Genomic DNA, 134,456 nt, shown 5'->3' with positions numbered 1-134,456 from the left:
TGTGCCATGGCCGTGCCATGCTGAGCTGAGCCATGCTGTGCCAAGCTATGCCATGGCTGTGCCATGCCAAGCCGTGCCATGCCGGGCTGAGCTGAGCTATGCCATGGCCGTGCCAGGCTGAGCCGTGCCATGGCCGTGCCATGCTGAGCCGAGCCATGCCGAGCCAAGCTACGCCATGGCTGTGCCATGCCAAGCCGTGCCATGCCGGGCTGAGCTGAGCTATGCCATGGCCGTGCCAGGCTGAGCCGTGCTGAGCTGAGCTGTGCCACGGCTGTGCCATGCCGAGCTGAGCCATGCCGTGCCAAGCTATGCCATGGCTGTGCCATGTCAAGCCATGCCGTGTTGGGCCGAGCTATGCCATGGACGTGCCGGGCTGAGCCATGCTGAGCTGAGCCATGCCGTGCCATGGCCGTGCCATGCCAAGCTGAGCCATGCCGTGCCGAGCCGAGCTGTGCCATGCCGAGCTGAGCCATGCCATGGCTGTGCCATGTCAAGCCGTGCCATGACAGGCTGAGCTGTGCCATAGCTGTGCCATGCCGAGCTGAGCCATGCCATGGCTGTGCCATGTCAAGCCGTGCCATGACAGGCTGAGCTGTGCCATGGCCGTGCCATGCCGAGCTGAGCCATGCCGTGCCGAGCCGAGCTGTGCCATGCCGAGCTGAGCCATGCCATGGCTGTGCCATGTCAAGCCGTGCCATGACAGGCTGAGCTGTGCCATAGCCGTGCCATGCCGAGCTGAGCCATGCTGTGCCATGTCAAGCCATGCCGTGCCGGGCCGAGCTGAGCCATGGCTGTGCCAAGCTATGCCATGGACGTGCCGGGCTGGGCCGTGCCGAGCTGAGCCGTGCCGTGGCCGTGCCCGTGGCCGTGCCGTGCCCACCTGCCGAGAGCGCGAAGATGACGGCGGCGTTGAAGGTGTCGCCGGCCGCCAGCGTGTCCACGAGGGTCTCCGGGGGGAAGGCCGAGGGTCTCCGGGGGGAAGGCGTCCGAGTGCACCAGCTCCCCGCCGGGCCCCACGGCGTCGGCCCCCTGCTCGGCCCAGGCGCAGATCAGCGTGGCCCTGGGGGGGGGGGAAGGTGGGGGGGTGGTGGGTGCGGGGTGCGGCCGCGCCCCCCCGCCCTGACCCGCACCCCTCCCGCACCCCCCTACCCCGGCTGCACGCGGCCGCGCAGCCCCCGCAGCGCCTCGGGGGCCGACCGGTACCCGAAATGCTGGGCCACGTCCTTGCTGATGAACACCTGCGGGACAGGGGCTGGGGCGGGCGACGTCCCCCAGCACCCCCGGCCCTGCTGCACCCCCAGACCCCCCCCGCTGCGCCCCTGCACACCGTGCCCCCCCCCCGCTCCCTGACTGCGCCCCAGGGCTCCAGCTGCACCCCCCGTACCCCACCCCCAGCCCTGCGACCCCCACCAACCCCCAACCCACCCTGCTGCTTCCCATACCCCCCTGCTGCCCCCCAACACCCCCCTGCACCCCCCAATATCCCCTGCTGCCCCCATACCCCCTACTGCCCCCCAACACCCCCCCATTGCCTCCCAAACCCCCCTGCTGCCCCCCGAACCCCCCCTGCACCCCCCCCACCGCCCCCCAACACCCCCTGCACCCCCCAACCCCCCCAACTACCTCCAAAGCCCCTCCACTGCCCCCCGACCCCCCCCCTGCTGCCCCCCAACAGCCAGGACCAGCCCCTGGCCCTGCCCCATTTTGGCCCCGCCCCCTGGAGCCCCGCCCCATCGAGGCCACGCCCCTTCTGGAGCCACACCCTGCCAGGCCCCTCCCCTCCGGCCACACCCCGGTTGGCCCCGCCCCGCACCACGTGGCCCAGCGCCATCAGCGGCAGCAGCTCCTCCCGCGGCTTCTCCACCTCCACCGAGGTGCCGACGCGCTCGGCCGCCGGCCGGGCCCGGTTGTGCCGCTCCACGCGCCGCATCATGGCCGCCTGCTCCGCCGCGTTGCGGGCCTGCGGCCGCACGACACCCTGGCACCGGGCCCGGGGGTCCCCGCCCCGCGGTCCCCCCCCTCCGCCGCCCCGGGCTCACCTCCCAGTGAATCCACTTGTACCGGGAGAGGTCGACGCGCTCGAAGTCGCGGGCCGTCACGTCGGGCAGGTCCCTGCGGGGCGGGGGTCAGGCGGGGATCCCCGGCCGGGGATGAAGGGCAGCGCCGGGGGCGGCGCCGGCCGGGTGGATCATTAACGATGGCGCGGCGGGACCCCGAAACGGGCTCAAAGGGCGGCGCGGCGGCGGCCGGGCTCGAGCTGCCGGAGCCGGAGGGGCCGGCGACGCCCGGCGGTGCCCGGCGATGCTCGACAGCCAAGCGCAACCCGCGTGAGCGCGGCCGGGCCTCTGCCAGGGCGAGGACGCCGGCGGCACCGGCGCGGCAGCGCCGTCCCGAGCACCGGAGCGTGTGGCCACGCAGCGGTGCCGCCGCCAACGGGGGCGCGGGGACGATTGGCAGCGATGGCGCGTGTGGAATTGGAGGGGATGGCCCAAACTGGCGCGGGGGGCTCCCTCGGCCGGCAGAGCCTCTGCCAAGCGGCCGTAAGACCCCCGGGGTGGCCCCGGGTGCGCGGCTCGGCCGGGGCGAGGGCAGGGAGGGGGCCGCAGCGCCGAGCCGTCCCGGCCGAGCGCTGGGGACCAGGGCTGGCAGCCTTACGTGTCGTGGAGCACGATGGTCCGGGAGCCGCTGGCGGCGCTGACGACGCAGCAGGCGCAGGGCACGTCCCCGCGGGGCTGCCAGGCCACGTGCGTCAGGTCCACGCCCCGGCGCTGGAAATCCGCCGCGATGAAACTTTGGGGGGCGGAGAGCGGGGTGAGGGGCACCGCGCGCCCACCGGCGTGCGGGGCGGCGCGGGCGCCCCGGCTGGCGACGACGGCGACGACGGCGGCAGCGGGCGGGCGGGCGGGCTGCGGCACCGCCTGGGTCACGCCCACCCCGGGGCGAAGCTGCCGGCGGGGGCGTCAAGGCGGGGCGGCCCCGGGACCCCCGCCCCCTGCCCCGGGGACCCCCCGCACCCCACTTACTCGGCGGCGCGGCCGGGGGCCAGCGAGCCCATGAAGGCGCAGGGGGCTCCCAGCAGCGCCAGCACCGTGCAGGAGTTGGAGGCGTTCCCGCCGCGCTGCCACCGCTGCGACAGGCACCTGCGGCGGCGGCGGGGCCGTGGGCACCGGGCCGGGCCCCGGGGAGAGCCGCCGCCGCCGCCGCCGCCGCCCCGGGCCTACCTGGTGTCGGAGTCCTCGGCCGGGTAGGCCTGCACCACGCTGATGATGTCCAGGCACGCCAGCCCCACGCACAGGATCCGCTTCTCGCCCGCCGCCATCTTGGGCCCGCTCCGCTCCGCCACCGGCACCGGCCCCGCGGGCCCCGCCCCGCCCAGCCAATCAGGGCGCGCCCCCCGCCTCACGCCCCCTCGCGGCGCCGCCAATCGGAGCTCGACGCTCCCCCCGCCGCCTCGCGCCCCCTCGCGGCGCCGCCAATCGGAGCTCGGCGCCCGCCCCCCGCCGCCTCGCGCCCCCTCGCGGCGCCGCCAATCGGAGCTCGGCGCCCGCCCCCCCGCCGCGTCACGCCCCCTCGCGGCGCCGCCAATCGGAGCTCGCCGCCGCGGCCGCTGCGTGGAGGGGCGGGGCGGGAGAAGGGCGAGGCCGTTCTTAGGCCACGCCCCCTCCCCGGCCGCGCGCGCCCGCCGCGCATGCGCAGAATCGCCGGGGCCGGGGGTGGGGTGGGGGGGGCAGGGCGCGGGGCTGCGCGCGCTCCACGGGCGGGAGCGCACGAGACGAGACGCGGCCTGCGCGTGCTGCACGGGCACCCTGCACACTCCTGCGGGCACGGGGACACCCCTGCGCGTGCTGCACGCACGCACACGCACCCTGCACGCTCGTGCACACACAGGCACGCGGACAGGCACACAGACACGCGCCCTGCACACGTGCACACTCGTGCACACGCAGACACACGCTACGCACACATGCACACTTGTGCACACGCAGGCACGCACACACAGACACGCACACACGCACAGACGCACGCACCCTGCACACTCGTGCACACACAGACACACAGACACGCAGATGCTCGCACCCTGCACACGTGCACACTCGTGCACACACAGACACACAGACACGCAGATGCTCGCACCCTGCACACGTGCACACTCGTGCACACACAGACACACAGACACGCAGATGCTCGCACCCTGCACACGTGCACACTCGTGCACACACAGACACGCACACACACGCTACACACACCCTGCACGCTCGTGCACACACAGGCACGCGGACAGGCACACAGACACACGCCCTGCACACGTGCACACACAGACACACAGACACGCGCTACACGCACGCTTGCGCACACGCACACTTGTGCACACACAGGCACGCACACATGGACACACAGACACGCACACACACAGACGCACGCACCCTGCACACTTGTGCACACGCAGACACACGCTACACACACCCTGCACACTCGTGCACACACAGGCACGCGGACAGGCACACAGACACACGCCCTGCACACGTGCACACACAGACACATGGACACGCACTACACACACCCTGCACACACGCACACTTGTGCACACACAGGCACGCACACATGGACACACAGACACGCACACACACGCACGCACCCTGCACACTCATGCACACACAGACACGCACACGCAGATGCACGCACCCTGCACACATGCACACGCAGACACACACAGACACACGCACGCACCCTGCACGCACCCCCTGCACCCCTGCACGCACCCCCCCACCCTGCACGCCCCCGCACACGCGCGCACCCCTGCATATACCCGGCCCTGTGCACCCCCCATCCCCCTGCACACACGCCCGCACCCCCCACCCTGCACACATCTGTGCATGCTCCTGCACACATGCACACCCGTCATGCATGCACACCCCCCACCCTGCACACATCTGTGCATGCTCCTGCACACATGCACACCCATCATGCATGCACACCCCCCACCCTGCACACACACCCCCACCCTGCACAGCCCCCACCCTGCACACATCTGTGCATGCTCCTGCACACATGCACACCCATCATGCATGCACACCTCCCACCCTGCACGCACCCCTGCACACCCCCTGCACACCCCCCCACCCTGCACACACCCCCCCCACCCTGCCGCCCCCCACCCTGCACACATCCGTGCATGCTCCTGCACACATGCACACCCATCATGCATGCACACCCCCCCCCGCACACCCCCCCCCCGCACACCCCCCCACCCTGCACACCCCCTGCGCCCCCACCCTGCACACACCCCCCCACCCTCCACACCCCCCCACCCTGCACACCCCCCACCCTGCACACATCCGTGCATGCTCCTGCACACTTGCACACCCGTCATGCATGCACACCCCCCCCCTGCACGCACGCATGCACCATTGCCCCCCCCTTGCACACCCGTTGCCCCTGGAGCTCGCTCCCTGCTGGGCCCCGGCCCCATCCCCGGCCCCCCCGGCCCCGCGCAGAGCTGGGCGCTGGGGGGGTCCCTTCCCCCCGCTCCCCCCAGCTTGGGGGGGGTCCCTTCCCCCATGGCCCCCCAGCCCCGGCGCCAGCGCTCGCCCCTCCTGCTGCAGCCCCGTGCGCCCCGAGCCCCCGCGCTCGCCAGCTTTCCCGCTGCCCCCGCTGTGCCGGGGGCACGAGGAGCCGGGAGGGGGCACGGCCAGGACACCGACCCCGACTGCCCCAAGGGCCATCCCATCCCGCCCGGCGTCACGGGCAGTGTGGGAGCTGGGGGGGTTGGCCGGGGGCAGCCATCGCTGCTGGGGGACGGGCTGGGCACCGGCCGGCGGGTGCTGGGCGGCTGCGCTGGGCACCGCTTGCTGTCCTGGTTTGGGCTGGGATAGAGTTCATTTTCTTCCCAGCAGCAGGCACAGCGCTGTGGGTTGGATTTAGGATGAGAATAACGCTGATAACGCACCGATGGTTCAGTTGGTGCTGAGCAGTGCTTGCACTAAGTCAAGGGCTTTGCAGCTCCCCCTGCTCTGCCAGGGGCACAAGGAGCTGGGAGGGGGCACAGCCAGGAGAGTTGATCCCAACTGCCCCAAGGGCCATTCCATACCATACGGCGTCATGGGCAGTATGGAAACTGGGGGGGTTGGCCGGGGAGCAGCGATCGCTGCTGGGAACTGGCTGGGCATCGGCCGGCGGGTGGGGAGCAATTGCATTGGGCATCACTTGCTTCGTGTATCATTATTGTTATTATTATTATATTACTTTATTTCCATTATTAACCTGTTCTTCTCTCAGCCCAGGAGTGTTTCTCACTCCCACTCCCCCGATTCTCTCCCCCATCCCCCCGGGGCAGGGGCAGCGATGGCTGCTGGTGCTGAGCCGCTGCCTGGGGCTGAGCCCCGAGCGGCTGGGACGGTGCTGGCGGAGTTATTTTTTAATGAAAGTAAATAGAATCATTATGGTTGGAAGAGATCTCCAAGATCATCAGCCAACCATCACCCCAACACCCCCATGCCCACTAAACCATGTCCCCCAGTGCCACCTCTGCCCGTTTGTTGAACCCCTCCAGGGCTGGGGACTCCCCCACCTCTCTGGGCAGCCTGGTCCAGTGCTTGGCCACTCTTTCCGTGAAGAAATTTCTCCCGATATCCAACCTAAACCTCCTTAGCGTGTGGGGTGCAGGCGTGGGTCGGCACGTGCTGGGCGCCTTAACCTGGCAATAAAGCTCCCGAAACCCGAAATGGCCTCGAAGGAGGCGTCGCTTTGTTCCGCGCAGGGTGCAAGGTGGAAGAATTCCACAACTCAAGGACGCCAAGCTGGGATTCCATCCCCTTATTTATGCGTCCTGCATCCCCGCGCCGGCCTAACGCGTAATCATTAACCTGCCTTCGCGCTCATCTTCGTCGCTGAGCAGCTGGCTCTTCTCCCAAGTAGTTAGCAATAGGACGAGAGGAAATGGGCTCAAGCTGCGCCAGGGGAGGTTTAGGTTGGATATTGGGAGAAATTCCTTCATGGAAAGAGTGGTCAAGCATTGGAACAGGCTGCCCAGAGAGGTGGGGGAGTTCCCCAGCCCTGGAGGGGTTCAACAAACGGGCAGGAGGTGGCACTTGGGGACATGGTTTGGTGGGCATGGGGGTGTTGGGGTGATGGTTGGGCTGATGGTCTTGGAGATCTCTTCCAACCATAATGATTCTTAGTATTTACTTTCATTAAAGAATAATCCAGCCACCAAGCCAGGAAACACGAAATTAATTCTTCCCCCTTCCTTAATTAGTGTGGACTTGGTAGTGTCAGGTCAACAGACTGGATGATCTTGAAGGTCTTTGCCAACCTCAATGATTCCATGATTCCTGGTTTTACTTTCATATAAAATAATCCAGCCACCAAGCCAGGAAAGATGAAATTCTTCCTCTCCCCTCAACTGGTTTAGTGTGGGCTTGGCAGTGTTGGGTCAATGGTTGGACTGGGTGATCTTCAAGGTCAATGGTTGGACTGGGTGATCTTCGAGGTCAATGGTTGGACTGAGTGATCTTCAAGGTCAATGGCTGGACTGGGTGATCTTCGAGGTCAATGGTTTGGACTGGGTGATCTTCAAGGTCAATGGTTGGACTGAGTGATCTTCAAGGTCAATGGCTGGACTGGGTGATCTTCGAGGTCAATGGTTGGACTGGGTGATCTTCAAGGTCAATGGTTGGACTGGGTGATCTTCGAGGTCAATGGTTGGACTGGGTGATCTTCAAGGTCAATGGTTGGACTGGGTGATCTTCGAGGGCTTTGCCAACCTCAACGCTCTGACGAATCCATGATTCCGTGATTTTCCCAGTACAGCAAGACGCGCATTGCTGCGCTGCTGCATGAGGACCGTATTTCACGGGCACAACAAGATCTGAGACTTCAGGGCAGCGGGGCGGGGGTGCCGGGAGGCCCGTGGAGCGCCGCGGGGCGGGTTAGCGTGTCGCTGGGCCGCGCCGCAGCGGCAGCGTGGGCGGGAGGGGACGGCGGCGCGGCGGGAGCGCTGGCACAGGTGGGTGGCCGGGGACGGGACGGGGAGCGGGGCTGAGTCCCTGGGCATCTCCACGGCCGGGGTGCCCAGGCGGATGGGATGGGTCACGCGCCCTTGTGCCGTGTCGTGCCATGCTGTGCCGTGCCATGCCGTGCCATGCTGTGCCGTGCCATGCTGTGCCGTGCCATGCCGTGCCGTGCCACGCCATGCCATGTCGTGCCATGCCACGCCGTGCCATGCCATGCCCGTGCCACGCCGTGCCATGCTGTGCCATGTCGTGCCATGCTGTGCCGTGCCGTGCCGTGCCGTGCCATGCTGTGCCATGCCATGCCATGCCGTGCCATGCCGTGCCATGCCACGCCATGCTGTGTTGTGCCATGCCACGCCGTGCCATGCCATGCCGTGCCACGCCGTGCCATGCTGTGCCGTGCCGTGCCATGCCGTGCCACGCCATGCCGTGCCATGCCGTGCCATGCCATGCCATGCCGTGTCATGCCATGCTGTGCCGTGCCACACCATGCCGTGCTGTGCCACACCATGCCGTGCCACACCATGCCATGCCGTGCCACGCCGTGCCGTGCCGTGCTGTGCCGTGCTGTGCTGTGCCGGGGGACTGCACCAAGGCCCTCGCCAGGCTCCTTCGTGCCGGCGGCACAACCTTTTCACGGGGCAGGGAGTGCCTGGGCACGGTGCTGAGGGGAGCCCGCACCCACCGTGCCGCAGGGCCGCGGCCGGGGCAGACTCTGCCGGCGGCTGCGTGGGGCTGGGGGCTCCCACCCAGGGACCCCTCCTGCCTGCACCGGGGCCCTGCCCGTGCTGCCCTGGCGCTGCTGGCGACGAGGATTTGGGGTACGGCGGGGGCCGAGTGCCCAGCACCGCGGGGTCCTGAGCGTCCCCGACCACGCCGTGCCCGACCACGCCGTGCCGTGCCGCCACGTGCTGCGCCGGGCATCGCGGAGCCGAGGCCGGCAGCGCGGTGCTGAGCCCGGCTGTGCCGTCTGTGGCCGCGGCCCCCCGTGTCCTGGGGGACAGTGGCCGGTACCGGTGCCGGTGCGGTGGCGGGGCACCGCCGTGCCGCTCGCTGCACCCGCAGGGCGCGGGGATGGACGAGCGGCTGCGGGAGCTGCGGCTGCAGGAGGAGAGGGAGCTCCTGCGGCGCCCTGGGCGAGGGCTGCCCCGAGGCGCTGGCCCAAAGCTTCGCCCCGCTCCCGGCACGGCCCCGGCGACACCGTGCTGGCCGAGGGCACCGCCATGTGCATCGTGGCGTCACACACGTGTGTGCAGGCGTGCCTGCGCGCGGGCGTGCGTTGGGGCGAGCTCTGCCACCTGTGCCTGTGCCGCAGGGCAGTCCCGCGCGTGCGTGCATGTGCATGCATGTGCGTGGGCACACGTGTGCGTGACGCCGCGGGCCGTGTCTCTCTGCAGCCGTACCGCGCCGTCGCCACCAGCAACGCCCGATCCTGGGCTCCCTGCGGACGTGAGTGGGGCCCGGCACCCCCCGGCATCTCCCCGCGGCACCCACCGCCCCCCGCCCCCGCACCCGGACCCCCTGGGCTGGGTGCCGGCCCCTCCCAGTCCCAGCCTTGTCCTCAGCATCAACCCCATTCCCGTCACCATTCCCGTCCCCATTCCCATCTCATCCATGTCCCTGTTCCCATCCCTGTCCTCATGCACATCCCCATGCCCATCTCATCCCCACTCCCATCCCCATTCCCCATCTCATCCACGTCCCTGTTCCCACCCCTGCCCTCATCTGCATCCCCATGCCCATGCCCATCCCCATTCCCATCTCATCCCCATCCCAATCCCTGTTCCTATCTGATCCCCATTCCCATCCCCATTCCCGTCCATCTCATCCATGTCCCTGTTCCCATCCCTGCCCTCATCTGCATCCCCATTCCCATCCCCATTCCCATCCCCATTCCCATCTCATCCATGTCCCTGTTCCCATCCCTGCCCTCATCTGCATCCCCATGCCCATGCCCATCCCCATTCCCATCTCATCCCCATCCCAATCCCTGTTCCTATCTGATCCCCATTCCCATCCCCATTCCCGTCCCCATTCCCATCTCATCCATGTCCTTGTTCCCATCCCTGCCCTCATCATCCCCATTCCCATCCCCATTCCTGTCCCCACTCCCATCCCCATTCCCATCTCATCCACGTCCCTGTTCCCATCCCTGCCCTCATCCGCATCCCCATGCCCCTCCCCATTCCCATTCCCATCTCATCCCCATCCCAGTCCCTGTTCCTGTGTGATCCCCGTTCCCGTGCCCATTCCCATGCCCATCTCAGCTCCATTCCCATGCCCAGCCCCACCTCCACCACATCCCCATCCCCATCCCATCCCGGTCACCATCCCCATTCCCAATCCCTGACCCCATCGCCACCCCTGTCCCATCCCTGTCCCCATTCCCAGTCCCTGTCCCCATCCCCATCCCTGTCCCATCCCTGTCCCATCCCCATCCTGGTCCCCATCCCTGTCTCCTCCCCAGCCCCTTCCCCTGCAGCAGCCCAGGCCCGGGCAGGGCAGGGTGCAGGCAGGGTGCCGGGCGCAGGCAGGGTGCAGGCAGGACGCAGGGTGCAGGGTGCAGGGCGCAGGGTGCAGGGTGCAGGGTGCAGGGTGCAGGGTGCAGGCAGGGTGCAGGGTGCAGGGCGCAGGGTGCAGGGCGCAGGGTGCAGGGCGCAGGGTGCAGGACGCAGGGCGCAGGGTGTAGGCAGGGTGCAGGGTGCAGGGTGCAGGGCGCAGGGTGCAGGGCGCAGGGTGCAGGGTGTAGGCAGGGTGCAGGGTGCAGGGTGCAGGGCGCAGGGTGCAGGGTGCAGGACGCAGGGCGCAGGGTGCAGGGCGCAGGGTGTAGGCAGGGTGCAGGGTGCAGGGTGCAGGGCGCAGGGTGCAGGGCGCAGGGTGCAGGGTGTAGGCAGGGTGCAGGGTGCAGGGTGCAGGGCGCAGGGTGCAGGGTGCAGGACGCAGGGTGCAGGGTGCAGGGCGCAGGGTGTAGGGTGCAGGGTGCAGGGTGCAGGGTGCAGGACGCAGGGCGCAGGGTGCAGGGCGCAGGGTGTAGGCAGGGTGCAGGGCGCAGGGTGCAGGGTGCAGGGTGCAGGCAGGACGCAGGGTGCAGGGTGCAGGGTGCAGGGTGCAGGGCGCAGGCAGGGTGCAGGGTGCAGGACGCAGGGTGCAGGGTGCAGGGTGTAGGCAGGGTGCAGGGTGCAGGGTGCAGGGTGCAGGGTGCAGGGTGTAGGCAGGGTGCAGGGTGCAGGGCGCAGGGTGCAGGGTGCAGGGTGCAGGGTGCAGGGTGCAGGGTGCAGGGCGCAGGGTGCAGGCAGGGTGCAGGGTGCAGGACGCAGGGTGCAGGGTGCAGGGTGCAGGACGCAGGGCGCAGGGTGCAGGGCGCAGGGTGCAGGGTGCAGGGTGCAGGGTGCAGGGCGCAGGGTGCAGGGTGCAGGGCGCAGGGTGCAGGCAGGGCGCAGGGTGCAGGGTGCAGGGTGTAGGCAGGGTGCAGGGTGCAGGGTGCAGGGTGCAGGGTGTAGGCAGGGCGCAGGGTGCAGGGTGCAGGGGTGCAGGGCGCAGGCAGGGTGCAGGGTGCAGGGCGCAGGGTGCAGGGTGCAGGCAGGGTGCAGGGTGCAGGGTGCAGGGTGCAGGCAGGGTGCAGGCAGGGTGGGGGTCCCAGTGCAGGCAGGCGGGGGGTCCCAGCCGCCCCCCCCTACCCGCAGGGTGCCCTGGCTGCGGACCCTCTCCCACGCCCCCCCGCCAGCTGCCGGACGCCATGGAGGGGGCGGGTGGGCGCCCGCGAAGGGGCCCCGTGCGGGGGGCTGGGATGTCCCCGTGGGGCTGCAGCCCCTGACCCCTGACCCCTGACCCCCTGCCCCTGCCCCTGCCCCTGCCCGCTGCCCCTGCCCCTGCCCCCTGCCCCTGCCCGCTGCCCCTGCCCGCTGCCCCTGCCCCTGACCCCTGCCCCTGACCCCTGCCTGCCTGACCCCTGCCCCTGACCCCTGCCCCCTGCCCCTGCCCCCTGCCCCCTGCCCCCTGCCCCCTGCCCCTGACCCCTGCCCCTGCCCCTGCCCCTGACCCCTGCCCCCTGCCCCTGCCCCCTGCCCCCTGCCCCTGACCCCTGCCCCCTGCCCCCTGCCCCTGCCCCCTGCCCCCTGCCCCTGCCCCCTGCCCCCTGCCCCCTGCCCCCTGCCCCTGACCCCTGCCCCTGCCCCTGCCCCTGACCCCTGACCCCTGCCCCTGACCCCTGCCCCCTGCCCCCTGCCCCCTGCCCCTGCCCCTGACCCCTGCCCCTGCCCCCTGCCCCTGACCCCTGCCCCCTGCCCCCTGCCCCCTGACCCCTGCCCCTGACCCCTGCCCCTGCCCCCTGCCCCTGCCCCTGACCCCTGCCCCTGCCCCCTGCCCCTGACCCCTGCCCCCTGCCCCCTGACCCCTGACCCCTGCCCCTGACCCCTGCCCCTGCCCCCTGCCCCTACCCCTGCCCCCTGCCCCCTGACCCTGACCCCTGACCCCTGACCCTGACCCCTGCCCCCTGCCCCTGCCCCCTGCCCCCTGCCCCCTGACCCTGACCCTGACCCCTGCCCCTGCCCCCTGACCCTGACCCCTGCCCCTGCCCGCAGCGCAGCTTCGCGCCCGGCCACGCCGTCGTCCACGAAGGCGACGAAGGGGGGAACTTCTGCGCCACCCTGACGGGAGAGGTGGGCACGAGGCCCGCGCCCCCCGCCCGGGCAGCCCCCCATGCCATGTCCCCGTGCCGCAGGTGCGAGGTCGGGCGGGAGACCGTGACACCCTGCCCGCTGCCTGCCGCATCCCTGCCGACCCCGCTGCTTCCCGGTGCGTCCTGCCGCATCCCTGCCGATCCCGCTGCTTCCCAGTGCGTCCTGCAGCATCCCTGCCGATCCCGCTGCTTCCCGGTGCGTCCTGCAGCATCCCTGCCGATCCCGCTGCTTCCCAGTGCATCCTGCAGCATCCCTGCTGATCCCGCTGCTTCCCAGTGCGTCCTGCAGCATCCCTGCCGATCCCGCTGCTTCCCGCTGCTTCCCGGTGCGTCCTGCAGCATCCCTGCCGATCCCGCTGCTTCCCGCTGCTTCCCGGTGTGTCCTGCAGCATCCCTGCTGATCCCGCTGCTTCCCGGTGCGTCTTGCCGCATCCCTGCCGATCCCGCTGCTTCCCGCTGCTTCCTGGTGCATCCTGCAGCATCCCTGACGATCCCGCTGCTTCCCGCTGCTTCCCAGTGCGTCCTGCAGCATCCCTGCCAATCCTGCTGCTTCCCGCTGCTTCCCAGTGCATCCTGCAGCATCCCTGACGATCCTGCTGCTTCCCGCTGTTTCCTGGTGTGTCCTGCCGCATCCCTGCCAATCCCGCTGCTTCCCGGTGCGTCCTGCAGCATCCCTGCTGATCCCGCTGCTTCCCAGTGCATCCTGCAGCATCCCTGCCGATCCCGCTGCTTCCCGGTGCGTCCTGCAGCATCCCTGCCGATCCCGCTGCTTCCCGCTACTTCCCAGTGCATCCTGCCGCATCCCTGCCGATCCCGCTGCTTCCCGCTGCTTCCCGGTGCGTCCTGCAGCATCCCTGCTGATCCCGCTGCTTCCCGCTGCTTCCTGGTGCGTCCTGCTGCTTCCCGCTGCTTCCCGCTGCTTCCCAGTGCATCCTGCTGCTTCCCACTGCTTCCCAGTGCTTCCTGGTGTGTCCTGCTGCTTCCCGGTGTGTCCTGCTGCTTCCCACTGCTTCCCGCTGCTTAATGCTGCTTCCCACTGCTTCCCACTTCTTCCTGGTGTGTCCCGCTGCTTCCCAGTGCTTCCTGCTGCTTCCTGCTGCTTCCTGTTGCTTCCCGGTGCTTAATGCTGCTTCCCGCTGCTTCCTGCTGCTTCCTGCTGCTTCCCGGTGCTTCCCAGTGCGTCCCACTGCTTCCCGGTGCTTTCTGCTGCTTCCCACTGCTTCCCGCTGCTTCCTGGTGCGTTCTGCTGCTTCCCACTGCTTCCCGCTGCTTCCTGGTGCTTCCTGCTGCTTCCCACTGCTTCCCGCTGCTTCCTGGTGCGTTCTGCTGCTTCCCACTGCTTCCCACTGCTTCCCGGTGCTTCCTGCTGCTTCCTGGTGCATCCTGCTGCTTCCTGGTGCGTCCTGCTGCTTCCCAGTGCTTTCCGGTGCTTCCTGCTGCTTCCTGCTGCTTCCTGCTGCTTCCCGCTGCTTCCCGGTGCGTCCCACTGCTTCCCGGTGCTTCCTGCTGCTTCCCACTGCTTCCCGGTGCTTCCTGCTGCTTCCCACTGCTTCCCGCTGCTTCCTGGTGCGTTCTGCTGCTTCCCACTGCTTCCCGGTGCGTCCTGTTGCTTCCCAGTGCTTTCCGCTGCTTCCCGCTGCTTCCTGCTGCTTCCCACTGCTTCCTGGTGCGTCCTGCTGCTTCCCAGTGCTTTCCGGTGCTTCCTGCTGCTTCCCGCTTCTTCCCAGTGCTTCCTGCCGCTTCCCAGTGCTTCCTGGTGTGTCCTGCTGCTTCCCACTGCGTCCCACTGCTTCCCGGTGCTTTCTGCTGCTTCCTGCTGCTTCCCGCTGCTTCCTGGTGTGTCCTGCTGCTTCCCTGCTTCCCGCTGCTTCCCGGTGCTTCCCGCTGCTTCCCGGTGCATCCCTGGCTGGGGCACCATGGTGGGACACGTGCCAGGTCTCCCGCCCCAGCTCGCTGTGCTCACGCGGCTCTTGCCCCCCCCGTGCCCCCCACCCCCGTGCCCCCCGGCGCGGTGCAGGAGCGGTTCCTGGCACCGAAGCGCATCCGCAGGGACCGGCTGGCGCGGCTGCGGCAGCGGGAGCGGGGTGCGCACCGAGCGGCGGGGGCCGGTGCAGCCGCAGCCCCTTCGCCGTGGGGCGAGAAGCGTTTTGGGGGGCGGCAGCAGCGCGGGGGTTGGGGCCCTGCCCAGCCCCCGCCAACCCCTCTTCTGCCGGCAGGTTTTTCGGCGCCTGCCGGGGCGCGCCGTACGTCTGCCGGCTGCGGGAGCTCTGCTGCCCCGTCGCTCGCTGCCCCGCTGGGGTGGGGGAGAGAATCGGGGGGTGAGAGTGGGAAACTCCTGGGCTGGGAGAAGAACAGCTTAGTAATGGAAATAAAGTAAAATAGTAATGCTAATAGTAACAATATAATAATGATAATAATAATAATGATAGACAGAGCAAGTGGTGCACGATGCAATCGCTCCCCACCCCGCCGACCGATGCCCAGCCAGTTCCCAGCAGCGATCGCTGCTCCCCGGCCAACCCCCCCAGTTTCCATACTGCCCATGACGCCGTATGGTATGGAATGGCCCTTGGGGCAGTTGGGATCAACTCTCCTGGCTGTGCCCCCTCCCAGCTTCTTGTGCCCCCGGCAGAGCAGGGGAAGCTGCAAAGCCCTTGACTTAGTGCAAGCACTGCTCAGCACCAACCGAACCATCAGCGTGCGATCAGCGTTCTTCTCATCCTAAATCCAACCCACAGCGCTGTGCCTGCTGCTGGGAAGAAAATGAACTCTATCCCAGCCCAAACCAGGGCGCTGCGCGAGGCGTGCGGAGCCCGGGCGAGCGCAGGGGCAGCAAACGCCGTGCCGTGCCGTGCCGTGCCACGCGACCGCCGGTCCCCGCCGTGCAGGCGCCGCTTCGAGGAGCCGCCGGCCGCCTTCCGCCACGCCTGCGTGGCGCAAGGCCTCCAGCACCCCCATGGCCGCGGCGGCGTCTACCGCGACCTGAAGCCCGAGACCCCCACGCTGCACCGGCGCGGCTACGTCAAGCTGGTCCCCGGGGCGGGGACCCCCTCCTTCTGCGGGCCCCCCCAGCACCTGGCGCCCGAGATGCTGCGCCGGGAAGGCCGCGACTTCGCCGTCGACTCCTGGACGCCGGGCGTCCCGGCCCTCCAGCTGCGGCTGGGCAGGTGGGCGCGCGGCCCCCGGGGCCGGCCGAGCCCCCCCAACCTGCCCGCGCCCCGCAGGCCCCCCTTCCCCGGCGCGGACCCCCGGCAGGTCTGCAGCCGCACCCTGACGGCGGCGTCTCCTTCTCCTCGGCGCCGCCGCCTGCCAGCTCTGCAGCTGCGGGGGGTCCGGCGCGGCGGCGGGGGCACGGGGGGGTGCAGCGGGGTGCCCCGGGCAGGGCCCAGGGGGCTCGGGAGGTGCTGGACCCTCGCGCTGGGCAAGGGGGTGCCCCCCAAATCCCTGCCCCGCACCGTTCCCCTTGCAGGCGCCGTCCGGGGCAGCGGCTGCGGAACACGGCCAGCGGCATCCGCGGCATCAAGGAGCAGCGGTAAATGGGGGGGGGGTCCTGCACCCCCCTCCCCAGCCCCTCCTGCAACCCCCCTCCCCTCCCCAAGGTGGCTCGGGGCCCTGAAGTGGGGGAAGCTCTCGCTGCGGCAGCTGGAGGCACCCACCCCGCAGCTCAGCAAGGAGGTGAGGTTGGGGGGCTCGGGGGGGCAGGAGGGGCCGGCTCCGACCCCGTCCCCCCCCCCCAGGGACCCCCCTACGTCAACTTCAAGCGCTTCTCGGTCGACCGGGACGCCAGCGGAGGACGAGTTCTCGGGCTGGGACGAGGATTTCCGACGGCAGCGGGGACCCCCGGGCCCACGGCGGGACCCCCGCGCCGGGCCCAGCCACCGCGCCCCTGGGCGACGCCGGGGGCTGCCCCATGGCCCCGTGCTCTGGGGGGGGGGGGTTGGGGGGCAGGGGGCTGCCCCGGGGGCGATAAATCCTGGGCGCAAGAAGGAGCCGGAGCCGCGGGTACAAAAACCGGTGCCGCGTCTTTATTCGGTGGGGGGCAGTGGGGGGGGCCGGGGGCGGCGTGGGGGGGGGCCGGGGCGTGGGGCGCGTGGCGGCAGGGGAGCGAGGGGCGGGGGGGTGCTGATAAATAATGGGGGCGGTGGAGGCGGGGGGGTCCCGCCGGGGCGTGGGGACCCCCCGGCCCGGCTGCGCCGCCGGCCGGCCGTCGGGGGGTGCGGGGGTCCGGCATCCCTAGGGCTCCTCGGCGTCGTAGAGCAGGGCGCCGCTGAAGACGGTGAGGGGCTCGTCGGGCGCGTGGGCCAGGCGCCCCGACACCAGGTCCACGCAGAGCGTCTCGCCGGCCGCCAGCGGCAGCAGCAGGCTGAAGACGCCGAGCGCGCCGGGGCTGGGCTGCAGGGCCGCCACCGGCTCCTTCTCCAGCCCCTCGGGCTGGAAGCCGGCCGAGTCCAGGCGGGCGATGCCCTGGTTGGAGCGCGACAGCACAGCCTCCAGCTTCTCGCCCTTGTGCCCCGTCAGCACCGCGCTCACCAGGTACCGCCCGCTCACCGGCGCCGTGAAGGTGCCTGCGGCCACCGGCAGCGCCCGTCAGCGCCGCCAGCCCTGACCCCAGGGACCCCCGGCACGGGCTCCGCGCACCCCGGCTTCCCCCGCTGCGCCCATGGCACCACAGCCCCACGGCCTCCGGCGCGCCCCAGCACCACGCTTGGCCCGCGGCCGTGCAGCCCCTCAGCCCCATGGCCCCATGGCCCCACAGCCCCACGGCCCCACGGCCCCACGGCCCCATGGCCCCACAGCTCCACAGCCCCACAGCCCCACGGCCCCACGGCCCCACAGCCCCACAGCCCCACGGCCCCACAGCCCCACAGCCCCACGGCTCTACAGCCCCATGGCCCCACAGCCCCACAGCTCCACAGCCCCACAGCCCCATGGCCCCACGGCTCCACAGCCCCACAGCCCCACAGCCCCACGGCTCCACAGCCCCACAGCCCCATGGCCCCACGGCCCCACAGCCCCACAGCCCCACGGCTCTACAGCCCCATGGCCCCACAGCCCCACGGCTCCACAGCCCCACAGCCCAACAGCCCAACAGCCCCATGGCCCCACGGCCCCACAGCTCCACAGCCCCACAGCCCAACAGCCCCATGGCCCCACAGCCCCATGGCCCCACAACCCCACCGGCCCCATGGCCCCATGGCTCCACAGCCCCACGGGGCCACAACCCCACGGCCCCACAGCCCCACGGCCCCACAGCCCCACGGCCCATGGCCCCACAGCCCCATGGCCCCACAGCCCCACAGCCCCACGGCTCCACGGCCCACAGCCCCACAGCCCCACAGCTCCACAGCCCCACAGCCCCATGGCCCCACGGCTCCACAGCCCCACAGCCCCACAGCCCCACGGCTCCACAGCCCCACAGCCCCATGGCCCCACGGCTCCACAGCCCCACAGCCCAACAGCCCCATGGCCCCACAACCCCACCAGCCCCATGGCCCCATGGCTCCACAGCCCCACGGCGCCACAACCCCACGGCCCCACAGCCCCATGGCCCCATGGCCCCACAGCCCCACGGCCCCACAGCCCCACAACCCCATGGCCCCATGGCCCCATGGCCCCACAGCCCCACAGCCCCACGGCCCCACAGCCCCACGGCCCCATGGCCCCATGGCTCCACAGCCCCACAGCTCCACAGCCCCACGGCCCCACAGCCCCACGGCTCCACGGCCCCATGGCCCCACAGCCCCACAGCCCCATGGCCAAATGGCCCCCACGGCCCCCGCCAGCCCCACAGCCCCCACCAGCCCCACAGCCCCACAGCCCCCGCCAGCCCCACAGCCCCAAGGCCCCCGCCAGCCCCATGGCCCCTGCCAGCCCCACAGCCCCCGCCAGCCCCACAGCCCCTGCCAGCCCCACAGCCCCACGGCCCCCGCCAGCCCCACAGCCCCCGCCAGCCCCACAGCCCCATGGCCCCCGCCAGCCCCATGGCCCCTGCCAGCCCCACAGCCCCCCGCCAGCCCCACAGCCCCCGCCAGCCCCACAGCCCCACGGCCCCCGCCAGCCCCATGCCGTGCCGTGCCGCGCGGGCGCTCACCCGTCTCGGGGTCGTAGGCGCCGCCGTCGTTGAGCAGGACCTGGTCGAAGGGGACGGTGCCCGGCTCCGCGCGCTGGGTGCTCAGGGCGGCCGAAAAGGCGATGCGGGGCACGGAGCCCGGCTCCCCCACCTCGCCTGGGCACCGCGTCAGGGCGGGGCTGCCCGCCACCCCCGGCCCCCCACGGCACCCCCAGCCCCACAGCCGCAACCCCCGGCACCCCCCCCCGCCCCACACCCGCCCCTTCGCCGCATCCGTGCCCCCCGCCTTGCCCGCGTCCCCCCACCGTGCCCCCCGGCCGTGCCCGTCGCCGCAGGCTGCCCTGTGCCCCCCCCGTGCCCCAGCCCTGCTCCCCTCGCCCCAGCCCACCCCCCCAGCTGCCATCGCAGCCCCCCAGCCCCCCCCGACCCCCCCAGCCCCCCAAGCCGAGCCCTACCTCTCTCTCCTGGCAGCCCTAGGAGGGAAGGGGAGGCGGGGGCTGCAGGGCCGGCGTGGGGCAGGACCCCCGGGCCGCAGGCTCCGGCCACGCCAGCGCTGCCCCACTGCAGGGGACGGGGGACGGGGGGGCCGCTCCTTACCGGGGGGGCCCACAGGGCCTTGTTCTCCGTCCTTGCCGGGGGGCCCAGCGGGGCCGGGGGGCCCCATCTCACCCACGGGGCCGGCAGGTCCGGGGGGGCCTGGGGGGCCTGCAGGGAGGATGGGGTTAGAGCCGCCCTGGCCCCACGGCCCCACAGTTTGTGGCCCCACGGCCCCATGCTTTGAGCCCCCCCCATCCCCATGGCTTGAGCCCCCATGACCCCAAACCCCCACATCCCCATAGCTCGCGTCCCCCTGTCCCCGCAGCCCCACATCCCCATGGCTTGAGCCCCCATGTCCCCAAAACCCCCACGTCCCCACGCTTTGACCCCCACGTCCCCACGCTTTGACCCCCACGTCCCCACGCACCGCCTCCCCATGGCCGGCAGCCTCCTGTGTGCTGCCCCCCACGTCCCCACAGCGCCGCTCCCCCCCTGCTCCGCTCTCCGCTGACCCCGCGTCCCCCTTCCTCCCAGCCCCCCGTGTCCCCACGCACCCCCTTGTCCCCGCGCCCCGTCCCCGCAGCCCCGCGCCCCCATTGCCCTGCCCCATTGCCCACACCCCATTGCCCTGCCCCATTGCTGCGCCCCATTGCCCCACACCCCATTGCCCCACACCCCATTGCCCTGCCCCATTGCTGTGCCCCATTGCCCACACCCCATTGCCCCACACCCCATTGCCCTGCCCCATTGCTGCGCCCCATTGCCCCACACCCCATTGCCCCACACCCCATTGCCCTGCCCCATTGCTGCGCCCCATTGCCCACACCCCATTGCCCTGCCCCATTGCTGCGCCCCATTGCCCACACCCCATTGCCGTGCCCCATTGCTGCGCCCCATTGCCCACACCCCATTGCCGTGCCCCATTGCCCATACCCCATTGCCCCACACCCCATTGCTGCGCCCCATTGCCCCATTGCCCACACCCCACTGCCCTGCCCCATTGCCGCGCCCCATTGCCCCATTGCCCACGCCCCATTTGCCCTGCCCCATTGCCTGTGCCCCATTGCCCACACCCCATTGCCCACGCCCCATTGCCCCATTGCCCTGCCCCATTGCCGCGCCCCATTGCCCACGCCCCATTGCCCCACACCCCATTGCCCCGCCCCACGGCCGCGCCCCATTGCCCACGCCCCATTGCCCATACCCCATTGCCCTGCCCCATTGCCACGCCCCATTGCCCTGCCCCATTGCCCTGCCCCATTGCCGCGCCCCATTGCCCTGCCCCATTGCCCACGCCCCATTGCCCCATTGCCCTGCCCCATTGCCCATACCCCATTGCCCTGCCCCATTGCCACGCCCCATTGCCCTGCCCCATTGCCCCATTGCCCTGCCCCATTGCCCTGCCCCATTGCCCATGCCCCATTGCCCCATTGCCCTGCCCCATTGCCTGTGCCCCATTGCCCCACACCCCATTGCCCACGCCCCATTGCCCCATTGCCCTGCCCCATTGCCCACGCCCCATTGCCCACGCCCCATTGCCGCGCCCCATTGCCCCATTGCCCTGCCCCATTGCCCATACCCCATTGCCCTGCCCCATTGCCGCGCCCCATTGCCCCATTGCCCTGCCCCATTGCCCACGCCCCATTGCCCACGCCCCATTGCCCCGCCCCACGGCCGCGCCCCATTGCCGCGCACCGGTGAGGTCGCGCTGGCCCAGGCGGAGCACCTCGCCGCGCAGCTGCTGCAGGCTGGTGTTGAGGGCGCCGAGCCGGCGCGGGAGCTGGGCCTGCAGCGCCTTCTCCAGCAGCGCGTCCTGGGCGCGGGCCGTGCCGTTCAGCTCCCGCACCGCGCCCCACAGCCCCGCCACGTGCCGCCCCAGCCCCTCGCGCACGCCCCGCAGCCCCCCCGCCACGGCCTCCAGCTGCTCGCAGACCCCCTCCAGCTTGGCCAGCCGCGGCTCCAGGCCGGCCGGGCAGCCCCCAGCCCGCGCCAGCTCCCGCGCCAGCCCCTCCAGCCGCTCCTCGCTCTCGGTGTGCCGCGCCGCCGACGCCTCCGCCGCCTGGTCCAGCTCGGCCACGACGCGGTCGACGACGGCGCGCAGCTCGTGCTGCCGGGCGTCCTGCTGGTCCAGGGCGTCCTGCAGCCCCTGCGCCGTGGCGTTCAGCCCGCCCAGGGAGAGCAGTGCCGCCGCCAGCTCGCCCCCGCCGCCAGCTCGCCCCGCAGCGCCCGCAGCTCCGAGGGCGAGGGGCCCCCGAAAACCCCGAACCCCTCCAGCGGCGGCTCGGCCTCCGGCTCCGGCGTGGCGGCGGGGCGGCAGGCGGCGGCGCAGGCGGCGGCCTCGGCCCGCGGCCGCTCCGGCTCTTGGGGCGGCGGCGGGGCGCAGGGCGGGGGGCAGGGGCTCGCCCCCCGCAGCTCGGCCTCCAGCCGCCCCGTCCGGTTGCGGAGCCGCGCCAGCTCCTCTGCCACAGCCCCGTCGGCCTCCAGCCGCCCCAGCCGCCCCGCCAGCCGCCCCAGCGCCTCCCCCTGCGCCCCCAGCAGCTCCCGCAGCTCCCCCCGCTCCGCCCGCAGCCCCCGCAGCGTCCCGGCCAGGCCCTCGCCGCCGCCGCCGCCGCCGTCCAGGGCCTGCAGCCGCCCCTCGGCCTCCTGCAGCCGCCGCTCCAGCTGCCGGAGGAGGGGGCCGAGCTGCCCGTCCCGGCTGCCCGGCGTGGGCTGCGGGGTGGCGGGGCAGGGCTGGCCGCAGCGGGCCAGCAGCCCCTCCAGCTCGGCGATGCGGGCGCCGCGCCGCGCCCCGCTGGCCGCCAGCCCCTCCACCGCCCGGCTCAGGTTGGCCAGGCGTGCCGGCAGCCCGCTCTGCCGGCCCTCGGGCTCGGGGGGCCACGGGCCGGCCCGCGAGGCGTTCAGCCGCCCCTCCAGCTCCGCCAGCCGCCGGGCCAGCACCGGCCCCTGCCCTCCGGGCCCCGCCGCCGCCGCCGCGGGCAGCCCCTCCAGGCGCCGCTCCAGCTCGGCCAGGCGCCGGTGCAGCTCGTCCGACGGCGGCGGCAGTGGCGGCGGGGCGGCCAGGCGGCTGCTCAGGCTGCTGACGTGCCGCTGCACCGTCTCCACCGCCTCCCGGTTGCGCTGGTCCACCGAGCCCACCAGCTTCTCCAGCGCCCGCATGCGCTCCCGGTCCTCCGCCGCCTGCCGCCGCAGCCCCTCGGTGCCGGCCGCGCAGGCGGCGCAGGTCTCCTGCAGCCGTCGCTCCAGCTCACGCAGCGCGGACGACGCTCCCGCGTCCCCGGCCGCCGCCGAGCCCTCCCGGCCGCTCTCCTGGCGACGCAGCCGGCTCTCCAGCTCCTCCAGCCGCCGCTGGACGTGGCTCAGCACCTCCCGCAGCTCCGCCGGGGCGGCCGCGTCGGCCGCCTGCTCGGCCTCGGGGCTGCCGTCCGTCGCTCGGCGCGGGTGCTCCGGCGGCTCCTGCCCGGCGCGCAGCTCCTCCACCTGCTCGCTCAGCCGCCGCACCTGCTCCTCCAGCCGTCGCACCTTCTCCGCATCCCCGCCGCCTGCCGCCGCACCGCGACGTCAGCCGCACGGCCGCGACCCGCCGCCGCCCGGCCCACCCGCCCCGCCGCCGCCGCCCGCTACCTTCGCCCCCCAGGCCGCTGAGGGGGTTGCCGAAGCCGGAGAGCGTGGGGCGGCCGGGCCGGGGCCGGGGGCGGCCGGTGGGCAGCGGGGACGCCGGGGCCGGCCCCTCGGTGCAGTCGTCGCCCGAGTAGCCCTGGCAGCAGCGCCAGGCCAGCTCCGACACCGTGCGCTGCGACACCTTGTAGCGGGGCCGCAGGAAGCTGCGGTACCTGCGGGCAGAGGAGGGCCTGGCGCAGCGGCGGGGGGCACGGAGCCCCGGCTGGGCGGCGCGGGCGGGCACAGGGCTCGGGGTGGGGGGCCCTGCCTGCACACGGCTGCCTGCACCGAGCCCCCTGCCTGCACCATGCTCCCTGCCTGCACCGTGCTCCCTGCCTGCACCGTGCTCCCTGCCTGCACCGTGTTCCCTGCCTGCACCCAGCCCCTGCCTGCACCGTGCTCCCTGCCTGCACCGTGCCCCCTGCCTGCACCGTGCTCCCTGCCTGCACCGTGCTCCCTGCCTGCACCCAGCTCCCTGCCTGCACCGTGCTCCCTGCCTGCACCGTGCTCCCTGCCTGCACCGTGTTCCCTGCCTGCACCGTGCCCCCTGCCTGCACCCAGCCCCTGCCTGCACCGTGCTCCCTGCCTGCACCGTGCTCCCTGCCTGCACCATGCTCCCTGCCTGCACCCAGCCCCCTGCCTGCACCGTGCTCCCTGCCTGCACCGTGCTCCCTGCCTGCACACGGCTGCCTGCACCGAGCCCCCTGCCTGCACCATGCTCCCTGCCTGCACCAGCTCCCTGCCTGCACCGTGCTCCCTGCCTGCACCGTGCTCCCTGCCTGCACCGTGTTCCCTGCCTGCACCGTGCCCCCTGCCTGCACCCAGCCCCTGCCTGCACCGTGCTCCCTGCCTGCACCGTGCTCCCTGCCTGCACCCAGCCCCTGCCTGCACCGTGCTCCCTGCCTGCACCGTGCTCCCTGCCTGCACCGTGCTCCCTGCCTGCACCCAGCCCCTGCCTGCACCCAGCCCCTGCCTGCACCGTGCTCCCTGCCTGCACCGTGCTCCCTGCCTGCACCCAGCTCCCTGCCTGCACCGTGCTCCCTGCCTGCACCGTGCTCCCTGCCTGCACCGTGCTCCCTGCCTGCACCCAGCCCCTGCCTGCACCCAGCCCCCTGCCTGCACCCAGCCCCTGCCTGCACCGTGCTCCCTGCCTGCACCCAGCCCCTGCCTGCACCGTGCCCCCTGCCTGCACCGTGCTCCCTGCCTGCACCGTGCTCCCTGCCTGCACCCAGCCCCTGCCTGCACCGTGCTCCCTGCCTGCACCGTGCTCCCTGCCTGCACCCAGCCCCTGCCTGCACCGTGCTCCCTGCCTGCACCGTGCTCCCTGCCTGCACCCAGCCCCTGCCTGCACCGTGCTCCCTGCCTGCACCCAGCCCCTGCCTGCACCGTGCTCCCTGCCTGCACCCAGCCCCTGCCTACACCGTGCCCCCTGCCTGCACCCAGCCCCTGCCTGCACCGTGCCCCCTGCCTGCACCGTGCTCCCTGCCTGCACCCAGCCCCTGCCTGCACCGTGCCCCCTGCCTGCACCGTGCTCCCTGCCTGCACCGTGCCCCCTGCCTGCACCGTGCTCCCCGCCTGCACCGTGCTCCCTGCCTGCACCGTGCTCCCTGCCTGCACCCAGCCCCCCGCCTGCACCGTGCCCCCTGCCTGCACCGTGCCCCCCGCCTGCGCCTGGGCTCTTCCTCAAGCCCCGGTGGTCCGGGGGGGCCGACCGTGCCCTGCGCTGCCGGCCTGGAGAGCTGCGTGGGCGCGGGTGCGCCGGGGACGCCGGCACGCGCCGGCCGGGCAGCGGTGGAGGTGGGGGGTCACCCCCCCCGGCACCGCTCGAGGCCACCCGGCTCTTGCGAAAAAATAAACACAACCCGGGGCGGGTAAACAGCAGCGGCGACGGCGGCAGAGGGGCGGCGGGGCTGCGGCCGGACCCGGCTCCTCTCCGAGCCCCCCGGCCCCCCGAGCCCCCCGGCCGCACTCACGCCAGGACGCGGGGGCACTGGAGCTGCCCCCAGCCGCAGGGCTGGTAATCCGGCTTGACGACGCTCTCGACGCCGTCCTCCACCACGCAGCTCACGCTGCGCGTCACCACGTAGGCGCACCAGTTCCTGCGGGAAAGGGGTCGCGGCGTCACCGTCCCGGCGCGCCTCGGGCACCGCCCTGGCGCCCACCCGGGCACGCTCCTGGCACGCAGCCGGCACCCCCCGGCACTCGCCCAGCCGCCCCGCGGCCCCCGGCACGCACCGGGACCCCTCCGGCACGCCCCGCCGGTAGCAGCCGTGACGGCCCGGTGCCGTGGGGTTGATGGGCCGCAGCCTGCCCCACGCCGCAGCCTGCCCCACGCCGAGCCCCGGCCGTGGGGCAGCCCCCCGGGAGCCCTGCGGGGACGGCGGCTCGGCCCGTGGCGTTTGGGGCGGCTCATTGGTGACCCCATGGGGGTCACCTGCGGGGGCACCGCTCCCCCCAGCCCAGCCCCACAGCGCAGGACCCCAGCCCCATGGCACAGGACCCCAGCCCAGCCCCACAGGCCGTATGGACACCAGCCCCATGGCGTGGGACCCCAGCCCAGCCCCACAGGCCATAGAGACCCCAGCCCCACAGCGTGGGACCCCAGCCCAGCCCCACAGGCCATAGAGATCCCAGCCCCACAGCGTGGGACCCCAGCCCAGCCCCACAGGCCATAGAGATCCCAGCCCCACAGCGTGGGACCCCAGCCCAGCCCCACAGGCCATAGAGATCCCAGCCCCATGGCATGGGACCCCAGCCCAGCCCCACAGGCCATAGAGATCCCAGCCCCATGGCGTGGGACCCCAGCCCAGCCCCACAGGCCATAGAGACCCCAGCCCCACAGCGTGGGACCCCAGCCCAGCCCCACAGGCTGCAGGGACCCAGGGACCCCGGCCCCACAGCGTGGGACCCCAGCCCAGCCCCACAGGCCGTAGGGACCCCAGCCCCATGGCGTGGGACACCAGCCCGGCCCCACAGGCTGCAGGGACCCCAGCCCCATGGCATGGGACACCAGCCCGGCCCCACAGGCCATAGAGACCCCAGCCCCATGGTGTGGGACCCCAGCCCAGCCCCACAGGCCATAGAGACCCCAGCCCCATGGCACAGGGCCCCAGCCCAGCCCCACAGGCTGCAGGGACCCCAGCCCCATGGTGTGGGACCCCAGCCCAGCCCCACAGGCTGCAGGGACCCCAGCCCCACGGTGTACAACCCCAGCCCAGCCCCACAGGCCGTAGGGTCCCCAGCCCCATGGCGTGGGACCCCAGCCCAGCCCCACAGGCCATAGAGACCCCAGCCCCATGGTGTGGGACCCCAGCCCAGCCCCACAGGCCATAGAGACCCCAGCCCCACAGCGTGGGACCCCAGCCCAGCCCCACAGGCCATAGAGACCCCAGCCCCACAGCGTGGGACCCCAGCCCAGCCCCACAGGCCATAGAGACCCCAGCCCCACAGCGTGGGACCCCAGCCCAGCCCCACAGGCCGTAGGGACCCCAGCCCCATGGCGTGGGACACCAGCCCGGGCCCCACAGGCTGCAGGGACCCCAGCCCCATGGCGTGGGACACCAGCCCGGCCCCACAGGCCATAGAGACCCCAGCCCCATGGTGTGGGACCCCAGCCCAGCCCCACAGGCCATAGAGACCCCAGCCCCATGGCACAGGGCCCCAGCCCAGCCCCACAGGCTGCAGGGACCCCAGCCCCACAGCGTGGGGACCCCAGCCCAGCCCCACAGGCGATAGAGACCCCAGCCCCATGGTGTGGGACCCCAGCCCAGCCCCACAGGCTGCAGGGACCCCAGCCCCACGGTGCACAACCCCAGCCCAGCCCCACAGGCCGTAGGGTCCCCAGCCCCATGGCGTGGGACCCCAGCCCAGCCCCACAGGCCATAGAGACCCCAGCCCCACAGCGTGGGACCCCAGCCCAGCCCCACAGGCCGTAGGGACCCCAGCCCCATGGCGTGGGACACCAGCCCGGCCCCACAGGCTGCAGGGACCCCAGCCCCATGGCGTGGGACCCCAGCCCGGCCCCACAGGCCATAGAGACCCCAGCCCCATGGCACAGGGCCCCAGCCCAGCCCCACAGGCCGTAGAGATCCCAGCCCCATGGCACAGGGCCCCAGCCCAGCCCCACAGGCTGCAGGGACCCCAGCCCCATGGTGTGGGACACCAGCCCAGCCCCACAGGCCATAGAGATCCCAGCCCCATGGTGTGGGACCCCAGCCCAGCCCCACAGGCCATAGAGACCCCAGCCCCACGGCGTGGGACCCCAGCCCAGCCCCACAGGCCGTAGGGACTCCGGCGCAGCCTTATATGGTCTGAGCCCAGAGCCCGGAGCCCGGAGCCCGGAGCCCGGAGCTCAGCCCTATGCCCGGCACCCCCAGACCCACACAGAGCGGCCCCCTCGGGCGGCCCCCCGGGGCCCCCCATGGCGGGAGCCGGGCCGCGCTGTGGCGGGGCCCACGGAGCCGCCGGCGGTTCCCGTAAGCCCGGCTGGTTCCCTTCAGGCCCCGGCTGGATTCCAGCACCTCCCAGGGGGCCGCCGGGAATTCCTGCGCAGGCCGGCGGCCCCCCCGCCGCCATCCCCCCTTCCCCTTCCCTTCCCGGCCCCCCTGTGCCCCCTCAGCCCCACACCCGAGGGACCCCGGGAACGCCTGGGCTGCCCTGGGGTCCCACAGCCCCGCACCGGGGACGTCGGCGTCCCAGGGACGGGACGGGGCACGGGCGCAGCCCCCCGTGCCCCCCAAGCCGTGGCGCTGGGGCGCTGTGCCCCCCCCCAAAGCCGTGGGGAGACCCCGCTGTGCCCCCAGAGCCGCAGGCCTGCGCCCCGCCACGGCGCCGTGGGGCTGGGCTGGGGTCTGGGGGTGCCTGACCCACGTCCCCCCCTTTCCAGGCAGCCCCACGCCTGCAGCCGGGTCCTGCCACCCCACCCTGGGCTGCTGGGGCTGCCGTGGGGCTGCTGTGGGGCTGGCAGTGGGGCTGGCAGTGGGGCTGCCGTGGGGCTGCCGTGGGGCTACCATGGGGCTGGCAGTGTGGCTGCTGTGGGGGTGCCGTGGGGCTGGCAGTGTGGCTGCCGTGGGGCTGCCGTGGGGCTGCCGTGGGGCTGCTGTGGGGCTGGCAGTGTGGCTGCCGTGGGGCTGCCGTGGGGCTGCTGTGGGGCTGGCAGTGGGGCTGCCGTGGGGCTGGCAGTGGGGCTGCCGTGGGGCCGCCGTGGGGCTGGCAGTGGGGCAGGGGCAGGCACCAGCTGCGGCCATGCCAGGGCAGCTCCCCCTCGCCATGGCCACGCTGCTGCGGCGCTGTGGCGGCCGCGGTGAGAGCGTGACCCCCAACCCAGCGTGGGGCCGGCCCCGCTGCCCCACGCTGCCCGTCCCCAGCCCCCGGCGCGGCGCGGCACGGCGACGGGGTTGGGGACGGGGTGGGTCTGGGCCCCTCGCCCCCTCCGCGGGCGCCTGGATGCCGCGGCAGGACCAGCCCCGGGCTCGCCGGCACCGTGGCCGCCGGCACGCACGGCCGCCGACACCCACCCGCGCCGAGCCCGGCGCACGCACCCACCCCCGCGGGGAGCCGGAGCTCGCCGGCCGCCCGTGCCCCTCCTGGTGCCGCGCCACACGTGCGCCGCCGCGGGCCCCCGGCACGGCGCCTCGCAGCCCCCGCGTCCCGAACCTTCCACGTGCGCCCGCCGCCCGCGCCCACCGGCCGCCTGCGCCGGGGACGGCGGCGAGCGAGGGCCGGGGGCAGCCCCCCGCCGGCTCGGGGGACCCCCGGCACTGAGTGCCGGCACCCGCCGCGGCGGCACCCACCGGGGCCGGGCCCAGCCGCCCCTCGCCGCGCAGCCGGAGCCGGCGGTGGCACGTGCCGGTGCCCGGCGTCGGGCGCCCCGTGGCAGCGGGGTGGGCGGCTGCGCCCCGCTCCCCGCCGGCGCTGCCGGGGTCCCCTCCCGGCACGGCCCGGCGGTCGTGGCTCCTACCTGTGCCGGCTGGCGGCCCGGGCACCGCTGTGGGCCGTGGCGGGGCCCTGCGGGGCCGTGGCCTGGCCGTGGCCGAGCGCGGCGGCCCCCCCGGTGTAGAGGCTGTACCTGGGGGGGAAGTTGGCGGCCAGGGCCTGGGCGGCCAGGAGGCACGGCCAGAGCCAGGGGGCCATGCTGGGCGGGCGGCGCGGCGTGGCGCGGCGTGGCGCGGCGTGGCACGGCGCGGCCCGGCTCAGGAGCGCATGGCGCGTCCCGTCACCGCCGCCGTCCCTCCCGGCTCTGCGCGTTTCGGCTCGGCACGGCGGCTCTGCCCTCCCCTCGGCCGCGCCTCGGCCGGCCCCCTCGCCGCCAGAGCCGCCCCGGTGCTGCTGCCCGACGGCGGGGGTCCCCGGGGCCCCCCGCTTCCTGCCCGCCGCGGCCCCCTCCCCGGCCCGCGGCCCCCGGCCTCCGCCGGGCACCACGGCCCCCGCCGGCCCCCCGCCCCCGCCGCCCGCACATCTGCTTCTCGTTAGGCCGGGCCGCCAGCGGGGCCGGCGAGGCGGCCGGGGAAGCCAGAGGGGCCGGGCGGGGGGCCAGGGCCGCAGGCAGCCGGCGCGGGCCGCTGCTACCGCGACGGGTGCCCGCCGGCGCCGCCGCACCGGGCTCCGAGCCGGGCCTCGCCCGCCCCTCGCCCGCCCGTGCTCCCGCGCGCGGCGACGCCGGGCCCGTGCCGGCTCCCACCCTCGCGGCACGGCCGCTTCCCCAGCTCGGGGCTGCCGCGGGGGCCCCGGCACTGGTGCTGCCGGCGGAGCGGCCCCCGGCACCGCCCGGGGCTTCCTGCGGCACGGCACATGGTAGCCAAGCGCCTGGCACATGGTAGCCACGCACCCAGCACATGGTAGCCACGCACCCGGCACATGGTAGCAAAGCGCCCGGCACATGGTAGCCAAGCGCCCGGCACATGGTAGCCAAGCGCCTGGCACATGGTAGCCAAGCGCCCCCGGCACATGGTAGCCACGCACCCGGCACATGGTAGCCAAGCGCCCGGCACTTGGTAGCCAAGCGCCCGGCACATGGTAGCCACGCACCCGGCACACGGTAGCAAAGCGCCCAGCACATGGTAGCCAAGCGCCCGGCACATGGTAGCCACGCGCCCGGCACATGGTAGCAAAGCGCCCGGCACATGGTAGCCAAGCACCCGGCACATGGTAGCCAAGCACCTGGCACATGGTAGCCACGCACCCAGCACATGGTAGCCATGCACCCGGCACATGGTAGCAAAGCGCCCGGCACATGGTAGCCAAGCGCCCGGCACTTGGTAGCCACGCACCCAGCACACAGTAGCCACGCACCCGGCACATGGTAGCCACACACCTGGCACTTGGTAGCCACGCGCCCGGCACACGGTAGCCACGCACCCGGCACATGGTAGCCACACACCTGGCACGTGGTAGCCACGCGCCCGGCACACCGGTAGCCACACACCTGGCACATGGTAGCCAAGCACCTGGCACTTGGTAACCACACGCCTGGCACATGGTAGCCACACGCCTGGCACACGGTAGCCACGCACCTGGCACATGGTAGCCAAGCACCTGGCACTTGGTAGCCACGTGCCCAGCACACGGTAGCCACACGCCCGGCACACGGTAGCCAAGCGCCTGGCACTTGGTAGCCACGTGCCCAGCACACGGTAGCCACACACCTGGCACACGGTAGCCAAGCGCCTGGCACTTGGTAGCCACGCGCCCGGCACACGGTAGCCAAGCCTGCCCCGGGGTCGCCGGGGCCGTGGGGGCCGTGGGAGGGGGAGGGGGCCCCGGCAGGGAGGGGGCGGCCCCCAGCGCGGTGGGATCGCGGCCGCCTTGGCCCCGGGGCCCGCGGTGACGCCGCGGCTTCCCCGGCCGGCGCGGTGATGTAACGGCCTCCCGGTGACGTCACGCCTTGGCCCCGGCCCCGCGGTAAGGTCAGGGCCCGGCGCAGCAGCGCGGGAACCGCCGCCCCGGGGGGCCGGGGCCCAGCCATGGCTGCGGGGGGAGGGGGTCACCTGGGGGGCTGGGGGGGCCCTGGGGGGGCCCTGGGGGGTTGGGGGGGGCCATGGGGGGGCTGGGGTGGCTGGGGGGGGCCCTGAGGGATTGGGGGGGCCCTGGGGGATTGGGGGGGGCCCTGGGGGGGCCCTGGGGGATTGGAGGGGCCCTGGGGGGTTGGGGGGGGGCCTGGGGGGGGCTGGGGGGGCCCTGGGGGATTGGGGGGGGCCTGGGGGGGCTGGGGGGGGCCCTGGGGGATTGGGGGGGGCCTGGGGGGGCTAGGGGGGCCCTGAGGGATTGGGGGGCCCTGGGGGGGCCCTGGGGGATTGGGGGGGGCCTGGGGGGGCTGGGGGGGGCCCTGGGGGATTGGGGGGGCCCTGGGGGGGCTGGGGGGGGCCCTGAGGGACTGGGGGGGCCCTGGGGGGGCTGTGGGTGCTCTGGGGTGCCCTGGGGTGCCATGGGGGGCTTGTGTGGGGCTGTGGGTGGGGTGGGGGGGCTGAGGGTGCCATGGGGGGCCCTGGGGGATTGGGGGGGGGGCCTGGGGGGTTGGAGGGGGCCTGGGGGGGCTGGGGGAGGCCCTCAGAGATTGGGGAGGGCCTGGGGGGGACCCTGGGGGGTTGGAGGGGGCCTGGGGGGGCTGGGGGGGGGCCCTGGCTGTTGTGGGGGGCTGTGGGTGCTGAGGGGGGGCCCTGAGGGTGCCATGGGGGGCCCTGGGGGGCCCCAGTACGGCCCCAGTACAGCCCAGTACACTGCAGTATGGCCCCAGTATGGCCCCAGTACACACAAGCACGGCCCCAGTATGGCCCAGTATGGCCCAGTATGGGACCAGCACACCCCAGTACAGCCCAGCGTGTCCCTGTATGCCCCAGTACAGCCCAGTACACCCCAGTATGCCCCAACAGAGCCCCCAGACAGCCCCAGTACGGCCCCAGCACGCTGCAGTATGGCCCAGTACGGCCCCAGTACAGCCCAGTATGGCCCAGTACAGCCCCAGTGCGGCCCCAGTACAGCCCAGTATGGCCCAGTACGGCCCAGTACAGCCCCAGTACAGCCCAGTACGGCCCCACTATGGCCCAGTACAGCCCCAGTACAGCCCAGTACGGCCCAGTACGGCCCCACTATGGCCCAGTACAGCCCCAGTACAGCCCAGTACGGCCCAGTACGGCCCCACTATGGCCCAGTACAGCCCCAGTACAGCCCCACTATGGCCCAGGTACGGCCCCACTATGGCCCAGTACAGCCCCAGTACAGCCCCAGTACAGCCCAGTACGGCCCCAGTACAGCCCCAGTACGGCCCAGTACGGCCCCACTATGGCCCAGTACGGCCCCAGTACAGCCCCAGTACGGCCCAGTACGGCCCCACTATGGCCCAGTACGGCCCAGTACGGCCCCAGTACAGCCCCAGTACGGCCCAGTACGGCCCCACTATGGCCCAGTACGGCCCCAGTACAGCCCCAGTACGGCCCAGTACGGCCCCACTATGGCCCAGTACGGCCCCAGTACAGCCCCACTATGGCCCAGTACGGCCCCACTATGGCCCAGTACAGCCCCAGTACAGCCCCAGTACAGCCCCAGTACAGCCCCAGTACGGCCCCACTATGGCCCAGTACAGCCCCAGTACTGCCCCACTATGGCCCAGTACAGCCCCAGTACAGCCCAGTACGGCCCCACTATGGCCCAGTACAGCCCCAGTACAGCCCCACTATGGCCCAGTACAGCCCCAGTACAGCCCAGTACGGCCCCACTATGGCCCAGTACAGCCCAGTACGGCCCCACTATGGCCCAGTACAGCCCCAGTACGGCCCAGTACGGCCCCACTATGGCCCAGTACAGCCCCAGTACAGCCCCAGTACAGCCCAGTACAGCCCCAGTACAGCCCCAGTCCAGCCCGGCCCCGCCCCGGCCCCGTCCCGGCCTTGTATGGAGTCGGCGCTGCCCGGGCCGGGTCCCGCCCCCCTCCCCTCCCCCTCCCCCCCCTCCCCTCCCCCCCCCTCCCCCCCCCTCCCCTCCCCCCCCGGGGCCGCGGGGCGGGGCCGCTGCTGGCGCGGGGCCTGCGGGGGGGGGGGTGTGGGGGTGGGGTGGGCTGGGCCGTGACGTCACTGCGGCTCGGGGGGGGGGGGCCCTCCCCAGGAACAGTGACGTCACTGCGCACGGCGGGCGAGGCGAGCCCTGAGGCGGGCGCGACGTCACGACGCGGCCGTGACGTCACCGCGTAGCCCGAAGGCGGGGTGTGACGTCGCCTCCGCCGCGCTCCCCCCCCCCGGGCCCCGCCCCCCGCCCCTCCCCCACCGGAAGCGGCGCGCGGCGGAGCGAGACGTGGCGGCAGCGGCGGCGGCGCGTGAGCGGGGGGAGCCCGGGGGGGTCCCCAAAAGGGGGTCCCGGGGGGGCGGGGGGGGTCCCGAAAGGGGGGTCCGGGTGTGGGGGTGTTTGGGGTGCCCGGGGGGGTCCCGCCGCGGGGGGGGGGGGTGCCCGGGGGTCTGTGGGCGTTCGGGGGGTCCTGGTGAGGGGGGGGTCCCGAAAAGGGGGTGCTGCGGTGGGGGTGCCGGGGGGTTTGGGTGGGTCCGGGGGGGGGGGGCGGTCCTGCCGCGGCGGCCCCGCCCGGGTGGGGGGGTCCTGGGGGTCCTGGGGGGTGTGTGGGGGTGGGGGGTCCCGGGGGGTGTGGGGGGGGTCCCGGGGGGCTGTGAGGGGTCCTGGGGGGGGTGTGTGGGGGTCCCGGGGGGGTGGGGGGGGGGTTCTGGGGGGATGTGTGGGGGTCCCGGGGGGTGTGAGGGGGTCCCAGGGGGGTGTGAGGGGTCCCGGGGGGCTGTGAGGGGTCCTGGGGGGGGTGTGTGGGGGTCCTGGGGGGATGTGTGGGGGTCCTGGGGGGGTGTGTGGGGGTCCCGGGGGGCTGTGAGGGGTCCCGGGGGGGTGTGTGGGGGTCCCGGGGGGGTGGGGTTGGGGGTCCCAGGGGGGTGTGAGGGGGTCCCAGGGGGGTGTGTGGGGGTCCCAGGGGGGTGTGAGGGGTCCCGGGGGATGTGGGGGGGGGGGTCCCGGGGATGTGTGAGGGGTCCCGGGGGGTGTGAGGGGGTCCCAGGGGTTGTGTGGGGGGTCCCGGGGGGATGTGAGGGGGTCCCGCCCCGCCGGGGGTCCCGGGCGAGGGGCGCAGGGGGTCCCTGCCGCACCGGGGGGGCCCAGGCCGGGGTGTCAGCGCGTGCCGCCGGCAGGATGATCACGGACGTGCAGCTCGCCATCTTTGCCAACATGCTGGGCGTGTCGCTCTTCCTCCTCGTCGTCCTCTACCACTACGTGGCCGTCAACAACCCCAAGAAGCAGGAGTGAGGCCGCGGCGACGCGCGGCACCGGCACCGGCACCGCTCCCCCCGCCGACCCCCGCCGCGCCACGGCGGCCGCGGCACAGCATGGCCCGGCCGAGCGCGGCGGTGCCCGCCGCGGCGCGGAGGAGGCGCGAGGCCGTGCTTCTTCCCGACAAACTTTAACAGAAACACGATAATGCCAGACAGACCCGCGTGCCGTAAAAATGTCGCCCGCCCGCCGCCGGCTTCCTCCGCCGGTCCCGCGGGGAGGAGGGGGCTGTCCCGGGGTGGGCGCGCGCCGGCGCCGGGGAGCGGGTGCTGCCGCGGTGCGGTGAGTCGTGGTGAGCCGCGGTGAGTCGTGGTGAGCCGCAGTGAGCCGTGGTGAGCCGCGTTAGCCGGCGCCGTGGCTGGTGATGGCCGCAGGCACGGTGCCGGGCAAGCCGGCGGCTGTGCCGGGAGCCCGGCAGGGAGGGGGGCGAGCGGCAGAGCGGGTCCGGAGCCCCCGGCACCGCCGCAGCCGGGGCTCTGCGCTGGTGCAGCTTTGGTCTGGGGGGGTGCGGACCACGGCAGGGGCCGGCGGCTGCGGTCAGGCCTCGGCGCAGAAGAAGAGGAGCTGCCGGTAGGAGCTGAGCGAGGGGGGGGCCGGCGGCCGGGCCCGGCGGGCGCTGCGGTGGGGGAGAGCGCGGTGGAGAGGGGCTGCGGCCGGGGCGGAGGGGCCGGAGCCCCCTTCCCCGGCACCGTGGGCGCTGCCCGGGCCTTGCCGGCACGTGGCAGAGCAGGGCCGGGGTCCCCCTGCCCGCGCCGCAGCCCCCCGGGGCCGTACCTGGGGGTGCAGACCCTCGCCCTTGCACAGGAGGAGTCGCTCGGCGCCCCGCTGCCCGCCGGCGAGCGTGGGGGGCTCCCGGCAGAGCCCTGCGGGGACAGAGCCCGGCGTCACCGCAGGGGCCGGTGTCGGGGGTCCCAGCCCCCCATGGGCCCCCTCCGCCTGCCGCAGCGTGTCGGGGTCACCCGGCCGGGGGGGTGACGGTCCCCTCCGGCGCTGCGGCGAGCGGGGCTGGGTGCCGGACGGGCGCTGCCGCCCCCGGCGAGGCCAACCGGGCCGGGGCAGCCGCAGCAGCGGCACCGGTGCCGTGCCGTGCCGTGCCCTACCTGGCAGAGGTTGCGAGGCCCGGGCCCCGCTGTGGCCGTGCTTCCCAGCCCGGCGGGCTGCGGTGCTGTCGGTGCGGAGCCCCGGCGGGCCCGGTTCGGTCGCGGCCGCCTTCCTGCGCACCGGGATCCTGCTGGGGCGCGGGGCGGCCGCCCCCGGGCTGCGGAGAACCAGAGCCCGCTCCTGGGGCGGCTGCCGGAGCGGGGGGCTGGCAGATGCCGCCTCTGCCCAGACCCCCCACACACCTCGCAGCTCCGGCCCCGCTGCCGGCGGGGGCTTCGCTCGTGGCTCCCACCGCCCCGGCACGGACTCCGTGCCGCGGCCGACGCCGGCACCTACCCGGGCTGCTCCGGGGCTCTCCTGGCGTCCGGGTTCTTCGGCAGCGCCTGCGGAGAGGGTAGCAGAAGGGGAGAAGGGCCGGTGCCCGGGTGTTCGTCCCTGGCCCGGCGGAAGCCCCCCAGGGCTGCTGGGGTCCCCCGGAGCCCCGGCGCCCGCGGTGCCTGCGCGGCTCAGGACACGTGCACGTGGGGCAGGAACTCCCGGCAGAGCCCCACAGATGTGGGGGGGGTCTCCCAACGCTTTGGGAAGCCCCCGGCCAGCCCCGGGCGCTGGGGTGGCTCGGGAGCGGGGTCCGACACCTCCCGGCACAGCCCCGGCATGGTTTGCCCCACGGCATTCCCCAGACCCACATCCCCTGGGCCCGGCTGGCGGAGCCGTGGGGCAGCCCCCTCCCAGGGCTTGGGGGGGCACCGGAATGGGGGCGCGGGGCCCTGCCGTCCCCAGGGGGTTGTGGGGGGGGTCGCGGGGGGATGTGAGGGGGTGCCAGGGTGTGTGTGAGGGGTCCCGGAGGGTGTGTGAGGGGTCCTGGGGGGATGTGAGGGGTCCCGGGGGTGTGTGAGGGGTCCCGGAGGGTGTGTGAGGGATCCTGGGGGGTGTGTGTGGGGTCCCGGGGGGATGTGAGGGGTCCCAGGGGGTGTGTGTGGGGTCCTGGGGGGGTGTGAGGGGGTCCTGGGGGGATGTGAGGGATCCTGGGGGGTGTGTGAGGGGTCCTGGGGGGTGTGTGAGGGGTCCTGGGGGGGTGTGAGGGGGTCCTGGGGGGATGTGAGGGATCCTGGGGGGTGTGTGTGGGGTCCTGGGGGGGTGTGAGGGGGTCCTGGGGGGATGTGAGGGATCCTGGGGGGTGTGTGAGGGGTCCTGGGGGGTGTGTGGGGGGTCCCGGGGGGATGTGAGGGGGTCCCAGGGGGTGTGTGTGGGGTCCCGGGGGGGTGTGTGTGGGGTCCTGGGGGGGTGTGTGTGGGGTCCCGGGGGGGTGTGTGTGGGGTCCTGGGGGGGTGTGTGTGGGGTCCCGGGGGGTGTGTGTGGGGTCCTGGGGGGGTGTGAGGGGGTCCTGGGGGGTGTGTGAGGGATCCTGGGGGGTGTGTGAGGGGTCCTGGGGGGATGTGAGGGGGTCCCAGGGGGTGTGTGTGGGGTCCTGGGGGGGTGTGAGGGGGTCCTGGGGGGTGTGTGAGGGATCCTGGGGGGGTGTGTGAGGGGTCCTGGTGGGATGTGAGGGGGTCCTGGGGGGTGTGTGTGGGGTCCCAGAGGGTGTGTGTGGGGTCCCGGGGGGATGTGAGGGTGTCCCAGGGGGTGTGTGAGGGGTCCTGGGGGGATGTGAGGGGGTCCCAGGGGGTGTGTGAGGGGTCCCGGGGGGTGTGTGAGGGGTCCCGGGGGGTTGTGAGGGGGTCCTGGGGGGTGTGTGAGGGGTCCTGGGGGGGTGTGAGGGGGTCCTGGGGGGGTGTGAGGGGGTCCTGGGGGGTGTGTGAGGGGTCCTGGGGGGTGTGTGGGGGGTCCCGGGGGGATGTGAGGGGGTCCCAGGGGGTGTGTGAGGGGTCCTGGGGGGATGTGAGGGGGTCCCAGGGGGTGTGTGTGGGGTCCCGGGGGGATGTGAGGGGGTCCCAGGGGGTGTGTGAGGGGTCCTGGGGGGATGTGAGGGGGTCCTGGGGGTGTGTGAGGGGTCCTGGGGGGGTGTGAGGGGGTCCTGGGGGTGTGTGAGGGGTCCTGGGGGGGTGTGAGGGGGTCCCGGGGGGTGTGTGAGGGGTCCCGGGGTGATGTGAGGGGGTCCCAGGGGGTGTGTGAGGGGTCCTGGTGGGATGTGAGGGGGTCCTGGGGGGTGTGTGTGGGGTCCCAGAGGGTGTGTGTGGGGTCCCGGGGGGATGTGAGGGTGTCCCAGGGGGTGTGTGAGGGGTCCTGGGGGGATGTGAGGGGGTCCCAGGGGGTGTGTGAGGGGTCCCGGGGGGTGTGTGAGGGGTCCCGGGGGGTTGTGAGGGGGTCCTGGGGGGTGTGTGAGGGGTCCTGGGGGGGTGTGAGGGGGTCCTGGGGGGGTGTGAGGGGGTCCTGGGGGGTGTGTGAGGGGTCCTGGGGGGTGTGTGGGGGGTCCCGGGGGGATGTGAGGGGGTCCCAGGGGGTGTGTGAGGGGTCCTGGGGGGATGTGAGGGGGGTCCCAGGGGGTGTGTGTGGGGTCCCGGGGGGATGTGAGGGGGTCCCAGGGGGTGTGTGAGGGGTCCTGGGGGGATGTGAGGGGGTCCTGGGGGTGTGTGAGGGGTCCTGGGGGGGTGTGAGGGGGTCCTGGGGGTGTGTGAGGGGTCCTGGGGGGGGTGTGAGGGGGTCCCGGGGGGTGTGTGAGGGGTCCCGGGGGGTGTGTGAGGGGTCCTGGGGGGATGTGAGGGGGTCCTGGGGGGGTGTGAGGGGTCCCAGAGGGTGTGTGTGGGGTCCCGGGGGGATGTGACGGGGTCCCGGGGGTGTGTGAGGGGTCCTGGGGGGATGTGAGGGGGTCCTGGGGGGTGTGTGAGGGGTCCCAGAGGGTGTGTGGGGGGTCCCGGGGGGATGTGAGGGGGTCCTGCCCCGCCGGGGGTCCTGGGCGAGGGGCGCAGGGGGCCGTGCCTGGCGGTACCTGCAGCGGTGCCGTGCCGTGGGCGGCTGCCGGCTCTCCCGCGCCGCGCTGGGCCTCCCGCGGTCCGTGGCTGATGCCGGTGCTCGGCGCTGCCCGGGCGCCCGCCGGCAGAGTGCCTGTGTGAGAAACGAGACGGAGCTCAGCTCACGCCGGGGTGGGCGAGGGTGGGCTCTGCTGCCTGCCCTGGGCACGCGGAGCTGCCGCAGATCGGTGCGGCCCGGTCAAGGCCCGAGCGCTGCTGCGGTGGGAAGCGCTGGCACCGGTGCAGAGAGCCCTCGCCAAGCTGTGCCGCGGCGCAGCGGCCGCCCACCCCAGCCGGTTGCGCCCCGGGCGGCTGCGGCAGCCTCGGTGCAGGCGCGGCGGCATCACCGAGCTGCTGCAGCTCTGGCGGGGGGAGCCAGGACCCCGGCAGCCGTAGAATCGATCGTAGAATCCTTGAGGTTGGCAAAGACCTTGAAGATCACCCAGTCCAACCATTGACCTTGAAGATCACCCAGTCCAACCATTGACCCAACACTGCCAAGTCCACACTAAAACAGTTCAGGGGAGAGGAAGAATTTCATGTTTCCTGGCTTGGTGGCTGGATTATTTTTTAATGAAAGTAAAACCAGGAATCACTGAGGTTGGAAGGGATCTCCAAGATCATCAGCCCAACCATCAACCCAACACCCCCATGGCCACTAAACCACGTCCCCAAGTGCCACCTCTGCCCGTTTTTTGAGCAGTAGCCTCCGGGCCTGACGCCTCCCCGCACCGCCGGGCACAGGCTGCAGCGTGCCCGTGGCCGCAGACCCCGCCGGCTCTGGGAGCCGTGCAGGCCGGCGCTGCACGCAGGGTGATGCCGTTCCCCGTGGCCGCAGCGGCCGCGCACCGAGCCCCCGTCCCCCACGGCGCCCGGCTGCGTTGCCTTTTAGCCAGGAGAGCCGGGACGGAGCTGCCCGCCGGCCTCACCCGGGCCAGGGCCACCGTGCAGCCCGGGCACAGCCCCAAAGCCGGAGAGCGAGAGGAGCCGCTTTGGCAGCTGCTGAAGCGCCGGCGGGGAGGACCGTGACAGGCGCTCGACGGCTCAGCGTGGGGCCAGGGCCGCCGGTGGGAGCCGGAGCCAGAAGCGGCAGCACCAGACACGGGTCGCTCACCGCAGGACAAGGCTGCGGCCAAGGACCGGGCATTGCAGCCGAAGACCGGGCGTTGCGGCCAAGGACCGGCCATTGCGGCCGAGGACCGGGCGTTGCGGCCGAGGACCGGGCGTTGCGGCCGAAGACCGGGCATTGCGGCCAAGGACCGGCCATTGCGGCCGAGGACCGGGCGTTGCGGCCGAGGACCAGCCATTGCGGCCAAGGACCGGGCGTTGCGGCCGAAGACCGGGCATTGCGGCCAAGGACCGGCCGTTGCGGCCGAGGACCGGGCGTTGCGGCCAAGGACCGGCCATTGCGGCCAAGGACCGGGCGTTGTGGCCGAAGACCGGGCGTTGTGGCCAAGGACCGGGCATTGCGGCCGAGGACCGGGCGTTGCGGCCGAGGACCGGGCGTTGCGGCCAAGGACCGGCCATTGCGGCCGAGGACCGGGCGTTGCGGCCGAGGACCGGGCGTTGCGGCCCAGGACCGGGCGTTGCGGCCGAGGACCAGGCGTTGCGGCCCAGGACCGGGCGTTGCGGCCGAGGACCGGGCGTTGCAGCCAAGGACCGGGCGTTGCGGCCAAGGACCGGCCATTGCGGCCGAGGACCGGGCGTTGAGGCCCAGGACCGGCCATTGCGGCCGAGGACCGGCCGTTGCGGCCAAGGACCGGCCATTGCGGCCGAGGACCAGGCATTGCGGCCGAGGACCAGCCATTGCGGCCAAGGACCGGGCGTTGCGGCCGAGGACCGGGCGTTGCGGCCGAAGACCGGGCATTGCGGCCGAGGACCGGCCGTTGCGGCCGAGGACCGGGCGTTGCGGCCAAGGACCGGCCATTGCGGCCGAGGACTGGGCGTTGCGGCCGAAGACCGGGCCTTGCGGCCTAGGACCGGGCGTTGCGGCCAAGGACCGGCCATTTCGGCCAAGGACCGGCCATTGCGGCCGAGGACCAGGCATTGCGGCCGAGGACCGGCCATTGCGGCCAAGGACCGGGCGTTGCGGCCGAGGACCGGGCGTTGCGGCCGAAGACCGGGCATTGCGGCTGAGGACCGGCCGTTGCGGCCAAGGACCGGCCATTGCGGCCAAGGACTGGCCGTTGCAGCCGAGGACCGGCCATTGCGGCCGAGTACCGGGCGTTGCGGCCGAGGACCAGGCGTTGCGGCCAAGGACCGGGCGTTGCGGCCGAGGACCGGCCATTGCGGCCGAGGACCGGCCGTTGCAGCCGAGGACCGGGCGTTGCGGCCGAGGACCGGGCGTTGCGGCCGAGGACCGGGCGTTGCGGCCGAGGACCGGGCGTTGCGGCCAAGGACCGGCCATTGCGGCCGAGGACCGGGCGTTGCAGCCGAGGACTGGGCGTTGCGGCCGAGGACCGGGCGTTGCGGCCGAAGACCGGGCGTTGCGGCCGAGGACCGGGCGTTGCGGCCAAGGACCGGCCATTGCGGCCGAGGACCGGGCGTTGCAGCCGAGGACTGGGCGTTGCGGCCGAGGACCGGGCGTTGCGGCCGAAGACTGGGCGTTGCGGCCGAGTACCGGGCGTTGCGGCCGAGGACCGGCCATTGCGGCCAAGGACCGGCTGTTGCGGCCGAGGACTGGGCGTTGCGGCCACGCCGGCGCTCGGCAGCGGTGCGGGAGACGGGCAGGGGCTAACGGGGACGGGCATGGGCGTGCAGGAGAGGACGGCAGCGCCGAGCCGGCGGCAGGGCGGCGAGCTGGGACGCGCCGCAGGGAGCCGGGGCTTGATCCCAGCTGGTGCTCCTGGCCCTGCCGCTGTGCCGGGCTGCGAACCGGCTGTGCCGGGCGGACCCGAGAAGCTGCGAGGGACACAACTGCGGGAAGGTGCCCGGGGAAGGTGCCGGTGGGCACCGCTCGGGACGCGGCAAAGCCAGGCCGTTGCCTCGGGGAGCGGAGGAGAAGCCCGGAGGGAGCCGGCAGTGCCCGGACGGCATTTACCCCGAGGCCGGCAAAGTTTCCAGCCTGGTCTCCCTTGCGACCGCGCTGCACGGGCGTGCATGCGCGGGTGCCTGCGAGGTTTGGGTTTGGCTGGGGACGAGTTCATTTTCTCCGTAGCAGCTTGGATTTGTGCTGGGAACGGCCTCGGTGACCCAGGGACGTTCAGCTGCGGCTGAGCAGCGCCTGCACGGCACCAAGGGCTCCGCGCCCAGCGAGCGGAGCTGGCAGGGGGCACAGCCGGGACGGCCGCCCCGGGGAGAGCCCAGCGCAGCCATAAAATCCGGGGAAGGGGCAACGCTCGGCGTGACGGCGTTTGTCTGCCCCAGTCACCGTCACGCGTGGCGGAGCCCGGCTCTCCGGGGGCCGGCCAAGCACCTGCCTGCCATGGGAAGCGGCGGCGGCGTGCCCGCGTTGGCTTGGCTTTGCTTTTGCTTTCCCGGTTAACCCGTCTTTACCGCAACCCAGGCGTTTTTCTCCCTTTTACCCTTCCCGTCCTCCCCGCATCCCACTGGGGACGGGGAGCGAGCGGCTGCGGGGCTGAGCTGCTCACCGGGGTGGGACGGCGACGGCGTCCCCCGCGGCAAACGCCCGGGCAGGCCATGAACGACGGCGGCCCCACGGCAAACGGGACGCGGCGAGCGGGAGCAGACGGGAGCCAGGCTGCGGCACAGCCTGCGCCGGGGCAGCGTGCAGGACGCTCTCTGGAGCCGTGGCTTTAGCGGGTGGTAGCGGTGAGTGACAACGCTCAACCTTGGCCTCGTCACGACTGAACCGGCACCATTTGGCGAGGAACTGCAGCCAGCAAAGGCCCGAGGCCGCATGGACGGGAGGGTCACCGGGGGTCCTGCAGAGATTTCCCCCCCCCTTGCCCCCGGCACTCGCGAGGCTGCGGGCGAAGCACGGCTGCGGGCGCCCCGGGGCTCGGCCAAGGCGGGCAGGCTGGAGCGGGAGCCACGGAGAGGAGCGGGGCTGGAGCATGGGGTGTGAGGCGAGCCCGCCGGAGCAGCCGGCTGGGAAAGCGGCTGCACCGCGCAGGCACCGGCTCTGCTCCCGCGCTCACACGCAGACCTGCCCTTGCCCTCCCCGGCGCCTGCTCCTCGGACGTGGCAGCTGCGAGACGGGACCCGGCCCGGCAGCGCCCGCGGCTCCGCCGAGCACCGGCGACGGCTGCACCCGGCTGGGAGCACTCCCCACCGCGTCTGCGGGGACACCGGCGCCCGCCGCAGCCGGGGCTCGCCGGCTGGCACGGAGCGGGGCCCGGAGTCGTCAGCGGAGGCTAGCAGACCGCTCGGGCACGCGCCGTGCCGGAGGGCTGTGGCCGGAGCCTGCGGGAAAGGGCTCCCTTCCAGGGAGGAAGGAAGGCTCCGAGGAAGCTGCCGGGATGCGGAACGCGTCTCTGATGCCTTCTCGACATCCAGGCAGGTCCTGGATGGGACGCCCTCCGTGCAGCCCGGCCAGCCTCCCCTCGCCCCGGGGCACGGCCGGTCCTCACCCCGACCGCCCAGCCGCGGGGCCAGGCTCCTGCCCGTCCCACCCGGGCCAAGACCTCGGCAGCGTGCGTGCGGGAAGGGGAAGGATGGGACGCGACCGGGGCACGGCGCTTTCATCCTGCGCCGTCTAACCACCGCCTCGTCACGCCTGGCTGGGGGCAGCAGGCAGGATCCCAGCATTCCCGCTTCCTTCCCGGCTGCCCGGGGCTGGAAGAGTCCGTGCCAGCATCCTGGCAGCATCCCGGGACGGGAGAGCTGGCGTGGGGCTCCTAAGGCAAAGCCGCGGGGGTCAAAGCGTTCCCGGGCCACGTTTCCCTCCGCAGACGGCGGCAGTGCCGGCGCTGCCGGGGCCCTCACGCTCGGAGAGCGGCGGCACTGCCGGAGCCGGGGGCTGCCAGGCAGGCAGAAGGTCAAGCAGGTGATGCCAGGGCAGGGAAGGAAGAGCCACGTCCCCGTCCCAAGATCCGGGCAGCCGGGGCTCCACCAGCGCCAGGGCCGAGCGTCCCAGCGGGCATTCGGCTCTGCCGGCCGCGGCTCCCCTTGCCGGAGGCGGCTGTGCCGGATGGCACCCACCGGCACGGCAGCCGGCAAGCGGAGAGCGCGGGCGAGGGAGGCAGAAGGACGCCGATCCGTCCCGTCGAGACGGGCTCTTCCCCTCCGGCCCCACGGGGTCTGTTCCTGCTCACGCGCCCGGCTGCCGCCGGCTCCCCGGCAGCCGGGGATGGAGCCGGGGTTGCTCCGCTGGCTCCGGGATGAGCCAAGCACGCACGGCAGAAGGAACAGACGTCACAACGTGCCCATGAGAACATAAGCCTTTTATTTCTTCCCTGCCACGTTCTCATGGCAGATGAGAAACGCTCACTACAAAGTGCTGGAAAGCAAACACGGAGGACGAAGCGACGCGAGAAACACAGGCGGAGCACGAGAAAGAAGCCGGCGGTCGGAAACGCAGCGCTCTCCCCCGAGATCAGCACCGGTAACACAGAGCCTTGACACGACGACAGCTTCAGAGTCACACCCAGAGTCACACAGGCAGCCCCCTCCGCCCCGAAAGCGGACCCTCGCTCGCACACCTCCCGTCTTTGGGCACTGGGAGACTTGGGAGCACGGTGCTCGCTGGGGGCCCGGACCCCCGCGGCGGACTGGGGCTCCCAGTCCGTCCCAGTTCCCTCAGCTGGGGGCCTGCGGGACCAGCCCGCACGGGGCGCCGGGGCTTCCCCCAGCGCGGGCCAGCCGGCTGCGGCGCCGAACTGCCGAAGGGCGCGGAGCAGCGCTGCCCGCCCCGCCGCGGCACCCAGCCCCCTGCCCGGTGGCCGGGAAGCCAGCGCAGGGGGCACGGCGAGCGCCCGGCCTTGTTTTGGCAGCCCCCGCTGCCGGAGCGCGGTGCAGCCGCGGGGCTCACCGGGTGCTGGTGGTGCGGCAGCGAGCCGGGGCCTTTCTCCCAGCCGTGCAGGCGGGCTCGGCAGCTCGGTGCCGCGCGTCGGCCCCCGCCGGACAGGACTCGCCGCGCGTTCAAAGCCCCCAGTGACTTAATTACAGCTCCGCCAGCCTGCCTTGCCATGACCAGAGCCACGTGCCACGATCGACTGCTGCCCGGCGGGTGCCTGGGAAGGGAAAAGGCACTTCGGTGTATCCCCGCAGGCCTCGGGGATGCTTTGGGAGCGGCTGAGGCAAGTCGAGCGGAGGGGTTTTTTTTTTTCCGTGCTGGCTTCGCCAGAAGCCCCTTGGGCACCGCGCCGGGCCCCTGCGCCGCCAGCGCGGCGAGGGCCGTCTGCCCCGGCAGCCCACGGCGGACACAGTCCCTCTAATCCCGGCGCGGCAGGAGCAGCGGGCAGCTTCTGCCCGGCCAGGGGCTGCAGAGCCGTGGGGCAGGAGCTCGGCTGGGCCCCCCTCGGTTCCCTGCGGAAGCCGGGCCGGAGAAGCCACGGGTCTGGCCGTGCGGCGTCTGTCCTGACCCAGCCAGGGCCGCTCTGCTCGGGCCGGAGTGCGGAGCTGAGCACGGCATCCAGGACCCTTCCGAGGGGACGGGGCGGCGGTTCACACGCACTTCTTCCACGCGACACCACTTTTATTACGTCAAAGCACAGGGTTACGGCTGGCACAGGGCTCTCCTCAGGGCTGCGGCTTCGCACAGCAGCTCGACAGGTACTGGATCAAGCGCACGAGAGGTCCCCAGCCCAGCTTACCTCTGCCCGGCGCCGGGGCTCTGGCTGTGCCTTTCTGAGGACTCTGGCTGGCAGCGGCCGGACCCGAGGGCCTGCTGCAGCTGAAGGGGAAGCTGGGGGAGGCTCCGATCTGCGGCGAGTCCTGCTGGCTGCCGCTGGTGCCGTTGCTGAAGCTCCTCCCGCGGGACAGGGCGTTATCGGAGGCCGAGGTGGGGAGCCCGCTGGAAGGGGATGAGAAACGGGAGGCTCAGCCCGACTCTGCGGAGAGGGGCTCCCCTCCACCGGCCCCTCTGCGCTCCCCTGTCCCTCCCAGCCAGCTCCGCCCCGGCACCGAGCATTAGGCTGCTGCTGCTGCGGAGACACCGTCTCCGTCAGAGCCCCGGAATTGGTCCCCAGCGGCCGGCGAGCGGCTGGGGACAGGAACTGAGCCCCCGTCACGAGGGGCTGTCCCTGAGCAGCGGCAGACCCCCGCGTCCCCCTCGCTCTACGTCGCCGTCCCGGCAGCCTCGGGGCAGCAGCATCGGTTCAGCGTTCCCGCTCCCTCACCCCCAGTCCCAAATCCATCCCGGTCCAACGCCGGACCGGGCTGGGGAGAAAGAGGAGAGAAGCAGAATTGACGCTGGTTCTCTCTGCAGGCAGAGGGTCCCTTCCCAGTCACCGGGGCAGGTGAATCCCAAACAGCTTCACATGCACGGCTGCGTGCCCCTCCTGCCTGCCGCCAGCGCGGTGCTGAGGGATACCCGCGGTTCGCAAAGCAAACTCTGCAGGGACAAGCACGGGCCCCGACGAGGTGGGAAAGCAAGCGAGTAAACCTCGGCTCCGTTAGCTGCAGGGTAACTCACTTGGGAGTACATTTATCATCGCTAATTGGCGTTATCCTGCAGCTCTGGAACACTCAACCCGGCGGGCCCTTACGTGGAGCTCCTGGGGGGGGTCCTGGCACCTCCTCTCCTCTGCGGGCCCCCTCCCGCGCCCTTCATGCCGCGGACGTGCTTCAGCATCCAGGCTCGCAGGTTGCTGAGGCAGCTGTGCTCCGACAGGACGATCCGGGGCCAGGGGTTGCACTCTGCCATGTCCAGCGCTGCCACAGCCACGGCTCTCCCCACCTGCCAGGGCAAGAGGCAGCCGGTGAGAAAGAGCAGCAGCTCCCTGGGACTGGAGGCAGGAAAACAAAGAAAGAAAAGAAAACCCAACCCCAAATCCCAGACAACCCCCCCGCCAGGGCTCGTTTCACCTCCGTCACAGGCTCCAGTCGCGCTCCCCGGCGGCAGGAGCGTTCCCGTGGGAAGTCTCTGGGCGCGCAGCACACGTGCGGGGCGAGGGCGAGTTGGGCAGCAGCGGCGCGGGATGCGCGGGGACCACCCCGGGCTGCCCCGGAGCCTGCGGGGCAGAAGCCTCCGGTGCCAGCCAGCGAGCAAAGCGTTTTGGGGGCTGGGGTTAACGGTGGCGGCGGGCACGGGCGGCCCCGCGGACCGGGCCGGGCCGTACTGATGGGTTACGGCACTGACACCGAGAACACCCCGTCCCCCGCGCGCCCCTCCAAACCAGGCAGCGCGGACTGGCGCAGGACACGCGGGCGCGGAAACAGGAGAGAACGCGGAAGTTTCTTCCCGGCTGCCGAAAGCGCAGCGCTCGGGGCAGGGGATCCCCTTACCTGCTCAAACAGCTCCACGGTGTATTTGGAGGGGAAGGCGGGGGGCGGCGGGGGGCTGGCCCGCCCGTTGTCGTGGCAGGCCACGGGGATGCTGTTCACCGAGCGCCCCGTGTTGTAGTTGCACTCCAGCGTGTAGCTGTGAAGCACGAGGAAGCCCACGTTACCCGACACGGATCCACACGCGACGGCACCGTGCAAGCAGAGCTGGGGTGTCCCCCCCCCCCCCCCGCCGGCCCCGGGGAGATTCCGGAGAGGACGCGGCTCCTGCAGTTGAGCCGCAGCTCTCGCCGCGACCCGCTTCGCTGCGCTGCGTGTTCTCCTCTGCTGAGGTCGGAATGAAGGGGGAGGAAAAAAGCAGCGTTTGGCCGTCGGGTGGAAGCCAGAGGCGTGCCGAGGGCAGGAGAGGCACCCGCGGCGCAGGGCCCGAGGAACCGGGCTCTGCACCCAACGCCAAAGGAAGGAGCGGCCACGGGGCAGCTGGAGAGCAGGAGCGGCCAGCGAGCCCCGAGCTCCCGAAGCGCCAGAGTACGCAGCTCTTGTCTTAAATCAAGAGCCAAGGCACCCACAGCTGCTAGGGACACCCCAACTGCTTTTCGGGGTGAAGCAGCTCCCAGGAGATGTTCTCTGGTTACCCTAAAAGGGTCTGCAGTCGTCCCTGGCGAGCTCACGCTAAGGACAGGGCAAGGGATTCACAAAGAATCATAGAGTCATGGAATCGTTGAGGTTGGAAAAGCCCTTTAAGATCATCCAGCCCAACCATTAACCTACACTGCCAAGTCCACGCTAAACCAATCAAGGGTAGACCAGACTGAACCATGTCCCCAAGTGCCACCGCTGCCTGGTTTTTGAACACTTCCAGGGCTGGGGACTCCCCCACCTCTCTGGGCAGCCTGTTCCAACGCTTGACCACCCTTTCCGTGAAGAAATTTTTCGTAATATCCAACCTAAACCTCCCCTGGCGCAGCTTGAGCCCATTTCCTCTCGTCCTATCGCTTGTTCCTTGGGAGAAGAGCCCAACACCCCCCTCACTACACCCTCCTCCAAAGGGCACGGGAGAACACATGGCACGGCGTTCCCAGGGGCAAAGCCTCACGCTGTACCGATTTTCTGGCAATGAGACACCGGACCGCCGGTGCGGCACAGGGAGCAGGAGGCTTCGGGGAAACGGCAAGAGAGCCGCAGAGCCATCGTCTTGTCTCTCCGCTTCCAGGGAAAAACCAGCAAGAAGTGACTAGGATGGAGCTGTGGGTGCGACACCGAAGGTCTGCACCGGCGAGCCCTGTGCGGAGGAGCAGCCCGGCGTGCCGCCGGCACAGCCAGGAGCACAGAGGAGCGGCCCGGCGTACGCCGGCACAGCCAGGAGCCTGGAGGAGCAGCCCAGCGTGCCGCCGGCACAGCCAGGAGCACGGAGGATCAGCCCGGCGTACACCGGCACAGCCAGGAGCAGCCCGGTGTATGCCGGCACAGCCAGGAGCACGGAGGAGCAGCCCGGTGTACGCCGGCACAGCCAGGAGCACGGAGGAGCAGCCCGGCGTACACCAGCACAGCCAGGAGCACGGAGGATCAGCCCGGCGTACGCCGGCACAGCCAGGAGCACGGAGGAGCAGCCCGGTGTACGCCGGCACAGCCAGGAGCACGGAGGATCAGCCCAGCGTGCCGCCGGCACAGCCAGGAGCATGGAGGAGCAGCCCGGCAGGATCAGCCTGGCATGCCACCGGCACAACCAGGAGCGCGGAGGAGCAGCCTGGCGTGCCGCTGGCACAGCCAGGAGCACGGAGGAGCAGCCCAGCAGGATCAGCCCGGAGTGCCGCCGGCACAGCCAGGAGCGCGGAGGAGCAGCCCGGCGTACGCCGGCACAGCCAGGAGCATGGAGGAGCAGCCCGGCGTACGCCAGCACAGCCAGGAGCACGGAGGAGCAGCCCGGTGTACGCCGGCACAGCCAGGAGCACGGAGGATCAGCCCGGCGTGCCGCCGGCACAGCCAGGAGCATGGAGGAGCAGCCCAGCGTGCCGCCAGCACAGCCAGGAGCGCGGAGGAGCAGCCCAGCGTGCCGCCAGCACAGCCAGGAGCGCGGAGGAGCAGCCCGGCAGGATCAGCCCGGCGTGCCGCCGGCACAGCCAGGAGCCTGGAGGAGCAGCCTGGCGTACGCCGGCACAGCCAGGAGCCTGGAGGAGCAGCCCGGCGTACGCCGGCACAGCCAGGAGCACGGAGGAGCAGCCCGGCAGGATCAGCCCGGCGTGCCACCGGCACAACCAGGAGCGCGGAGGAGCAGCCTGGCAGGATCAGCCCGGAGTGCCGCCGGCACAGCCAGGAGCACGGAGGAGCAGCCCAGCAGGATCAGCCCGGCGTGCCACTGGCACAGCCAGGAGCGCGGAGGAGCAGCCCGGTGTACACCGGCACAGCCAGGAGCGCGGAGGAGCAGCCCAGCGTGCCGCCGGCACAGCCAGGAGCACGGGGGAGCAGCCCGGCGTACGCTGGCACAGCCAGGAGCACGGAGGAGCAGCCCGGTGTACGCCGGCACAGCGAGGAGCAGCCCGGTGTACGCCGGCACAGCCAGGAGCATGGAGGAGCAGCCCGGCGTACGCCGGCACAGCGAGGAGCAGCCCGGCGTACGCCGGCACAGCCAGGAGCGCGCAGGGGTCAGATCAGCGGTGGAGGGAGGCGAGGGCTCGGACGCGCCGCGCAGCCAACGCGCGGGGCCGAGGCATTTGCAAAAAGAGGCGTACGGCCAGGACGCGCGCCCTGATGGTTTGCAAACTGATAGCAGGAGCGTGGGGGAACGAGCGGGGGGAACTGGGAACGCTCGCTGCGGAAACCCAGCCAAATCGGCCAAGCCGCAGGCTCGCGGGAGGATCGGTGTTGGGCGGCCCCAGCTGCGGGGGTGTGCCGGGGGGGAAAGCCCCCCGCACAGCCTGCTGACGGGAGGAACTCGCCCTCACCTGCCACCATGTGCCGACGCTGTCCCGGCACCCAGGGCTAACCACCGCGGCACCGGTGAAGCAGAGGGGATCGCCGGCTGCCAGGCTGCCACTGTGTGCCCCCCCCAGCCGCGGAGGGGCTGGAGAAGGGGCCCCGATCGCCCCTCTCCAGAGGCAGGGGGTCCTGCAGCCCCCCGGCTCGCTCCCGGCCCCGGCGCTTGGCAGACAGAGCAGGGCAGGGTGGGAAGCGGGGCTGACAGACGGACGGACGGACAGCCTTCCCTGGCTGCCGGGGCACGGTGCCACGCAGGGAGCTCGGCGGGAGCTCGGCGCAGGGGGCCAGAGCAGGGCTGAGCCTAATTAAACTGAAACGGCAAAAGATGGGCGCCCTGGAGCCGCGGCACTGCAGCGATGGCGACCTTGCCCATTAACGACAACCATGACCAATTTTCTTTAAAAACTGCCAGGTCCTGAACACATCGAATCATGGAATCGTTGAGGTTGGGAAAGACCTTCAAGATCACCCAGCCCAACCATTAACCCAACACTGCCAAGCCCACACTAAACCAATTAAGGGCAGAGGAAGAATTAATTTCATGTTTCCTGGCTTGGTGGCTGGATTATGTTTTCATGAAAGTAAAACTGGGAATCATTAAGGTTGGACGGTAGGACTTTGTTAGGGCAGGTAAAGACAAATTAACCTCCAGGCTGACGTTGCCAGCTGCCCAAGAATCACCGATCTCCACCTGGGCGTGAGCCGGGAAGCAGAAAGCTCGCACCAACCTCCCGAGGAGCTCGCCGCACACCCGCCATGCCGCAGCGCAGGCACGAGGAGCCTCATCTCGAGGTGCATCATCTGACGGCCCCGCAGAGGGACCTGGCCAGGCTGGACCCATGGGCCCAGGCCAACTGTGCGAGGTTCAACAAGGCCAAGTGCCGGGTCCTGCACTTGGGGCACAACAACCCCATGCAGCGCTGCAGGCTTGGGGAAGAGTGGCTGGAAAGCTGCCTGGCCGAAAAGGAGCTGGGGGTGTTGGTCGACAGCGGCTGAACATGAGCCAGCAGTGTGCCCAGGTGGCCAAGGAGGCCAACAGCATCCTGGCTTGTGTCAGGAATGGTGTGGCCAGCAGGAGCAGGGCAGGGATCGTCCCCCTGTGCTCGGCACTGGGGAGGCCGCCCCTGGAATGCTGTGTCCAGTTTTGGGCCCCTCGGCACAAGAAGGACATTGGGGTGCTGGGGCATGTCCAGGGAAGGGCAGCGGAGCTGGGGCAGGGTCTGGAGCACAGGGCTGGTGGGGAGCGGCTGAGGGAGCTGGGGGTGTTCAGCCTGGAGAAGAGGAGGCTGAGGGGAGACCTGATCGCTCTGCAGCTCCTGACAGGAGGGGGCAGGGAGGGGGGTCGGGCTCTGCTCCCAAGGAACAGCGATAGGATGAGAGGAAATGGGCTCAAGCTGCGTCAGGGGAGGTTTAGGTTGGAAATTAGGAGAAATTTCTTCACGGAAAGAGTGGTCAAGCATTGGAACAGGCTGCCCAGAGAGGTGGGGGAGTCCCCAGCCCTGGAGGGGTTCAACAAACGGGCAGAGGTGGCACTTGGGGACATGGTTTAGTGGGCATGGGGGTGTTGGGTTGATGGTTGGGCTGATGATCTTAGAGGGCCCTTCCAACTATAATGATTTTTAGTATTTACTTTCATTAAAAAATAATGCAGCCACCAAGCCAGGAAACTTGAAATTAATTCTTCCTCTCCCCTGAATTGGTTTAGCGTGGCCTTGGCAGTGTTGGGTTGATGGTTGGACTGGATGACCTGAAAGGGTTTCTCCAACCTGAATGATTCGACGATTCCGTATCTCCTCCCCAGCTCGGCGCGAGCCCTCCAAGGAGCGGCCCTGCCCGGGGTCTATTCGCGCAGGGGCGGCGAGGGCGGGCACGCCGGGCCCCACAGAGCTGGTTGGGACGCGCAGGTCGGGGGCAGCCTTGGCTGCAGTCACCACGCGATGGTGGAGCTCGGTGGCCTGCGAGAAAGGAACAAGGCAAAAAGCAGGATCACAACAGCCCTGGACTTTGGGAAAGCAGATTTTGCCTTTTCAGGGATCCGCTCGGAAGAGTCCTCGGGGACAGGGCCCTGGCGAGAAGAGGGGCTCAGGAGAGCCGATTCGTTTTCGGGGCTCATCTCCAACTCCAGAACTGTCTAGCGAGACAGGCGGGAAGTCAAGCAAAGGCAGCAGGAGGCCTGCACGGATGAAGGTGGAGGTCCCGACTGGACTCGGATAAAAAAAGGAATCGCAAAAGAGGTAAAAGAAGGGAGAGGTGACCTGGGAGGGAGACAGAGACGCTGTCCGAATGGGCAGGGATGGGGCTGGGGAAGCCAAAGCCCACCCGGCGGTGAATCCACGGAGGGACGAGAAGGGCTACGAGGAGGCTTCCAGAGGGACAGCGGCAGCAGAAGGAAGACGCGGGAGAGCGCGAGCTGCTGACCGCGGCGGGGGCCGAGGTACCGCGCGCCTTCTTCACCTCAGTCGTCACGGGCGAGCTCCGTGTTCAGCGAGGAAAGTCTGGAGCGAGGGAGGAGGAGCAGCTCAGGGAGCACCGGCACGGGGCCGCGGCACCCGGCAGCACGCCCTCGCGAGTGCCGAGGGAGCCGGACGACGTCCCGGCGAGGCTGCTGCCGATTATCTCGGAGAGGTCCCGGCGACCGAGCGGGGGTCCCAAGGACGGGGAGAAAACAAACATCACCCCTGCCTTTGGAGCCAGGGAGCCACGGGCTGGTCAGCCTCACCTCCATCCCCGGGGAGGTCCTGGAGGAAACAATCCTGGAGATGCAGGAAGGACAGAAGATGTTTGGGAGCCGTCAGCAGATTTACGAAGGAGGAATTGTGCATAACCGCCCCGGCAGCCTTCGACGGTGTGACGGCCAGCTCCGAGGCCGAGGGAGAGCCACGGGCGATGGCTTCGGACACCGTCTCCCGCCCCACGCGAGCAGACGAAGGACGGGCGATGCCAGGGGACGGGGAGCTGGCCCGAATGCTGGCCGACGTGCCCGGCTGGAGCCCCGGCGGCGTGCCGTGCATCCATACTGGCTGTCCGGCTGCCGAGCCCCTTCACCGGTGCCGGAGGTGCCAAGGCAGCGCGTGCCCGCAGCACGGAAGGGACCTCGCCACGCCGCCGCGGGTGTGGAGGGATTGCTGGAGGTGACTTAAGACATCAGACTTAGATTTACGATTTCAAGAAAGGCACAGCATTGAAGAAGCTTTCCGGGTGGAATGCAGCTGGATGCAAGGAATCTATCCCACAGGGAGTTCCTAAGCCTGCAACCTTGGGTATCAGCAACATGAGGGGAGCCTGGTGCGCTGGCTCTGAGGGGAGTTGCCCAGAGGGAGGGGTGGTGTGGAGACACCACGGCCCAGCTCTGAGATAAGGGACTCAGAAGAGCACCACGGCACTGATAAGCTGCATAATCGATGCCCTGAGCCGACCAGCTGTCATGATTTTGACAAAATGCTGTCCTTTTGGTAAACTTTGCTCATTGTAATATCAGTATAATACTAGAACACACTCCCATCCCAAAACCTACCCGCCTCCAAGGTGAGACCGCTCCTCACTGAGCCTGCGCTCTGAATTTTCCTGAGCCTGTACCTTCAAAACGAAGCGAGAAAGTTTTACACCAATCGTAACAAAAGTATGTATGCCTAGAGTCCCTCAAGCTCCACCTGAAAGGTAAAAGTGCTATAAATTGGCCTGAGAGAGGGGATGTTGGGGAAGATGCCATTGTGTGCTACTCTGACCTCTGGGATCAGTCGCCGGGCTGAGCCTCTCTTCCCCAACATCGGGACGCCTTTGGGTAAGAATCCAACACTTGGTTGTACCAAGTGCCTCCGCGGGAAACTTAGAAACCTCTATAGAGTCACTTTTATATCTTTTGATGCATCTGTATTGTCCAAAGCTTTGGTATTTGCATGTGCCTTGCAGTCAGTGAATTTATCGCCGGTAATCCAAAGAACCTGTGCGTCTGTTGCTTCAATAAATTGCTTTGATTTATTGGTCTAGCGTGATAGCGGTCATTGAACGCGACCAGACGCTTTAAGTGTGGCCGTGGTAGTTCATGCAGCACGACTAGACGAGAGGCGCCTACGTTATTTGTGAATCCGTAATCGTGATAGTTCAGCGCACGGAACGCGACCGGACTTACAACGATAAATTGGGGACCTTCCAAAGCCTCTCTCGACGCGACAGCGGGGAAAGGCAAAGTCCTGCCGCGGGGAAAGGCAAAGTCCTGCCGCGGGGAAAGGCAAAGTCCTGCCGCGGGGAGAAACAACCCCGCAGCCTGGGGCTGGCCAGCGGAGAGCGGCTCCGCAGAGACGGACCTGGGGGTCCCGGCGGGCACCGAGTTCTGTAAACTGCCCCTGGGGACGCTAAGCGGGGTCTCTCCTTTTTCCAGTTTCTCCGTTTGCTGTTTTACCGTGTTCTTTATTCCAAGCTTTCACCTTTCTCACTGCTCAGCGTTTTTAAGGTGGGGGGAAAAAAAAAAAAAAAACCTAGCGGCTTCTAAGATCCACGATGAACGCCTGCACGTGGCTCCTGGTTACTCTGTGTATCTCTGCTGCGCAATGCGATGGGTGCTAGAAATTCACCCGTGCTCAGCGGCAATAAGAAGAAAAATAAAATAAATCATCCATTAAATACTGCTTCTATGCCCGGAAAGTCCTGGAGTCCTCCAGATTTCTGGAGGGTGTTGGGGAATAACTTCCCGATACGGGTGTACGGCGCTGGACGGGCCACCCAGGGGTGAGGCACAGCTGGATCGCGGACAAGGAGGAACCTGCTAGCTGGGGATGCGATAATAAACGCCGGCCTTGTCTGTAGCGCCCGCGACACAAATGGAGTTCACGATCCTGAGGGGAGGAGAGCAGCCGAGCACAGACCCTGGGCCTCAGAAGAGCAGATTTCGGCTAATTCAGGGCACCAGTAAGGGGGAGCCTGTTGGAGAGAGCTCGGAAGGACAAAGGAGCTTGGGAAAGGCGGCGGGTTTGTCAGGAGAGCATCCTCCGACCGCAGGAACGGTCCGTCCCGGTACTCGGGGAGATGGACGGACGGACGGGAGATCAGCTGGCTGACGGGGAACTCGGGATGGGGCTCCGCCGCAGAAAGCGGCAGGCAGGGTAGGGGGATCGCTCTGCCCGGAGATGGGGCTCCAGGGGGAAAAACACCAGAAATGGAGAATCGAGTCGGGAATCTCCTGAGAAACGCGACCCAGGCGAGCCCACCGGCCCCGAGGGGCAGCACCCAAGGGTGCCGAGGTCCTTGCGGGGCTCCTCGGGGTCGTCTCCGGAAGGTGACGGGCAGAGGGTGGGTGGGTGCTGCCCCTGATGGGTGGAGAAAGGCAAATGTTGCATCTGTCGTTAAAAAAGACCGCGCAGGGACCAAGAGGCCGGGCAGCCTCACCTCGGTCCCCGAGATGTCACCGAGCGGGTGCTCCCGGAGCACGTTTCCGGAGGCGTGAAGGAGAAGAGGGTGACCGGGAGCCGTCAGCCGGGATCGCTTGCATCTGTCCGACTGCTCAGAGACAACTCGGCTCGCTAATCCCGCAGAAAACCAGCGAGTCTCCCTCGCCACCCGTCTGACGCGCCCACGCGGTACCGCACGGCACGGGCACCGCCAGCGCTCCCGACGCCAGCAGAACGCCCGTCACGTTTCAGGATGTGGCTGTTGGATTAACCACGGGCTGTTCCCTGCCAGCTCCAGCAAACGGGCGCGGGGCAAGCTACGCCAGCGACCCGAGCCTAAAAAACTCGTGTATTGGTTATTGCGGGGTCGGTTTTAGCTGGATCGGCGCGCTCCCTGACCCAGCCTGCGGCCGGGCGCAGAGCAGCGCAGCAAGTGCCGGGGAAACGGGGGGAAGAACGGAGCCGAGGGAGCCACCGTCCCTGCTGGCAGCCCGCTCCTACCCCAGCCTGAGCCAGCACCGAAACTGCGCCGGCAGAGAGCCGGTGTTGGCAGGAGAAGGGGCGCGGGGGTCTCTGGGGGAAGTCCGGGGCTGGGAGGAAGCCTGGCACTCCGTCCACATTCCCTCAAACCACAGATTCCCGGGGAACGCGACATCTACTAAAGAAGCATTACGCACTTCTCTTCGTGTCCGCTTCCCTCGGCGACTGGCCACCGCCGGGGCCAAGAGGGTGAGACAGGCTGCCGGCCTGATTAGCTCAGCCATTTTTATGTTCCCAGCAACCACAACAGAAACAGGCCAAAAATACCCCGTCCCTTGTTAGAGAGGGGCACGTGGCTGCTACGGGCCACGCAAATATCCTCAACTCATGGAATTACGGATGGGTTGAGGCTGGAATCTTGCACGGCGATCTCGCATGTGAGGTCTGGGGAAGCTGAGCCCGTTACAGCTAAACGGGTTTTAATTACAGCTAAATACAAATGTACAAAGGTCCACCTGGGAAAGAGGAGAATTCCTTCTGGAAAGCAGCGCACAAGCAGCTCTACAGCGGCGAGGACAAGAAGGCAGAGCAGCTGCAGGAGGGACGCGAAGGGACAGGAGGGACAGGAGGAAAAGGAGCCAGGCTGCGAAGCGGGACAACGCCTGCGGCTCAGGAGCGCGGCAGCACCTGGCACGGCCGGGACCCGGCCTCTGCCGGCACCGCACCGAGCGCTTAACGCTGCTCTTGGCCGGTTCAGACATCGGGCAAGTCCCGCGCCCACCGGGGAGCCGCAGAAGTGTTTCAGCTTTCCTTAATGCCCTGCATCCAGCAAGACCACCCCCTTCCAGGACGGAGAGGAGCTGGGCCAGACCAGCTGGCACGGAGGTTTAGCGAGCGAGCGGAGGTTTGCCTACCTGTGGATGATCCCCAAGGCTTTGTAGACGGCCACTCGCCCGCTGCCCTCCTTCGACTGCCCGTCCCGCTTGTCTTTGGCGTACATGTTCTTCTCTGAGAAGTTACAGCCCGTGAAGTCAAAGTGAGGCGAGTTCAAGGAGATGAGTTTTGGGAACAGCATGTTCTCCACCTGCGATGCACGGAGAGGAACACGGGTGACTTTCGGGGGAGCCCTCGGCTGTTCGTCCTGCTCCAGCGCTACCAGTGCCGAGCTCTGGGATGCACTGGGATGTCGGTCGAGGCTGGGCCCCCAATTCCAGCGTCTCGCATGCTCCAGCCCTGCCCGGGGGACGCTGCCCACCCCCAGCAGGGAGAGGCAGCGGCTGGGCTCTCCCAAAAGCGGAGGGGAGGGATCCCGGCGGCACGGCTCTCCCCCGCTCTCGTCCCTGAGGAGAAGGGGCAGCTCTTCTGCCCTCCCCACGCCAGCTCCCGGGGGAACGCCAGGGCCTGCTGCTCCGATCCCAGGCCTGGGAGAGGAGAGCGGGAGGAGAGCAAACCCCGCCGAGCAGGGAAGGCGGGGGGCAGCCAGCCCAGCGCCCTCTCCTCGGGCACCAGCCCTGTCCCGACAGGCAGCCCAGTTTCTGGCGTGACGGGGACCTCCTGCCCCGTCTCCCAGCAGCGGGAGGGAGTGTTCGGGACCCTGGGGAGGGGGCAGAGCAGAGAGAGGGTCCCAGGCTGCTCCAGCACTGCTGTGCTCCTACCCCCTGCCCTCACCTGATCGTTTTCGTCGCTGAAACTGTTGCCGTACATGAAGCAGCCGCGCTTGGAGGCGTGCCCGTGGAGATCGACGTAGTAGGCCAGCCCGCTGTCCTGGGGCAGGATGGTTTCGGGGAGAGGTGCTGGCGGAGGCCTCCTGGCTTCCTCCTCACAGTGCTCCGCGGTGCGGCTCGAAGGGAGGATCCAGACAGCTCGGTCCTTGCCGGCCAGCTCGGCGGCAGGCGCTCCCGAGAGCCGGGGTTCCTGAGAAGGGCTGAAGTACGTGCCGGCACGCCAGGTGCTGGGCGAGTTGCGGAGGTTATTGGCTTTCTCCAGCTCCGACAGAGCTGCCTCTGGGGACGAGGCGCTGCCGCGGATGGAATGGTTGGAAGATTTTGTGCTTAGCGAGCTGGTGCCGAGTGGCGAGACGTACGTCCTCCAGTCGGGAGAGCCGGGCAGGACGCGGCTGTGAACGTGGTGGTAGAGGAGGACGGCTTTGGCCCCGTACACCGCAGGGTGCAGCTCGGCGTCGGGGTTGAGATACTGGCGGTTCAGGTTTACCCCACGGGAATCAGTTCTGCAGAGAGAGCAGAGGAGACGCGAGGTGCTTCGCACGGCGCCGTCGGCTCTGCAAAGGCAGACCTGACCTCACCTCGTAACGGGCGAGGCTCTGGGCTCTGTCCCAGAGCACAAATGGCCAAACCATCCCCGCGCGGGCAGAGACTCTGCCCCAAAGCAGCTGAGCAGCTCTCTCCTGGAGCGGCACTTGCCTCAGCAAGACAGAGCCTCCAGCGATCTCCCTCCCTCCCCCAGCTCCGAAACGCCGGGGAGAGTGAGGACAGACAGCGTCCGAGAGCCCCAAAGGCGCAGGGCAGCGTTGCTCGCCCGAGCCAGACAGCCCTGATCCGGGAGGTGACCTGCACAGCAGCCCCAAACCCTCGCCAGAGACCCCGAGGGGTAGCAGGGAGGGGCTGCTGCAGCCTGCGGGCCTGGGCTCATTCTTCTGAGTGCTATGGGGAGCGGCCGGGGGAGCTGGGGGTGTTCAGCCTGGAGAAGAGGAGGCTGAGGGGAGACCTGATCGCTCTGCAGCTCCTGGCAGGAGGGGGCAGGGAGGGGGTGTTGGGCTCTTCTCCCAAGGAACAGCGATAGGACGAGAGGAAATGGCCTCAAGTTGCATCAGGGGAGGTTTAGGCTGGAAATTGGGAGAAATTTCTTCACGGAAAGAGTGGTCAAGCATTGGAACAGGCTGCCCAGAGAGGTGGGGGAGTCCCCAGCCCTGGAGGGGTTCAACAAACGGGCAGAGGTGGCACTGGGGGACATGGTTCAGTGGGCATGGGGGTGTTGGGGTGATGGTTGGGCTGATGATCTTAGAGGGCCCTTCCAACCTTAGTGATTCCTGGTTTTACTTTCATTAAAAAATAATCCAGCTGCCAAGCCAGGAAACGTGAAATTCTTCCTCTCCCCTGAATTGGTTTACTGGTGGCCTTGGCAGTGTTGGGTTAATGGTTGGACTGGATGATCTTAAAGGTCTTTCCCAACCTCAACGATTCAACGATTCTACTGACGCAGGATCTCAGGGCTGTTCTTCACAGCCATCACGAAACGCGCAGCAGGCTCCAAACCAGGAGACTGGCCCGGCTTGGACCCCGCCGCAGCCGCGGCCCGCGCTCGCTCACCGATAGTGGCCTCGCACCACCCCGTCGGGGTTCAGCATGGGAATGAGCTTGAAGACGAACATCCGCCGCAGCATCTGGGCGCGGGGGTCCTCCTCCCGCAGGATGAAGTCCAGGAAGCCGTTAAAGACAAAGCTGGAGGGCGTTTCTCCCGGGTGGACTCTGCTGCTCAGGAAGAACACCTGGAGGCAAAGAGACAGGGCTGAAAGGCAGGTTCCTGCCTGCCCAAGGCGCTGCGGTGCCGTAGCCGGGGGGCCAGACGCTCCCCGGGGCTCCTCCCCTGCACCGTAGCCAGGCACCGTGCTGCCCGAGGCACAGCTAAAGCCTTTCGCGGAGCGGGCAACTGGCCACCAGGTGCGGCAACGCAACGGTTTTCGGTGGCTTCTGTCCCTGGTGCCTCTCCTAGGTCCTGCTTGGAATAAGGCTGGCGGTCCCCGCGTGAGACTAAAGGGACAGAAACCCCGCAGCCTGCTGCCGAGGGAAACCGGAGCACGGGCGGCAGAGGAGCAGAGCCGCCACGGGGAAAAGCCCCGAGCGATTCTGCAGAGCGGGGAATGAGCCTGACTGCAACGACGAGAGGGAATGGGCTCAAGCTGCGCCAGGGGAGGTTTAGGTTGCAAATTAGGATAAATTTCTTCACGGAAAGGGTGGTCAAGCATTGGAACAGGCTGCCCAGAGAGGTGGGGGAGTCCCCAGCCCTGGAAGTGTTCAAAAAAACGGGCAGAGGTGGCACTTGGGGACATGGTTCAGTCTGGTCTACCCTTGACTGGTTTAGCGTGGACTTGGCAGTGTAGGTTAATGGTTGGGCTGGATGATCTTAAAGGGCTTTGCCAACCTCAACGATTCCATGACTCTATGATTCTTTGTGAATCCCTTGCCCTGTCCTTAGCGTGAGCTCGCCAGGGACGACTGCAGACCCTTTTAGGGTAACCAGAGAACATCTCCTGGGAGCTGCTTCACCCCGAAAAGCAGTTGGGGTGTCCCTAGCGAGGGGGGTGTTGGTCTCTTCTCCCAAGGAACAAGCGATAGGATGAGAGGAAACGATCTTAAATGATCTTAAAGGGCTTTTCCAACCTCAGCGATTCCATGATTCTATGATGAGGCAAAGCACCTCCCGAAGAGCCCTGCTCTTGGTGGGAGCTTCTCCGCCGCCCACCCCAGCTCTGCGCAGCCGCGGAGGGAGCTCCCCGCCCGTCCCCGTCCCCAGCAGGCAGGGCCCACCTACCGCGGCAGGGGCTGGCACCCCAAATACAGCATTTCCCTCAGTTTCTTCACAGCTGAACTGAGCAACAGCATTAAGAGGAGAGAACAAAACTCCTCGGCAACGAGACGCTAATTTTTGCCCTGAGGAACATGGTGCGGTGCTACCAGAGGGTATTGCATGGTGCTGAGGTGATGCGGACGCAGCGGGGCTCCTGGTGGGCTACCGGTTCCCATGCCTGAGGCAGGATCTCTGCTCCCCACACTCCACCCTAACGCTCCAGGACACGACGCCTTTCAAGTTCAACAGGGTGCTGGTCGACAGCGGCTGAACATGAGCCAGCAGTGTGCCCAGGTGGCCAAGGAGGCCAACAGCATCCTGGCTTGTGTCAGGGATAGCGTGGCCGGCAGGAGCAGGGCAGGGATCGTCCCCCTGTGCTCGGCGCTGGTGAGGCCGCACCTGGAATGCTGTGTCCAGTTTTGGGCCCCTCACTCCAAGAAGGACATTGGGGTGCTGGAGCGTGTCCAGAGAAGGGCAACGGAGCTGGGGCAGGGTCTGGAGCACAGGGCTGGTGGGGAGCGGCTGAGGGAGCTGGGGGTGTTCAGCCTGGAGAAGAGGAGGCTGAGGGGAGACCTGATCGCTCTGCAGCTCCTGGCAGGAGGGGGCAGGGAGGGGGGTCGGGCTCTTCTCCCAAGGAACAGCGACGGGACGAGAGGGAATGGGCTCAAGCTGCGCCAGGGGAGGTTTAGGTTGGATATTGGGAGAAATTTCTTCACGGAAAGAGTGGCCAAGCATTGGACCAGGCTGCCCAGAGAGGTGGGGGAGTCCCCAGCCCTGGAAGTGTTCAAAAACATGGGTTCAAAAATCCAGCCACCAAGCCAGGAAACGTGAAATTAATTCTTCCTCTGCCCTTAATTGGTTTAGCGGTGGAGTTGGCAGTGTTAGGTTAATGGTTGGACTGGGTGAGCTTAAAGGGCTTTTCCAACCTCAACGATTCGATGATTCCAAGTCAGAGACGTGAGGGTGGCAGCGAGGCCCCGACGCACGGCCCATCGTGCAGCCCGCCGGCCGCGCTCGCCGGCCCCGACGCAGCCCCAAAGCCGGCAGAGCAGCTCACCCTCTTCCCTGCGAAGCGCCGCGGCCGCGGAGTGGTCGTGTCTGGGAAGAGCTTGTCCAGCCTGGGCTCCCGCTTCTCCAGCATGCCGTGGCACGAGGTGACGGTGAGCAGGTCCACTCGCAGCTTGTCCAGGGAGTGGCAGAGCAGCTCCCGGTGGTAATAAACCGAGTCGAGGGGGCTGCAGGGCGAGGAGAGACGCTCAACCAGCCTGCCCCGGCCAGCTGGCAACGCACGGCTCGGAGCCCCTCGCTCCAGGGAAGGAAGCGGCTGGGCCGGGGCGGCTGCCGTGCTGGCTGAGCGTGCTGCTGGGCCGGGGACCCCGGGCAGGCTGGAGATGCCCTTAAGGGGCGAAGCGGGGTCCCAGCTGCGCAGGGGACGCTCCCCGCACCTACAGCCCTCTCGCCGCTCGTCCAGGACCGCGTCCCTGCTCGCCCTGCTCCCCACGAGTTCAATGGTCCTGACCAGAAATGCCAAACCCTCTCCTGCTGCCCCGAGCTGGTCGCTGCCGGCCCCCCTCAGAGTCCAGCAGGAACGCCAGCGCTCCCGAGCAGCCGCTCATTCGGAGGAAAGAGCGGTGGGCCAAGCCCTGGGGCCACGCTGCCCGGCCCCGCTGGCTGCGGGGAGCGGTGGGCGAGCGGCTCCGGCACAGCTGGACCCGGCGGCGGAGCTGCCCGCAGCTCTCAGACCCTCGGGTCACCCCCCGCGGCCACCACGAGACCAGTCCGGCGGGGAAATAAAGCCTGGCTGGTGAGAGGGGCTGGCCTCCTCCGAGGGCGTCAGCCGGGGCGAGCGGGAGCCCGCCGAGGCCGGGGTCTCCTGCGGAAGCGTTCGGCCGGGACCACCCAGCCCCACCGCGATCCCGAGGGGCTCGGGGGTGAGTCTGACCGGCAGAGACTACGATATCGCCGTCAGACCCTCGCCGACTTGCCGCCAGGTGCTGAAATTCTCATAGCTCTCCATCGCGTGACGATTTAAGCGCAAACCCCTTTCAATAAACCGTTGCTCGCCCCTTGGCTAAGAAAAGGTGTTTATGATCCCAGCCCCGCGGCGGGGAAAGCCTCTGGGGCCAGGAGGTGCTGCAGGGCAGAGTTATCCGCAGGGATCCCTGAAGACTGACTCTGTCCTCCTCCCCCTCAGCCAGGCATTAAGCTCTGACTTCCGAGAAGAAATTCTTGAGATCAGAGGAACTTCCTAGCAGGATCCAGAGCGAGCCCGGTGCTAAGGCTGGCTCTTAGCGGCGAGATCTCCCTCCGCGACAGCGGCTGTAGGGGAAGGGAGCAGCGGGAGAGACGCCCCGACCTCCCCGCAGCCAGGAGGGGGGAAAGCAAATGAGGTCTCGGCCTCTGAGAACCCCCTCTCCTTAAACAGAGGGCTACCGTTCTGTTACAGCCCCCCCTCAGCCTCTTCCACCTGATGGGAACCTGCCCTTGGGAATGCCGGGGGATCCGGCCCGAAGCGATAAAGGACCCTCCGGAAGCCCCTCGGAAGCGCGTGCGCAGGGGGAGCTGCTGCTGGTGCGGAGCTGGGGCCCGGAGGAGCAAGCACCAGGCGGCTGCCGGGGGGAGCGGGGGGCACAGAGACCCCCCCCCGCCGCAGCCAGAGCGGGACAGCACCGCGCTTCCGCGGGGAGGGCAAAGGCAAGTGGGCGAGGGCCCGGAACGGGGGGCGCGAACCTGCTGGGAGACATGTGCCTGCACTCCTGGAAGCGGCCGTCCAGCTGCGCCAGCATCTCCTGGCACTCGGTGTAGGAGAAGGGGTAGCAGAAGGCAAAGTAGGTGGTGGCCCCGCGGTGCTCCAGGAAGCGGTGCACGAAGGACAGCACAAACTGCGTCTCCACCATCTGGGACGGACACAAAAGCAAGCAGAGGCTGAGCGGAGGCGCGGCGCCTGCAGCCGCTCACCCTTCTCTAAGCGCACGGGAAGCGAAGCCGCGCTCCCAGCGGATCCCAGCCTGCTTCGCTCGGATCCCCTGAACGCCAGGCTGTTCCCCACAAACCCCCCGGCTCCCCGCTCGCCCCGCGGCACCCGGGTCCCCGGCGGGACGCCGAAGCCTCGCTGGACACCTGGTCTGGGGCAGAGCTCTCTGGGAAACCCAGCAGGTTCCTTCTGGTCCTCGTGCCCGGCCACCAGCGCTCGGAGACCGAACGGTAACTCCTCTATTTCGGCAGGCTTTGCAAAGCCAACGAGCGCCGCAGAACTCAGCTGCGTGTCGCGCCTCCCCCCGGCGCTGGCACGGGCAAAAATCGAGCGTCGTCTCGTCCTGAGGCAGGGGATGGGAGATCCTCCCCGGCCCCTGCCCTGCGGGGTGGAAGGGGGGCACGCCGGGGGGGCCGCTGTCCCCCGCAGCGGCGTGCACGGAGCGAGGATGACCCAGAGCCCCCGCAAGCAACTCCCCCCAAGGCGGCTCCCCCCAGACTGAAAACGCCAGGACCAGCAAACTCCTGCCCGATGCCCAAAGGGCTGAACGGGGCCGCGAGAGTCAGCCCACCGCCGCGGCCGCTCCTGCTGGCTTCGGTTCCCAGGGCGCCCACCGCGCCGCTCGGTGGGACGAGCCGCTCCTCTCGGGGGCACGGGCGCTCCGGCATCGCACGGCTCGCCGCGAAGAGCCTTTTACCGGCCGCTTGGACAACCGACAAAGGGGAAGGGAAGCCCCAGGCGTGCTTCGAGAGCGCTTCCACGGCTCCCCCGTCACGCAACAGGGCGGTCGCCCCGCGAGAGCCTGTGCCCCAGCCCGAACCTGCGCCCCAGCCCGAGCTGGCCAGCAGAGAGGGGAGCTGCTGGGTCCTGTCCCGAGCGCTGGGCCCTGGGAAGGGGCTCTGTCACCACCCCCCACCCCTCCCTCAGCGCCACCGAAGCACAACCCAGCCGCTCGCCCACCCCGCCCTGCCACGGAAGGCTGGAGGTCACCCCGGCGCGGTGAGCGAGGGGCGTTTCTGCCCCCAGAGCCGCCCCCCGGCCCCGAACGCGGGCTCCTCGCCCTGCCTGTCGCCGCGCTTCAGTCGAGGGCCCCCGCGGCCCCGGCACGAGCCCCCGGCGCCCGTACCTCGAAGCTGGGCCGCTCGCGGATGCGCTCCCAGCGGGGCCGCACGGGCAGGGTCCGCACGAAGGGGGACATGCCCTGGGAGTACAGCCGGCTCTGCTTGTTCATGTTGAGGATGTGCAGCTTGATCAGCTTCCCCGGAGCACCCCCCCGCACGCTGAAGTAGAACCAGGACCTGGGGAGGGAGAGCAGCGCCCGGTCAGCCCCTGCCCCTGGGGGTGCCCCCCTCCCGGCACCCCTGACCCTGCCACCCACCCACCCAGCCCTGTTGGACCCCGGCGGGGGGGCACAGACCCCATGAGCCCCCTGCCCAGGGCATCCCTGACCCTGGAGCTACCCCCTGGTCCCCCCCAGCCCCTCTCCACAGCCCCCCCGACCCTGCCACCCACCCACCCAGCCCTGTTGGACCCCGTCAGGGGGGCACAGACCCCATGAGCCCCCTCCAGCCCCTCTCCACAGCTCCCCCCAACCCTGCCACCCACTCACCCAGCCCCATCGGACCCCGGGGGGGGCACAGACCCCATGAGCCCCCTCTCGGGGCATCCCTGAGCCTGGAGCTACCCCCTGGTCCCCCCCCCAGCCCCTCTCCACAGCCCCCCCTGACCCTGCCACCCACCCATCCAGCCCTGTTAGACCTCGGGGGGGGCACAAACCCCATGAGCCCCCCACCCAGGGCATCCCTGACCCTGGAGCTACCCCATGAGCCCCCTCCAGCCCCTCTCCACAGCTGACCCCGGGGGGCAGGGGGGGTCCAGACCCCATGAGACCCCCCCTCAGGCATCCCTGACCCTGGAGCTACCCCCCAGCCCTCCACAGCCCCTCTCCACAGCTGACCCCGGGGGGCAGGGGGGGTCCAGACCCCATGAGACCCCCCCCCAGGGCATCCCTGACCCTGGAGCTACCCCCCAGCCCTCCACAGCCCCTCTCCACAGCTGACCCCGGGGGGCAGGGGGGGTCCAGACCCCATGAGACCCCCCCTCAGGCATCCCTGACCCTGGAGCTACCCCCCAGCCCTCCACAGCCCCTCTCCACAGCTGACCCCGGGGGGCAGGGGGGGTCCAGACCCCATGAGACCCCCCCCCAGGGCATCCCTGACCCTGGAGCTACCCCCCAGCCCTCCACAGCCCCTCTCCACAGCTGACCCCGGGGGGCAGGGGGGGTCCAGACCCCATGAGACCCCCCCTCAGGCATCCCTGACCCTGGAGCTACCCCCCAGCCCTCCACAGCCCCTCTCCACAGCTGACCCCGGGGGGCAGGGGGGGTCCAGACCCCATGAGACCCCCCCCCAGGGCATCCCTGACCCTGGAGCTACCCCCCAGCCCTCCACAGCCCCTCTCCACAGCTGACCCCGGGGGGCAGGGGGGGTCCAGACCCCATGAGACCCCCCCCTCAGGCATCCCTGACCCTGGAGCTACCCCCCAGCCCTCCACAGCCCCTCTCCACAGCTGACCCCGGGGGGCAGGGGGGGTCCAGACCCCATGAGACCCCCCCCCAGGGCATCCCTGACCCTGGAGCTACCCCCCAGCCCTCCACAGCCCCTCTCCACAGCTGACCCCGGGGGGCAGGGGGGGTCCAGACCCCATGAGACCCCCCCTCAGGCATCCCTGACCCTGGAGCTACCCCCCAGCCCTCCACAGCCCCTCTCCACAGCTGACCCCGGGGGGCAGGGGGGGTCCAGACCCCATGAGCCCCCCCCCCAGGGCATCCCTGACCCTGGAGCTACCCCCCAGCTCCTCTCCCCGGGCCCCCCCGCCCCTTCCCGGGCCCCTCCGGCCCCCTCAGCCCCCCGCCGTTACCTGTTGCCGTTCTCATACTCGGTCTGGGCGCAGTCGGGCCGCGTCCAGACGTTGAACTCGTAGTCGGCGGCGGGGAGGGCGGTGCCCCAGGCCGCGGGGCCGCCCCCCGCCCCGGGCGGCTCCACCTGCTCGACGTGCGCCAGGTTGCCCGAATCGAAGCGGGAGCTGAAGAGCAGCCCCCCGCACCGGATCTCCATGGCTGCCGGGCCGCCGCGGCCCGCTCATCGCCCCGCTCCGCCCGGCCCGGCCCGGCCCGGCCCGCCGCGCCGCCCGGCAACAGCAACGCCCGCGCCCATTGGCCCGCCGCTCCCTAGCAACGCGCCCGCCCGTTGGACGGCGCCTGGGCAACCGGCTGCAGCGCCCCGCGCGGGGGCCACGCCCCCTGCTGACCACGCCCCCTCCCGCGCCGCTTGGCCACGCCCCCTCGCTGGTCCACGCCCCCTTCACGGGCGGCGGCGCGCGCGGACACAGGGAAGCGCGTGGCGGGCACGCGCGTGCACACGCGTCCATGCACGCGCGCACGTGCCATACATGCAGACACGCGTGCGTGCGCGCAGCCGTGCACACACGCGCACACACACACACGCGTGCACGCTTACGTACGGGCGCACATAAGAACAGGCGTACACGCACACACGCATGTATACACGTGTGCGCGCGCTCGCAGGCGTGTATACCACACGTGCGCGCGCGCGCACGTATGCACACGCATATACACACGTGCATGCGCGCTCGCAGGCGCGTATACCGCACGTACACGCGCGCACGCATATGCGCACGCGTATGCACACGTGCGCTCGCAGGCGTGTATACCACACGTGCGCGCGCACGCATATGCACACGCATATACACACGTGCACGTGCGCTCACAGGTGCGTATACCACACGTACACTCGCGCACACGTACGCACACACATATACACACGTGCGTGCACGCTTGCAGGCGTGTATACCACACGTACACGCGCGCACACACGCTGGTACGCATGCTCACACGCATCGGCACGCCTGTACACACGCGCACACACGCCGGTACGCATGCTCACACGCATCGGCACGCCTGTACATGCATGCACACATTGGCAGGTCTGTACACGCGCGCACACATGCCGGTACGCATGCTCACACATATCAGCACGCCTGTACACACGCGCACACATGCTGGTACGCACGCTCACACGCATCAGCACGTCTGTACACGCGTGCACACACGCCGGTACACATGGTCACACACATGGGCACATCTCTACACGCACGCACACACGCCGGTACGCATGCTCACACACATTGGCACGCCTGTACACGCGTGCACACATGCCGTACGCATGCTCACACGCATCGGCACGCCTGTACACGCATGCACACATCGGCAGGTCTGTACACGCGCGCACACATGCCGGTACGCATGCTCACACATATCAGCACGCCTGTACACACGCGCACACATGCTGGTACGCACACTCACACACATCAGCACGTCTGTACATGCGTGCACACATGCCGGTACACATGGTCACACACATGGGCACATCTCTACACGCGCGCACACACGCCGGTACGCATGCTCACACACATTGGCACGCCTGTACACGCGCGCACACATGCCGTACACATGCTCACGCGCATCGGCATGCCTGTACACATGCACACACACGCTGGTACGCATGCTCACACACATCGGCATGCCTGTACACGCGTGCACACACGCCAGTACGCATGCTCACACACATCAGCAGGTCTGTACCCGTGCGCACACATGCCAGTACGCATGCTCACACGCATCGGCACGGCTGTACACGTGTGCACACACGCTGGTACACATGCTCACACGCATCGGCAGGTCTATGCAGACATACGCAGGCGCAGCTGCAGGCACGCGTGCACAAGAGCACGCGCGTGCGCACACGTGTATGTGCACATCAACACGCGCATAAGAACACACGCACAAGCGCGCGCACGCGTGTCCGTAAGCACGCGTGCACGCGCACAGGCGGCCATAAAAACGCGCCTGCCCCCGGCACGCCGCTCCGCACCGCCCCGGGGGAAACCAAGCGCTAATTAAAATGGGGAAAAAAAGGAAAAAGAAAATAATGAGGGGCCTGGTCCCTTCCCCCGCACGGCGCCGGGCGGCCGCGGGCGAAGCGCGAGGGGACGGGAATCGCTCGCCGGTTACGGCCCAGACAGCGGCACAGGGAAAAAAAAGCTCATTGACAGCGTGCGGAAAACCTGGCCGTGTTTCCCAGGAAAGAAAAAAAAACCAAAAACCCCAAAAACCCCAACAAACCGCACGAACGTCCCCCGCCAGCCCGATTTGAGCCCAAAGTCCCCGCGGCGTCTCCAGCCGGCGGCCGACGCAAGCCGCGCCGGAGACGCTCCACGGTGGCCGGGAGCCCCGGAGAGGGCCGGACCGCGTCGCCGCTCCTCCGGAAAGCGGCTCAGTGTCCAGAAATCATAGCCAAGGCCCAGTTTTTGACGGCCACGGTTGTGTTCTGCAGGTAAATCCAAGAGGAATAGGTGAAGCTCGCCAGCTGCTCCCTCACGCAGTCCCACGAGGCTTCTCCGCTGGGAAAAGCGAGGAGAAGAGGTTACGGATAGGGAACGCGGCGGCGACCCAGCCCCAGCGTCCCAAGGGATGCGGCCGCAGCGGAGCGCGCACGCCGCTCGCCCCGGCTTTCCGGCAGCGCCGGTGCCAGCGGAGACGGCTACCCCGGCGCGTCGGCACGCGGCTCCGGTCGGGAGGTGCCAAGGCGGCGGCCAGGCAAGCCGGGCGGCGAGCGGAGCCCCGCTCCAGCGTCATTCCCGAACCCCGAGCGCTGCAGAAATGGGTCCCGAATCGCCTGCCGACGGCCCTGCCCGGGAACGCCGGCCCCGGCGCAGAGCGGGAGGGAGCGCGGAGCCCGGTGCCGCGGCGGCGGGGGGGACGCTCGGCTCCGACACCCACGGGTGGCCCCGCTCCCAGCGGGAGTCAGGGCCGGGGCGAGCACCCCCGGCCTTTGTATAGAATCGTGGAGGTTGGAAAAGACCGAATTAATCTTAAAATCACCCAGCCCCGCCATTAACCCAACGCTGCCAAGCCCACCACCAACCCAGTGCAGGGCAGAGGAAGAATTAATTTCATCTTTCCTGGCTTGGCGGCTGGATTATTTTTTCATGAAAGTAAAACTGGGAATCCTGGAATCATGGAATCGTTGAGGTTGGCAAAGACCTTTAAGATCATCCAGTCCAACCATTGACCTGACACCGCCAAGTCCACCAGTAATTAAGGGCAGAGTCATAATTAATTTCACATTTCCTGGCTTGGTGGCTGGATTATTTTTTAATGAAAGTAAATACTAAGAATTCGGGCCATGGTTCAGTCTGGTCTACCCTTGATTGGTTTAGGTGGACTTGGCAGTGTAGGTTAATGGTTGGACTGGATGATCTTAAAGGGCTTTTCCAACCTCAACGATTCCATGATTCTAAGAATCATTATGGTTGGAAGAGATCTCTAAGACCATCAGCCCAACCATCACCCCAACACCCCCATGGCCACTAAACCATGTCCCCAGTGCCACCTCTGCCCGTTTGTTGAACCCCTCCAGGGCTGGGGACTCCCCCACCTCTCTGGGCAGCCTGTTCCAATGCTTGGCCACTCTTTCCGTGAAGAAATTTCTCCCAATATCCAACCTAAACCTCCCCTGGCGCAGCTTGAGCCCATTCCCTCTCATCCTATCGCTGTTCCTTGGGAGAAGAGCCCGACCCCCCTCCCTGCCCCCTCCTGCCAGGAGCTGCAGAGCGATCAGGTCTCCCCTCAGCCTCCTCTTCTCCAGCCCGAACACCCCCAGCCCCCTCAGCCGCTCCCCCAGGAGCTGCTCTTCAGCGGGCGCAGAGCTCGGGGTGGCTGCGGGGAAGCGGCTGCGGTGGCACCGGGGCAGCCGCCGCTCCCGCAGGGTACGAGCTCCCCGCAGGAGCACAGCTCGGGCACGCCGGCCGCCGCGCCACGTCCCAGCCCCTCTGCCAGAGCAGGACCGGGAGCCAGGACCAGGATCCAGCCCCGGCCCGGGCCGGAGCGGCTGCTGCCGACCGAGGGAGCAGGGCTGGGCCTGGGAGCGTCCCGGGGGGAGCAGAGCGCAGCCGGAGCCTGCGGCGCGGGGCACGGCGGGTGGCAGGGATGCTCACTTGCAGGAGTCCACCCAGTGCTTCCAGCTCCGCTCCAGCGCTGCGGCCGCGCACTCCAGCAGCGGCAGCAGGCAGCTCCGCAGCAGGAAGAGCAGCAGCTCTCTGACGCACTCAGCCAAGTGCAGCAGGGACTCCGGGACCCGGGACTGGAGCTGCAGGGGCAGAGAGAGCCGGCGCAGGTTTAACACCAACCTCCCCTTCACGCGCCGGGTTTGGGTACCCCGAGGAGCCCGGTGCCCTGGTCACCCGTGAAGGAGGCTCTGCCAAACCAGGCTGTCCCAAAACGGGGCAGGCATCACGCTCCCCGTCTCCTCCCCATGCTCCGGCATTGCCGAGCCCTCCCCGCGTTCGCCGCTTGGCTGATGCGGCGCGGCACGTCTCCACCAAAGGGCAGAGACGCAGCACCCACGCGGCTTGCTCTGTGGGATGCTAAAGTCACCCCCCTCCCGCCAAACTGCTGATTTTCAGGAAACCAGCGAGTTGTAGGATCATAGAATCATCAAATCGTTGAGGTTGGAAAAGACCTTTAAGATCATCCAGTCCAACCATCAACCCAACACCCCCATGCCCACTAAACCATGTCCCCAGTGCCACCTCTGCCCATCTTTTGAACCCCTCCAGGGCTGGGGACTCCCCCACCTCTCTGGGCAGCCTGTTCCAGTGCTTGACCACTCTTTCTGTGAAGAAATTTCTCCCAATATCCAACCTAAACCTCCCCTGGCACAGCTTGAGCCCATTTCCTCTCATCCTATCGCTGTTCCTTGGGAGAAGAGCCCGACCCCCTCCCTGCCCCCTCCTGTCAGGAGCTGCAGAGCGATCAGGTCTCCCCTCAGCCTCCTCTTCTCCAGGCTGAACACCCCCAGCTCCCTCAGCCGCTCCCCACCAGCCCTGTGCTCCAGACCCTTCCCCAGCTCCGCTGCCCGTCTCCGGACACGCCCCAGCACCCCAATGTCCTCCTTATATCTTTGCAACTTCTCCCCTCTTGGATCTGCCAGGGTCGCTGCCAGCAGCTGGGGCGAGCGCTCAGGGGCTGGGCAGCTGCAGCCACGGGGGGAGGAACGGCATCCGAGACCGGCTGCGGTGCCTCCTCCTCGCCAGAGCCGCCAGCGCCGGCGAGCCCGCAGCCGACGGCCGGCGCAGGAGCTGCGACGCCGCCTTCCTCCACGGGGCCTTCCCCCCCCCACCTCCTGCCCTCGGCGCTGCCAGCCGGCAGGAACCCCCGACACGCGTGCCGCGGCCACGCCGGCGTTCCTCGTCTCTTCCAGCAGCCGGGCCGTCCTTACCCACTCAGCGAGCCAGGGCAGGCCGTCGCGGATCCGGGACAGCAGGGAGGAGCACCGCTCGGACGCGTACAGGGCCGCCTCGCCGCTCTTCGCCCAGAGCGGCTCCAGCAGCGGCTGCAGGGCGGCTGCTACCTGCGAGCCGCAGACGGGCAGGCTCCGCTCCAGCCACCTGGAAGGGAGCGAGCGGCGGTGAGGGCGGCACCGGCTGCCCTAGCACCACCGGCAGAGCCACGGGGACACGCGGCTAGCCGGAGCTGCTGCCGCAGGCCAAGGGGAGAGGAGAACTCAAGAGCTGAGCTGAAAGCCCGTCCAGGCAGAGCTGGGGAACAACTTCCCAGCAAAAAGGGGCTCCCTGCAGAGATCGCCGCGCGCTGCGCCAACAGCTTCGCACCCACCCAGGCGCGCACGCTGCCGGTGCCACTGACCTGTACCCTTCCAGGCAGCAGTGGGAGACCTTCTGCCAGGCTTGCTGCGAGGCCGGCAGGACGCCAGAGGAACGAAGCAGGCGAGCAGAAGAGGAGGCTGGAAGAGACAAGAGCCATTCCCTGAGCAAGAGCAATTTCTCCACGGAAAGAGTGGCCAAGCACTGGAACAGGCTGCCCAGAGAGGTGGGGGAGTCCCCAGCCCTGGAGGGGTTCAACAAACGGGCAGAGGTGGCACTGGGGGACATGGTTTGGTGGCCATGGGGGTGTTGGGGTGATGGTTGGGCTGATGATCTTAGAGATCTCTTCCAACCATAATGATTCTTAGTATTTACTTTCATTAAAAAATAACCCAGCCGCCAAGCCAGGAAATGTGAAATTAATTATGACTCTGCCCTTAATTAGCGGTGGACTTGGTAGTGTCGAGTTAATGGTTGGACTGGATGATCTTCAAGGTCTTTCCCAACCTCAACAATCCGATGATTCTATCATTCTAACCCTTCGGCTTTGTCTGCAGGAGCTGCACGCTCAGCCTGTCCCCAAAACCTCTCTCCGGGGATGCACAGCCTGAGCTGCTCTGCAAAAATGTCTGGGAAAACGCTCTGAGGTGGGACAAAGAGAGGCAGAAACTCCCGAGCAGAGAGAAAACCTGGGTTCGGGCAGCCCCGGGGGAAAATCCTCCCGAGAGGCGACAGGCAGGGGGGTCTGCCCGCACAACCTGCCAAAAATGCCCGGCCCAGCACAGCCCACGCACCCCCCGAGCACCCCCCATTCAGAGACGCCGACGGAGCCACGCTGCTCACGGGCAGCCAGCGGCACAGGCTCGGGGCGAAGGCCGGCGCGTGGAGGGGCTTCGCTCAGGAGAACGGCAAAGTTCTCGTTCCCCGGGGACGCTTCTCCGCACCCCCTTTCGCGCAAAGCCAGGAGCGGAGCCGCCGCCTTACCCTGGAAGGAGCCGTGCGTCCGGACGTCGTGCAGGAGGAAGCCGGCTGCGAAGACCAGGAGGACGAGCAGCAGCCGCGACCAGGGGAAGCCCCGGCCCTTCATCTTCCGCAGCAGCTCCTGGGCGGGCGGGAGGGAGGGAGGGAGGACGAGGCCCCGTCACCGCGCGGCTCCCGAGGCCGGGGAGGTTCCTGCAGAGCCGCACCACGCGCCGGCGGCACGCTGCCGCGCTCGCGGTCGCTCTCACCGCCCGCCCCCGGCTTCCCAGTGGAAACCAGTGTCATCTGCCGAGCAGCTGGGAGAATGGACAAGGGCCAGCACCAGCTGTCCCCGGCGCGTCCGCCGCCACGGGGCACCCAGCCCGGCACGTGCCGGCGGCGGGAGAGGCCGACCGCAACCCCAGCACGGAGCCAAAATCCGGCCGCCGGCCGACACCGGGCACCAGCCCTGCTCACCTTGCAGGCAGCGTGGCAAGCGGCCATGTCCTGGTCACCGCTGGGCCCTCTGGCCGCCAGCTCCTCGTTCGTTACTTTGAAGGAGCGAACGGTTTCCTGCAGCGACTGACGCACCTTGGGAAAAGCAAAGGCGTGACGGTGCTGCGTCGCGGCCCCAAGCACCCCGAGCTGGCAGCGCCGCGCGCCCGCGCAAGCCAGCACCGCAGGGGCGGCACGGGGAGCAGGGGCGGCACGGGGAGCAGGGGCGGCACGGGGAGCAGGGGCAGAGGAGACGGGAAGGACAGAAACGCCGAGGACCGATGGATCGGCTGCGGGGACGCCTCCGAGGCTCCCGCACCGAGACCGAGTGCCTCGGCCGAGCCAGCCAGCCGTCTCCGGAGCCGCAGGCGCGGTGCTGCTCCTCGGGGACGCTGAGCCGCGGTCAGCGCGACCTCCCCGTTTATCACAGCACCAGAACAGCGAGGCCTAACGGGGGCTGAATCCACAATATCCGAGTCCCGACGCAGCACATCGAGGGAAAGGAGCTCTTCTCCCCGCCAGCAAGCAAATAAAGGCCCTGCCCGCGGGCAGCGCGTTGCCTGTTCCCAGGAGCGAGTGCTGGCTCTCCAGCCCGGCAGGCGCGCTGGAGCAGCGCCGGGTGGGCACACACGCGTCCCACGGGGACGCGGCTTCGTGCAGGGACCTCCTGCAGCGGCGCAGGTAGGTCGTCTCCCCACCCCACGTACCTCCTCCTTCCCACAGCTCCTACCTTCTTGCTGCTGCTGTCCCAGGACTCCAGCAGATGGTTCAGAAGCAAACTACGGGGGGAAAGAGAACACAGGGCTCAGTCAGGAGCTCCGAGAAGCAATTTAAGACGCTCCCGAACGCGAGCAGGCTGGTGCTGGCCCTGCTGGGAGCAGCGGGGAGGCAGCAGGCACGACCCGACCTGGACTGAGAGAGGTGCTTGGTGTACAGCTGCCTCCAGACGCTGAAGCTCAGGGGGTCCAGGCTCAGGCACTGGCTCATGGAGGTCAGGAGCTGCGGAGAGAGCAGAGCACGTCGTTACACCCTGTCCTGGATTCGGCTGGGACAGAGTTAATTTTCTCCCTAGTAGCAGGCACAGTGCTGTGGGTTGGATTTAGTAGGAGAAGAATGCTGATCACACGCTGATGGTTTAGTTGTTGCTCAGTGCTGACACCAGGCAAGGGCTTTTCAGCTTCCCATGCTCTGCCAGGGGCACAAGGAGCTGGGAGGGGGCACAGCCAGGAGAGTTGATCCCAACTGCCCCAAGGGCCATTCCATACCATACGGCGTCATGGGCAGTATGGAAACTGGGGGGGTTGGCCGGGGAGCAGCGATCGCTGCTCGGGGACGGGCTGGGCATCGGTCGGCGGGTGGTGAGCAATTGCATTGTGCATCACTTGCTTTGGATATTATTATTACTATTATTATTATATTGTTGTTATTATTACTTTACTTTATTTTATTTCAACTATTAAACTGTTCTTATCTCACCCCAGGAGTGTTTCTCACTCTCACTCCCCCGATTCTCTCCCCCACCCCACCGGGGCAGGGGCAGCGAGCGATGGCTGCGTGGTGCCGAGCCGCTGCCTGGGGCTGAGCCCCGACACACCCGATGCTCACCCCCAGCGTGACGCGTGTCGCTCGGTCTGGCGCATCGGACACGCCGTGCCCCCAAACCTGCCGGTTCACTGCTCTCATCCCAGCCAGCTCCTGGGGCACCGAACAGCTCACGGGTCTGGCATTCCCAAACCCCGGGTGTGGGCTGCAGGAACGCCGGCCCGTGACCGCCGTCCTCGCCTCGTGACGGCACATGTCCGGCCCGCCGCCGCTCCGTGGGCCCTCCCCAAACCTCCCTCCCCAGGGAGCAGGGGATCCGCCAAACCGGACCCGTCCTCCGGTGCCTCGCAGGCCGGCCAGGCGCTGCCTGCTGCTCACCGCTCCCAGGAAGGTCCCGCTCCCTTCCTTACCAGGTTGCTCCCACCGCAACCCCACGCTCCCACTCGCCTGAGTCGCCCACCCGTGCAGCCTCCGACGCAGGGGAGCCGAGCCCGCGCGAGGAGCAGCCGGTGCCCGGCGTGCCGGACGTGCCGGAGAGCTGGGCCGGTGGGCGGCAGAGCCCCACGCCCACCGCAGCGGGGAGGGCAGGACCCGCTCGGCCGTCTCCCCTTGCTGCCGCACCGGGGCTGCCCCGAGCCACGCGGTGACACGCTGGGATCGGGGGTCCCGCAGGGCCGGCGGCCGTGCACGCCCCGCGCAGGGCTCACCTCTTTTTTCATGCCGGGAGGGCAGCTCGGCGTAGCTCGGGAGAGGAAGGAGGGGAAGTAGGTGTGCAGCACCGTCTCCGGCTTCGCGCCGAACGCCAGCACCTTTAGGCGAGGGTAAAGCCGCCGCAGCTGCTCCTGCAGGCTGAGGGGAGACGGCACCGGGGCTGCGGAGAGCGGCCGGCGAGGCGACCGGGGCGATCGCCCCGCAGCGTGCAGCCCACGCCGGGGGGTACCGCGGGGGGTGCGGGCATACCTGGACGGCAGCGAGTTGTTGGGCATGAAGGCGAAGTCCAGGAGGGGGAAGAAATCCTTGGGTCCGATCATACCGAAGCCTTTGGTCAGGTTTGGGTGCATCCTGCGCAGCAGAAGCAAACGCCGCGAGCGGTGACCGACGGGCCGGGAGGGAAGGGCCGCCCGCGCCCCGGCGGTTTCCCTTCAGCCGGACGCACCGCTCGGCTACACGCGGGCGGATTTTTGGCCACCGCGGTTCTCTGCCTTCGCCGCTACTCAGAGACACCCCATGCAGTCAGCGGGCAGCGGCCGGGGGCAGGCACGAGGGTTCACGTGCTCTTTTCCACCCCCCGAGAGGCTGCAGACAACCGAGGTCTGGCGGGCCTGCGACTGGGGTTAGCAGTAAATGAGATGCAGTCAAGAGAAACGAGATCGTAGAAAACTAATTAAATAAAGGTTCAGAAAGAGCAGGAGGAACTGTGAAGACCAGCTTAATGAACCTCTGCAAAATCCTCTGGCGAAACCAAATGCAACACTTGTTACTGTGAAGCAGGACAAAAAAAAAAAAACAAAAAAAAAAACTTAAATAAAACCTCTCGAACCCTTTGGAAGGGCAGGGGATGCCCCTCGGTGCCCGCCACGAAGCCATTCCCGACCTCCCCCGGCACCAGCTACCCGCACCGTGCGGCACCAGACTTTCTTCCCGGCTCCCTTACACCGTGCCGAGGCGGCAACGCCGGAGACGGCGGCTGCCCTCGCCCGTGCAAAGCGCTCTGCTCCCCCTCCACCGCCTGCCCGCCTCATTTTAGGGAAGGCACCAGCAGCAGCAGAGAGCAAACCTGTGCAGAACGCCAGAATTTCTACAGAGCCGTTGCAGAACCAGCAGCCGTCACGGTGCCGGGCGCGGTCAGGAGGTGCTGCGACTACCGTCTGGACGCTCGACACAACAGGCAGCCGCCAAAAATCGGGGACGAACTACCGCGCGCGGCAAGCCCAGCGCTGCAGGCGCCGCAGGGCACGCGCACCCGCTCGCCTGCACCCTCCCGCACGCACGCTCAGGTTTTTCCACCGGCATGACGCAGGCACGGCCACGCCACGCTCAGCAGCCCGGGCAGGCGTTCGTTCCTCTTAACGAAGAGACCCCGGTGACGCAAGCGAGGTGTAACTCACATCAGCAGGCGGTCCAGGTAGGCAACGGCGTACGGGGAGAGGGACTTGATCCCGAGCACCGGGAGCATGACGCCGAGCCACACTGCGGGAGAGAGGCGGTTAGGGTTTGCGTCCGACACTCGGCTGAAAGCGGCAGCCAGCAGCGGTCCGGTGGGGAGCAGGAGGGGTCCTGCCGTGCCCCCACGCCCCGGGCGATGCCCAGCGCTCCCCGGCCGTGCCGCCTGCTCCTTCCGTCGCCACGAGCGGTCCTCGCGCCTGCAAGCGGCGACTGAAAAGCAGAGGGACGCTCCGGTGCCCGGACCGCAGCTGCCTTTAAACCCAGGACAAAACCGCTACCCTGTTTCCCCGCTCAAAACACCCGGCAGGCGATCAGGCAGACAGACAGACAGATCCCTTCGGGAAGGGCTCCAGGGTGGCTGCGCCGCCTCGCCTGCTCTGCTCGCCGAGGAACGACAGAGCAGCACGCTCCCCGTCTCTCCAGGCAGGACGGTTCCTCCTGGGATCCGGAGATTTCCCTGGCCCAGACAGGGGAAGATGCTCTCTGGAAACAAGATGCTGTAAGGGCAGTTTCTGTCGTTGCAGAGGGGCCGCCGAGGCTTGGCACGGGACCCGAACTCACCCTTCTGCAAGCAAAAGACCTCATCGCTCCCTACAACGACCTGACCGGAGGGGGCAGGGAGGGGGGTCGGGCTCTTCTCCCAAGGAACAGCGATGGGATGAGAGGAAATGGGCTCAAGCTGTGCCAGGGGAGGTTTAGATTGGATATCGGGAGAAACTTCTTCACGGAAAGGGTGGTCAAGCATTGGGACAGGCTGCCCAGAGAGGTGGTGGAGTCCCCATCCCTGGAGGGGTTCAACAAACGGGCAGAGGTGGCACTGGGGGACATGGTTCAGTCTGGTCTACCCTTGACTGGTTTAGCGTGGACTTGGCAGTGTAGGTTAATGGTTGGGCTGGATGATCTTAAAGGGCTTTGCCAACCTAAACAATTCTACGATTCAAAGCGCTTCTTGCGACGTCTCCAACTTCCCCGATAAACAATTCACCACTTCACGCGGCTCCACAACGTCGCCGCTCTAAGCGCCGAGCGTTTGCGTCTCCACAAACACGCTTCAGCCCAAGTCAGCCCCCTCCCGCGGCGGCGGCGGGCGCTAACATATATGGCTGAGGAACGAAGGCGGGCAGGGAACGCCGCCACCCAGCCGGACTCGATCTTAAGGGTCTTTTCCAACCTAAACAATTCCGTGATTCTGCTCCCAAACGAGCGTCTGACAGGCCCGGCGTGCCCTCGCCGGGAGGTACCCACGGCGGCTGCAGACCACCCGTGTGCCCCCCCAGGATCCACGTGCCCCCCGGGACCCCGCTGCAGCCCCCTCTCCAGCATTTCAGCAGCGGGACGGCGCGTTTCGAAGCAGACCCCACGCCCGAGCGGTAACGCCGGCGGGAGCGGAGACGTGCGGGCAGCACCGGGGGCCGCCCCGGCTCTCCCCGGAGAGGCAGAGCCCCCTCGGCAGGGACGGGTGCCCAGCCCGCCGCTCCCGGCTCTCACCTTTCAGGCCCTCGTGGAGGTCCGCGAATCCGGCCTGTCCCAGCGCCCAGAGGACGGTAAGGCATTTTGCTGGCCTGTTCTGGTGGGACCGCAGCACCTCCAAGTACTGGGGTGAAGACGAAGACACGTTAACCGAGAAGAGCTGCGGCCCGTCCCACCCCAACGCCGCCCCAAATGAGCCTGGAGCCGCATCACCTCGCGGGACCACCGGTGCCGCAGGACCACCGCGGCTCCGCCGGGCCCCGGGAAGCCCGGACTGGCAGGGAGCAGCCCCCGGAGCGGGGCAGAGCCCCCGGGAGGGACCCTCAGCACCAACCGTGCCGGCTGGGGGGCAGGCGGAACGCCAAACCCCAGCGCCGCGGAAGCAGAGCTGCCGGCACCGCCGCGGTGCCGGACGGCAGCCGCAGCCATCGCCCGCTCGCTTCGAAGGAGAGGGACCCCAGAAACCCTCGCTCCCGTCCCACGGCTGCCCGAGCGCCGAGCGCAGCCGAGGGCGGACGCGTCCCGCTGCCTCCGAGAGCGGCAGAGCGCGGAGCGTGCGGCAGAGAGGGAGCACGCGTTTTGGATGACGTCTTTAAAGAAAAGACCCCGCGGGATGCTGGGGCTTACGGCGGCTCCAGCACATCTGGGGAGGAGGGGAGATACTGGGCATACTGGTGTCTCTGCCGGGGCTGCGAGCACAGGGAGGCTCAAGGGCTTGGTGCGCGGGGCAACCCTGACAGCTCCGATTAACGGGAATGGGTGCTCATCATCCGGCCGCTCCAGGGGATCCTCGGGGCGGGAGGAGGAGCGACACCGCCGGGTTGGCTGCGTCCGCCCGCAAGGCGCCTGCAAGCCCAGGCGCCCAGCTCACCTTGCCCAGGTTCATCGTGGCGATCCTGGGCCTGTCCAGAAGCACCGCCTGGATGCAGATCCTGTAGCCGTGCAAAGACTCCCCTGAAACAGAGCACAGGAGGGGCCTTTCTCAGCCACGGGCAGCTTCACGCGTCGCTTCACGCCTCTCCCTCCCGCCGCGGCGCCCGCAGCGGGCTGACGACCCCTCCGCACAGCCCTGCCACGCTCACCGGCTAACGAGCTCCGGGCAGCAGCCCCGCCGCAGCGGCGTGGGCCCTGCTGCCTCCCCGGCACTGCCCCCCAGCCGCCCTCTGCCCAGGACCCCCTCACCTCCGGGCTCCGGCCCGCAGGAGCAGCCCGGACCCTTGGAAACCCACGGGCAGCTTCCGAAAGCCGCCCCCCCCGGCCCCGCTCTGCCCTCCAAAGCGGTGGCAGGCGGGCACGGTAACCATCACCGTCACGGCCGAGGGCTCGCTTCCCCCTTGTTCACGTTCAAAAGAGAAGGGGGGTTCGGGGGACCCCCACGGTTCCCAGGCACCATCCAGCGACCCCCTCCCAGCTCTGCCGAGCCCTGGGACGGTGCCGTGGTTCAGCCCCAGGCAGCGGCTCAGCACCACGCAGCTGCTCGCTGCCCCTGTCCCGCTGGGATGGGGGAGAGAATCGGGGGAGTGGGAGTGAGAAACACTCCTGGGGTGAGAGAAGAACAGTTTAGTAGCTGAAATAAAGTAAAACAGCAGCAGTAGTAGCAGTAATAACAATATAATAGCAGTAATACTACTATCCAAAGCAAGCGGTGCCCAGCGCAGCCGCCCAGCACCCGCCGGCCGGTGCCCAGCCCGTCCCCCAGCAGCGATGGCTGCCCCCGGCCAACCCCCCCAGCTCCCACACTGCCCGTGACGCCGGGCGGGATGGGATGGCCCTTGGGGCAGTCGGGGTCGGTGTCCTGGCCGTGCCCCCTCCCGGCTCCTCGTGCCCCCGGCACAGCGGGGGCAGCGGGAAAGCCCTCGCCTGGTGTCAGCACTGCTCAGCAGCGGCCGCGCCGTCGGGGGGTCACCGGCGTTGTTCTCATCCCGACCCCAAAGCACAGCGCCGCGCCCGCTGCCGGGAACGGGATCAGCCCTGTGCCAGCCCACAGCAGGACAACCGGCCATTCAGCGCAAGAGACAGCCGAGCCGGGGGCTGGGGACAGGCGGTCCCTGGGTGCTGCTGCTAAAGCTACCGGCAGCTGACGGCGTGGCGGGGGATGCACGGAAACGGGCATTTTGGGGTTTGCGTCCGACACTCGGCTGGAAGCAGCAGGCCATCGCCATCGTGCCAGACGCCTGAAGACGCAGGCGACAGCGCCGGGCGTTCGCGTGCTCTGTGTCAGAGAGCAGGAACCGCCGCCTGCTCCCCGCACGGCAGCTCGACGGGACCCCTCGCCTCGCAGGAAACACCGTTACCGCAGCACAGCGGCAAACCCGCTTTTACCAAGTTTTTGAAGGCCAAAAGGCCCCATTTTACAGGCTGCAGCAACGCACGCCTGCGCTGGTTTTGGCAGCGCAAACGCGAAAGCCCTCGGAGAGGCATTTTCTACCGCGTACCCTCCCTTCTGCAGTTCTGCCCAGCGGCACCGTGCCGGGCTCGTATCTCATCCCCAGCTACCCCTGCTCCGGCTCCTCCAGCCCGAAACCCCGCAGCGGCATTTTGCATCGCACCGACGAGCCGCCCCGGCAAGCAACAGCCCCTCAGCGCCTGCGAGATGCGCGGGAGGAGTTTCCCACCTCGCCTTCTCCACTGAGGAGCTCAGAAGCGCTCTTAAAAACAGGCGACGAGGAGCCGCAGCATCCCCGCGCTCAGAAAGCCTCAGCACCAGACCGCCTTGTAGGGGAACCACCGCACCAACGGAGCACAGCGGGCGCGTCGGTGCCGCGGGCCCGTGCCGACTGCCTCTCACCTGGGGTTTTGTCCAGCTCCTGTAGCATGGTATAAATACAGTGGTCGAAGAAGAGCTCCAGCACGCTGGACGACTTTCCCAGCAGGGACCTGATGATGCTCTTCAGCTCCTTGCTCACGAGGCAGTACGGATAGTCTGGAGCCAACACAGGAGCAGGAAGAGTTTAGCGAGCGCCAGTTTGGGAGACTTTTAGCCGCAAGGACAAGGTGGCCCAGCGCGCGAGGCGGCCGCAGAGAAGCGCCTTGTCCTCGTACACCACACGGTCAACAAGCGGCTTCTTTCTTGGTTATTCTACCTTAGATGCATCTAATTCAGCAACACAGGATTGCTTTCTGCTAAATGCTGATGCTACGGGATACACGCAGGTTTGAGGAGATACCCTGTCCTCGTACCCGTCGCCACCCCTAGCAACAACCGCGCAAAGCAAGGGCAGACCAACACATCACGCGCAAAAAGGAAATCCAGGCAGGATATTCCCTTTAAAGGTGAGCGCGGATACCCGCGAGCAGGTTCCCGAATTCCACAATGGTAGGTAGAGGTCGTGGGTCCTTATGGAGGAGGAGTGACTAGGGAAAGTCCCTACTCTGCCAACTGTACAGCTAATTTCATTGTACCTGTAGCCATGGAAAGTCAACTGTAGCGATATCACAGAATCAAGCAAATAATCCCCATCTTATTTCTTGAATAAAGAACACAATCTTGCGCTTTTTTATCACCAAGTTTCCTAAGAACAGTTTGGCACAGGAAAAAAACAAGTTTGGAGAGGGGGGAAAAAGGAAAGAAAAGCCAAAACGGCCCAGTTTGCAGGGAACAAGCCCAGACTGTGGGACAGGCTCGACCCGACTTGTCTCAGGTGGAAACGGGAGATTTTTTGCCTTTCACGTCTGTGACTGTTTTGGTCCTGTCTGCTCCGATGTTTCTAAAAAACTGCCTCTTTAGCGGGCTGTCCTTTAGCCTGTACTCTTAAGAGAAACTGTACAAAAGAAACCTGGCGAAGATGGAGCCAAAGTGATTGTTGTGTTGTCCAGGGAAGGGCAGCGGAGCTGGGGAAGGGTCTGGAGCACAGGGCTGGTGGGGAGCGGTCTGGGGGGAGCTGGGGGTGTTCAGCCCTGGAGAAGAGGAGGCTGAGGGGAGACCTGATCGCTCTGCAGCTCCTGGCAGGAGGGGGCAGGGAGGGGGGTGTTGGTCTCTTCTCCCAAGGAACAGCGATGGGACGAGAGGAAATGGGCTCAAGCTGCGCCAGGGGAAGGTTTAGATTGGATATGGGAGAAATTCCTTCATGGAAAAGAGTGGTCAAGCATTGGAACAGGCTGCCCAGAGAGGTGGGGGAGTCCCCAGCCCTGGAGGGGTTCAACAAACGGGCAGAGGTGGCACTGGGGGGACATGGTTTTAGTGGGCATGGGGGTGTTGGGGTGATGGTTGGGCTGATGATCTTAGAGGGCCCTTCCAACTATAATGATTCTTAGTATTTACTTTCATTAAAAAATAATGCAGCCACCAAGCCGGGAAATGTGAAATTAATTCTTCCTCTGCCCTTAATTGGTTTAGTGGTGGACTTGGTAATGTTGGGTTAATGGTTGGACTGGTGATCTCAAAGGTCCTTTCCACTCTAAACGATTCAATGATTCTATATGGCGCTGAAACCCCTTCCAGTCTTCCTGCTGGGACCAAGACAGTGGGGACCCCGAAGATCTTAAGGGTCTTTTCCAACCTAAACCAATCTATAAGATTGCCCAGGGGGGCAGGCGGGGAGCGGTCAGACGCCGCTTCTTCCCCGGTGCCGTCCCGAGCCGCTCCCCCGTGCCCAGCTGCCCCATCTCCCCCACACGCCCGGCTCTGCGTGGCTTTAAGGACCCCGCGCTGAGCTGGCCCAGCCGTGCCTGCCCTGTCGCTCCGCACGCCTCCGCGAAGCACAAAGCCACTGCGGCGCGAAGGCGCGGGGTGGAGACCCCCCCCCGTAGCAGCGGGGCGGGTTGAAGAGCACTGACCGTGGGGGTGCTGGCTGAGCATGGGGTCGCTCCGGGGGTGCCTGCAGCTTGTAGTTGAGATAGCTGGCCAGGTCCTTCACCCAGACCGAGGGGTTCTCGGGGAACACGCTCTGGCTTTTATCCAGCTCCTTCTGCAGATCCGCCAGGTCGAGCTGGAAGCGACAGACAAGGCAAATTCAAGCCGGGGTGCGCAGAACTGGTCAAAAAGCACGGGAAGGAGAGAGAGCGAACTTCAGCTCCTAAGGGGCTGCTGGGCACGGAGGGGAATGCTCCCCACCTGCACCCCAAGATCGCTCCCCACCTCCACCCCAAGATCGCCTCCCCACCTCCACCCCAAGAACGCTCCCCACATTCACCCCAAGAACGCTCCCCCACCTCCACCCCAAGATTGCTCCCCACCTGCACCCCAAGAACGCTCCCCACCTGCACCCCAAGAACGCTCCCCACCTGCACCCCAAGATCGCTCCCCTTCCTGCATGGAAACCACCCGCCATATCCGCCACCTACAAATGCAGCCGGGAGCACTGGCCTGGAGACAGCATTTGGTTTTGTACTGGAAACGCATTTTCCTCAGATTAGCAAAGACTGCTACCAGGGAATAACAAAACCCCCGCGGGGAGCTGCAGGCGCCCGGCACTGAAGGGGCTGCAGGAAAGCCCCTGAGCCGACAGAGACGTCAGAAGGACGGGCTGCGCCGGCACAGCCGCAGAACGAGCTCTTCTCCCTCCTCCGAGCCGCCCCCGGGTTGCGCCGGGGTTTTCCTCGCTCCACCTTCGCACCAGCCAGGGCTCTGCCGCTCCGCGCTCCCGCACGCCCCGGCGGCGAGCGTCGCCTGGGGCCGGCCAGCCGCCGCGCGAACCGCCGAGGAGCACGCCGGCATCCTCAAAGGCTCGCTCTAGGCAGGAGATGGCACGGGGCCGCAGCTCAGCGCCGATCAGCCCAGCGTCCCTGGCTTGGATCGGCAACCGTCAGGCAACCCTGCGCCCCAGCGTCTTCGAAGGAGAAAACGGCCGAGATCATCAAGACCCACCTGATTAACAGCCCGCAAACGGCAAACCACGAGTACAGGCCCGCAGCTTGCACCCCCTCACCTTCCTCCTCCTGCGCCATCTGTCACAGAACACGCTTATCATCTGCTTTTAAACTCAGATTATCTGCGAGCTCGCAGGGACAGATACCCTGTCTAAACTTCAGGGAGTTTAGGAGATGCAGCAAGACTTTAACGGCTGTTGGAAGTTTTGCATAGTCGAAGATTTCTGTATGCAGCGGATTTCAGCCGTAGCACGTTATTAAATCTGAGCCAGGCACCTTTCATTGCGTGCTTATTTCAGCAACCATTTTGAGAAGAGGGACAAGAAAAAAAAAAAATAGCTCCTGCTACGTCAAAAAAACTAAACGACGCTGTCAGCAAAGCTGGTGGAGCAACAGTCGCGCGACAGCATTTGTCACTGCTGAGCCGTGCGGAACAGTTACAGGGCAACCACGCTTCAGCCCCAGGCCGCTCTCCCCGGGGAACATCTGCCGTGACGCGCACGCAGAAACAACGCACGTGAATTCTACGCCGGGCTGTCTCTCGGAGCAAAAGCTGGACGCAGAGAACGGCTTGTGCTCAGCGGAGCGGAGGGAAACCCCCCTGCCCCGCGGCAGGGGAGACGGGAGGTGCTCAGGGCGCGAGCGAGACGCGGCACGCGGGTGGAAGGCAGGAGCTGGGCGGGCGGGCCGCTGCGGGAGAGCCCTGCCAGGCAGCCGCTTTCCCAGCGGGCACGTTAACTCGGCAGAGTTAATTTGGGGTTCCCTTCTAAAACCTGTCTGCGCTCAGGCAGCACAAGAACAGGCGGGAAGAAGACAGACGAGTTCTACAGATTCATCTGAAACGCAGGGAGCACGAGCTGCAGAAACGGCTCCCCAGGACCTCAGCCGGTGAGACAGGGAGGAGGTTTCACCAAGCGACGCTTTCCTCAGGATTCCTCCCAGACAGCAGACAGGGAGTGGGTGAAGAAAGAAACCAGAAATTCCCTTCCAGCCACCTCCCGCCGTTCTGCCTCCTGCCTACGGCAAAAGTACAACTTCAAGCACGAGACGGATCTCCAGGCCAGCCCGGCGCTCGCCCAAGCACCGACGGCCATCTGTTCCGCTCCCACGGCGAACGTGACCACGCTGGGCTGCAGCCAGCGGCAGGCGGGGACGCGGTAACGAGCCCGGGGTCTCCCGACACAGAGGGGCTGGGGTGCGGGAGCCAGCCACCGCCTCCTCCAAGGGTGCGATGAACCCGTGCGGCAAAGCTGAACCGAAACGGGGCACCGCGCTCTTTGTGCCGCTCCCCTTCGACCGGATTTAACAACGCCCCGAGCGCCCAGGCTCTCGCTCCCGATGCGGCGGGGGAGCGCAGGCTGCCGAATGCGACCGGCCTCGGCGAGGGCTGGGGAACGACAGCAGCCGGGGCTTCGGCTCCGCTGCGTTAGCGCGGGTCAGGAGCGACCCGGGCGCCCACGGGACGGCAGGAACGGGGCGGGTGGGGGCGAGCGGCCCGCAGACACGCACAGGCAGGGCACCCACGAGGCACGGCACGGCCCGGCACACTCACGGCTCTCAGGGCTTCCCTCCAGCGAGCGGCATTTGCCGGGCTTAAGGCCGGCGTCGTTGGCCGACGGCTTCTTCCCGCTCTTCCCCGCGTGCTGCCTGCGGTGCGGCTGCTCGGGCGCGGCAGCGGGAGGCACCTGCTCCTTGTTCTGCTTCTTCAGCGCCTTCTCGAAGCCCAGCTCGAAGATGGTGTCGGAGGTAGCGATGGGAGCTGGAAGCCGGGGGGAGGAAGGGGAGAAGGTGGCGGGGAGCCGCGGGGGCACCTCGGGGCCGCCCACGCAGCGCAAGGGCCCGGCGCCCCCCCCCCCAGGGCCCCGCTCCGCGCCCGGGGCCGCCCCACCCGCCGCGGGCGAGACCACCCGGCCCCCAGCAGGCCCCGCCGGGCCCGGCCCCGCCGCACTCACCGGCCAAGGGCAGCGCACGGCCGGCGTTGGCTTCCCCCAAGGCGCGGCGGCTGCCGGGGCCGCCCGCGGGCCTCCGGCCCTTCCGCACCACCTCCCAGCGGCCGCCGCCCGCCGAGGCCGGGCCCGGGCCCGCCGCCGCCATGGCCGCCGAGCCCAGGGGAGCGGGAGGGGGCGGGGGCGGAGCCCGGCGGGGGCGGGGCGCATGCGCGCGCCGCCCCCGCTCATTGGCTGCGGCCGCGTTACACGGGCCCCGCGCGGCTGCTGCCACGTCTCCGCCCCGCCCCGCCGACTCACGTGACCGGGCGGCCGCGGTCCCGCCTGCGCCGGGGCAGGAGAAGCCACGCCCACTAAGCGGCCACGCCCACTCATTGACCACGCCCCGCGTCGGCGCGGCCCCGCCTTCTCAGCGGGCCCCGGGCGCGGCACGACACAAGAGGGCGTGGCCAGACGCGGGGAAAGGGCGGGGCCTCGGGGAGGGGGCGTGGCCTCGGGGAGGGGGCGTGGCCACGCAGATCGCGGCGCTGCCGGCGGGGGCGCTCCGAGCCGCCAGGGGCGGGGCCTTGCGGGGAGGGGGCGGTGTCTGCGGAGGAGGGGGCGTGTCCATGCAGATCAGCAGCGCCCGCAGCATGGCGGGAGCCCCCGGCCCAAGACGGCGCCTTCGGGCGCGGGCGCTGTGGGGGCTGCGTGGGCGCGGAGCGGGGTGGGTGCAGGGAGCGGTGCGGGGGGGCTGCGTGGGCGTGAGTGGGGAAATGCGTTGCGGGTGTGGCCGGGTGTTGTGTGTGCGTGGCGGGCGTTGCGGTGCGGTGCGGGGCGGTGTGTGTCATACTTACCTGGCAGGGGAGACACCATGATCAGGCAGGTGGTTTTTCCAGGGCGAGGCTCATCCCCTGCACTCCGGGTGTGCTGACCCCTGCGATTTCCCCAAATGCGGGAAACTCGACTGCATAATTTGTGGTAGTGGGGGACTGCGTTCGCGCTCTCCCCTGGTTTTCGTGTCCCAAAAACAGATGACAGCGATCGGTTCCGCAGTGCCAGAGCGGCGTTGCTGGAGGCTGAGCCCCGCAGCTGCCCCCCCCCCCCCCGGGTGCTGTCTGAGCTCTGGCAGCGACGGACCCGCCCCCAGCCCGGATGGGAGTCACGGAGCGGTTTTGGGGGGCAGGGCCCTTCAGAGCCCACCCAGCCCAGCCCCTGCAGTGCCAGGGACAGCTTCAACCAGAGCAGGGTGCTCAGAGCCCCGTCCAGCCTGGCCTGGGATGTTCCCAGGGATGGGGCATCTCCCACCGCTCTGGGCAACCTGTGCCAGCGCCTCACCACCCTCAGCGTAAAACATTTCTTTCTTATGTCTAGTCTAAATCTATTCTTCTTTAGTTTAAATCCATTATTCCCTGTCCTGTCACAACAGGCCTTGCTAAGAAGATTTTCCCTACCCTTCCTGCAGCCCCTCTCAGCATGCCAGGCCGCACTCAGGTCTCCCCGCAGCCCCCTCCTCTCCAGGCTGAGCACCCCCAGCCCCCCCAGCCTGGCCCCGCAGCAGAGGGGCTCCGGCCCTCGGGGCATTTCTGTGGCCTCCTGTGGGCCTGCTCCAGCAGCTCCATGTCCTTGTGCTGAGGGCTCCAGAGATCCAGAGGCCAGCCCCCTGCCCACCTGAACAGTGCCAGTGCCTCACCGCCCTCAGCGTAAACAGTTTCTTCCTTAGATCTGCTCTATATCTCCCCTCCTTCAGTTTAAATCCATTCCCCCTTGTCCTGTGGCTGCAGGCCCTGCTCCAAAGCCTGTCCCCACCTTTCCTGCAGCCCCTTCCAGCAGTGCAGGGCCGCAGGAAGGTCTCCCCGCAGCCTTCTCTTCCCCAGGCTGCACAAGCCCAGCTCTCCCAGCCTGGCCTCAGAGCAGAGCTGCTCCAGCCCTCGGACCATTTCTGTGGCCTCCTCTGGCCCCGCTCCAACAGGTCCCTGTCTGTGCGGTGCTGAGGGCCCCCGAGCTGGGCGCAGGGCTCCAGGGGGGGCTGAGCAGAGCGGAGCAGAGGGGCAGAGCCCCCTCCCTCGCCCCGCTGCCCACGCTGCTGGGGATGCAGCCCAGGATGGGCTTGGCTTTCTGGGCTGCCAGCGCACGTTGCCGGCTCGTGTCTGGCTTTTCAACCCCAGCACCCCAAGTCCTTCTCCGCAGGGCTGCTCTCCATCCCTGCGTCCCCCAGGCTGTATGGATACCGGGGGTTGCCCCGTCCCGGGGGCAGGACCCTGCCCTCGGCCTTGTGGAACCTCATGAGGGTCCCTGCATCGGGGAGCGCAGCGCTGAGATCTGTCCTTGCACCACCGAGACCAGGGGAGAGCGCGAACGCAGTCCCCCACTACCACAAATTATGCAGTCGAGTTTCCCGCATTTGGGGAAATCGCAGGGGTCAGCACACCCGGAGTGCAGGGGATGAGCCTCGCCCTGGGAAAACCACCTGCCTGATCATGGTGTCTCCCCTGCCAGGTAAGTATGACACACACCGCCCCGCACCGCACCGCAACGCCCGCCACGCACACACAACACCCGGCCACACCACAAACAGCCCCCGACACCCCGGCACGCGCGCCCCACACCCGCGCCCTTCCCACCCCACCGTCTTCTGCCACGCACGCCCACACGCTGCGAGCGGCGGGGTCTTTTGTTGCGTGGGGGGAGCCTCCCGGCAGCCCGCGCGGTGCCTGATCTGCATGGACACGCCCCCTCCCCGCGAGGCCCCGCCCCTAGCGGCTCGCAGCGGCTCTGCCAGCGGCGGCGCGCTCTGCCTGGCCCCGCCCCCTTGCCCAGGCCCCGCCCCTCTCGGCCCGGAGCGCCCCCGCTGGCAGCGCCGCGCTCTGCGTGGCCACGCCCCCTCCCCATAGGCACCGCCCCTCTCGGCCCGGAGCGCCCCCGCTGGCAGCGCCGCGCTCTGCGTGGCCACGCCCCCTCCCCATAGGCCCCGCCCCTCTCGGCCCGGAGCGCCCCCGCTGGTCCAGCTGCCCGCGGGGCAGGGCCGAGCCCGGGCTGAAGCGTGTCGCTAAGGGCAGCGCCCAAAGGCCTCCAACACCGGCAGGCTCGGGGCATGACCGCCCCTCCGGGAAGCCTGTTCCAGGCTTTGACCGCCCACTCCGTACAGAAATGCTCCTCGCGTCCAGTCGGAGCCTCCCCTGACGCAGCTTTGCACCATTCCCATGAGTCCCGTCCCTGGATCCCAGGGAGAAGAGCTCGGCACCTCCCCTGTGCTCAGCGCTGGTGAGGCCGCACCTGGAATGCTGTGTCCAGTTTTGGGCCCCTCAGCACAAGAAGGACATTGGGGTGCTGGGGCGTGTCCAGGGAAGGGCAGCGGAGCTGGGGAAGGGTCTGGGGCACAGGGCTGGTGGGGAGCGGCTGAGGGAGCTGGGGGTGTTCAGCCTGGAGAAGAGGAGGCTGAGGGGAGACCTGATCGCTCTGCAGCTCCTGACAGGAGGGGGCAGGGAGGGGGTGTTGGGCTCTTCTCCCATGTAGTTAGTGATAGGACGAGAGGAAATGGGCTTAAGCTGCACCAGGGGAGGTTTAGGTTGGATATTGGGAGAAATTTCTTCATGGAAAGGGTGGTCAAGCATTGGACCAGGCTGCCCAGAGAGGTGGGGGAGTCCCCAGCCCTGGAGGGGTTCAACAAACGGGCAGAGGTGGCACTTGGGGACATGGTTCAGTCTGGTCTACCCTTGACTGGTTTAGTGTGGACTTGGCAGTGTAGGGTAATGGTTGCACTGGATGATATTCAAGGCCTTTCCCAACCTCAACGATGCGATGGCTCTATGGTCCATGATTCTACGGAGCCGTTCGGGGGAGAGTAGCCGTTCCATGTGTCCCAGTTGCAGGCTGGGCGTCCCCCAAGGAGCCACCCCAGGCTCCACAGAGCCCAGCCCTCGCCCAGGCCCCCGCGCCCCCTCGCCACGTCCCACGCCAGGCCCCACGCTCTCCGCAGGCCCCGCTCGCTGCTGCCGCCCTTGCAAAGCGGCGACTCCCGCGGCGCCTGGGCCCTTCCCGTGCCCGCCCCGGGGGCGCCGAGCCGGGCGGGGGGGATCCCCGGGGGACCGGGGCGGGCGGGAGAGTCGCGGGGCGGGGCCTATGGGGAGGGGGCGTGGCTACGCAGATCGCGGCGCTGCCAGCGGGGGCGCTCCGGGCCGGGAGGGGCGGGGCCTATGGGGAGGGGGCGTGGCCACGCAGAGCGCGGCGCTGCCGGCGGGGGCGCTCCGGGCCGGGAGGGGCGGGGCCTATGGGGAGGGGGCGTGGCCACGCAGAGCGCGGCGCTGCCGGCGGGGGCGCTCCGGGCCGAGAGGGGCGGGGCCTATGGGGAGGGGGCGTGGCCACGCAGAGCGCGGCGCTGCCGGCGGGGGCGCTCCGGGCCGAGAGGGGCGGGGCCTATTGGGGAGGGGGCGTGGCCAGGCAGAGCGCGGCGCTGCCGGCGGGGCCGCTCCGGGCCGAGAGGGGCGGGGCCTATGGGGAGGGGGCGGGGCCAGGCAGAGCGCGGCGCCGCCGGCAGAGCCGCTGCGAGCCGCCAGGGGCGGGGCCTCGCGGGGAGGGGGGCGTGTCCACGCAGATCAGGCACCGCGCGGGCTGCCGGGAGACTCCCCCCACGCAACAAAAGACCCCGCCGCTCGCAGCGTGTGGGCGTGCGTGGCAGAAGACGGTGGGGTGGGAAGGGCGCGGGTGTGGGGCGCGCGTGCCGGGGTGTCGGGGGCTGTTTGTGGTGTGGCCGGGTGTTGTGTGTGCGTGGCGGGCGTTGCGGTGCGGTGCGGGGCGGTGTGTGTCATACTTACCTGGCAGGGGAGACACCATGATCAGGCAGGTGGTTTTCCCAGGGCGAGGCTCATCCCCTGCACTCCGGGTGTGCTGACCCCTGCGATTTCCCCAAATGCGGGAAACTCGACTGCATAATTTGTGGTAGTGGGGGACTGCGTTCGCGCTCTCCCCTGGTTTTCGTGTCCCAAGAGCAGAGCTGCCGGGGCTCCCCGCTGCGTCCCGGCGCGGCAGAGCGCGCTGCGAGTCGCGATAGTGCTCTGTCGCGCCCCGAGCCGAGTCGCGATAGTGCTGTGTCGCGCCCCGAGCCGGCCGCTGTCTGCGGTCCCTCCCCTCCCGCAGCGCGGGCGCACGAGCCCCGCCGGGGCTGAGCCGCTGGCGGGGGGTGCGGGCCGTCCCCGCGTGCTCTCCCGACGGCACCGGGCAGCTTCCATCGCAGCTTCGCGCTCGGGAGCCCGGGCCCCGCTTTCGCGAGCCGGTGGCCGATTCCAGCGGGAAACGCGGGCGCTGTCCCCCGGGCGTCGGTGGCGCGCGTCCAGAGAGGGTGCCCCCGGGGTGCCCCGGGATGCCCCGGGACCCCCGGCCCGGCCCGCGGGTTTGGGGTTGAGCACGGCCAGGTTGGCCGCCAGCCGTCGTCCTGCTGTGGGCTGGCACAGAGCCAATTCCCGCTCCCGGCAGCGGGCGCGGCGCTGTGCTTTGGGGTCGGGATGAGAACAACGCCGGTGACCCCCCGACGGCGCGGCCGCTGCTGAGCAGTGCTGACACCAGGCAAGGGCTTTCCCGCTGCCCCCGCTGTGCCGGGGGCACGAGGAGCCGGGAGGGGGCACGGCCAGGACACCGACCCCGACTGCCCCAAGGGCCATCCCATCCCGCCCGGCGTCACGGGCAGTGTGGGAGCTGGGGGGGTTGGCCGGGGGCAGCCATCGCTGCTGGGGGACGGGCTGGGCACCGGCCGGCGGGTGCTGGGCGGCTGCGCTGGGCACCGCTTGCTTTGGAGATTCCTTTGTCGTTATGATTTTCTCTTCCTCTGCTGTCCTAGTGAGCCGCCTCTCTCTCGACCCTCGGGTTTCGCTTTCCTATTCCCCCCACCGCACCGCGGGGGCCGTGAGCGAGCGGCTGCGCGGTGCTGAGCTGGGGCTGGGGCTCACCCACGACAATCCCTGTCGGCGCCCAGCGTGGGGCTCAGAGGGTTCGAGATGGCGACAGATCTGACCGGAGCGTGGTAAAACAAATTCGTTGTAAGCATTTGCTATTTCAGTTTAGTAATCGCCGGGCGCAACGTTGATGTTCTTGCTCTCAGAGTTTTTGCGTCTGTTCTCAGAGCCGTGCTGTGCACCACCTTGCTCGCCGCACGTGCTGCCTGTCGGTACTTACGCGCCGTTTGTCACCTCGGGGAGATGGGTTAAGGTTATGGCTTTGCTGTACCGTGTACCACTGGCTTACGGTACGATAAAATTATTGGTCACGAGACCGAGCTTGTATTTGTACTCAGCATTGCCGTCACCTCTGTACTTCAGGAGCCATCTAGCAGCAATTACTAACAATTACACTTTTCACGTTTTCTCCTCGGAGAGCCAACCTACGGGGGAGACACCTTCCTCCACCTTCCCCGTCTTCTCCAGCCTAATTACCACAGCTCTCGAGGACTCTGAATATCCTTGGGATGTTCAAACCAGCACGTCCCCATTGCTGTGTCTCCTGAACGTCTGTCAGTCTTGCTTAGGGTTAAGCAACTATTTAAGAATATTGCGGTTACTCCAACCCCCGTGACGGGCACCGTGGCTACTCAGACCTTGGTGAAAGGCGCTGCGGCCGAACCAGAGAACCAACCCGTGTTGGTATCAGTCGCCCCCATGCACAAGAAGAAATCTTGGAAGCAAAAGTCAGCTCCTTTAGAAAGGGATGATGAAACACCAGGGCCACCACAAGGAGAGGAGGAGGAAGAGGAAGAACCCATAAATGAGATGGAAACCACCCGATCCCTATCCCTGAGCGAGCTGAGATATGCGAAAAGAGTTCAGCCGTCGTCCAGATGAGCACATCATCGCCTGGCTGCTCCGATGCTGGGATAACGGGGCCAGCAGCCTGGAATTAGAGGTTAGGGAAACCAAACAGCTGGGATCCCTTTCCAGGGAAGGGGGCATTGACAAAGCGCTTGGAAAAGGGGCACAAGCGCTCAGCCTCTGGAGGCGACTCCTGTCAGGCGTGAAGGAAAGGCGTCCCTTCAGGGAAGATGTTCTGTACCGCCCAGGCAAATGGGGCACCGCAGAGAGGGGTATCCGGTACCTGGGGGAACTGGGCGTGTGGAGGTGATTTATAGTGACCTGAACGACGAGCAATTCCCCAAAGATCCAGATGAAGTCCGGTGCACACGACTTTTGTGTTCAACAAACGGGCAGAGGTGGCACTTGGGGACATGGTTTAGTCTCATCTCCCCTTGACTGGCTTAGAGTGGACTTGGCAGTGTAGGTTAATGGTTGGACTGGATGATCTTGAAGGGCTTTTCCAACCTCAACAATTCTGTGATTCTATGATTCTATGACTCGTGGCGGAAGGTGGTACGGAGCACATGAGCATCGTATCCCAACTCGTTGGCAATACTGGCCTGGACAGATGACGAGGCACCAACGGTGGATGAGGTGGCCAGCCGACTCTGGGAATATGAAGAAAGTGTCTCTTCCTCTCTTGTCTCAGCTGCAGAGAAAATGTCCCAGGAGGTCCAGCAACGCGGAGAGGATCTGTCCTACTCCCCGTGTCCTACTTCCCACCTGCACGGACCGGTGTCTCGGCCATTAGGAGTCAAGGTCCCTATGCTCGAGAGAGGATGGAGAGGGTACGCGCCACGGGGCACCCTGTGGCTTTACCTGCGTGACCACGGAGAGGACATGAGGAAGCGGGATGGGAAATCTACCTCAACCCTAGAGGCACGGGTGCGTGAGTTGCAAGGAAAAACAATCACAAAAGGCGGTTCTGCCAGGAAAATTGCAGCTCCGGTTCCCAGTGGGCAGTTCCCCAGCGTGGAAGGGCTGATCTTACTCCTGGTCTTAATGAAGGGACTCCTGACTCATCTCTGCAAGGAGTGAACAGCGAATACCGTGGCCAGTGTTCGAGGGGCCCTGGCTCCAGCCAGGTGGAGGAAAGGGACAACCGGCTTTACTGGACCGTGCGGATTCCATGGCCTGGCACGTCAGACCCACAGGAGTAGAAGGCTCTAGGGGACACCGGTGCACAGTGCACCCTGATGCCACCAAGCTATAGAGGGGCAGAACCCATCCGTGTTTCTGGAGTGACGGGGGATCCCAACAGCTCACTGGACTGGAGGATGAAGTGAGCCCAACTGGGAATGAGCAGTAGAAGCGCCCCGTTGGGACTGGCCCGGGTGCTCCGTGCATCCTTGGCACAGGTTACCTCAGGAGAGGGCATTTCAAGGACCCGAAGGGTACTGGTGGGCTTTTGGGATAGTGTCACGAATGCAGGTCTGTGAATCCTGCTGATTGTGTCGATTCACTATGAATGAGTGACTTGACACAGTTTGATTTAGTAACAGTTAGTATTTACTTGCAGTGAATTGCAGAATTTGGTTATAATATTTTCAATAGCACTCAATCATCAATGATTAATGAAGTGATTAGACAAAATTGATCAAAACAGTGACTTAGTTACAGATTCGAAGATGGCAAGGTTCACTCTTACTACATAGAAGCGCATAAAGGAGAATTAAGTCACAGTGAGTTAAAATGATTCGTAAAAGGATTGCGTATATATGGAATAAAGGCAAGGGGGGGGTCCTCCCGTTGAGCCACGAGGTTCAGACTAGACCCCCGTGCCTTCTAAACTCCTCCTCAGAGAGGAGCCCAGCTGCGCTGGGTCTAGTCCTAGTCTCAGACTAGGTCGACACTTTAGGAGAGTAATGCTATAAGCATAATCCAGCAGTATAAAACTCCTTTTAAAATTAAATCGTACCTCTACAGACTACTTAAATTGATTCACGCATGCACGCTCACCACTATAAATGCATATATGACGATAGTAGACCTGTGAAAAATTCCCCTCGAGTTTAGTGAAACACTCGCGCCTAATGCCTTGGCATTTCTCAACGGGCGAGGGTTGAGCCTCGAGGAGTGAAGAACAGCAGCAGCCCGGGCTCCGCTGTCGGTCTCCGGCAGTGCAGTTCTGGTGGCAGCAGACTTTGGGAATCTGCTGGTTTTCGCTGACTCTGAGAGACGTTTCGATCAGAGGGAGATGCTGCTGCGGGCCCGCGGCGGTCCGGGAGAGCTCCAAGGGCCTCACTTGGGACTGCCGTTTATAGCATTGTGAGATGGTTGACTTGAATCACCAGTAAATTTCCATCCGAGCCGCAGCTCGGGTCGGCTCGTTGCTGGAATTCCAGCAGCGATGATGCCACCCTGTTCCGAGGCGTCCGGGGGCAGCCGTCTGTTCCCGTTCCCCTCGTTAGCCATGCTATGAATGCTGACAAGGACAGGGCCGCTCTCTGCTCCAGCCGTGTAGGAGTTTCTGGGAGAATTAAGGGGCGCTTGACTGCCCAACGCGCTACGGCAAAGCTGCGGCTTGGAATCCCTGAGACTGTAAAGCGGCCGAAGTGAAGGGGAAAGACAGAACAGAAGAGCAGGGGCGGGAGGAGATGTACCACCACAGAGAGCTGCCTTGGAGACGGAGGAAATCAAACAGCTGTCCACCTTGCCCGGTCTCTCGGAGGGGCTCTGGGATGGCCCACAGACTCAGGGAGCGACGTCTGCGTGTATATAGCAAAGGACAGGAAAAGCGGTGGCGATTAATTGGAATTTATTGGAAAGGGTAGGGACCTGGGCATGACGTGGATGGCATAGAATAAGGCTGCTGTCCTGGTTTCGGCTGGGATAGAGTTAATTTTCTCCCCAGTAGCTGGCACAGTGCTGCGTTTTGGATTTAGTTTGAGAATAAGGTTGCCGACGCACTGATGTAGCTGTTGCCAGGTAGCGCTTACACCTACCCAGGGCTGGAGAACAGCAGGCGCCGATGGCTGCCGCAGCGCGCCGGCGGCAATATCGCACCAACCGAGGCTCCCTGCTTCCCATCCATAGCCTGGTTCGTCGACCGGAGAGCCAGGGAGCGATCGGCAAGACTCGCTCACCCTTCAGCAGTCCCACATGGCCAGCGCCAAAGTCTAACGGGGAGCGGGGACTGACAGCGGACTGTCGCGGCCTGAACGAAGTTACACCCTTTCTTCACGGAGAGGGTGGCCAAGCACTGGAGCAGGCTGCCCAGAGAGGGGGGGGAGTCCCCAGCCCTGGAGGGGTTCAACAAACGGGCAGCGGTGGCACTGGGGGCCACGGTTCGGTCTGCTCTGCCCTTGACTGGCTTAGCGCGGGCTTGGCAGCATAGGCGAATGGTTGGGCTGGGTGATCTTAAAGGGCTTTGCCAACCTCAACGATTCCATGGTTCTACACCACCGCTGAGTGCTGCCGTGCCAGACGCGCTGGAACGCCAGTCGGAACTGGAGTCAAAGGCAGCCAAGTGGTGTGCCGCAGCTGACGTCGCCAATGCGTTTTTCTCCGCCCCTTTGGCAGCAGAGCGCAGCCCCCAGCTTGCTTTTACCTGGAGGGGGGTTCAGCACAGCTGGAACCGACTGCCCAGGGGGGGAAGCACAGCCCCACCATTTGCCATGGGCTGATCCAGACGGCACTGGAACAGGGTGAAGCTCCAGAACATCTGCAGTGCATTGATGCCATCATCGTGTGGGGCAACGCAGCAGCAGAAGTGTTTGAGAAGGGGAAGAGAATAGTCCAAATCCTTCTGAAGGCTGCGTTTGCAATAGAACAGAGTAAGGTCAAGGGGCCTGCACGGGAGATCCGGTTTTTAGGACTAAAATGGCAAGATGGACGTCGTCAGATCCCAATGGACGTGATCAACAAAACAACAGCTGTGTCCCCACCAGCTAGCAAAAAAGGAAACACAAGCTTTCTTGGGCGTTGTGGGTTTTTGGAGAATGCATATTCCAAATTACAGCCAGATCGTAAGCCCCCTCTATCAGGCGACCTGGAACGATTTCAAATGGGGCCCTGAGCAACACCAAGCCTTTGAACAAATTAAACGGGAGATAGTTCATGCAGCAGCCCTTGGGCCAGCCCGGGCAGGGCAGGATATTAAAAATGTGCCCTACACCGCAGCCGGGAGAGCGGCCCTGGCCGGAGCCCCGGCAGGGAGCACCGGGGGGCTCGAGGCCGACCCCGAGGGTTCGGGGCCGGGACGCCGAGGGTCGCAGCCCGCTGCGCTCCCGCGGAGCGGGAGGTGCCGGCAGCACGGGAAGGGCTGGAGCCGCTCGGGAAGGGGCTGGCGCTGAAGCGCAGCTCCCGCCGGCACCGCGGCTGCCGGGGCTGGGCTGGGGGGCAGAGGGGGGTCCCCTCCGCGCAGCGTGCAGCCGGTGCTGCGGGGAGTAGGTGGGTGGCACCGGTCGCACGCCGGGCTCGAACAGGAAACCCCGGTCGCCCGGGAATCTTGGAAGTGATCGTGGGCTGGCCAGAAGGCAAAGATTTCGGAACGTCCCCGGGGGAGGAGGCGACACGTGCCGAGGAGGCCCCTGTCGCGGTTGAGCCCCAGGCAGCGGCTCAGCACCAGCAGCCATCGCTGCCCCTGCCCCGGGGGGATGGGGGAGAGAATCGGGGGAGTGGGAGTGAGAAACACTCCTGGGCTGAGAGAAGAACAGGTTAATAATTTGTCCTGGTTTCGGCTGGGATAGAGTTAATTTTCTTCCTAGCAGCAGGCACAGTGCTGTGGGTTGGATTTAGTAGGAGAAGAATGCTGATCACACGCTGATGTTTAGTTGTTGCTCAGCGCTGCTTATGCCAGGCAAGGACTTTCCAGCTTCCCCTGCTCTGCCAGGGGCACAAGGAGCTGGGAGGGGGCACAGCCAGGAGAGTTGATCCCAACTGCCCCAAGGGCCATTCCATACCATACGGCGTCACGGGCAGTATAGAAACTGGGGGGGTTGGCGGGGGAGCAGCGATCGCTGCTGGGAACTGGCTGGGCATCGGTCGGCGGGTGGGGAGCAATTGCATTGGGCATCACTTGCTTCGTGTATCATTATTATTATTATCATTATTATACTGTTACTATTAGCATTACTATTTTACTTTATTTCCATTATTAAACTGTTCTTCTCTCACCCCAGGAGTGTTTCTCACTCTCACTCCTCCGATTCTCTCCCCCATCCCATCGGGGCAGGGGGAAGCAGCGAGTGGCTGCGTGGTGCTGAGTTGCTGGCTGGGGCTAAACCGTGACATAATTGAAATAAAATAAAGTAATAATAATAACAATATAATAATAATAACAATAATGATATACGAAGCAAGTGATGCACGATGCGATTGCTCCCCACCCGCCGACCGATGCCCAGCCAGTTCCCAGCAGCGATCGCTGCTCCTCGGCCAACCCCCCCAGTTTCTATACTGCCCATGACGCCGTATGGTATGGAATGGCCCTTGGGGCAGTTGGGATCAACTCTCCTGGCTGTGCCCCCTCCCAGCTCCTCGTGCCCCTGGCAGAGCATGGGAAGCTGGAAAGCCCTTGCCTGGCATAAGCAGCGCTGAGCAACAACTAAACCATCAGCGTGTTATCAGCATTCTTCTCCTACTAAATCCAAACCACAGCACTGTGCCTGCTGCTGGGAAGAAAATTAACTCTATCCCAGCCGAAACCAGGACAGCCCCGCTGTACGATAAACTGGTAGCAAATGAGAAGCAGCGTGCCCCGTTCAGCGCTGGGCCCTGTGGGAAGCATCGGAGGGGGAAAGCTGCTGTGGAGTCCTGTACGAGGAGTGGCAGAACCTGCTGAAGAAGGGCAGTCGAGTCTAGTTCAGTCTGGTCTGCCCTTGACTGGCTTAGAGTGGGCTTGGCAGTGTAGGTTAATGGTTGGACTGGGTGATCTTAAAGGGCTTTGCCAACCTCAACGGTTCCATGATTCTATGAGTCCATTTGCAGAGGTGAAAGCCATGCAGCTGGCTTTAGGTATTGCTGAAGGAGGAAAGTGGCCAGCGCTTGATGTCTGCACTGACCACGGATGGTGGCAAATGCCCCGCGGGGGTGGCCGGCAGCAATGGGAGCGGGGCAAGCGGCGGCGCAGGGGCAAACGCGTCTGGGCTGCCGCGTTGGGCAAGCTGTTGGTGCCGGGTGGCGAGCCCGGCTGTCAGGGCTCGGTACGCAGGGGCTCCCGTAGCCAGGAGCGCGGCCAAACCCTCCCGGGGTGCGCAGGCGGCGTCTGGCCCAAAGCCCCCGCAGCCGGAGAGCCCCGGGGCAGGAGCGCGCTGCGATCAGTGCCCGCCGCGGGCCGGGACCCCTGGGGGAGCCCCCAGCACCGGGCACCGCGTCCGGGCATCACCGGGCACCGCGTACCCCCGCCCCACCAGCTCTGTTTTTGGGACACGAAAACCAGGGGAGAGCGCGAACGCAGTCCCCCACTACCACAAATTATGCAGTCGAGTTTCCCGCATTTGGGGAAATCGCAGGGGTCAGCACACCCGGAGTGCAGGGGATGAGCCTCGCCCTGGGAAAACCACCTGCCTGATCATGGTGTCTCCCCTGCCAGGTAAGTATGACACACACCCCACCGCACCGCACCGCAACGCCCGCCACGCACACACAACACCCGGCCACACCACAAACAGCCCCCGACACCCCGGCACGCGCGCCCCACACCCGCGCCCTTCCCACCCCACCGTCTTCTGCCACGCACGCCCACACGCTGCGAGCGGCGGGGTCATTTTTTGCGTGGGGGGAGCCTCCCGGCAGCCCGCGCGGTGCCTGATCTGCGTGGACACGCCCCCTCCCTGCGAGGCCCCGCCCCCGGCGGATCGCAGCGGCTCTGCCGGCGGCGCCGCGCTCTGCCTGGCCCCGCCCCCTTCCCCAGGCCCCGCCCCTCTCGGCCCGGAGCGCCCCTGCCGGCAGCGCCGCGCTCTGCATGGCCCCGCCCCCTCCCCCGAGGCCCCGCCCCCCTCGGCCCGGAGCGCCCCCGCTGGCAGCGCCGCGCTCTGCGTGGCCCCGCCCCCTCCCCGTAAGGCCCCGCCCCGGGTCACGCGCGCAGGGCAGCGCCACCAGGCGACGTGACCGAGCGCTCCGCGCCCCCGGAGGTGCCGCCCCCCCCCCCCCCCCCCCACCTCCGTGCCCGCCCGCCGCGCGCGGCCGATAGTCGCGACAGCGCTCGCCGGTCGCCCCTCCAACGCGGGCCCCCCCGGGGCGGGCAGGGAGGCGGGGGCAGCCCCCGGGCGGGACCGGGGCTCGGGGCGGCGCTGAGCGAGGGGCTGCCCCGGGGCCGCATCCCGGGGGGCCCGGCTGGGCTCGGTGGGACCGGGGGGCGGCGGGGGGGAGCGGGGAAGCGGCACGAAAGGGACGGGCCCCCCCCCCCCGAGGGAATGGGCCGTGCCGCAGGGGGCGGGGCCTCAGCGTGGGGGCGGGGCTATGCAGATCGCGGCGCTGCCAGCGGGGGCGCTCCGGGCCGAGAGGGGCGGGGCCTCGGGGAGGGGGCGTGGCTATGCAGAGCGCGGCGCCGCCGGCAGAGCCGCTGCGAGCCGCCAGGGGCGGGGCCTCGCGGGGAGGGGGCGTGTCCACGCAGATCAGGCACCGCGCGGGCTGCCGGGAGACTCCCCCCACGCAACAAAAGACCCCGCCGCTCGCAGCGTGTGGGCGTGCGTGGCAGAAGACGGTGGGGTGGGAAGGGCGCGGGTGTGGGGCGCGCGTGCCGGGGGTGTCGGGGGCTGTTTGTGGTGTGGCCGGGTGTTGTGTGTGCGTGGCGGGCGTTGCGGTGCGGTGCGGGGCGGTGTGTGTCATACTTACCTGGCAGGGGAGACCCCATGATCAGGCAGGTGGTTTTCCCAGGGCGAGGCTCATCCCCTGCACTCCGGGTGTGCTGACCCCTGCGATTTCCCCAAATGCGGGAAACTCGACTGCATAATTTGTGGTAGTGGGGGACTGCGTTCGCGCTCTCCCCTGGTTTTCGTGTCCCAAAAACAGAGCTGGCGGTGCGGCGCTGACATGGCGGCGGTGTCCCGCAGTGCTGCTGCGCCCGGTGATTCCCGCGCAGGGCCCCCGCGGGCGGTGGGTGCGGTTCCCGGTGCCGCAGCCCCCCGCAGCGGTCCCGGGCAGGCGGTGCAGCCGCAGCCCCGCAGCCCCTCGCCCCCCCCGCGTGCGTTTGCCCCGCAGCGGCCTGGCCCCGACCCCTCCCCGCCGCAGCCCCCAGAGCCCGGCCCCGTGCCCCCGCAGCAGGGCCAGAGACGGGCGGCACAAACAATTTTACCACACGAGTTTTTATTTTTAAATAAAACTTAAACACAGATGCAGGCTTTGCAACCGGAGTGACGGACCAAGACAAGCGATGCAACGGGGAGAAGGCGACGGCCGGGCTGGGCGCTGCGCGCGCGCCCCGCTTTTCGGCAAAGCCACCCCAGCCGCGCTGCGGGGTGGGAGACGCGGGCGGCCCGGGCCTGGGGGGTCCTCGGTGGCCACGGGCGAGGGGAGGGGGCCCGGCAGCGGGGAGAGCGGTGCCGCCATCCCCACGCCGCGGGTTCCCGCTCCGGGCTCCTCCGTCCCGGCCTGCGGCGGCCGGGTCCCCTCCTGTGCCTGCCCGAGCAGGCGAGGAGGCCGCATCCTCAGCCAGGCTGGGGGTTTATTTTGTATTTTTTTTACCTTTTCCATCCTCCCAGCAACCTGAAGCATCATCTCCCTTCCTCGGAGCCGCATCCTCGCCGCTAGCCGCCGGGCAGGCACCGCCGCGCCGCACCGCGCTCCCAGGGCCGCTGGCTCCCGTCCTCGCGCTCCCCGGCGCAGGCAGCGACGCCGGCGCTTTCCACCCCAGGGCGAACCCCCCCCGAGGATTCGGTCCTTCCCTCTCGCTCTCACACAGCGGGGCAGGCGGGGACACCGGGGCGGCTGCGGCAATCGCACCGGAGGGGGACAACGCAAATAAATATGGGGTGGGGGGTGGCGAGGGCCGGGCCCACCCCCCCCAGCCCCCGGCACAGGTACGGCCGCACTCCTCGCCGGATGGACATCTATTTATTTATGGAGACGGCGGCTTCCCGCCGGAGCTGCTGGACGCCGAGGCCGCGGGCTCGGCTTGCCGGAGACCGTGATGGCGTGTGACAGTGCGGGGCGAGGCGCACGGGCTCAAGACCTCGAATGTCTATGGTGGGGGGGGGGCGGGGGGGAAACGGCGTGGGACGGCGCGGGAGCGTTGCCGGGGCTAGTACTCGTCCTGGTCCTCTGGCTGCTGCTCCTCCAGCTCGTCATCCTCTGGCGGGGCAAAGCCCTCCTGCCGGGGCGGCACGGGCGGCTGTCAGCCCGGGGGCCGCGGATTCGGGGGGCTCCAGCTCCCGCCTCGTCCCCACGGCCCCTCCCGGCACGGTGCGAGGGCTTCGGCAAAGCCCAAACCCCCGCCCTGGGCACCCCAGGGAGCGAAGGGGGCCGGGAGCGGCCGCGGGGAAGCGGGGCAGGGGTCTCGGGGAAGCCCAGGGAGGAGGACGGAGCCTGGGGGTCCCGGGGTGGGGGGGGAGAGCGGCGCCCAGCCCTCACCTCCGTGGCATAGAGGACGCTGATGATGCCGGTGATGATGGGGCTGTTCTCGTTCTCGTGCTCCTGGCAGATCAGCTCGATATCCCGCAGTTTGCTGAAGTAGAAATCCCGCTCCTTCTCCAGCCCGTCCACCGTCAGCTTCAGGTCCATCAGCTGCGGAGGGGCTGCAGCCCTCAGCCCGGGGCCGGGCGGGAGCCGCTCCCCACCGCTCCCGGGGGCTCGGCACCGGCCCCCTGCCCGCGCCGCGGCGTCCCCTGGCCCTGCCGGCAGCCGGGTTGCAGGCAGCGGCGGGCAGGGCCCCTGCCTACCTGCTGGTTGAGCTCCAGGATCTGCGCGTCGGCCTCGGTGCCCCCGTTGCGGGCTGCGGGGGAGTTTTTCCGGAGGATGCTGCTGGGGACGTTGCTGAGGCGGGCCGGGTTCGGCGTGCTCTTGGGGCCGGTGGGCGAGGTCCTCTGGGGGACTTGACAGCAGACGGGGACCGAGGGGTTAATGCCGGCCCGGGGGGCTGCTGGCGGGGACCCCCCACCCTGCGTCATGCGGGGGCCAGGAGGCAGCGGCGGGCAGCGAGGGCAGGCAGAGCGCTCGGGGGCTGAGCCGCGACTCCGGGCTGTGCTGCCCTGAGCCTCCCTCCCTGCCTCAGTTTCCCCTGGCAGATCTCACCCCCAGCCCCCCCTCGAGGGGTGTTTGCGGCTTGGCCGGGGGGGTCCGGCCCTTGAGATGCTCCAAGCCGGCACAGGGAGCCCACGATGCCCACGGAGCATCGCCCGCGGCCGGGAGCGGCACGGCGGCACTCGGGCGCCGTGGGCTGGGTGTTTTAACACGGAGCCCTCGCCCAGCTCCCCGCGGCTCCCTCCGCCACCCCCTCCGCCCCGGGCGTCCCTGCAGACGCGCTCGGCCCCCCCGGTCGCAGGCAGGCAGGCAGCAGAGCAGGGCGCAGGCAGGGGCGGCGGGGCCGGGGGGGGGGCACGGACGGACGGACGGACGCCTAGCCGCGGCCAGAGCGACGTGGGGTGCAGGAGGCCGGGCGGGAGGGCGGGGAGCAGCGCTCGCCGGGGGACCCGGACATTACCTGCAGTGCCAATGGGTTTCTTGGGTTTGTTGAAGATGTGATCACCTGGGTTTGGGGAGGGCGCGACGTCCTGGCCCTGCCGCGCCAGCAGCGGGTTGTACTCCTTCCCGTCGTAGTTGGCGTCGAAGAACTTCTTAAACCACTGGATGAACTCGAAGTTGTCCTGGAACTTGCCCTTCACCAGCCTCTCCACCGCGATGATCTTTGGGGACGGGACGCAGCTGGTGGGGCTGCTCCCGGCACGGCCCCCGCCCCGCCGCGACCCCCCGCTCCCCCCCCAGCACCCATGCACCTACTTTGTCCACTCCCATCTTCTTGAAGGCGGCCTGCAGCACCTTGAAGTTGTGGATGCACTCGTGCTCCAGCTTGGCCTGGAACTTCACCTTCCGCAGGTGGACGCAGCCGGGGAACAGCATGTCCATGAACTGGCAGTAGGCAGCCCCTGCGCCGGACCCACACCGCGGCGTCAGGGCCGGGGGGGGGGGGGGCGGGGATCGCGGCGGCACCCCCAGCCCCCCGTGTCCATCCAACCCCCCGCCGGGACCCGCACCCCACCTGAGCAGAGCTGCTCGATCTTGGTGTAGTTGAGCTGCAGGGAGTCGTTGACCCAGGCGAGCATGTCATGGCGGCTCAGGTTCTCGGTGGTCACCGACGTCGAGTACACATTGACGGCCATGCCCCAGCTGCCGAGAGACGGGCGTCACGCCGGCACTGCCGCCACGGTGTGCCCCCCCCCCACCCCGGTGCTGGCAGAGACTCGGGGCGCCCGTCCCACCCAGCCTCCAGCACCGGGGGACCCCCCCAAACCCCATCTGCAACCCCCCGGGATGGCGGGAGCGCGAGGGTCCCCGGCAGCCCCGGGGGGTCCCTGCCGCGGGGAGCGGCGGCAGCCGCCGCGGAACACGGATACGGCGCAAGCAGGCGGCGAGGGGCAGGGGGTCCTGAGGGGACGCGGGCACCGCTCTGCACCGGGGCGCAGCTCCGTCCCCGTGCGCGGCCACGGGGCTCCCGGGGGCCGCTGCCCATAAGCCGCTTACGGCCCCCCCCCTCCAGCCCTCACTGGCTGCCTAATCTGCCGGGGCCGGGATCGGGGTCCATTAGAGCAGGGCTTAGAGGGGCAACATCTGCCAGCGGGCACGGCCGCAAACCTGCTCCCAGATGGCGGAGGGCTCTGCCCGGGCACCGCGGGAGCGGAGACCCCATGGCCCCGGCACGGCAGAGCGCCGGGGAGCGGTGCCACGGAGCTGGGGCGGCGGGCGGGGGGCAGCGGGACTCAGTCCCGCCGGCGCCCACCGAACGCTTTGGGGAAGGGAGCGTCCCCGCCGCAAGAGCGAGGTCCCCGTCCTGCCGCCCCCTCCCCGGGAGCGGGGGTCCCCAGCCCACCCCGCTGCCCCCCCGGCAGCGTTAATCCGCTTTCCCCTCTCCCTGGGGCTCAGGCCGCTGCCGCGGCGTGGGGCCGGCGCAGGGGGTGCTGCCTGCACCCTGCCTGCGCCTGGGGGGGGGACAGGGACCCCCGTGCAGGACCCCCTGTCGCCCATGGGTGCAATGACGGGGTGCTGCACCCCGGGGTGCTGCCCCCTCCCTGGGCGCCCGCTTGTGAGCGGGGCGAAGGTGCCGGCGGCCGCAGCCATCCCCGCTCGCGGCCTCGGCACCGCTGTGACTCAGCACCGGCGATGCCGGCCCCGGCACGGCCACACGCCCTGGCTGGTTGAACCGCCACCGGCAGCCGCGCCGGCCCGCTCCCCGGCAAGGGCCGGGACCCCCAGCCCCCTGTCCCATCCCACCCCGTGTCGCCGGCACGCAGCGGGGTCGTCGGTATTTTTAGCCGCCGGAGCAGCTGGAAACAAGGCCCCTGCGGCTGCTGCCAGCCCCCGAGCCCCCAGCAACCCCCGGCACGGTGCAGCGGGCACCGTCCCGCTCTCCCCCGGCAGCCGGCGAGGACCAAAATCGGCCCATGGCGCCGGCCAAACAGCCTCGTGCCGCCCGGCGCTGGCTGGGGCGCGGGCAGGGGTCCCCCCCCCTCCAGCAGCACTGAGCTGAGTCATGCGCGGCGCAGAGCCAGAGCCACACGCACTGCGGTGCGGCCGCTGCGGTGCAGCCGGGAAAGCGGCGGCGCTTGCCCGCTGCCGGAGCGGGCAGGGGGTTGGCAGGTGGGGAAGGGGAGGGGGGCTGCTGCTGCGGGGCAGGGGGGCTGCCTGCACACCCCGGCGAGGAGCCAGCGCCGGCTGACCCCCCCCCCCCCTGCATCGCCGTCCTTTCCCGAAATAGCCGGCAGCAGCTGCCAGCGCCCTGCGCACACGGCAGAGCCGGAGCAAGGCTGGGCTGGGTGCCGAAGCCGGCCACCGCAATGAGCCACGGGGCCAGGTCTCGCCCCACTTGAGCCGGGGGATGCGCGGTGCCCGGAGCCGGCACGGCAACCCACGGCTCTCCTGCCTCTCCTGGCACCGTGGGATGAGGCACACCGTGGGATGGGGCACACGCCACGGGACGCGGCACACGCCACGGGACATAGCACGCGCCACGGGACGGGGCCGGTCCAACACATCTGCAGCCATGGCGGCAGGGAAAGCGCCCCAGCCCCACGCCCGGGAGCACCCACAGCACCCAGCCCCGGCACGCAGCCCTCCTCCGCACCCCCCCGGGGGGTGACCCCGCCAAAACGGACTGTTTGGGGGGACGGGAGGGGGGCATGGGGGTGGCTGGGGCACCCCAGGCCCTTGAGAAGCGGAGGGGATGTGGGAACGCGCCGGGGCTCACCGCCGGCTCCGGCAAACAGCCCCAGCAGGAACCGTCCCGGCACAGGCAGCCGCCAGCCCAAACCTGCGCCGGGGTGGGCGAGCCCCCCACCACGGACGCTCCCTGGGTGCGGTGCAGCCACCGCCGCCGTCCCAGCGCCGGCAGAAACCTCGTCCGCTCCTGAGCAAGGGCTGAACCCGGCACCTTCCTCATCCCCTCGCCCCGGCACGGAACCCAGCGGACGAAGGGCTGGGGCCACGCCGGGGGGAGCAGCCCCACGCAGCCCCCCACGGGCAGGCGACGCGCCCGCACCAGCCGGGCTTTGCACCGCGTTTGCCGGCAGCCTGCCGGCGTCGGTGCCCCGCGCCTCGGCGCAGCCGCGGCTTCCCCTTTGCCGAAGCAAGCCAAGGCCCGTGCCGGCAGCCTGCAGCCGCAGGGACGGGTTTCGCAGCAGGATGCGTTCAGGTGTCACCGTGCCAGCCGCTCCCCGGCGTGCCGCCGCCGGCCGCGCCCCGACTCCCGCGCACGCCGCCGACGGCGCGAGCCCGACGGGGAGCACCCTGACCCCGCTCCGGCACGCGGTGCCGCCGAGCGCCGGCGTTGGCACGGCCCCAAGCAGCCGGCGGTGAGGCGGGGCAGCCGGAGCCGCTGGCGCTGCGAGGGGATGCTTGCCGGGGCACGCGGTGCCACCCAGCCCATTCCCACCCTCTGCAACGCCGCGGCGGGCTTCAAAGCCCCGCGCCGAGCACGCCCTGGCATAATGACAGGGAGGGGAAGGCTTGCGGCAACCCTCCGGCCGCGGCAGGAGCCGGCCCCGCTGCCCGCCCCAGCCCCGACGCCGGGTGATGGACGCACCCAAGGCAGGGAGCCTCCGGCCTGGCCGGTTTGCGCGCTGCCTCTGCCACCGGCTTTTGCAAAAAAATAAAAAGAAGAGTTTAGCCCCGATTCCCTATGGCGAGGAAGTGTCGCGGCGCAGGGCTTGGCGCACGGCTGCCTCGGTGCTGGGTGAGCGCCGGCCCGGCTCCGCAGCGGCTGGCTTGGCAGCGCCGTTCCTTGCCGGCTGCCCTTGACGCCGGCCGTGCCTCCGCGGCGCAGGCAGGTTGCAGGCAGCGTCGGCGCGGGGCGACGCGGGGGTCTGGGGCGCAGCCCCCGCCATGCACAGCAGCCCCCCCCGCCCCGTGCCGCCTGCGGCGGGGCGCCGGGGCTGCGCCCGGCCAGCCGCGCTGACGGGGCCGGGGGGACGCTTACCGCTGCATTTTAATTGTCCAGCCGCCGGCGCTGCTTAATCAAGGCCCAACGGTGAACAAAACACTCGGGCGCGTGTCTCTGCCCCGTCCCGCCGGTGCTGCCAGGGCGCGGAGAGGTCGTCCAGCCCGGCTCCTCGCGCCGACGCTGCCGGGGAGGTGGCGGCAGGCACCGGCGTCCCACGCCGCAGCCCTCGCCGGGCCGGGCTCTGGCCAAACAAAGCGGGAGGAGAATGAGGCCGGCGGCCGCGGCCGGACGTGTTTGCTCAGCACCGAGGCGGCGGTGCCAGCGCCGGCTGCCAAGGCCAAGCACCCACCGCACGCCGCTGCGGCTGCCCGGGAGCTGGTCGGCCAGCGCTGCCCACCGAGGCTGCAGGTCGCTGCCTGCGCCGGCCCGGCAGCACTGCTGCGCGCCGGGGCGAGCTGTGCCGCTGCGACTCGCGGCTTCTATTTTGGGAGCCGTCCCGGTGGCTTCTCAAGTGACAAATACGCCAGGGGGGTGGCAGACAACCCAGCGGGGGCTGAGCACCGTGCAGAGCCGCTGCGGTGCTGCCCGGCGGATCTGGCAGCGGGCAGGCAGCTCCAGCAGCAGGCAGGATGGCCCAGGTGCTGGCAGGGGTTGGGGGCTCAGCCCTGGCCCCCCGGCCACCGCAGACGTCCCTCCCAGTGCCGCTTCCCTGACCCCGAGGGGAGCATCCCCGTGCCGCGCCGTGCCGGAGCCCGTGCGTGGCGGCTGGGTTTGCCCGGGCGCCGGCAGCGCCCCAGCTCCTCGCCGTGTCCATCCTGTGGCACCCTTCCCGGTTTCTCGGCTCTTTAGGAGGCGGCAGCGCCCGTCCCAGCCCACGGCGAGAGAAACCGGCAGCTCGGGAGCTGGTGGCTCCCGATGGCGGTGCTCGGCGTGGCCGCGGTGCCCGGCTGACGGGGATGTGGGGGAGCACGGGCAGGGTGGCCCGGCCTCGCGGGTCCCCCGCCTGCTCCGCTCTGGCTAACCTAAATAACTTGAAATAGCAGTGGCAGGAGCATGTGCAGAGCGCGGTGCCGCCGGCAGCGCCTCCCACCCCGCCTGCTCCCCCCCTCGCCCGCGCCGGCATCCTTATCCTGCACAGCATCCCTGAAATATTAATGCCGAGTGCCTTTTGATGATTCCAACCGGGTGCTCGTTAAAGCCGCCGCAGGGAGAGCCGCTCCTCGGCACCCCGTGGCCGGGGACATCCACGCTGGCACGTCCGCGCCGCGGCACAGCATCCCCCAGCCCGGGCAGCCCCTCGCCGGCGCTGACCGAGCCCCTCGAGGAGAGGCCCCACGTGCTCCGGCCGCACCACGACCTCCCCGGGGATCGCCGGCGGCACCGGGGGGGCCGGGGCCGTGCACCCCGCACGCACCACGGCGTCGGGGAGATGCCGTTCCCCGCGCGGCGAGGAGGCCACGGGCTGGAGACGGGGCTGGACGTCCCCGGGGACGCGTGGGGATGGCAGGGGGGAGCGCTGGGAAGGGCACCGTGCCCCCCGCTCCCCGGCGACACGCACCGCAGCCGGCACCGTTCCCTGCCGGTGCCCCCGTCCTCCCCGCGGAGGCCTGCCGGTGCCCCACCGCGCCGGAGCCACCGCCGCTGTGCCGCCATGAGGACGAGGGACGAGAGCGCGTCACGCTTCGGCAGGTCACCGCGCCGGCCGGCACGCCTTCCCGAAACGCTCTGGCCAAACCGGTGCCGCGGGAGCCTCTGCCCCGCCGTCCCGGGAGCGTCGCCCCGCACCGGCACCCCGCTTGCCGGTGGGATGGGGCAGGCAGCGCCGGCCCTGCCTGACCGGTGGGAGCTCCGCACCCGGCGGCGAACCGGGCCTGGCAGTGCCCGGGGGTCTCCTGGTGTGATTCCCGGTAGCCGGCGATGCCCGGTAACCAGTGATGCTTGGTACCCGGTGAACCCGGTAACCAGTGATGCTTGGTACCCGGTGAACCCGGTAACCAGCGATGCCCGGTACCCGGCGCTTCCCGGTAACCAGCGGTGATGCCTCGGTACCCAGCGGTGCCTGGTACCTGGCGATGCCTGGTAGCCACCGGTGATGCCCGGTAGCCACTGGTGATGCCCGGTAGGCAATGATGGCCGGTAGCCAGTGATGCCCAGGCCCTGGCGATGCCCGGTGCCGGGACTACAGCTCCCGGCGTGCCGTGCCGTGCCGTGCCGTGCCGTGCCCGCGGCCCTGCGGGAGCCGCAGCCGGGGCGCAGGGCCGGGCTCCGCTGAGTCAGGCCGGACCCCGGTCCCCTCCGCCCCGGCCGCTCCACCCCCGCCCCGGTTCCCCCCACCCCGGCTACGGCCGCTCCATCCCCGGGCCCCCCCCACCCCGTCACGGCCGCTCCGACCCCGGACGGGCACCCCCGGCCGCTCCATCCCCCCCCCGCCCGCTCCCCGGGGGGCTGCGGCAGCGGCCGGTACCGGTGCCACGGGCGATGGCGGGGGCCCGGGGCGGCCCTGCCCGGTCCCTCCCGGTCCCTCCCCGCCGTGCCGGCCCGCACTCACCGCGCTCGGGCCGCGGCCGCCGCTCCGCTGCCTCCGCACCGCGCCGGGCTCGCCGGGACCGGGCCGGGACCGCTCGGGCCGCCCGCGCATGCGCCGCCCCGCCCCCCCGACCGGCGCCGCTCCCTCCCGTGGGCGGGGCCCGGCCTGGCTTTGCCACGCCCCTCTCTCCCCGCCGCCATGGCAACGGGGGCGGGGCCACGGCCGACAGCGTCGCCCTGGCAACGCCGGCCGCGAGACTGCCCGCCCCCACAGCGCCCCCTGGGGGAGGGCGGCGGAGGATTGGGAAGCGCCGGGAATACGGGGATTCCCCCCCGGGACCCCCCCGGGGTCCCCCCCAGACCCCCCGAAACCCTCCGGGACCCCCCGGTCCCCTCCCGGGACCACCCCGGGACCCCCCCCCCCGGACTCCCCCGGCCCTCTCCCGGGACCCCCGGGGTCCCCCCCCAGACCCCCCCGAAACCCTCCGGTCCCCTCCCGGGACCACCCCGGAACCCCCTCCCCCCGGGCTCCCCCGGCCCTCTCCCGGGACCCCCGGGGTCCCCTCCGGACCCCCCCGAACCCCCCCGGTCCCCTCCCGGGACCACCCCGGAACCCCCCCCCCCCGGGCTCCCCCGGCCCTCTCCCGGGACCCCCGGGGTCCCCCCCCAGACCCCCCCGAAACCCTCCGGGACCCCTCGGTCCCCTCCGGGGACCCCATGGCCTCCCCCGGGACACCCCGGGACCTTCCCCGGACCCTCCCGAGCCCCCCCGGGACCCCTCCGGGACCCCCCGGCCCCGCTTGGGCCCCCCTCTAGCCTCCCCCCGACCCCCCGGGACCCCCCCCGGAAACTCCCGGTATCCCCCCCGGACCCCCCCGAAACCCTCCGAGACCCCCCGGTCCCCTCCCCGGACCACCCCGGGACCCCCCCCCCCCGGACTCCCCCGGCCCTCTCCCGGGACCCCCGGGGTCCCCCCCAGACCCCCCGAAACCCTCCGGGACCCCCCGGTCCCCTCCCGGGACCACCCCGGGACTCCCCCCCCCCCCCCCCCCGGGCTCCCCCGGCCCTCTCCCGGGACCCCCGGGGTCCCCCCCCAGACCCCCCCGAAACCCTCCGGGACCCTCCGGTCCCCTCCGGCGACCCCATGGCCTCCCCCGGGACACCCCGGGACCTTCCCCGGACCCTCCCGAGCCCCCCCGGGACCCCTCCGGGACCCCCCGGCCCCGCTCGGGGCCCCCTGGGACCAGGCCGGGACCCCCCTCGGACTCCCCCGGGACCTCCCGGCCCCGTCCCGGAACCCCCGAGACCCCCCCCCCCCCCCCTCCGGACACCTCCGTGGTCTCCCCCGGCACCCCCTGAACCCCTCCAGGACCCCCCGGCCCCTCCCGGGACCCCCAGGGACCCCATGACCTCTCCCGGGACACCCCGACCCCCCCGGGACCTGCCGGGACCTGCCGGGACCCCCCGCAGGACCCTCCCGGGACACCCCCAGGCCCCCCTGGAGCCCCCCCGGACCCCTCCCGGGACCCCCCCTGGACTCCCCCGGACACCTCCGGGACCCCCCCGGACTCCCCCGGGACCTTCCCCAGACCCTCCCGACCCCTCCCCGTCCCCTCCCGGGACCCTCCGGGACCCCATGGCCCCCCCGGGACACCCCGGGACCTTCCTCGGACCCTTCCGAGCCCCCCCCGGGACCCCCCCCGGGACCCGCCGGGACCCCCTGGGACCTCCCGGGATATCCCCGGACCCCTCCGGGACCCCTGGTCCCCTCTCAGGACCCCCCGGGACCCCATGGCCCCCCCGGGACACCCCGGGACCTTCCTCGGACCCTTCCGAGCCCCCCCCGGGACCCCCCCCGGGACCCCCCCCGGGACCCCCCCCGGGACCCGCCGGGACCCCCTGGGACTTCCCGGGATATCCCCGGACCCCTCCGGGACCCCTGGTCCCCTCTCAGGACCCCCCGGGACCCCATGGCCCCCCCCCCGGCACCCCCCGAGCCCCCACCAGAGACCCCCCCGGACTCCTCCAGACACCTCCGGAGTCCCCCTGGACCACCCCGAAACCCTCCGGGACCCCCCAGTCCCCTCCCGGGACCCCCCGGCCCCACTCCGGGACCACCCCGGGACCACCGCTGGACTCTGCTGCAACCTCCCGGCCTCCTCCCGGGATCCCCCGGGACCCCCCGACTCCACTCCGGGACCACCCCAGAACCCCCCCAGGACCCTCCCGGGACCTCCCTGGCCCCTGGGACACCCCGAACCCCCTCGGACTCCTCTGGGACCCCCCGGGACCTTCCCTGGACCCTCCTGAGCCCCCCCGGGACACCCCCGGGACCCTCCAGGGACCCCCGGACCCTCCCGACCCCCTCCGGCCTCCTGTAGCCCCAGAGTCTCTTAGGACATTTGCCCCCCCCCCCCCCCCAGCAGCCCGGAGACCCCCCCAGAGCCCCCAGGACACACCCAAGGGACCCCCACAGCCCCCAGGGACCCCCCGGGACACCCAGAGCCCCCTGAGCTGTTGGGACCAGGCAGCCCAGGGCCCCCCGGGAGCCTTCACCCCCCTCTGCACCCCCCAAACCCCCACCCGCACCCACCCCCGCCTCGCAGCCCCTTCACCCACGTGCGTTTGTGCAACCGAGCAGCGTGCCGCCTGCGTGTGCACGCGTGTGCACGTGCGCGTGTGCACCCTCGCCCTCCCGCTGCCGTGTCCCCATGCGTGTCCCCTGTGTCCCCAGGCCCCCGTGTGTCCCCCACGTCCCCCCCGCGTGTCTCCACGGCCCCCCGTGTTTCCCTCCTGGGCCCCGCTCACCCCCGGTGCCGCGGCTGTGGCGACGCGGCCCGGTGACCGCATGCCAGCTCCGGTGCTGCCGCGGTGGCTGCACGCACGAGGGCATCACGCACGGGTTGGGGCTGTGCCCGCACACGCGTGTTGTACCCGCACACCCCCTCCCTGGGCCGCCTCTCGCCCCGCTCCCCACCCCCAGACGGCACCCAGCCGCATTTGGGGGGTCCGAGCCCCCCGCCCTGGGACCCCCGCCGGGGGCACGTCCCGATGGGCGCGCAGAGGGGACGCGGATCGGTCCCAGACCCCCCGGCAGCGTTGGGGTGCAGGTGCACGCCCGCGCACGCCAAGATTTGGGGGGGGGGGTGATGGGGAGCTCGCCGCGCCCCTTACCGCAGCCGGGACCCCCGCCCGCCCAGCCGGCCCCCCAAGCAGGCGTGAAGGCCGGGCGCTGTGAGAACGGTCTTTAATGAGCAAACAGAAACGTACGGCGGGTTCCTAAAAACGGGTCAATATGCAACTACCCGGGGGCGGGCGGGCCCCCCCGCGCTGGGCTGCGCCCACCCGGGCCCCCCGCACACCTACAGGGACCATCTAGGGGAAAAGTGCACAAGGAACAATTCACATCTGACACGACCCCGGGGGACAGGCTGGGGACGGGGGGCACGGGGAGCGGGGCGCCCGCCCCGTAGCAGCGCCGCGCGGCCGGGGACCCCGCTGGGCCGGGGTCACGCGTGCCCCGACCCGCACCCCACCGCGGCGGGGCGAGGAGGGGTGACAGAGGCGGCCGCCGTCGTGCACGGAGGGGTAGGGACGCGCGTGCACGGGCGTGGACGCCGGCCGAGGAGTTCAGGGGCGCGCACGCGTGTGCAAGGAACAGCTCGCGGAGACCGTGCGGAGCGCGGTGCATGCGAGCGCACACGTGGCGGCCACGGGCCTGCCGGCACCTCGCACGGAGAGATGCACACGCGTGTGCTATGAACATCTGAGACCGTGCATGGTGTGACACACGCGTGTGTGCACACACGTGGCTGTGAGGAGCCAGGCAGCACTTTGCATGGAGACATGCACACGCGTGTGCTACGAACGTATGAGACCGTGCATGGTGTGACACACGCGTGTGCGCACACACGTGGCTGTGAGGAGCCAGGCAGCACTTTGCACGGAGACATGCACACGCGTGTGCTACGAACGTATGAGACCGTGCATGGTGTGACACACGCGTGTGCGCACACACGTGGCTGTGAGGAGCCAGGCAGCACTTTGCACGGAGACATGCACACGCGTGTGCTACGAACGTATGAGACCGTGCATGGTGTGACACACGCGTGTGCGCACACACGTGGCTGTGAGGAGCCAGGCAGCACTTTGCACGGAGACATGCACACGCGTGTGCTACGAACGTATGAGACCGTGCATGGTGTGACACACGCGTGTGCGCACACACGTGGCTGTGAGGAGCCAGGCAGCACTTTGCACGGAGACATGCACACGCGTGTGCTACGAACGTATGAGACCGTGCATGGTGTGACACACGCGTGTGCGCACACACGTGGCTGTGAGGAGCCAGGCAGCACTTTGCACGGAGAGATGCACACGCGTGTGCTACGAACGTATGAGACCGTGCATGGTGTGACACACGCGTGTGCGCACACACGTGGCTGTGAGGAGCCAGGCAGCACTTTGCACGGAGACATGCACACGCGTGTGCTACGAACGTATGAGACCGTGCATGGTGTGACACACGCGTGTGCGCACACACGTGGCTGTGAGGAGCCAGGCAGCACTTTGCACGGAGAGATGCACACGCGTGTGCTACGAACGTATGAGACCGTGCATGGTGTGACACACGCGTGTGCGCACACACGTGGCTGTGAGGAGCCAGGCAGCACTTTGCACGGAGAGATGCACACGCGTGTGCTACGAACGTATGAGACCGTGCATGGTGTGACACACGCGTGTGCGCACACACGTGGCTGTGAGGAGCCAGGCAGCACTTTGCACGGAGAGATGCACACGCGTGTGCTACGAACGTATGAGACCGTGCATGGTGTGACACACGCGTGTGCGCACACACGTGGCTGTGAGGAGCCAGGCAGCACTTTGCACGGAGAGATGCACACGCGTGTGCTACGAACGTATGAGACCGTGCATGGTGTGACACACGCGTGTGCGCACACACGTGGCTGTGAGGAGCCAGGCAGCACTTTGCACGGAGAGATGCACACGCGTGTGCTACGAACGTATGAGACCGTGCATGGTGTGACACACGCGTGTGCGCACACACGTGGCTGTGAGGAGCCAGGCAGCACTTTGCACGGAGAGATGCACACGCGTGTGCTACGAACGTATGAGACCGTGCATGGTGTGACACACGCGTGTGCGCACACACGTGGCTGTGAGGAGCCAGGCAGCACTTTGCATGGAGAGATGCACACGCGTGTGCTACGAACATCTGAGACCGTGCATGGTGTGACACACGCGTGTGCACACACACGTGGCTGTGAGGAGCCTGGCAGCACTTTGCATGGAGAGATGCACACGCGTGTGCTACGAACATCTACCGAGACCATGCATGGTGTGACACATACATGTGTGTGCACACACGTGGCTGTGAGGAGCCAGGCAGCACTTTGCATGGAGGGACGCACACGCGTGTGTTATGAACATCTCACTGAGACCATGCATGCTGTGGCACACACGTGTGTGCACACAGGTGGCTATGAGGAACCTGGCAGCACTTTGCATGGAGAGATGCACATGTATGTGCTACGAACACCTACTGACACCATCCATGGTGTGACACACACGTGTGCATGCACAGGTGGCTGCGAGGAGCCTGGCAGCACTTTGCATGGAGAAATGCACACGTGTGTGCTACGAACATCTCACTGAGACCATGCATGGTGTGACACACACGTGTTTGCACAGAGGCAGCTGTGAGAAGCCAGGCAGTACTTTGTGTGGAGAGATGCACACGTGTGCTATGAACATCTACTGAGACCATGCATGGTGTGACACATAAGTGTGCGCGCACAGGGGGCCCTGAGGAGCCTGGCGGCACTTTGCATGGAGAAATGCACACGTGTGTGCTACGAACATCTGAGACCATGCATGGTATGACACATACATGTGTGTGCACACACGTGGCTGTGAGGAGCCAGGCAGCACTTTGCATGGAGAGATGCACATGTATGTGCTACGAACACCTACTGACACCATGCATGGTGTGACACACATGTGTGCATACACAGGTGGCTGCGAGGAGCCTGGCGGCACTTTGCATGGACAAATGCACACGTGTGTGCATGCACAGGTGGCCCTGAGGAGCCTGGCGGCACTTTGCATGGAGAAATGCACACGTGTGTGCTACAAACATCTGAGACCATGCATGGTATGACACATACATGTGTGTGCACACATGTGGCTGTGAGGAGCCAGGCAGCACTTTGCATGGAGAGATGCACACATGTGTGCTATGAACATCTCACTGAGACCATGTATGCTGTGACACACACGTGTGCGCGCACAGGTGGCTGTGAGGAACCTGGCGGCACTTTGCACGGAGAGATGCACACGCGTGTGCTACGAACACCTACTGACACCATCCATGGTGTGACACACACGTGTGCATGCACAGGTGGCTGCGAGGAGCCTGGCAGCACTTTGCATGGAGAAATGCACACGTGTGTGCTACAAACATCTGAGACCATGCATGGTGTGACACATACATGTGTGTGCACACATGTGGCTGTGAGGAGCCAGGCAGCACTTTGCACGGAGAGATGCACACATGTGTGCTATGAACATCTCACTGAGACCATGCATGGTGTGACACACATGTGTGCATGCACAGGCGGCCATGAGGAGCCAGGCAGCACTTTGCATGGAGAGATGCACGCGCGTGTGCTACCAACATCTCACTGAGACCATGCATGCTGTGACACACGCGTGTGCGCACACAGGCGGCCGCAGGGAGCCTGGCGGCACTTTGCACGGAGGGAGGCACGCCTGTGTGCACGCATGTGCGTGCCGTGACGCCGCTGGGGCGTGGGAAGGGCTCTCGTGTCCCGCGTGGGGCCGGGGGGGGGGCGGGGAGAGGAAGTGGGGGCCGGGGGGGGTGCAGGGGTGTGGGGGGGCAGCCCGGGGGTGGGAAGGGCGGAAGGGGGGGTGGGGGGGGGTCCCTGCTTCTCCCCTAACGCTAGTGACACAAACCACTGCAGAGTATTTCCACGTGATGCACAAACAAGTCAAAAATTCACGGATCCAAACCCAACGTGCAAACAGAAAAGGGCCGGGGCAGGCCCACCCGCTGCCCCCCGTCCCCTCCCGCCGGCCGGACCGCGGCCCCCCGGCCCACCGCGCACGGCTGCCGCCGGCACACGCCGCCGGCACGGCCCCGCGGGCAGGACGGGCACCGGGCAGGGCCCCCCGGCGCGAGGGGAGCCCCGCCAGAGCCGGGGTCCCGGGCGGGGGGGGCCGGTGCCTGGTCCTCAGTTGGGGGACAGGTCCCCGGCTCTACCAAATGCCGCTCGACCGGCCTCCGGGGGGAGCGAGAATCCGGGCCGAAGCTCGCTTTGGAACGTGGTCATCGATCTGAGAACCTGCCAGACAGACGGACGGACAGGCGTCAGGGGCGCCGGGGCGAGGGTCCCACTGCCGCGCCGGCACCCCCAGCGCGGCCACGGCCCCGCGGCGACGACGGATGCTCCGTGTCCCACTGCCACCTCGGCTGCGCCGCGGGCAAGCACCGGAGCACCGGTGCCTCGTGCAGCACCGGCCGTGCCGGGGCTGACGCTCGCGGCCCCCCAGGCCCCGGCGTCCCACCCCGGCGGGGTCAGAGCAGCCCTGGACCCCGCCGGCAGCACCGAGCGCGGTGCCGGCAGGGAGCAATGCCCGAGGCTGCCAGCCCCGGCACAGCCGGCACTGAGCCACGGTGAGCGTGGGCAGCACGACGTGCCGCAGCCGAGGGAGCGGGATGCAGCCGCTGCCCGAGCGTGGCACGCGGCTCAGTCCTGCCCGGCACACGGCAGCACCGCGGCGGCTGCGCGGTGGGATGCTGGGCACCAGCCGGAGCCGCAGGGATGCCCACCGCATCCCTCCGGTCCCGCTCCTGGAGCCAAAAACGCCCACCGGGGCCCAACGCATCGCATGCGCCGGCTCAGTCCTGCCCGCCCCGGCGCCCCGGCTGCCCCCTGCCCGGCACGCACCCCCCGCCAGCTGCAGCCACGCGACGGACGGGGCACGGATTGGGGGACAGGCGAGGGCTGGAGGGGCTGTGGGTTTGGGGTCAGCTCCCTACTCTGCCGCGGGAGCACCGGGGCGGCACGGCCCCGGGCTCGGGAGAAGGGGGGCTGCACCCTGGGGTGGTGGCGGTGGGGGCACCCTGGGGTGGCGAGTACCCAGCCGGTGCCGGAGAGCCACCGGATGCGGGGATGCCGGCGAGCCCCGGGGTGGGGCTGGCTGCGAGGCCGGGGTTGCCGGGACCCTTGCCGCGGCCCCGCTCTTACCGGACAGGCTGAAGCTGGACTCGTGGAGGTCCCTCATGCCCCCGTGTCGCGTGGCGGGCCGGGTGGGCGTATCGGCCAGGGGCGTCCCCGTCTCTTTTTTGCCAGCATGCACAACCACGGCCACGTCCCCCAGGTACGGGGTGCGATCCACACCCCGCAGCTTTAAACTCTGCCAGAAGGGAAAGAAGAAGCAGAGAGAGCATCAGCCGGGGCGGCACCGCACCGCGGCGGGCGGGGGGCCGGGGCGCGGGGGGGAGCATGGGGGTGCCCCACGGCACGAGTGGGGTTAGGGGTGTCACTGCCCTACAGCAGGGCGCGGGGGGGGGGGGAGGAAGGGGGCCGCGGCGTGGGGTGCAGCCGGGGATGGAGCGGGATGCCGGCTGGGCTGCGGGGATGCCGGTGCAGGAGGCGTCGGCGTGGAGCGGTGCCAGGGCAGGGGCTGGCACCCCGGTGCTGGGCATCGGCTCCCAGCTCCCCGGGACGGTGCCGGGAGCTCGCCGGCCATCCCCTTCCCTCGCGGCATCAGCACCACGTCGAGACCCCCGCGCGTCCCCGGAGGGGCTGGGGGAGCTGGGGGTGTTCAGCCTGGAGAAGAGGAGGCTGAGGGGAGACCTGATCGCTCTGCAGCTCCTGGCAGGAGGGGGCAGGGAGGGGGTGTTGGGCTCTTCTCCCAAGGAACAGCGATGGGATGAGAGGAAATGGGCTCAAGCTGTGCCAGGGGAGGTTTAGATTGGATATTGGGAGAAATTTCTTCACGGGAAGAGTGGCCAAGCATTGGAACAGGCTGCCCAGAGAGGTGGGGGAGTCCCCATCCCTGGAGGGGTTCAACAAACGGGCAGAGGTGGCACCTGGGGACATGGTTTGGTGGGCATGGGGGTGTTGGGGTGATGGTTGGGCTGATGATCTTAGAGGGCCTTTCCAACCTTAGTGATTCCTGGTTTTACTTTCATTAAAAAATAATCCAGCTGCCAAGCCAGGACACATGGAATTAATTCTTCCTCTGCCCTGAACTGGTTTAGTGTGGCCTTGGCAGTGTTGGGTCAATGGTTGGACTGGGTGATCTTCAAGCGCTTTCCCAACCCAACCGATTCCATGACTCTGTGATCCCCCACGGCTGGGCAGGGGCCGACGAAAGGCGCGGGGGCACGGAGGGGTCCCCAGCGCCGGGGTCTGCCGGAGCTCCGCGGTGTCACGCCGGGACAGCCGCGGGGACCCGCAAGCGCGGAGTGGGACAGGGGAGGGTGGCCGTGCCCCTCGCCCACGGCGGGTCAGCGGTGGGGTGCAGGGCCGGCGCCGCGGGATGGGGGCAATTTGGGGGGCAGCGGGGAGCAGAGACCTGCCCCGCAGCCGGGGAGGGGGTGTGCCCCGGGGTCCCCTCCTGTCCCCGCCACGCACGTCCCTGCCCCGGCGCACACGGGGCCACCGCGAGCCACGGGGGCCACCTCGGGCGGCTGCAGAGGGGACACCCGGCAAAGCTCAGAGAGCCCGGGACGGCGGGGCGCGGCGGGGCTCTCGACGCCTGGCACGTGCCTCGCACACGTGCCGGGACAACTGCTGGCTGCAGCAGCGGCGCGCCCAAAACCTCGGCACCGCCGGCACGGGCAGGAGCTGGGGGGTCCCGTCCCCCATTGCACGCCCACCGGCACCGCCGGCACTTAGCCGGACACGGCCGCTGCCATCCTCCTGCGTCCCCGGCACGAGGCACGCTGCGCTCCCGCCGCGCCATGCTCCAGGGCGGCACCGACCGCGGCGCCGCATGGCACCGGGGCGGCACAGACCCATCCTCCCGGCACCGGCGGCACCGACCCACGCCGCTGGGACCGCCGCGGCTGCCACCTCCCTCATCCCCACCGGTAGCCAGGCGCGGCGCAGCCCGGCCCCACGCCGCGGCACAGCGCCGGCACGGCCCCACGCCGCGGCACAGCGCCGGCACGGCCCCACGCCACCCCCTTACCTTCTCCCGCTGCACCAGCTTCTTGTAGACGGAATCCGGGAAGGAGCGGAGCGGGCAGTACTTGCCGGTGCCCTCGGCGCACATGAAGACGCCGTTCTCGTAGACCACGCGCCCGCGGCTGATGGTGACCAGCGGCACCCCGTGGCACCGCATGTTCTCGTACAGGTTGATGTCCCCCCCCTGCACCTGGGTGCTGGCCGAGATGGTCCTGGGTGGGGGGGACGGGGCGGTGAGCGGGTGCCTGGGGGCACGGGGAACCCCGGCCCCCGCCCTGGCGGCACCTACTTGGTGGCCTCGGGGTCCCAGACCACGACGTCGGCGTCGGCGCCGGGGATGATCCGGCCCTTGCGGGGGTACAGGTTGTGGATCTTGGCGGCGTTGGAGCTGGTCACGGCCACGAAGCGGTTCTCATCCATCTTGCCCCCGACCTGCCGCCGGAACCGGGGCGGGGGGGTGAGGACGTGCCGGGCCGCATCCTGCCCAGCTGCCCGCGCCCCGTCCCTTGCGCTCTGTGCTGCCCACCCCGGACCCCCCAAACACCTCGGGGGGTGCTGCTGGGGCCGTGCCCCTCACTGGCACCCACCGGGTTGCGCTGGGCGCCCGCGCCGACGCCGGGGGGCAAACGCCCTGCGTCCATGGGAGCCGGGGAAAGGGCCCTCCCGCCCCAAAGCTGGGGCCAGCCCAGCCCAAGCCGGACCCCCCGCCGAGCCCCCCGAGAGCCGGGGGGCAGCCCCATCCCACCCCGGGGGTGCCCGTGGCCAGGGGAGGGGTGCGGGACCCCGTACCACGCCTCGCTCCCAGATGATGTTCATGCGGTCCTGCACCCCGCTGACGCCGTGGGGGATCTTGGTGAAGTCCTCCTTGCCCATGGCTTTCTGCTTGGTGCTGAAGGGCCGGTGGTCGGAGGCCACGATGTTCAGCGTGTCGCTGCGGGAGGACGGGGCAGCACCGCTGATGCCACGGCTGGGGCAGGCGGCCGGGAGCGGGGTGCCCGGGGAGCTCAGCACCCAAGGAATGCAGCACCCATGCCATGGGCTGCCTGGGGAGCTCAGCGCCCAAGGAATGCAGCACCCATGCCATGGGGTGTCTGGGGAGCTCAGCGCTCAAGGAATGCAGCGCCCATGCAGTGGGGTGCCCCAGGAGCTCAGCACCCAAGGAATGCAGCGCCCATGCCATGGGGTGCCCAGAAAGCTCAGCGCCCAAGGAATGCAGCACCCATGCCATGGGGTACCCGGGGAGCTCAGCACCCAAGGAATGCAGCACCCATGCCATGGACTGCCCGGGGAGCTCAGCACCCAAGGAATGCAGCACCCATGCCATGGGGTACCCGGGGAGCTCAGCACCCAAGGAATGCAGCACCCATGCCATGGGCTGCCCGGGGAGCTCAGCGCCCAAGGAATGCAGCACCCATGCCATGGGGTACCCGGGGAGCTCAGCACCCAAGGAATGCAGCACCCATGCCATGGGGTACCCGGGGAGCTCAGCACCCAAGGAATGCAGCACCCATGCAGTGGGGTGCCTGGGGAGCTCAGCACTTGGGGAGTGGGGTGCCTGGGGACTGGAGCACCCATGCCATGGGGTGTCCGGGGATCTCAGTGTCCAGGGAGCAGGGTGCCTGGGGAGGGGGTGTCCAGCGAGCTCAGCACCCAAGGAATGCAGCACCCATGCAGCAGGGTGCCCGGGGAACTCAGCGCCTGGGGAGCGGGGTGCCTGGGGAGCTCAATGCCCAGGGAGTGGGGTGCTCGGGGAGTGGGGCACCCATGCAGTGGGGTGCCTGGGGAGTTCAGCACCCGGGGAGCGGGCTGCTCAGGGAGCTCAGTGCCTGGGGAGCAGGGTGCCTGGGGAGTGGGGCACCCATGCTGTGGGGTGCGCAGGTAGCGGGGGTACATATGCAGTGGGGTGCCCGGGGAGCTTAGCTCCCAGGGAGTGGGGTGCCAGGGGAGTGGGGTGCCCAGGCAATGGAACACCCATGCAGTGGGGTGCCCGGGGAGCTCAGCACTTGGGCAGTGGGGTGCCTGGGGAGTGGAGCACCCATGCAGTGGGGTGCCCAGGGAGCTCAGCACCCAGGGAGCAGGGTGCCCGGGGAGTGGGGCACCCACACAGTGCGGCGCCCAGGGAGCTCGGTGCCCAGGCAATGGAGCACCCATGCAGTGGGGTGCCCAGGGAGCTCAGCACTTGGGGAGCAGGGTGCCCAGGGAGCTCAGTGTCCAGGGATTGGGGCACCCATGCAGTGGGGTGCCCAGGGAGCTCGGTGCCCAGGCAATGGAGCACCCATGCAGTGGGGTGCCCAGGGAGCTCAGCACTTGGGGAGCAGGGTGCCCAGGGAGCTCAGTGTCCAGGGATTGGGGCACCCATGCAGTGGGGTGCCCAGGGAGCTCGGTGCCCAGGCAATGGAGCACCCATGCAGTGGGGTGCCCAGGGAGCTCAGCACTTGGGGAGCAGGGTGCCCAGGGAGCTCAGTGTCCAGGGATTGGGGCACCCATGCAGTGGGGTGCCCAGGGAGCTCGGTGCCCAGGCAATGGAGCACCCATGCAGCGGGGTGCCCAGGGAGCTCAGCACCCAGGGAGCAGGGTGCCCAGGGAGCTCAGTGTCCAGGGATTGGGGCACCCATGCAGTGGGGTGCCCGGAGAGTGGGGCACCCAGCACCCCAGGTGCTCAGCGAGTGCTTGGGAAGTGCAGCACCCGCAGAGCGAGGCCCCGAGGGAGCAGAGCGTCTGGGAAGCGAGGCACCCAGAGAGCCTGCTGCCCCAAAAGCGAGGTGCCAGGGATGGGGGGTAGCCCAAGGAGAGGGGTGCCCGAAGGATGGGGTGTCTGGGGAGCGCAGCACCGGGGGAGCAGGGTGCCCGGGGAGCAGGGTGCCAGAATGCAGGGTGCCGGGGCAGCCAGACGGCATGGCACCCGGGAGCAGGATGCCCGGGCATGCCGGACACTGGGGATGGCTGGAGAGCTCCGGCAAACGTGGCAGCTGGGGAGGGGGTGCCGGGAAGCGTGGCCCGGCGGGGAGGGGTGCGCGGGGTGCCCGGGATGCCTCACTTGGCGAGCAGGCTCATGAGGTAGGCGGAGGTGTTGGTGTCCAGGCGCAGCGGCGGCACGGTGACGTAGGCGGCGGCGTGGAACCAGTCCTGGTGGTAGTAGTGCAGCCCGGTGAGCGTGGCGTGTGCCGTGGTCGTCTCGGCGAACACCACCTTCCCTGCCGGGGCGGAGGCACAGGCGTGGGGCTGGGGGCGGCGGGGCGGGTGTGCGACGCAGGGGGCAAGCGTGCGAGGGGCACGCGCGTGCCGTGTGGGTACGGCTGCAGGCAGCGTGTGCTCCCGTCTCGGCGCGAGCCCCGCGCCCGCGCGTGTGCCCGCGTCCGTGTCAGCAGAGCCGCGGCTGCCGGCCCACGCGTGCACACGCGTGCCAGGGCACGCTCCCCGCATCCCTGTCCGTGCGAGAGCCCACGCGTCTCTGCGTGTCCGTGGCCCCGTGCCACGCGTGTCCACGCCTCTGCATGTGCCCCTCTGCCCGCGTCCCTCCCAGGGGTGCCCACCCAGGCTCCCTACCTTGCATTTTGGCGGCGGCGATGACGTCCCCCGCCGACATGCTGGAGACGTTCACCAGGTAGACGGGGCAGTGGGTCTGCAGAGGAGGGGTCAGTGCCACTGTCCCCACGGCACCCCGGCTCCGGGGGGGGTCCCCCGCGCCCCAGTAGGGGCGCGGGGACCCCCCCCGGAGCCGGGGTGCCCACCCCCTAAATGCAACGGGGAGGGATGCCCGCTGCGCTCCGGCACTGCCGCGCACCCGGCTCGCTCGGCGCAGGGACCCCCGACGCGGGGTTCGGTCCTTGCCGCCCGCTTCGGGACCACTCACCCTGTTGGCAATGGTGATGACGCGGTGCGTGGCCTCGGCTTCCAGCTGCGGAGAGAGCGGGCGGCGAGATGCATGGCACGGCAAAAAACCGAAAAAAACCACGCCGGGGCGCGGCGCGGCGGCACCGGTGGGTGGTGCGAGGATGGGCGTGCAAATGGCCGTGCGGATGGGTGCATGGATGGCGTGCAGATGGGTGCAAGGACGGGCTGTGCCAGCTTTCAGGATGCTCCGGAGCATCCCGGCCACATCCCGGGCCACCGCCTGTGCGGGGACGCCAGCCGTCACCTACCTCTTCGGGCCGGCTGATCTCAATGCCCTCCGGCCCCGTGATGCCCAAATCCAGCGCCTCCTTCGCTCCCTGGCAAACGGGGATGGGTGTCAGGGTGGGGGGCGACGCGGCGGGGGCTCTGTCCCACGGCAGCCGAGCCCCCCGTACGCACCCCCGCCCCCCCCAGCGCTCACCTCGGCTACCAGCTCGCCGTTCTCGGCGTGCACCCGGGCGATGGCCCCGATGTCGCGGCAAGCCCGGAGGACCTGGTAGAGCTCGCCGTCCCGCAGCATGTACAGGTCCTTGTAGGTCATGAACATCTGGAAGGAGTTCACCCCCTTCTCCCGCACCAGCGTCTCCATCTCCGCCTTCACCTGCGCCGGGATGGCGGCGGGTCAGACACGGCGGCTCCGGCGCGCGTGGGCAGCCACGGGACGCGCTCCCCCCCATGCCGCGGGGCAGGCACGGGGCAAGGTGCCCCCCGCCACGGGGCAGCGACCGACGCTTCGTCCTCGGGGACGCGAGCTGCAGGATTTGCGCGCGCGCCCCGGGGCGATCTGGGGAGCGACAGATGCCGGCGGGGGATTTTCCTCGCCGTGTCACGCCGCGATCTGGCCCCGGCTTGGCCGAATGGCCGGTGCGCCGCTGCACCCCGGGGGGTCCCCGCTCCGTCCCCTGCTCTGCCTGGGGAGGGGCTGGCCGCGCCATGGCGTACCCCGGCGCCGGGGTCTCCCTGCGGCGTTGCCGGGAGCAGCGTGGCTCCAGCCAAACCCGATCCCGCTCCGGCACCTTCGGCAGGGATTGCAGGGGCTGAGCGAGCCGTGGGACGGGGTCCGGGCGCCGAGCAGGGCCAGCCCCCATAGGGGCTGTGCTGTAGGATGGGGTCTCCCCAAAACTGGGACCCCGGTCCCCTCTATGGAGCGGCAGCACCTTCCCCGCCCCGGCGAGGGGCTTGGCCCCGTGGGGACCCCCTGCCCCGGCGAGCCCGGATCAAGGCAGCTCAAAAGGCAGCCTGGGGGCTCAGCCCAGCCCACCCCAACAAGCAGCTAATGGGATCAGCAGGGCCGGGAATTAGCCTTGGGCTGCGGCAGCTGCTCCCGGGCACCGCGGCCCCGGCGCCCGCCTCACCGCGCCGGGGTCAGAGCCGTGCCGTACCGGCGCGGCCGGGCTCACCTTGGGCGCCCACCAAGTGATGCCCATGTGCAGGGCGTAGTCGCAGCAGACTTTGGGGTCGGCCAGGCTGCGGCACTTCTCGTAGGCGTCCAGCAGCGAGGTCTCCTTGTCGGGCAGGACGTGGCCGATGATCATCGTCGTCCCTCCCACCAGCGCTGCCTGCGGGCGACGGCGACGGTGGGCGGCAGGATTCGCCCCGATGGGGAACTGCCCCCCCGGTGCCCGCTGCCCGCGCCGCGGGGCGGCACCAATCCTGCCTGGCTACGAGCAGGGCTCATCCCCTGGGCTGGGGCTGGCCACATTCGGGGCACGGCGTTGCCCGCAGGCCCCGTTGCAAGCAGGGATCCCCCCAAATCACCCTGGGGTGCAGCCGCCACCCGCGGCGCCCTGGCGCTGCCTGCTTGCAGCGGCGCATCTGGGTGCACAACACATCTGGAGGGCCCCATCCTGCTGCCCGCCACGGCACCGACTGCCCCCCGCCCAGCACCAAACGCTGGATTTGGGGTGCTGGGGGATGCCCTGAGTGTGGGCCCGGGCACCGCAGCCCCCGGCTGTGCCCCCGGCGCAGGGCCCGATCCGGGATGGGGGTGCCCAGGCTGGGCAGCACGGGGGCCGGAGGGAGAGCCCCCCGCCTCGGCACGCGTGGGCAGCAGGGCAGGCGCCGTCGCGCCCGGCAGCGGCCCCGGCTCGCCCGGCCCGGCTAATCCCCAAAGCTCCTTTACCAATTGGCCCCCGCGGGCTGGCGCGGGCCCGGCGGTGCCAGCGCAGTGCTGCGAGGCACGGGGACGGGGAGCAGGCACGGCACAGGGTGCCCACGGTCGCTGCACCGGCTCCCTGCCATCCGGCGCATCGCCGGGCCCCTCCGGGACCCTCGCTACGCTGTGGCCCTGGCCGCCCCCAACGCCTTTGCTGCAGCAGCCGCGGCAGAGCCGGGAGCTGCCCGGGGGTGCTGGGCACCCCAGGGCCAGGCACGGCCAGCACCGGCCCGGCACAATGGCTGCTCTGTGCCGGGGCTGGAGACAGCCAGCCCCGGCGCTGCCCGGGACAAGCCCGCGCTGGCCCCTCAACATCCCCAAGCAGTGGCACCCGGTGCACGGCACTGCCGGTGCACGGCACTGCCGGCCCCACCGAGGGGTCCCCGCGCGGGACAGCGCCTTTGCTGTGGGCAGGCTGCACGCCGTGGGGACCATCATCTGCCAAAAAGCGGCATCTTTCACTCCCTGCCCCGTGCCAGCAGCACCGGCTCGCGGCGGGCAAGGCCAGCGGCACGCAGGGAGCCGCGGGAGCAGGGGGTCCCGTGCCGGCACAGGGCGCGGCGGCCGCGGTGGCGGAGGAGGATGCTCACAGCGCGGGGACCTGACGGATGGGGACACGGGGACAGCCCGTGCGCCGTGCCGAGCTGCCGGGGCGTTGAGGCAGCCGGCTGCCCGCAGCGCCGGAGCGGAGACCCTGCCCGCGCCGCGCCACTCCCGCCGCTGAGGCCCGGCCACCGAACGCAGGCGGCGCGGCCGGGCGGTACCTTGGTGCCGTGGTAGAAGTCATCCACGCAGGTGGCGTTCATGAAGGTCTGGTGGAAGTGGGTGCTGGTGTCGATGCCGCCGGGGATGACGAGCTTGCCGGTGGCGTCGATGACCTTGGCCCCGCCGGGGATCATGAGCTCGCGGCCCACTTGCTGGATGATGCCGTTCTCGATGTAGACGTCCGCCTCCAGCGTGCAGTCGTCGTTCACCACCTTCCCCCCCTTGATGAGGATCCGCATGGTGGCCGCGTTGGCGAGCATGGTGCTGCGAGGGCAGGCGTCAGACCCGGGGCGGGCGCCGGCCACCCCTCTCCCACGCAGCCCCCCGGGGCCGGGGCCTCCCCCCCATCGCCCTTCCCTGGGGGTCCCGGGCCGGCACGGTGCTGTGGGGCGAGTCCCCCTTCTCGGCACGGGGACGCGGTGCAGGCAGAGGTGCAGGCAGGGCTGCGGGCAGCCCCGCGGCTGCGCTTCCGCCATGCCCATCCCCGCCCTGGGCCATGTCAGCACTGGATTATCCCGGGAAATCCGCGGAGAGGGGGAGGCCCCGGGCGCCGGGTCAGGGGCTGCCGCGCCGCCGAGCCCCCCCGCTCTGGTCCCAGTACCTGGAGCGGGGCTGCCGGACCCCCACCCCTGCCAGCCCCACGCGCCGCAGGGACGCCGGGGCGAGGGAGGATGCCGCGCGCGGCGAGGGGACGCCGCCGGGGCTTCTCCCTGGAGTGTGAGCACCCATGCTTGGGGCTGGCTGCCCACCGTGTCCCAGCGGCACCGTAGGGTGGCCGGGGCCGGCACAGAGGGTGCCGGGGCTGGCACCGCTCGCCGGGGCCTCTGCCCCACGGTCCGGCACAGCGCCAGCTCTGCCGGAGCCCCCCCCGCGCCGCCCCAGCACCGCCGGCAGCGAGGGGCATCCCCAGACATGATCTATAACTCATTTCGTAGGCGAAGGTCAAACATGATCGACCCGTCTGAGCAGGGACGGCACGCGACGGCGGCGCGGGCACCCCACCAGAACCCCCACCCCGGGGACCCCATGGCAGGGACCCCCCCAGGGACCCCTCCGGGGACCCCCGCGGTGCTGCTGGTGCGGGGGGCCAGGCGGTGCTGCCTCCCCTCCTCCAAAAGCCCCGGCGCGCATGTGGGCAGCGTGGCAGTACCCGGCCTCGCGGCACAACCACGGGGCAGAGCCCACGGCAGTGCCGGCCGCGGCCAACCTGCACCAAGCAGCCCCGGTTGCCGCGGGGCGAGCAGGGCTCCGACACCCCCAACATCCCCAGGCCCCCTGGACAGGGACGGCGCACGCTGTCTGTGCGGTGACGCCGGGGCTAGCACCGGGCCGTGGCAAGGGTCTGCCCCGGTGCCCCACAGCCCTGCCGCCGCTCCATGTGGCTGCTGGGTCGGGGGCACCGCTCCGAAGGGACCGTCCTGAGCACGCGCCAGCCATTCCCAGCTGCCCAGCGAAACGCCGGCTCGGCAGCAAATGGCTTCCTCCGGCGCCGGGCCTGGCGGAGAGCCGTGGTGGCCGGCGGGGCTGAGCCGGGCCCTGCCAGCAGCTGAGCATTCCCGGCGCAGGAGCAGCTGCCCGGGGAGGGCGAGCGGCCGTGCCCACTGCAGGGCCGCAACCGCGCTGGGGGGCACCGGGAGCCCTTCCCGGGCCGGCTCCTGCCCTGCGGCTCTGCCATGGCGGTGCCAGCCCTGCCGTGGGCGAGCCCGGTGCCAGCCCATGGCCCCGTCCCGCTGCTCTCGCCCCGGCACACGACTGCGGCCAGCACTTGCCGGGGTCCCGCTGGCAGCCCCCCCCCCGCCACAGCGAACGCTCCTGCCAGGAATGCCGCCGCCACGCACAGCTGCGCCGGCTGCCGAGGGGTGGCAGAGGAAAACAGGTGCCAGAGGTGCCGAGGCGGGACGGCAGCGACCTTCCCGCCGGCAGGAGCTCCTCATGCGGTGCACCGAGCCGCCGCAGCACACCGGGCACCGGCACCGCATCCCATGGGGTCCCGGGGCAGCCCCAGCCGGGGACCTGCCGAGCCCCCCGCGGCAGCAGCAGCCGGGATGGGGCGAGATGTCGGGGCAGAGACCGGCCTCGGTGGGGTGAGGGACCACGGGAGACGCGGTGATGCCCATGGGAGACGCGGTGATGCCCACTGCCCGCCCCCAAACCCCCCTGGGACCCCAGGGCAGGGGTGGGCCAGGCCGGACAGTGCCCACACGGTGCAGGAACGGGGGGGTGTGGGGGAGCAGCAGTGCGCGGCACCCCGAGATGAAAGCAGGTTGCTGTGACGGACGGATCTGGAGCGCGGCAACGCAGCCTGCGGTGCTGCAGCACCCACCCGCCGCACGGCACGGGTGGGATGGCGGAAAGGAGGGCGCAGGTCCCCACGGCCACGTCCCAGCCTCGCCTACCCAGGTCCCCGCAGCAGTTTGGGGTGACTGTGCCCCCCCAAATCACCGTGACCCTGCCGCGGCACAGAGCAGGACGGGACCCGGCGTGCCCGGCGCTGCTGGACACAGCCCGGCTGCCAGCTGGATTCGGGAGGTCCGGCGCTGGCGGGCGGGTGGGCTCTCCGGCCCCACGGGTGAGGTGGGGGAGCGCGGGCGTGCTGGGGGGGGGTGAGCGCGGCAGAGCGCGGCGCTGGCCGTGGGGACGGAGCATCCCTCGAGGACACGGGCGAGCACGGCATGGGCTGGACACGACGCACCGACACGGGCCGGCAGCTCCACGCGCTGCCCGTGGCCTTGGCCACCACGGAGCCGCCCACGCCACCACCGCGCTCCCCGCTGTGCCGGGCCCCTTTCCTCGGGGACCCAGCTGGCCACCCCCCGCACCCAGCCCCGGGAGAGCCCTGCCGCCCCGGCACCGCACCCCCAGGATTCGGCATCGCTGCCCCCCGCCGCTCCCGCTGGCACGCCGGTCCCCATGCCCAGTGCCGGCTGCCCACCGTGGACTGCCGGGTGCGCCGGTCCCCCCAGCTCACCCCCAGCCCCCCCCCAGCCCACTCCGAGCACCCCCAGGGGCTCTGCCCCTCTGCCCCCCAGCCTCTGCTGCAGTGCCAGCGCGGCACAGCCTGCCCTGGCAACACACAGCCTCTTGCCCGCGCCCCGGCGAGCCGCTGCGGCGCGGCGGCACAGCCGGCACCAGCTCACTGAGGCGGAAGGCAGGAGGTTTCTGCGAGACAACAGGTTCCCCGGGCAGGGCAGAAAGGCGGTGTCAGCGCCTGGGGGGGCTGCAAAAATCCTCGGGGACCCCCCACCTGGCCCCGCCACCGGCAGCCCCGTGCCGCAGGCCCCTGGCTCGGCCGTCCTTGGGCGCTGCCGGCAGCCTGGCCGAGCCCTGGGAGGCGGGGGGGGCCGCAGCGGCGCTTCCCGGCATACAAAGCACCGCAGCCATCTCGGGGGGCTGGCGGCCCCCCCCAGCGCCCGCCGGCTGCTCCGCCGGCCCCAAGCGGCGGTGGCGGGGGGACAGCTGTGACCCCGGCAGGACAAAGGGACCCCTGCCCCGGCGGGGGCTGCCGGGGGGGCACCTGTTAAGGCCGGGGCGGCTGCTGGGCTCGGCCTTTGTGCCAGGGCGGTGGGGATGCGGCGCGGCCGCACACAGAGCCGCATTGTGCGGCGAGGCGAGGCCAGGGGCTGCTGCCATACCCGGCCTGCCGCGGCCCCTCCGCCGCGGCCCTGCTTTTGTCTGCACCGGCGAGTCGCCGGCACCCACCCTGCCCGGCACCCACCCCTCCCGGCTGGGCCCTGGCCGGGACCCTCCTTTGTCACCAGGCTCGGTGACCGGGCAGGATCAGCCCTGCCGGTGACACCGAACCACAACCACCGCCCGTCCCCGGTGAGTGGTGGCAGCTGGGTGGGCATTGCCCCCCACCCCGGAGATGCCTCTCGGGGGGTCGCGACCGCTGCGTCCCCCCCGGCCCTGCCCTTTGCCCGGCTCCGTTTCGGACAGAGCCAGGCCGGGAGCCGGTGTCCCGCTCCGGTGCTGCACGAGGGGCCTGGGCCCACCGACGGCCTCCGGCCAGGGTGAGCTCCAGTGCCGGGGTGACCGAGCCACCACCCCGGGAGGGACGGGGAGACCGGGGCTGCCCCGCGGTGACGGGGGAACCGCGACCCATGGGGGAACCGCGACCCATGGGTGGGGGCCGGGGATGCTCCGGCAGAGCCGTCCGCCCGTGCTGGCGAGCCCGGGATGCTGCGGGCGGGCGAGCAGCCGGTCGTGGTCCCCGCGGGCACCTTGGCACGGCACACGCCACGGCACACGCCACGGCACGTCGCGCGCCACGGCCACACCCGAGCGAGCGCGGGGTGCGCTGCCACGGCCGAGGGGTGCCGGCATCCCCCCCCAAATCCCGTTACGGGGTCGCCGTCGCACCCCGGCGTTGCCGGCTGGGCGCCTCGCAGCCGCCGTTGCGGTGGGCACCGGAGCTGGGGGTCCTGGCAGCCCCCCGGCGGGGGCCGGGCCGGGGTGGCGGGGGGGGTCCCCGGGCGGAGAGCGGCAGCGGCCGCCCCCGGTGCGGGGCCGGGCCCCGGGCGAGGTGCGGGGCGGGGGGCGGCGGTGGGGGGGCCCCGGTGGGTGCCGGCCCGGCAGACAAAGCCCGGTGCCGCCCCGCACAAAGGATGCTCTGAGCCGGGGCGGGGCCGCCCGGGAGCCCCCGCGGAACAATGGGCCGGGACCCCCGCCCCGCACCGCCCCGCTCCCCGCACCCCCCCGGTCGCGATACAGCGCCGACGAGAGAACCGGGACCCGCTCGGGATGGGGGTAGGCCCCGCCGCCGCCGCACCCCGCCCAGGCGAGCCCCTCGTGCTGTCGCCACCCCGTTCGCCCTGTCGCGACAGGTGCACTCGCCGTAGAATGGGGGCGGCGGCCACGCGCAGTCTTTCTGCCCCTCGCGATACCCCGCCAGGCGCCCCAACGCGGGTGTGTGTGTGGTGGTGAGGCGCTCCCCCTCCTCGCCTGTCGCGACAGCCCCGCCTGTCGCGATTCACGCACCTGTCGCGATTGTCCCACCCATCGCGATACGGCCGCGACAAATCAGGTCCCGCCCGTGCGGGAACAGCCCGGAACAGCCCAACCCGGCCCGCCCAGCCCCGGCCCCACCGGTACCTCCCGCTCCGGCTGCACCCGCCGCGCTCCCCGGCCGCGATCGCCTCTCACCCAAACCTGCGCGGCGGGGGCGGGGCCTCCCCGCCGCCTCGGCCAATCGCCGCCCGCCGTCGCCGTTGAGGGGCGGGGTCAGCCCCCCGCGCCCCAGCAGGGTGGGCTGCGCGCGGCCTGACGGACGGCCCGAGGGGGCGGGGCCGCCGCACAGGGCCCCGCCCAGCCGCCGCCACCTGCGCGCGCCGTTGCCGTGGCGACGGGAGCCGGCACAAAGGCGCGCGGGGGCGGCCCCGAGTAACCCCGGCCCCACGGAACCCCCCAAGGACCCCCCCCCGGAACCCCCCCATGGCCCCCCCGGCCCCACGGAACCCCCCCGGAACCCCCCCATGGCCCCCCGTCGTGCCCAGCAGCGCCCAGTACAGCCCAGCAGCGCCCAGTACAGCCCAGCAGCGCCCAGCAGCGCCCAGTACAGCCCAGTACAGCCCAGTACAGCCCAGCAGCGCCCAGTACAGCCCAGCAGCGCCCAATAACGCCCAGTACAGCCCAGCAGTGCCCAGTACAGCCCAGCAACACCCAGTAACGCCCAGCAGTGCCCAGTACAGCCCAGTACAGCCCAGCAACACCCAGTACAGCCCAGCAGCGCCCAGTAACGCCCAGTACAGCCCAGCAGCGCCCAATAATGCCCAGTACAGCCCAGCAGCGCCCAGTACAGCCCAGTACAGCCCAGCAGCACCCAGTAACGCCCAGTACAGCCCAGTAGTGCCCAGTACAGCCCAGCAGCACCCAATAACGCCCAGTACAGCCCAGTAACGCCCAGTACAGCCCAGCAGTGCCCAGTGGTGCCCAGCACAGCCCAGCAGCACCAGTACAGCCCAGCAGCACCCAGTAGTGCCCAGCAGCGCCCAGTAAAGCCCAGTACAGCCCAGTAACGCCCAGCACAGCCCAGTACAGCCCAGCAGTGCCCAGCACAGCCCAGCAGCGCCCAGTAATGCCCAGTAGTGCCCAGTACAGCCCAGCAGTGCCCAGTAACACCCAGTACAGCCCAGCAGCACCCAGTAGTGCCCAGCACAGCCCAGCAGCGCCCAGCACAGCCCAGTAATGCCCAATACAACACAGCCCAGTAAGACCTGGTACAGCCCAGTAACACCCAGCAGTGCCCAGCAGCGCCCAGTACAGCCCAGCAGCGCCCAGTAACACCCAGCAGTGTCCAGCACAGCCTGGCAGATCCCAGCAGTGCCCAGCACAGCCCAGTAACACCCAGTAGTGCCCAGTAATGCCCAGCAACACCTGGTAGTTCCCAACACAGCCCAGCAGTGCCCAGTAACGCCCAGTACAGCCCAGTAACACCTAGTAGTGCCCAGCACAGCCCAGCAGCACCCAGTACAGCCCAGTAACACCCAGTAATGCCCAGCACAGCCCAGTAACACCCAGTAGTGCCCAGTACAGCCCAGTAACACCCAGTAGTGCCCAGCACAGCCCAGCAGCACCCAGCACAGCCCAGTAACACCCAGTAATGCCCAGCACAGCCCAGTAACACCCAGCAGCACCCAGTACAGCCCAGTAACACCCAGTAATGCCCAGCACAGCCCAGTAACACCCAGTAATGCCCAGCACAGCCCAGTACAGCCCAGTAATGACCAGTACAGCCCAGTAACACTGAGCACAGCCCAGCAGCACCCAGTACAGCCCAGTAACACCCAGCAGCACCCGGTACAGCCCAGCAGTGCCCAGTAGCACCCAGCACAGCCCAGTAACGCCCCGCAGCGCCCAGCACTGTATCAGAGGACACCGGGGGCTGCAGTTCGGGCCGCGCCTGCCAGGCCCCTGCCCCCAGAGCTGCGGCGCTGCCGGGGCACGGCTTTGCCTGGGTCCCTGTGAGGCCCCCGCCGGCCCCGTCCTCGCCGCGACTGCGCCCCCAAATCTGGCTGCCACGGAGCGGTTTGGGATGGAAGGGCCCTTCAGAGCCCACCCAGCCCAGCCCCTGCAGTGCCAGGGACAGCTTCAACCAGAGCAGGGTGCTCAGAGCCCCGTCCAACCTGGCCTGGGATGTTGCCAGGGATGGGGCATCTCCCACCGCTCTGGGCAACCTGTGCCAGTGCCTCACCGCCCTCAGCAAAAACAATTTCTTCCTTATATCTGCTCTATATCTCCCCTCCTTCAGTTTAAAACCATTCCCCCTTGTCCTGTGGCTGCAGGCCCTGCTCCAAAGCCTGTCCCCACCTTTCCTGCAGCCCCTTCCAGCAGTGCAGGGCCGCAGGA

The 134,456-nt window shown here is 69.3% G+C and overlaps 7 protein-coding genes and 5 non-coding genes across 14 annotated transcripts in view; 4 read left to right on the top strand and 8 right to left on the bottom strand.

The window, feature by feature from the left end:
• The window catches only part of LOC142593253 (ketohexokinase-like), a 3,754-nt gene extending 435 nt beyond the window's left edge, over positions 1-3,319 (bottom strand). The window contains 8 exon segments of the mRNA XM_075707761.1: positions 881-983; positions 985-1,060; positions 1,150-1,238; positions 1,814-1,960; positions 2,040-2,112; positions 2,656-2,790; positions 3,024-3,140; positions 3,222-3,319. Coding sequence (XP_075563876.1) covers positions 881-983; positions 985-1,060; positions 1,150-1,238; positions 1,814-1,960; positions 2,040-2,112; positions 2,656-2,790; positions 3,024-3,140; positions 3,222-3,319 — 838 coding nt within the window.
• A 13,604-nt stretch (positions 3,320-16,923) lies between these two features.
• On the bottom strand, positions 16,924-29,086 carry LOC142593305 (EMILIN-1-like). The gene is given in 9 exon segments (XM_075708151.1): positions 16,924-17,255; positions 18,782-18,916; positions 19,216-19,233; positions 19,358-19,465; positions 20,993-21,512; positions 21,515-22,836; positions 22,916-23,127; positions 24,928-25,053; positions 28,914-29,086. Coding segments are annotated over 9 exon segments (2,946 nt in total).
• A 4,144-nt stretch (positions 29,087-33,230) lies between these two features.
• Positions 33,231-34,237, top strand: OST4 (oligosaccharyltransferase complex subunit 4, non-catalytic). Its single transcript, XM_075708414.1, has 2 exons — positions 33,231-33,257; positions 34,123-34,237. Exon 2 carries the CDS (start codon positions 34,124-34,126, stop codon positions 34,235-34,237), a length of 114 nt encoding a protein of 37 aa, XP_075564529.1. The 5' UTR covers positions 33,231-33,257; position 34,123.
• An 11,679-nt stretch (positions 34,238-45,916) lies between these two features.
• Positions 45,917-66,170, bottom strand: AGBL5 (AGBL carboxypeptidase 5). Its single transcript, XM_075707231.1, has 9 exons — positions 65,974-66,170; positions 64,181-64,352; positions 62,811-62,977; positions 61,138-61,315; positions 58,823-59,001; positions 57,165-57,723; positions 56,411-56,580; positions 46,660-46,795; positions 45,917-46,111 (listed from the first exon to the last, which is right to left on the bottom strand). The coding sequence occupies exons 1-9, from the start codon at positions 66,168-66,170 to the stop codon at positions 45,917-45,919; spliced, it is 1,953 nt and encodes a 650-aa protein (XP_075563346.1).
• Positions 66,171-68,408: 2,238 nt separating this feature from the next.
• TMEM214 (transmembrane protein 214) lies at positions 68,409-86,817 on the bottom strand. The gene is given in 20 exon segments (XM_075707760.1): positions 68,409-68,535; positions 70,132-70,283; positions 71,415-71,583; positions 71,840-71,936; positions 72,781-72,898; positions 73,234-73,347; positions 73,982-74,030; positions 74,159-74,250; positions 75,501-75,642; positions 75,754-75,855; positions 76,902-76,983; positions 78,448-78,553; positions 79,301-79,383; positions 81,218-81,352; positions 83,206-83,242; positions 83,244-83,357; positions 85,790-85,804; positions 85,806-85,996; positions 86,190-86,507; positions 86,676-86,817. Coding segments are annotated over 20 exon segments (2,385 nt in total).
• A 194-nt stretch (positions 86,818-87,011) lies between these two features.
• LOC142593363 (U1 spliceosomal RNA) lies at positions 87,012-87,175 on the top strand. The gene has a single exon (XR_012830973.1). It is a non-coding gene; the product is annotated as a U1 spliceosomal RNA (small nuclear RNA).
• A 1,330-nt stretch (positions 87,176-88,505) lies between these two features.
• Positions 88,506-88,669, bottom strand: LOC142593380 (U1 spliceosomal RNA). Its single transcript, XR_012830989.1, has one exon. It is a non-coding gene; the product is annotated as a U1 spliceosomal RNA (small nuclear RNA).
• A 2,299-nt stretch (positions 88,670-90,968) lies between these two features.
• On the top strand, positions 90,969-91,132 carry LOC142593369 (U1 spliceosomal RNA). Its single transcript, XR_012830978.1, has one exon. It is a non-coding gene; the product is annotated as a U1 spliceosomal RNA (small nuclear RNA).
• Positions 91,133-99,380: 8,248 nt separating this feature from the next.
• LOC142593358 (U1 spliceosomal RNA) lies at positions 99,381-99,544 on the bottom strand. The gene has a single exon (XR_012830968.1). It is a non-coding gene; the product is annotated as a U1 spliceosomal RNA (small nuclear RNA).
• Positions 99,545-100,772: 1,228 nt separating this feature from the next.
• Positions 100,773-100,936, top strand: LOC142593364 (U1 spliceosomal RNA). The gene has a single exon (XR_012830974.1). It is a non-coding gene; the product is annotated as a U1 spliceosomal RNA (small nuclear RNA).
• Positions 100,937-102,185: 1,249 nt separating this feature from the next.
• MAPRE3 (microtubule associated protein RP/EB family member 3) lies at positions 102,186-104,259 on the bottom strand. Of its 2 annotated transcripts, none has more exons than XM_075707663.1 (6): positions 104,139-104,259; positions 103,880-104,025; positions 103,584-103,785; positions 102,823-102,974; positions 102,515-102,667; positions 102,186-102,254 (listed from the first exon to the last, which is right to left on the bottom strand). In XM_075707663.1, exons 1-6 carry the CDS (start codon positions 104,257-104,259, stop codon positions 102,186-102,188), a joined length of 843 nt encoding a protein of 280 aa, XP_075563778.1. The 2 variants fall into 2 exon arrangements, with proteins under 2 accessions (XP_075563778.1, XP_075563779.1); XM_075707664.1 differs by having other exon boundaries at positions 103,629-103,785.
• A 13,072-nt stretch (positions 104,260-117,331) lies between these two features.
• Positions 117,332-127,372, bottom strand: DPYSL5 (dihydropyrimidinase like 5). Of its 2 annotated transcripts, XM_075706692.1 has the most exons (12): positions 127,112-127,372; positions 125,593-125,751; positions 124,614-124,793; positions 124,441-124,509; positions 124,152-124,196; positions 123,845-123,920; positions 123,336-123,492; positions 121,088-121,229; positions 120,588-120,730; positions 120,303-120,510; positions 118,349-118,517; positions 117,357-117,442 (listed from the first exon to the last, which is right to left on the bottom strand). In XM_075706692.1, the coding sequence occupies exons 1-12, from the start codon at positions 127,370-127,372 to the stop codon at positions 117,357-117,359; spliced, it is 1,695 nt and encodes a 564-aa protein (XP_075562807.1). The 2 variants fall into 2 exon arrangements, with proteins under 2 accessions (XP_075562808.1, XP_075562807.1); XM_075706693.1 differs by lacking the exon at positions 118,349-118,517 and having other exon boundaries at positions 117,332-117,442.
• Between the last annotated feature and the right edge of the window lie 7,084 nt (positions 127,373-134,456).

Source organism: Pelecanus crispus, chromosome 3, assembly GCF_030463565.1.
Source record: "Pelecanus crispus isolate bPelCri1 chromosome 3, bPelCri1.pri, whole genome shotgun sequence".
NCBI lineage: Eukaryota > Metazoa > Chordata > Aves > Pelecaniformes > Pelecanidae > Pelecanus > Pelecanus crispus.
Note: the sequence above shows the minus strand (reverse complement) of the source record. Positions and strands in the feature narration are given on the sequence as shown.

Excerpts from the sequence above, each read along its gene's own strand:
- OST4 (XM_075708414.1), top strand. The coding sequence starts at position 34,124 with ATGATCACGGACGTGCAGCTCGCCATCTTTGCCAACATGCTGGGCGTG.
- AGBL5 (XM_075707231.1), bottom strand. The coding sequence starts at position 66,170 with ATGGAGATCCGGTGCGGGGGGCTGCTCTTCAGCTCCCGCTTCGATTCG. Across the intron at positions 59,002-61,137 it reads GGCGCTTCGCAGGGAAGAGG|GTGTTCTTCCTGAGCAGCAG; the intron begins GTGAGCTGCTCT and ends CTTTGCCTCCAG. Across the intron at positions 56,581-57,164 it reads TCAGCGACGAAAACGATCAG|GTGGAGAACATGCTGTTCCC; the intron begins GTGAGGGCAGGG and ends CGTGCATCGCAG.
- MAPRE3 (XM_075707663.1), bottom strand. The coding sequence starts at position 104,259 with ATGGCCGTCAATGTGTACTCGACGTCGGTGACCACCGAGAACCTGAGC. Across the intron at positions 102,668-102,822 it reads TCCTGGAGCTCAACCAGCAG|CTGATGGACCTGAAGCTGAC; the intron begins GTAGGCAGGGGC and ends GCCCCTCCGCAG. Across the intron at positions 102,255-102,514 it reads GCGTCCTCTATGCCACGGAG|GAGGGCTTTGCCCCGCCAGA; the intron begins GTGAGGGCTGGG and ends CCGCCCCGGCAG.
- DPYSL5 (XM_075706692.1), bottom strand. The coding sequence starts at position 127,372 with ATGCTCGCCAACGCGGCCACCATGCGGATCCTCATCAAGGGGGGGAAG. Across the intron at positions 124,197-124,440 it reads AGATCAGCCGGCCCGAAGAG|CTGGAAGCCGAGGCCACGCA; the intron begins GTAGGTGACGGC and ends CTCTCTCCGCAG. Across the intron at positions 123,921-124,151 it reads TCATCACCATTGCCAACAGG|ACCCACTGCCCCGTCTACCT; the intron begins GTGAGTGGTCCC and ends CCTCCTCTGCAG.